Source organism: Notechis scutatus, chromosome 1 (assembly GCF_049901735.1).
Source record: "Notechis scutatus isolate UNSWTSFEM ecotype Mainland chromosome 1, rNotScu1.2, whole genome shotgun sequence".
Taxonomy (NCBI): Eukaryota; Metazoa; Chordata; class Lepidosauria; order Squamata; family Elapidae; genus Notechis; species Notechis scutatus.
In genome coordinates this window covers 28,894,226-29,002,854 of record NC_142009.1, presented here as the reverse complement: position 1 = coordinate 29,002,854, position 108,629 = coordinate 28,894,226, and the positions used below count along the sequence as shown (strand labels likewise).

Here is a 108,629-nt window from a genome sequence, read left to right as displayed (position 1 = left end):
TATATAACCAGCCAAGATCTAACCACCAGGTATCCATTCCAGAGAAATGGGAGATAGTAAGCAGTCTTTTTCTGTAATTCCATTTAGTAACCTTGTAGGAAGTTAGCACACACACCTCTCCTAGAAAAATGAAATATCTTGGGAAATATTAAAAAGGCAGAATATTTCCTCTAGAAAGAGTAGAAACTCAGAAGCAGAAACTCAGCTTAGAAGTAGAAGCTCACCCCCACCTTTGTTAATGGATGGGCCATTAAGGCCCGGACCAGAATACTTTACATCAGGGGTCCCCAACCACCGGGCCGCGGACCGGTACCGGGCCGTGGAGCACTCTTTACCGGGCCGCAAAGAAAAAAATAAAAAAAATGGCGGCTTTCTTCGCCTTCGGTGAATGCTGCTGGGATCGGGATCAAGGACACAAATGAAAGAAGGGGAGGGAGGAAGCAACAAGCCTGTCCTGCTCTCTGGCTCAGCTCTCTCAGTCGCTTTCTCGCTCCTCCACCAGCCCAGGAAGAAACTGCTTCAAAGAAGCCGGGGGTGGCTTTCCTGTCGCCGCAGCTTCCCGAGCGCCCGTTCACCCCACCCCGCCGCCCGCCCGCTCGCAGTTCAATCCACAGTGCTCCGTTCTGCCTGCCTGCCTGCCTGTCTGGTTGTTTAGGAGCAGCTTCGGCTGAGAATAATAACTATTCGCCTCTTTTTATCAGCCGAAGCTGCTCCGAAACGAAGAAGGCAGGCAGGCAGGCAGAACGGAGCACTGTGGATTGAACTGCGAGCGGGCGGGCGGGCGGGTGGTGAACGGGCGCTCGGGAAGCTGTGGCGACAGGAAAGCCACCCCGGCTTCTTGGGCTGCTGGAGGAGCGATAGAGTGACTGAGAGAGGAACGAGGCAGACACCTGAGGAGGGAGGGAGGGAGGGAGACACCTGAGGGATGGGGCTGAGGGAGGCAGGGCCGAGGCGCTCCCTGACTTGGTGGTTTGCTGGCAGACGCGTTTTATTACCCGACTAGGTAACAACATCAGATGTTACCTAGTCAGGTAATGAAACGCGTCTGCAAGCAAACTACCAAACTCGGATTCTCTCTCCTCCCCCGGTCCTTGAAAAAATGTTTCTGCTTGAAACCGGTCCCTGGTACAAAAAGGTTGGGGACCACTGCTTTTACATAACAAAGATCTCCAGGTAAAGCTATAGCAATTGCTCAAAAGCCCTCTCAGTGCATCATCATCCAGCAAGGCTCAACCAAGCCTGGAACTCACGACAGCCTACAGAGTTGTCCCTGCATGGCCTCATGGGAGTCTGACAACCAATTAGAAATAAGCTTCAATTCAAATCCCAACAAAGGTTATAAAACCCAGGCACTCTCAGCACCTCAGCACCTTTTTTGATCTCTTCCTTCACCTTGAAGCATGTGATCATCCTTCCTTTTCACTCTGGAGCTCCAGGCCATGTGGTCCTGTCCATCATTAAACTTTCCAAACAGCCTCCATGTTTCCAGTGTCTTTTTCCCCACTTGGAACTGAACCCAGAAGGGTATTTTTTCCAACAACATAAAGGAGGAGGAGGAGATTTGGCTGTGCACACATTACATGGAAGCTCCTTGTAATTTTGGTCACCAAACCTGGAAATGGGAGGTGAGAATTTATGATTCTGCACTTGTAGGGAGCTGAACAAGCATGCTGGCTGGGATGTTGCCACACCCATATTTAAAGTTGCCAAGGGTGAGAAACACTACTATGGTATTGCAGTGTACCATGATTGGAAAAAAAATGTAGAGCAATAATCCATGGTTTGAATTGCAGGGTGAGGGGAGGCACAGAAACTCAGCCAAATGAGGAAGACCAGTCAAAGAAATCAGTACTATATGCATCGGAACTATTTTTATTGAAACAGCTTCAATGACAGAATCTTGCATATCTGAATGTGTTTCTTCCTTCCTCCCTTTATCTATATGTGAATTAGGGAAAAGCTTACCTGAAATGTTTTTTCAAGTTATTTTCTTGGCCCAAACTCAAGCCACTCTTATCCGACTGTTGACTCAATGGCAACTCTTTTTCCTGTTCCCTTTTCCCTCTATATTAAGAGTCATCTGATATGAGAAGGGATCTATGTAAAAGCTCAAGTCCTCAGTTGGAATATTGTCTCTATTACAAACTCATGGGTTGTATTCATACAACAAACTGAATTGTAATAAGCTTGATTTGGTTTTGGTTTGGCAGGTTCCGTACATTGAATCATTGTAGTTTGCACAATACAGGATTCTGACCAAGGAGATCCAGGTCTTGCCTCTTCCACTGGATGTCTTCAGGACAACTGCTCTCCTCAATGTATCCCACAAGATACTTGTGGGGAAAAAAAAGAGTGAGCACTCTGTTAGCTGCCTTGTAACCTAACTGAGGAATGTAGATCTAACAGATAACAGATAATCAGACTTGGAAAGGACCTTGTAGGTCATCAAAGATGCCAAATTATTGAGATCAAAGATTGGCTGATTCTTAAGGTTCTCACAATTAGACACTGCATATGAAGTGTTGGAAAAAATCAGTAGCCAGTCTCCATGTTCAGTATCAGAGCCAGCAAGACATGGATGGAAGGGATGGAGGATGTAAACCCAGACATTGGTTCTTCATTTGGAAATATTGAATGAGTAGCCAAAGCAAAAAGCCATTCAGGAATAGAAGAGCAATCAGCAACTACCCTTCTTGAAACTGAACCCTCTTTTTCTAGTCTCTTCACATGATCTGATTTTGTGGATACCACACAGTCTCTGTACTGTGGGGGTTAAGGAGCTGCCTACAACCAGTTGTGCTCTTACATGTCTTCCACCCAAATGATAATTAATAAAGTTAACCTTTATTTATCACTTGAAATTAGGTCTGTAATATGTAGGCCTTCTACAAATTGTTTGAAGTCTCTCTCTCCCTCTCTCTCTTTTATGAAGAGGTGGGGGGAGGGAGAAGAATCCTGGCCACTGTTTATTTATTTTATTTATTTATTTATTTGATTTGCCAATTGTTTACAAGATAATAAGTATAAGTGTATACATAGTTGTGAATACATGAAATGGGTACATATAAGAAAAATAAAAGAATAAGAGAAACAATAGGACAGGGACGGTAGGCACGTTGGTGCGCTTTATGCACGCCCCTACAGACCTCTTAGGAAAGGGGTGAGGTCAATAGTAGACAGTCTAAGGTTAAAGTTTTTGGGGTTTGGGGAAGAAACTACAGAGTCGGGTAGAGTATTCCAGACATTGACCACTCTATTGCTGAAGATATACATGTTCCTGATGTTTTCCTGGCAAGATTTTTAAGGACTGAGAGAGTAACTGATCCAAAATCACCCAGCTGACTTGATGCCAGGGGTAAAACTAGAAGTCACAGTCCCCTAATTTGTAGCCTGGTGCCTTAGTCCACACAACATGGACTTTGTAGTATTGTACTTGCTAATTAACTTAGTTATTTTGTATTTTAATATGACTTGTTTCTCTCTCTTTTAAATGATGGTAATGGTTTACCAAGCCAACGCAGATTGGAATGTAGAATGAATTAATTGATAACTTCTAACATTCCTAAACTTTAAGATAAAAAAAAAAGTCTTTGCTCTCCAGGTCAGGCTAAACAGCAGTATGTTTGTTTTAATATGATGTCTGCAATTTGTCTTTTGATAGGGGGAGAGAGAGAGAGAAGGGAAGGAGGGAAAGAAAGGGGGAGGGATCTGGTTTGTCTCTTCTTAAATTCCAAAAAAACCTATTCTCATTAACATGCTAAATTTTACACCCCTGCTTTCTTCTGAGCTCATTTAAATGGACACACAAGTTTAACTCCATGTAACTGATTTTCAGTGTGAAGGAGGGATTACTTTTTGTCCTGTCCGATCAACTTTTCTCTTGAAATTCTCCTTTGATGTATTAACTATAAGATTGAAAGCTGAGGATTGGTGTTCTCTCTTTAAATGACAGGATTCTTTTTTTACTTAAAATGTTCTGAATAAATCTTAATAAAATGATTTTCCTATCTTGTTCTTTAGAAAATATGCATGCTGAGGCATAAGCCTAAGGCCATATTTGGCCCTCACTTTTCTACTTTGCTAAGCTAACAGCCAGGATTTCTTGCTCATCTTGGAAAAGCACGCTCTCTCCCTCAGAGGGAGAGAATCCTATTTAGGGAGCAGTTGGAAAATTTCCTTTTGTATCTCTGTATCTACTGTAGAGATAGATACATTTTTTTTCTGGAATTACTGTTGTGGTGGGCTTGTAACCTTTACAGCAGATAAGTAAAAGAAAAAAGGAAGCAATGTTGGCCTTATCCATTGAGATTTTTACTGAGCAGATGGCTTCCTCTTAACATTCTGCATGTGACCACTCAACCAAGTTAACAATTCATCCTTACTCTTTCTTTTGTTATTTGTCCTTATCTCATGATTATGTTTTATTATCTATCTATATAAAAGCAAAATACCACTCATGCATCATCACAAAATCTCCAGAACCGTAAAGTCTACAAACTTGAAATTTGGCACGTATGTTCCTCTTGGCTTCTAGGTGCTCACTAAGAAAGGATTTTTTGAAACGACATCAGAGCATTAGTATTTCATGTATTATTAACACGCTCTGATGCTAAGGAGTTCTACTCCCCCTCCCCACCTGAAAAGAAAAATGTTCCAAATGCAAAACACAGAGGAGAGAAGAAGAGTTTCAGTTTCAGTTTCAGAGCACCAAGCTGTTTTAGTAGCAGTTGAGCTAAGCTATTCCCAGGCTCCTTGCTGTTTCCTTCTTGGTCACACAGCAAATACTGCTTCAATTTCCAAACATCCCGCAACTCTCTCACACACTGACAGGATGCTAGCCATATGAATACCGATGGATGCTGGTAGGCAGAGGCAGAATTTCTCCCCCCTTATTTTCCTCACCAAAAACTAAACCTGATTACATAGTTTCATAGCAAAGCACAGGTAGAGAGCTAGTCTTTAATAAAACCTCTAGACTTAAAATAATTTTAATTTGGAGAGTTTCAGGGGTTAAATTTATATCCTCTCAAGAAAAAGTGCAGATTTTGATTCATATAATTGTTCAAGTAAAATTTTATATTTATGTTAAACATTTTACCCATTTACCTCACACAAGAACTCACTTAAACCATAATTTAAAATAATATTCTACAATCTTACCAAGTATAGTTTTGTTGAAAGGCTGTCAAAATGCCTTTCTTCTGAGGATTCGATTTTCCCGCTGGGAGAGCTCCAGTGCAAGGATACAGACAACTGCTTGAAAGCTGGATCTTTTTATTTTTCAGGAAGGCGAGAGATAGCAAGAAGTCTGCGTTCCTGGGCTAGCTACCTTTGTATGGTAAGTCCCTGATTTTTTATACCTTTTTCTCATTTTGTGTGTGTGTGCTTGTGTTTGTATTTCTTAATGTTTTAAATCCTGTCGGGTTGTCTTCATTTCCGCTGGAGGGTAAACTCCGCGGGGTGCAGAAGGCAAACTTTGCGGGGTGGTTTGATTGGATTATTGGTTTCGTCCTAATCTTTTTTTTTCTTAATGGTTTCTTATATTTGTTTTGTGGCAATCTCCTGTCTGTCTCCTTTGCAATATATTTTGTGTCTTTTGTCTGTTTGTTTTGCTGATTTGGCATGTCTTGTGTTTGTAAGGGTTTTCTTTTCTTGTTTCCCTAGTTTTCTTAATTATTTGGGCTTTTGTCTAAGGGGCTTCTTTAATACCTTTTATTTGATTTCTTTTCCTATGCAAGTTTGTTTTATGGCTGGCTTGATGTTCCCTTTGGGCTTTTCCTGCTTGGGTGACACCACTGTCCTTGTGAAGTTCCCTTTCCACAGTTTATCCAGCAAAAAATATTGATTAGAATTTGGCTTAATTTGGGTTACTCATTAATCCATCTCATATAACTAATCAGCTGCAGTTTGTGTCTTGGGGATTGCAGGAAACATCGCCTGTGGCATCATGTTATGCCACTAAATGAGCTGTGCCAAATATTCTCTATGGTTGCATGTTTTTCTCCCATGGGGCCATATGTGGAAGAGTTTTAAAGTGCCTAAATTCCAATTGGAAAAAGTGACTTAGTTTGGGACTAGAGTTCAGGATCTTAAGAAACAAAAAGTTTCTAAAATGCAGTAACAACTTTCAAAGGCTTCCCTCCCAACTCAGCCTTAGCTTAAAATGCTTTACATTTTCAGCCTCTTGAGGGTTGCAGATGGGTTCCTGAATCTGCATGTGAGCCATATTGCTAATTCAGTGTGTTGTGACTAGCTGAAATCCTTCCAGAAAATTTTAATGCAAATTGATTAGATATGACTTATTCTATTATATTTCAGGTGGGCAAATGTAACTCCTTTATGACCTGCCAGGCAATTGTGGCTTGTTTAACAAACCCCAGTAATAATACAATCAAAATATGGGAATCCAGACGAAAGCCTCTTTAATCTGGGAAGGGACACTGAAAAAAACATTTAAATAAACTGAATGAAAAAAATAGCAATGTCTTCAAGAGATATTCATATTATTCAGTACTGGGCATCCTTCTGAGGTCAGTAAAATGAGCACCCAGATTGTTGGGGGCAATATGTATTGAGGCAATTCCCCATTAGGAGAATGAGCGCATACAGGGAGACGTATATGAGAGAAGTGTTTGAATAATACACACACAGCACACAGATACACCGTACAGTAAATGTAGGGTTTTACCTTCAATAAAGTAAGCAAAGTTCAAAATAGGCAGTCCAAAGTCATTCACAGGTAAGATCAGTCAGTTTTTCAATCCAGGGGTAATCCAGTAACAAAGTCCAGTGTCAAAAACAGTTCAGTATCAGACTTACATCAAATCCAGAAATAGCAGTCAATTAGGAAAAATGGAGGAATGGCAATACTCTCCAACAGAAGGAAACAGAGACTGACTCACACTCTCTTCTGAGACTAACACTAAGACAAACCAGGTTTCTGGCTCCATCTTATGGCCGTTTGAGAAACCACACCAAATTACAGTTTTGCGTTTTCTTAAAGATACAGTTTTAAAATGTTTATCCTGGTTTATATATTTCTAACCCAAATAGCTGTTAGGTGACTTACATTCCTAACAATATGCTGACACCATAAACTGCTTAGAGAGGGCTGTAAAACACTGTGAAGTGGTATATAAATCTAAGTGCTATTGCTATTATACAGCACTTAACAAAGTTAACACTGATAAGCAGAAATGCATAAATATGCACTTACAAATCAGTGCACTGCGTTGAACCACAAGAAAATGAAACTAGTTATATAAGCAGTTTTAGTTCATCCAGTTTGGAAAAATCTTTATAGTGTTTATTTCTTATTCTTTGATTTTAATCCTTTTTTTTTTTTTTTGGCCAAAAGGCAAACGTCCATGCACTCTTGCCAACTTTGTATAGAAATCTATTCCAAATAAATAATATGGCTTTTGATTAAGGTGTAGCCTCTGAAATACTTTTAATTAATTTTAAATGACTTTGCTCTGAGATAATAAATTACTGTCAGTACAGATTTCAAAGGGAGTAAGAAATTGAGTCAAAACTAGCATCTTCAGGATTAGGAAAGCAGAATTGATTCCAAATAGTATTTAGGGTGCTTTTTGGAGAACTAGTGCCAAGCCTGGTCACTTGGTGCAGGTATGTGCTTGAGTGGCAGGAAATATGTTTCTGCAGGATCTGGCTTTATTCCAGAAAAATCTACATTTCCCCTAAAATGCCATGCTGTGTATCAAGCTAAACTTGGAAAGCTAAGTAGTGACAGATCTAATTAGAAGTTGGACGGGAGACCACTAAGAAATATAAAAGAATTGAGTTAACATGGAATTTGAGGGAGAAAAATACCCTTGAAGTCAACATACCTAACCCCCCTGATTCAATCATACCTGGGCCAACAACCTTCAGAAGCTTTGGCTTTTAGTTATTGCTACTTACTGTTAGGCTTAAGTTCTCCCTCAGATATGACTTGATAACTAAGGAAAGGTACAACCTGGTGTGTATTAGCAAGACCTGACTGGGTCCAGAAAAGGGGATCCACCTCTTGAAAACACACCTAGCTGGATTGGCCAATACTTTAGGGCAGAGGTGGGAGTGTAGGACCATCATCTAGGAGTCTCTTATGGCCTTCAGAGGCCATAAATTGCAGGTTGTGAGAACCTGTTCCTTAAGTTGGACTGTACAGATCAGTTGGGATTTTTATACTTCTTGTTGCATACCTGATGGCCAAGAGCCACCTTTGTGTTTGTTCACCTGGCACAATGAGCCAATTATTCATGGAGAGTGAAGGAAAGTGGAATTCAAACACTTTATTTCAGAAGCAAAAAGGCACCTCTGCTGACAGTTTTGGTAAAGTTCAGCGAAAAGAAAGAGGGCCTCCAATCAGGTTTACATCAAGTAGAACAGCTTATCTCTAGAAGTTGTAGGTGTTCCATCACTGAAGGTTTTCAAGAAGAGACTGGACAACCATTTATCTGGAATGATATAGAATCCTGCTTGAGCAAGGGGTTGGGCTAGAAGACCTCCAAGGTCCCTTCCAACCCTATTATATTCTATGTTCTAAGTTGTTATGCTGTTTGCACAAGGAAACATAGGGTTATATTTTCATTCATTCATTGATTATCACTTCCTGGGCATACTGGCTTTACATACATCCCACATAGCATATTCCAACCCTTTATACTCCTAGCATAATCTCTAAATTGCTCATTTAAATATTTAGGGGTTCTACTTTTAGTTTGCTAATGATGTTCACCTCTGCCCAGGCTCTTTGCCCATAGCTGTAAGTTAAATGTCATGCTACTTTCAAGTAACGGGCATACTTGCAACATTTCTTTGAACTGTTTTCTGACCACATTTTTTTTTAATCAAACCAACACCCCTTCTATGTGGTCTATGCCTTCAGCATTTTCTAGCAAACACTTGTGCTGATTCTTATCTGCAGTTAACATCTGCTGGCAAGCTTCTGTTTATCTGATCTAGTTTGCTGGTGGCTGAATCTTCTGTTTAACTGGCTCTTAATTCACTTATGGAGAAACGTGAGGCATAGCTCTGACAGTTAATGGAGGGTGCAGAAAGATTACAGGTAATCCTCGACTTATGACCGATTGAATCCAAAGTTTCTTTCGCTAAGCGAGACAGTTAAGTGAGTTTTGCCCCATTTTACAGCCTTTCTTGCCCCTGTTGTTGACTGAATCACTGCAATTGTTAGGTTAGTAACATAGTCGTTAAGCAAATCCGGCTTCCACCATTGACTTGCTGCAATGGTTGTAAGTGTGAAAAACCATCACAACTCACTTTTTTCAGTGCTGTTGTAAACTTCAAATGGCCAGTAAACAAACTGTTATAAGTCAAGGATTACCTATATGAGCAAGAATCACAAATATATACAAAAAATGATTTCTGGCTTCTTCTTCCAAAGATGTACTTACATTCAACCCTTAGTTTAACACTATAATATAGTGTCCATTTTTCTCCAAAAGGAATTTAAAAAAAATTAACAATCATCAAATACATATTTGATATAATTTGATTCCCCCTCCCCATTTTTTTTCCCATCAGTGACTTTTCTCTCAGAAAATCCATTAATATAACCATGATGCCAGTCCTGTCACCTTTAATTTACATTCCTCTATTGTAAGTATGATAAGGTCTTTCCAGCGCTGAGCATATAAAAATAAAATGTGTTCACCTTTAAAGTGCCTCAAGATCTTTTGTTCATTTACTGTTGCTAGACTCTAATTATAGCTTGTTGATTCCATACAATTCCTGTTTCTATATGTACTACTATAGTACTACCCACTAGAGGGAAATGTTGTCCCAATTTTTCCTTTTCCTTACATAAAAGGCCTGTTCTGGTTTCAGTCCCCAGATGGCAGACTGTTCTTCCAGCTTCCAATTCTCAAGCTTAGGTGTAAGATTATGAACATATCAAGGGGTTTGTGAAGTGAAACGGAAAACCAACTTTTTAATGGCTTAATACTTTCCATCACCTTCTTCTTCTTGTGCCATATCCATCATCGGACGTTGGTGATCATGTTGGCAATCCATCACCTAGTGGAAAATATTAAACCATCTCAAAGTTGAGCTTTTATTGTTCAGAGCAAAACCAGACACTAATGCTAGTTTTTTTTTCTATAGGACTGAATTGATCATTTATGTCACTGTGAGGTAATTTCATTGAATCCAATGAGACTTGAATATACTTAGCAGTGAATTCTCCATGTAGATGTTAGACTTTCTACTATGGACCTCACCCCTTTCCTAAGAGGTCTGTGGGGGGCGTACATAAGCGCACCAACGTGCCTACCGTCCTTGTCCTATTGTTTCTTTTATTTTTCTTATATGTACCCATTTCACGTATTCATAACTATGTATATACTTATACCTATTATCTTGTAAGCGATTGAAAAATCAAAATAAATAAAATAAAAATAAAGAAATGTCGCCTATCCTGGGCCAGATACTACCTAATATTTAATAATATCTAACATATATCTCAAAATTTCAGGTATTTGTTGATTTTTAGATAGATTTTTGTTTTGTGCCCTTAAATCATTGTTGATGCCTGGTGATTGTCTGAATTACCTGTAGTTCCTGCAATATTTTTTTTGCCAAGACTTTTTGGAAGCAGTTTGTTACTGTCTTCTTATAGCTAAGAATGGCTAGCCCAAAATCACCCAGCTAGCTTTGTGCCTAAGACAGTTTCTAGTCTGGTACAGTACCTTAAATCAGTGGCCCCCAACCTTTTGGGCACCAGAGGCCGGTTCTGAGGAGAGAGGATTTTTTCGTGGACTGGAGGGAGCATGGTTTTAGGTGCTGCCTGCATCTGGCTTATGGGGCTTCACTTGTTTGCAGGGCCTAGTTTCTGGCATGCTGCAGCCCATTGCCAGTCCACAGATCAGATGTTGCCTTAAACTACTACATCAGATTCATGTATATAGAAATAGAAAACTTAATACATTTAGCTGCTTTTTATACATTGATGCAAATTTCTATGTAATACACGTAATCTTACAACTGGTAGTTTAGCAACCTTTCATGGTGACAGTGGCCTTGGAACCTTGGAACAAGTACTTCATGCCCCCTGAAGGGCATTGTAAAATGTGCTGCTGCCCACATTTTGGGCCCTTGGCAATCTATTCATAGGGCTAGTTGCCAAATGTCTTGTTGTCATATGGTTGTCATTTGCAATCTTCTCTGCTGGCTTCCCCAGAAAGTTAATGGGGAAACTAGCAGGAAAGGTTGCAAGCAAAGGGGACCTCGGATTTGTGCACTGAGGGATCTCCCTTCTCTCCCTGGAGGGAAGAGAAATCCTTTTCCTCATGGAAGGAACAAATTTTAAATCTGGCAAAAAAGAAATGCTAATAAATGCCAGAGTTTTCAACCGTTGAGAAGATTTCTACCACTCTGCAGGGGAAATTGCTAGTGAACACCAGCATTCTGAGCCTTTCAGTACATTTCCACCCTCATGAATGGCAAGGCAGGGGATAAGTCTATCCTTTCCTGGAGAAGACTTATGTGGTTGCTTAGAATCAAAACTAACCCAACTTGATTTAAATACATTTAATCAAGGATAACCGGGATGAGAATGATTAGTATGTGAGAGTGATTAGGACATCTCATAAGGGAGGCGGCTCCTGTTGTTTTTAAGAAAAAAAAAATAGTTTTAGTAAGCTGAAAGTGAAAAACATTTACTACAATTATGCTGGAAAAAAATGTTGTGTTCTGTAGCATTTAACTGCATTGGCAGATACTATTTTTATCATCTGTTCCTTGGATAGTTCAATATGGTAATGTCATAGTAAAGTGGGTTAGATTTCCACTGATGATGTTCATGGCTGAATACGGATTTAAACCTGTGTCCTTGTAATCTGAAGACTGCTATAAAAGGCCATGCCGATTTTAGAGATGATGAAAAAGATATTAATAAGGTTTTTTCCCTTCTGATTGCTGGAATGGTGGAAATAGAGAGCTACATTATGCTAGCTAGAATTCTCTGCACAGGAATTACATTAAATGGGCTGTACCTATGTCTAGCTCACAGACCCAAAACAGTTTTCCACAATGATTCCTCTGAGCATTGCTGTCTCCCTCTGAAAAGAAAATATAGTAATATTAAATTTAACTCTCCTAGGGGTGCTTTGAAGATTAATGAACAGTTTATGATGATAGAATAGTGCCTTTATACTTGTGCTAAGGGAAATGGGTAGATATTGTTGAGGACAGCTGGTCAATTTTTTTCCAGTTATTCCTGTCTAATGTTTTCCCAGTGTGCTCTTATCAAGATGGGTTGATTCCCATTATCCCCTCACAGCATAGCTGTCAGTGGTGCTTGAGGAATGTATGCTGTTTCTCCAAGGAAGTTAATTTGGCTAAGACTTAGGTTTTCCTTCTTTTGCGGTTTAGCCTTCTACTCCTACTCTACTCTAATTACTTACTCTACTCTACTCCTACTCTAATTACCAATAGCAATAGCACTTTGATCTATATATCACCCCCTAGCACTCTCTGAGCAGTTTACAACATCAGTATTTTCATTTTACCAACCTGGAAAGGATGGAAGGCTGAGTCAACTGAGCCTTTCAGGATTGAAGTCCAGACTGTGAGCAGAGTTAGCCTACAATAATCAATCAATCAATCAATCAATCAAAATAGAGCTGGAAGGGACCTTGGAGGTCTTCTAGTCCACCCCCTGCTCAAGCAGAAGACCCTATATTATTTCAGACAAGTGACTATCTAGTCTCTTCTTAAAAAACCTCCAGTGATGAAGAACTCACAACTTCTGAAGGCAAGCTGTCCCACTGGTTAATTGTCCTCACTAACAGTTTCTCCTTAATTCCAGGTTGTGTCTCTTCTTAATTAGTTTCCACCCATTGTTTCTTGTCCTGACCTATGGTACTTTGGAAAATAAATTGACCCTCCTCCCTTTGTGACAGCCTCTCAAATACTGGAATACTGCTATCAAGTCTCCCCTATTCCTTCTTTTCCCTAGACTAGCCAAACCCAAATCCTGCAATCGTACGTCATATGTTTTAGTCTTTAGGCCTTTAATCATCTTAGTTGATCTTCTTTGCATTTGTACTTACTCCATTCCGACCAATATGCCAACAAGGCTCCTATTGTACCTCAAAGTAGTTTTTCCCAAATATTTTCAGCAATGCCTCTCCTTGTCTATTATTTTTCTGTACAATTTGCAGAAAATATTACATGAAGCATTCAGTTGATACAGTGCTAAACTGCCCACAATTATTTATTATTATTATTATTATTATTATTATTATTATTATTATTATTATTATTATTATTATTATTATTATTATTTAGTATACAATGAGGGCACGACAGAAGAAAAGTAAACATATATACACAGTTCACTTCTGTAGGGGTATGACAGCAGCCTCATCACTGAATGTCTGATTCAACTATCCAAGCGATCTCCTTTAGTGTTTCTTCATGCAGATCTTCTAGGGAGTCAGAGACTGTACACCCAGGGAAATCTTGCACAATATTTCAATAGTTTGTATGCACACCCAGGGCAATCTTGCACAATATTTTAATAGTTTGTATATCAGCACCACAATCACAGTTACGAGAATTTTTCCATTTCCATTGATACAGGGCAGAGGCATTTCTTCCAGTATCACACGTGATTTTGTTGAATTTGAACTAGACAAAGCGAGGCAGGTCAAAACCAGGTGGTTTGGTAAAGGAATCACTAATGGGTCAGGCCACAGGAAGGTACCTTGGACCAGTCCTCTGTCCAGGTGTACTCAGGGTTAAACTGGGTAGATGTTAAGTGAAAAAGTCTTTTCCAAGCTCCCTGTAGGATTTCAATCTTGTGATGGACTGTGAATTGTCCTGGTAGATAGGCAGGGCCTTGTTGTTCAGCATCCTTGACTATAGCTGAATGAGAGCTTGTTGTCTTCTAATGTGGGGTGGTATGGTATTGCTAAGTACTGGTGACCAATGAACAGGAGTGAGATGCAATGTGCCAGAGATGATACATATTGTCTGGCAGAGTTGGACATTGACCATTTGAGTGTGGGCACTGCTAAGCCACACGCTGGCACAATATTCAACTGGAATAAACCAAAGCCAAGGCTGTTGTTCGTAGGTACATCTCCATACATGGGTCAACTGTTATGAAAAGAGACACCCACCCTGATCCCTTATTTGACAAGCCTTCTCTTTTAAAGGAGAATTGGCATTTTGATGACATTCTCATGGATGGAGTTAGCTTCACTGTTCTTGTAGTTAAATCTTGCATTGATTTAGCAACTGTGATTTCCAAGTGTTGTCTTTTATTGTAGTCTGGCTCTATAGCATTTGATGACCTTCAGAAAAGTAAATAAGGATTTGATTGTAATCTAAAAGCTTTGTTAAAATACCAGTGGAAAAAAAGACAGGGAGATGGAAAGAAGGTTGATTTATTTTCCCTGGCTTTCAATACAGCAAATAAATCCCAAGGAATCTCATGAAATGATTCCTGCCACAGATTACTGTCTCTATTAAAAAAATCTTGATAAACATTTGGAACATTTTTCTTTCTCTTGGTAATAATTAGGAAAATGGTTCTATTTCCTGCTCACAGATGTGATGGAACATTATGAAAGGCTATTTATGTCCAGGAAGAAGCAGGGCCTGGCAATATTGAAATGGTGATTGATCTATGTAGCTGGCTTCCCATCTCCTAGGCTATCCTATCCATGTTGGAGGAGGAGGAGGAGGAGAGAAGGGGGGAGGAGGAGGAGGAGGTAATACCTCCCACCATTGAAACAATGGTGCAGAAAAGATTGTGCAGATGTGACTTTTTCCTTTCTAGTACTTGGGGACAGACATTTCTTCTTAATTGAAATAATTTCATAACAAAAGAGAAAATAAAAAATGCCATATTTAAAAGTTGTACCTTCATGGAAATTGACAAATATCTTTTTGAGAGATCTGTATTCCTGAAGCTTTTATTTTTTATTTTCCCACCTATTAAAAGGGGATTAAAGTACAATCCTATACATAAAACCCTTATAAATATGTACTCTGTTTCCTTTTGCTTTTTTAATGACTTTAATGATTGGTAAATGGCCTCTTTTTATTATTATTGCCTTAATCTGTGATATATTAGTTCAAGAACCAAATGGGTAGGAACAACATATAAATGAAAATGCAAAAACATCTTTCGTCCTATTTTTCATGTTCAGGCAATAAGAGGCATTGTTTTTGGTATCAACAGGTTGTTTGGAGGAATGCCAAAGATGCAGAAATACTGGCTAGACAAAAATAGATCTAGGTATGGAGGATAAAAACAGCTCATTGAAAACTTTGAAAGCCCACTGGGAACTGACAACTGGAATAGGAATGGGGCAATAGAATGGAGTAACTGGGATCCTTTATTCCAATTCTGTAGCATTTTTGTGAATGTTGTAGCCAAATTATTTTTGGCTTTTCTGAGCATGATCAGAATGGTCTTGTTTTCCCATCTCAGTGCTGCTATCCTTGCACATATCTGGATTGAAGATGGAAGAGAGATTTTTCTCTATCATGCATGAACTGGGTTGTTGGTCCTCTTGAGCTTTACAATGAAATGTCATGGTTGCTCTTCTGGGTTTGTAATGGCTTCTGCTCAGTTAAATAATAATGAATACTGTTATGGAGCACAAAGACACATCCAGCTTGCCAGCTGCAACCACATTTTGTATCCCTCGTGAAATACATGCATTTCCCCCAAACAACAATGAAGAATCAACTCGGTACGGTATGTGTGTGTTCTGCTCTCGTTCCATGGCATTAACTTTTATGGAAGTCCCTTTTGATTTTAAAATGTGATCTGACAAAGGATTCATCTGTCATGCTAAGTGCTTCCAAGAGCCTGGTTTATGAATGTTGGCACAGAGAAATTCTGGTTTGGGATAATCAACCTGTTTTGGACCACTGAACCTCCTACTGAATATAGAACTTCTCTCTGTTGTATGTGATGTTTTTTTTTTCCTTCCAGCAAATGCAATAACATATATTGCTCTGTGGAAAACTTATGGGAGAGAACTGAATAAGAGGCAGCTAATACTGTTGTGAATTTGAAATGCTAACAACAAATCACATGTCTCCTTTCTGTAACACAATTCAGGCTGCTAAAGACCTCTATTTTTGGACAGATGACCGAACATAATGCATTCAGATTTGGTATTACATAGGTTATCTGACTATGCAAGGTCATATATAAAGGGAAAAGGCAGGAAGCTATGTTAGTTCATTAGAAGAAAACAAACTGTACCATAACTATGTGGTACAGGGAGTCCTCAACTTACGATCACAATTGAGCCTACATTTTTGGTTGTTAAGTGAATTTTGCTTCATTTTATGATCTTTCTTGCCACAGTTGTTAAGTGAATCACTGCGGTTGTTAAATTAGTAATGTGGCTTTTAAGGGAATCTGGTTTTCCCATTGACTTTCCTTGTCAGAAGATCACAAAAGGGGATCACATGACACCACAACAGTCATAAATGTGAGTCAGTTCCAATGTGGTGAAATGAGTAGATTGACATTTGAAATCAGAGAACAAGATGATAAACAATTTTATAAAATTTGGGATCTATTCTATCAATGGTTAGACAATAAAACATGGTAATGAAATATGTAGATCTTTAGAAAATAATAAGTATATAAAGATATTTTTTTTCTTATTATATCTACAAAATGATTGTAGGATAGATTTGAGATGATAATATGAACTGTCATAAAACAAATTAAGTAAAATATGGATTATCTCGTAACACATGAATGAATAATAGTATAGTCAAATGATTGATTAATAATGATATTAATGTATTTAATATTTGATTGACAATATGAGAAACAGATACAATGTAATTGTAATTGAAGACTACTAAATGGAAGCACAAAAAAATGTGTAAACCAACCGACACACTGTATGTATATATATGGAAGATGGCTTGATGTTTTTTATGTTTTGTTTGTCTATGTTTGTCTTAAAAAACAATAAAATTTAATAAATAAATAAATAACTGTGAGTCAGTTCCCAAGCATCTGAATTTTGATCACAAAACTGATGCGAATGCTGCAGTGCTCGTAAGTGTAAAAAGCCAGTCATAAGTCACTTTTTCAGTGCTGTTGTAACTTCAATCAGTCACCAAGTGAACTGTTGTAGGTTGAGGACAAACCCGACTTTATTAGGACCAGATAATATATTATAAATTAGCAAGCCAGCTTTTCCCATTCTGTGGAACTCTCTTTGAGGCTGAATCTGGATGGGTAACCTTTTACACTGAAGCATGAACATTTTGGAGAGACTGAGGACAATGATACAAAATGGATGGGGCTAATTTTTCTTGATTTCAGGAGCAACTTCTTAATGCTTAAAATGTGCTTATGTTTGTTGTCAGACTTGGATTGTACTTTTAATGTTTTTCAGAATGGATCAGAACTGTGCCATCAATTGTTCAGCCACAGAAGCCACAGGAGTTTGCAGATGTCCAAGACTCAGGGATGTAGTTTGCTCACCCCCAGATTAGATATTAAACAGAAAAAAACAGGGAAGAAAAGAGGAAGCTACCACAACATGTGGCATGAAGGATGAAATTTCTGATTTTATTGGATTAAATGACATCTAAAATTTCTATAGCACCTAGGAGAGCATTATCCAATTTACTCTGCAATCTTCATTTACATTTTAAGATTAGAACTATTTGAAGCATCCATCAGTCAAAAGTCATCAGGCAGTTATTCTGTCTTTCCCTCTTTAATGGATCTTTTTTTGTTGCTGTCAATAAAATGAAGGAAATGGTGGGGAAACAATGGGAGAAATTACAAGAAAGACAGTATTATCTGAACCAAATCAAATTATTTTAAAAAACGGGGATTGATTGCTCAATAATAGTCTTTTCTAGAAGCAGCCTGTGACCAGATATGTTGGCATTTCAACAGCAAATTTACGCTTTTTCCTTCTCTCCTCATCCTTTGCATTTATTATTAGTTTGGTAAAGGTTTCTGATGACCTGGCAGCTTCAGTATTCTGCAGTCAGCCAAATTTTTACAAAGTTTTACAAACCTAAAGAAGGGCTTACCATCCAAGGAGCCATGGTCATGCAGTAGCTAGAATGCACTATTGCAGGCTGACTCTGCCCACTGCCAGCAGTTCAATCCTGACCGACTCAAGGTTGACTCAGCCTTCCATCCTTCCAAGTTGGTAAAATGAGGACTCAGATTACTAGGGGTTATATGCCGATTCTGTTTAGAGGGGGACTGTAAAGCACTGTGAAGTGGTATATAAGTCTAAGTGCTTAGATGTTCATTATCCAATGGTAATACCTCTAATGGTGTTACTTTTCATACATTAAAACCATGTATGTAAAGTCACAGGTAACTCACTTGAGTCAATAAACACATTTGGAAATTTGAGATCATGTTAGAAATAGTTATCAAACTGGGCTAGATTGATTAAAAATATCCATTCAAAAGAAGGGAAAATGTTTTATCATCCTGACCAAATCTCTAGGACACTATTATCCCAGTTTCCCTTTGTATCCTTACCATATCTAAGCAAAACTTTTGGGTGGCAATCCTTGATTTATGACAGGATTTCCATTGCTAGTAATGTTAAGTAAGTCACAATTGATTTTATGACCATTTTTGTCATGGCTGTTAAGAAAACTGCAGTTGCTAAATGAATAATGCATAATAATGCATAATAATGATAATCTCTTATCCATTTGAGGCACTTTCACCATAATATTATTTGGAGAGATTATATGGCTTATAGTAAGATCTTTAGAAATTTTTATGAATGGCTAAACATGTTTCCCAAAAATGAATCCGTCCAAGACCAAATGCAGAATTGGGAAAAAATAAGACATAGTCGACAGAATTCTCCCTTCTGTGAGTTTATGCCTCCCTGCCTACTCCACTAGCTAATCTTGCTAAAGCAATAGCCTTAAGATCTGTCAGGTTTTCTTCTTTATGCTCGATGTTGCGGAAAATATAAGTTGGCTCCTCTCCTTCAAATTAAGCAACAGCTGAATTATCTATTACCTTGATAGATTACACGGAGGTTATAAAAGAGGAAAGTGACCGCTCAAAAATGAAACCTAGTTTAATTGCATGGTGGGAGAGATCATTAAAGTGGCAACATTTGGGGAAAGTAGATGGTGCTGACTGAGGAACTTGCCCTCCCCCCGCCAAAAAGGAACAATTTATATGCACTGATCACATGGAAAGGCACACTTGCAAATGTTGTTTGTCTCCTCTGGGCCCAATTCTGACATGTACAAATATAGTTACATAAAGATATAGGAAATGTTAATCGGGTGTATTTCATAAAGGGGACAAGCTGAACAAATTTCCCCATGATCTGTACAAAAAAAAGTCCAGTTTGTGGAACTGTTAGAATTTTAGTGTTAGAAGGTGCTATTTATTTTTCCAGGTGGTCACCCTCCAGCAAAATCTAAAACTTCAGTTAATGAATCCAAAATAAACCCTCTTCAATTTTGTGGTGCAAGAAAACTCCTCAAATTTAAAATAAAATCAAACTTTTCAATTGCCTTCATATTACGAATTCAGCAAAGTTAAACTGAGATCCTCGGTGTTCTTGGAACATAAAATCAACATTAAAAGTATTCTGTAAAAAGAATTTCATTTCAATTGGATGGTATAAAAAGTTTGCTTTATCCAGAGACGGGAATCTGTGGAAGGTATGTGTATCTCTAAAAATCAAGACTAGTTGTGAATGTGCATCTTCAGACCTTTTAAGTGTACGCTGCATGCATCTCACAAATGTGAAAAATGGAGTTTCATTGTGTGGTTGCACCTGCCATCTTGACTCTTTGAATGCCCCTGCAGGTTATTGCATGATAAATGGAAAAATATATGGCTAAACAACTTATTATACCTCTGGAAGTACAATAAAGTAGAAGTACTTATTCAACTCCCCTGCACTTTCAACAGTTCTAATATAATAATATAGTTGTCAAAACAACGTTAAAGATTTTGTTAGTTAAGGGGGCTCAGCTAGAACCCTAAACCTACTGGACTTCTTTTTGGAACTGGATTGACACAATACAAATTTATGCCCAAAGCCCTCCTAAATTAAATAGCTATGTGTACAGTACGTATAAAAAGCAGGATAAATACTCAAATATAAATCACAGTTATACACATCAAACTCTATTAAAAAAGAAATCAATGGATGCAAAATTCTACATTACGTTCCCAGTATTTTCAAGAGAATAAGAGATTGGAGATAAGCGTGCATTTTCTACAGCAACACAATTGTATCAGGGCTGTGAGTTTGTTTGTGCAACCTGTCAGATGTGATTTAGGTTTTCCTTCCCTCTCTTCCTGAAGAAGCAGGGAAAGTGTAAGAATTTGGCTTCACTGTGAAATGTGCAAGCTATCCAACAGTTGTTTCCTATAACAGACTATATCAGCAGCAAAGATTTCTCAAACCTGGCAACATTAGGATATGTGAACTTAAATTCCCAAAATTTAATTTCTGGAAGTTGAACTCCACACATTTTAACATCATTGCCAAGACTGAGAAATACTGAGCTAGATAATAGCCCTTGGGGTATTGAATGTCTTAGGAGATTGCTGGAATAAAAGAAAATTGCTCATAATTAAACAGTTCCATTAGAACTACTATACAGTATCATAATCTCTGCAGGTCATCCGACATGAATTTGCTCCTTTGGAGAAGCTCTTTTTGGCTACAGAGACCTATAATGGGAAAAAAATGCTAGATCCATTTGTTACAAAAGGCGCCAAGTCATTAAAAATCACAGAGCAAATGGATGTATCCATGTAAGAGAGAAGAAACCAATTAGGTGGAAGGCTAAGACAGGATGCAGGAATTCAACACACTGGGAAATATTAACTTAGCTCTTCCAGCTTAGAAGTAGACCCAAAGGGACCAAAAGCAAAGTGAGGTCTTGAACCGTGCTAATGAGGTCGAGCGGATGCTCACAGTTTATCCCAACAGAATTCAGAAAGTATGTGCATTAAGGGCACCCTGCATGTGTCTGTTAACCAGTATCAGCTAAAGTTTTACTTGACTTACTTGCGGGTGTTCACATTCTCCTTAGCTTCCTCTGTAGTGATTGAGCTTCTTTCAACTGTCTTTAGTTTTTATTCTTTGGATGTTTTTCCTCATCAATTGTTTTGGAGACAACAGAAAAAAGCGTGACTATATTAAGACTGCTGCTTCCCTCTTTTTTGGGTACTAGGAAACACAAGACCACAAACACATACCCTGTGAACCATTGGGGTTCTCTACAGTACTAAGAAATATCTAGTGACTCTTACAGCTATTACAATCACTTGCTTGGTGCTAAAAGAACACAGTAGAATAGCTGTTTATAGGAGCTTGTTGTGGAAGAACACAACCTCTAAAAATTAGTTTACAAGGTAAGTTGAACTGATTAGGTTTGAACTGCAAAAATCTGAATGAATCCCAGATGACAGCTAAGATATATACACTAACTCTTTGCTGCTATAGAGATAGTCATTGATTTACAACCATTTGTTTAGCAACTGTTCAAAGTTACAAATGACTAAAGTGACTAAGGACTGGTCCTTGCACTTATGACCATCACAGCAGCCTCATGGTCCTGTGATCAAAATTCAGTTGCTTGGCAACTGGCAAATCAATGTTTGCTTCCCAGCTGGCTTCCCACAAGCAAAGTCAATGATAGAAGCTTGATCCGCTTAGTAGCAGCATGATTCACTTAACAACTGTGGCAAAAAAGGTTGTAAAATTGGGTAAGACTCACTTAATAGCCATAGCCAGGGGTGGTATTGTACAGGTTTGCACCTATTCTCTAGAGCCGGTTGTTAACATTCTAAGCAGTTCGGAGAACTGGTTGTTAGAAGAAATTACTGGCCTAATCCTGTAAGGAAGGAAGGAAGGAAACATTCTGGTGTTGCTTACAGAAACTGCTCTCTGTTAACCCTTATTACATTCTTGGCAGGACTAAACTTCATGTCTCAGGAAATTATCTGGAGTTTTTTTCCCCTCCTTTGCTGGTACTTTCCTGGTGTGGAGTGACCATTCAAAGTTACAATGGCACTGAAAAAAGTGACTTATGACCATTTTTCACACTTATGACTGTTGCAACATCCCCAAAGTCATGAGGCCAGGGGAGGAGATGCATGCCTCGATGTGAGTGATACTGAGTTGGCCATGCCCAGCCAATAACATGACCACCAACTAAGCCACGCCCACAGAACCGGTTGTTAAAAAAATTGAACCCCACCCCTGGCCATAACCAATAGCACTTAGACTTATATAATGCTTTACACCCCTCTTTACAGTGCTTTACACCCCTCTCTAAGTGGTTTACAGAGTCAGCATATTGCTCCTCATTTTACCCACCTCAGAAGGCTGGAAGGCTGAATCAACTTTGAGCCTGGTGAGACTTGCACTGCCAAATTGCAGGCAGCTGGCAGTCAGCAGAAGTAGCCTGCAGTACTGCACTGTAACCACTGTGCCACCACAGCTATGTTGCTTAGCAAGAGAAATTCTGGTCCCAATTGTGGTTGTTGTCAAGCCTGAATTTGTCAAGTCAAAGACTATCTGTATACAAATCCTTAGAGTCAACCAAAAAAAACCCCTAAACTTGTATAAACTTTGCTGTCCCATTGCTATTTCTTTTCTGCCTCCAAATGGTGACATTCTGATTTAAGGTGCACAAGGCATATTAAACAAAGACATTAATCTTTCTGGATTTGCTGCATTCCTATTTGTACATCATGGCATGGTCAGCTAGGATTTAGGCCAGTGCAGCTTTCTGATGTGGGGATTGGCTAAAACATGGCAGGAATAATTTGTAATGTCTGAACTCTTCCATTACTCCAAGAAAAGTGGTCCAAGATTGGAAGAGGCAGGTATACTTTACATGATCCCAGAAGTGGGTAATTGATCATTTATCTATGACAATGGCTGAGAGGGTAGTGAAACCTGTTGGGTTGCACTGCCTGCTTAAGGGGAAAAAAATAGTACTTTATAACCAGAACAGCTATGACCTAAAGCTGCCTTAGATGTAGGCTGAGGATGAGATGGACATCATTGTAATGGCATATAAGAAAAGACATGGCCAAGACATGGCTGTGCATGGTCAAGTGCAAGTGGAGAAAAGGCCTTGGGGGGTCATAATCAAAGAATCATAGGGCTGGAAGGGACCTTGGAGGTCTTCTAGTCCAACCCAAAGCCCAAGGCAGAAAAAGATGATAATAATAGGAATCATTGTTCTAACGTTGGTATGCTTGATTTTATTCTAACCTTGGAATGCTTTAATGGCTAAGAGAGCTAATCCCTTTTCCTCAGTGCTCGTTTTAAAGAGGATACGGGAAGTATGTGTGTGTATTTGGAGTGTTTAATATTCCATTCCTCCCAGGGGTGGGCTGCTGGGGGTTCGCAGGGGTTTGGGAGAGCCCCTAGCTAAGATTCTGTGCAGTTTGGAGAACCCCCAAATCCCACTCCTGGCTGGCCCTGCCCACCCCTCCCTTCCCCTTCCAGGACTCCTCACGCAGCCCGTTTTGGATGCAGGTAAGTGCAGGGCGTGCGCGGAGAATCAGGGAGGGTGAAAAACGGGCTTCCTGGAAGTTCAGGAAGGCCAGAAACGGGCCCTTTTCCAGCTTCCAAAAAGCCTCTGGAGCCCAAGGAGGCCATTTTCACCACCACCACCCCGCCGGAGGCTCGAGGAAAGCCTCCAGAGCCAGGGAGGGCAAAAAAGCTCCTCCCGCCAGGGTGCAGGAAACTGAGTAGGCCATGCCCATCATGGCCACGCCCACCCAGCAACCCGGCAGAGAACCCATTGCTAAAATTTTTGAAGCCCACTGCTGATTCCTCCTGCCTGATAGATAAGAGGAACAAATTGCCCCTCCATGCACATCTTGTAGTCTTCCTAATATCACAAATGAACTCAAGGTTAATCTGTTTATGGCATAGGACCTGTCTATCTGAGACACCAACTGTCTACCTATAGTGTCTGTCTCTCCTGTCAATCCAGCCAAGTTGATATCCTTTGATTAAACATTCCCATTTGGTTGGACTCAGGAAATAGGCCTTTTCAGTGGCAGCAGTAGCCTTTTTGTACAGCCTCCCCTCCAGAGATTTGCACTGCCTCTATCCTGGACTTGTTCAAAGCTCTTTTGTCAGTCCTTGGGTTAAGTTGGGTGATGAACTCCTGTGGAAAAATGATGTAGTTGAGGTGACATTGGATTTATTTTCTCTGGTTATTTACTTTTTTGATTCTATTACTGCTGTTAATTTGTGTTTAGTATTGTATACTGCCCCAAACTGCTGTGGGGTTGTGAGGCCTTACATGATTGACAGTAGATAGATAGACAGAGGATCTAAACCCTTTAGAATTTAGTAAATTAAATGTGTGCACATGTAATAACAACAGGAGGAAGTGGAATAGAAATCACTGTTGGCTTTTCCTCTAACACTATCACTGGAGAAATAAAGTGAGAGAGGCAGAAAGCTTTTGAGAAGGAAGAACTCAGTATTTGTTTAAATGAGATTAGATGAAAGGGACAGCTATAGACTATTGCTAAGGAGAAAGAAGGGAATTGTGTGCAGTAAAATCCTGTTTTGCAGATTTCCAGAGACCAACAGCCAGTGTAGGGGTCCGACTGTCTCAATCCTCAATTACAGTATTATTGTTTTCTTTGCCTGTAGTGACTTTCCTGACAGGCTGTAGAGAGATGCTAAAAGATGCTTCTTTACCTATCTAACCAGTGAGGAGACAAAAAGGTGTATTTCTTAAGCACAAAATTTAAAATATTTTAGACCCAAAGGCATAGTCATTTCCCCCTGAAAACACTATTTCCTGTAAACAGTTGCTACATCACATGAGTTTAATTCTGATTGTATTGTATTGAGCAATCCATGTGGTGGGTTATTAAGTTTTGCATTTTGAACTACAGATTTACAGTTTGGCATGTTTACTTGCTGGTCTATTTATCATTTATGACTAGAAATATTTGTATGCTGCTTACTCGTTCAAGTGTAGCTTAATCTGCAACCATGGTTAAATAAACCATGGCTTAATGTAGTGTGTGAGCCCAGTCTGCCATGTATGAAATATGAGGCCATGTCTGAACTCAGAAACCAGTATTCAATGCCAACTTGCCATAGGAGACTAAATGCTGATGGAACTCCTTTGGGTACTCTTTTGGCAATGACTTTTGAAGCACAACATGGAGAAGGTCCTTCATTCCAGAAGATGCACCCAGCATCTTCAACCTCCTTAAGAGTCAAAACTGGCAGGCAGGGTCTCTTCTGAGCATCTGGCAAAGGGCCTTTTCAGTGATGAGGGCATTTTGTACTCTTTAACGATACTGCTAGACTTTCTTTTTCCCAAAATTGTTTTATTTTTAGCTATCCTTTTTGTTTAATTATTGATCTTTTTTATTTCCTATTTTTCTTCTTTTCACTACCTTGTTGGCAATCACCCTAGGAGGCAAGTGTCTGAAGAGATACATACAAAAAGTATACATTGTGTGAAAGAAACAGTCAATTTTCACTCTTCAATACCATCATAAGCCTGCTGTCCATGACATCGCCCCCATCTCTTTTCTTCTAGATCTCCCATTGTGATCAAAGCTGGAAACATACAACTAGCGTTTTCCAACCTGACAATTTCCAGATGCGTTACACTATAATTCCCCGTCCCACTCTAAGACATAACAAATTGAGGAAGCTGCTGGTGATAATCCATTTTCAAGGATCAATGAAAGAGATGAAATTCCTGTTATCTTTCATTATGATTCTAAAGGTTGTTTTGATCATGTTTTGTTCTGTCTGTCTAGCAGAGAAATGCCTTTTCTTTTTCTTTTCCAATAGAAAACAATTTCTTTAAATAATTTGAGAATGTTTGCATTTATGTTTGGCTACATGTTCAGGTCACATCTACAGCCTTTCTGAATTCAGTAAAACCTGGTACATAAAGAAATTGTGGTGACTGGCATCGAGGCAAAGTGTTGTTTTTTTAAAAAAAAATAAAGGCAGATATCAATATCATATAAAGGTGTATGTGTGGAAATGTGTATGACATACTACCATAAACTATGTGTCTGAATCACATTCTTTTTAAATGGATAATGCATTAATATTATTAGGCAAACAAAGCTAAATGGTGGGAAATTTAATATCCTTGTTGATGGACATTGCTGTTGTATTTTATTTGTATATTTCCCATCCCCTCTCAAATTTTTGCTTGGTGAGAATAAGTAGAGTAGATGCTAAGCTAAATGAATTTTATCCAGTAGGACATTTGAGGAATTTGTGTCATTTCTAGGCATAGAAACTGAACAAGTGAAAACGGAGAAGGTTCTTCTACAAACCTGGGAATTTTCGTGGTAGTGATGGCTGTGAAGATGAACTTGAAGTCGTGGGAAAACTGTCTGTTACAAAACTGCTTGTGGTGAATTTCCTAAAAATAATCACAACCAAATTCATGGTTATCACTTACCATTTGCTTAGTGCTTCATATGCATTATCTAGTTATAACCCTTACAATAATCCTGTAAGTCAAAAGTAAGGTATATTGCAGGGATGTGCATAAGACGAAAAATGGCTTGCCTAAGGTTTGTGAGTTCCTCAACATAGGTGAGATCTGGATTTAGTATATTTGCAGTGTATATGCAACACAAATAAAAAACAAGTGAAGTCACCATTTTCAACTTTTGACCACATGTGCTAGGCACTCTCATCTGAACCAAGGATAAGACTCAAATCTAGGCTGCCAAAATTGGGGCAGCTTAATTGGGAGGAGTAATTTTTTTTGTCTCTCCTTATCGTCTTCTAGAACAGGGGTGAGCAACTATGGCAACTTTACAACCTGTGGACTTCAACTCCCAGAATTCCCGAGCCAGTCAAAAAGATCCAGAAAAGTTGAACATAGAAAGTTGCCTTATATGATCTTAGAGAATATACAGTATAACTGTCTAATCTATAAGTTCTACTTTGAGCTGCAAGCGCAGTAGTCTAGAAGTGTAGGGGCAATCCCATCATTAATCTTCAGAGATTCTTTTAACTAGAACATGTTTTCCTGTCAACCAGAAACTTTACTCCATTTTGTGGTATCTCTGTGTGGTTAACTTATGTCTGATTTAGCAAGCTTATTTGATTCTAAATTGGCAGACTTAGAAGACTCATAAGTGAAATCCAGTCACTTTTGTACATGTGATGATGTTGCAGCTTATACAAGAGGGGTGGGGCTTTGATCATAATACTGTGCCCACCATCTTGCTGATGCCAACGTCTTAGGGCTCAGAGAGAGGGACTCTACACAACCTTGCACTGAGACCTTAGAATATATTTTCACGCTTGCCTAAGTCGAGGCTGGAACTTGTCTGAACCTTTTGCGCAGTGAGTAACACTTTCCTTCTGAGTTTCAGGGAACAAGTCTCCAACGAAAGTAATTTTTAAGGTTAAGGTAAGTAAAAAGGATTATGTTACTGTCGATCCACCCTGCGTACATTTTGGAATATTGTGCTCTTCTTGATTACTTGTGACTGGAATTGAGCTTGGAATTATGGTTGTAAATTATACCAGTTGTTAAGTAAGTCATCATGTGACCACACTCGATTATAAGAACTTTTTTGGGAGCAGTAATTAAGCAAACGTCATGGTTGTCAAGCAAACCTGTTCTCCGCAACGGGTGCTTGTTTTTTTTGCCAAAACCCAGTTGTCAAAGAAATTGTCCATTTCTGGTAAAAATGTCACAAATTGTGGTCCATAGGATGCTGCAAATAGCCATAAATGCAAGCCTAGTGCCCAAAACTCAGCCCCTTGACTAAGGGTGGGTGGAAAGAATCACAAGAACTTCAAATCTGGTTTGTAAGTACCAGTTTTGGGAGTTTGTTGTAACTTCAAATGATTAAGTCATAAGTTGAGGACTAACTGTACCAATTTATCCCATGTTTTCCTTAGAGCAAGCCACTCCCTCTTAAGAGCCCCTGTCTTCCATGGGCAATTAAGAACACAGGTTAGATAATGTTACAGGTTTATTGTAAGTTTCCCAACAAGATAATGTTTGTGAAGTGCTATACAAATGTTACATTCTTATGTGGGACTTGCCACTGATTGTGAAATCCAGGTATTACAAGCATTTCAATGAGAAATATTCTCTTTCTCCCAGTGTTGCTTTTTAAATGCAAAGAACGGAAGCTTGCTAATAGATGTTTTCACCAAATGGGCAAGACTATGGCTATTGTACTGAACATAAGAGGGGATGGGAACGACCTTTATGATTTTGTTAGGACTTTTTTTATACCACACTAAAATAACATACTCAAATTTAATTGCACTAAAGTTCAAATGTGTAATTTAATCCCATATAAGGCATTCATGTTAAACTGCAGTCTCTTTATTGATTACTGTTTTAGTACCATGTTGGTTTATGTTGTTTTAAATGTTCTATACTGCAGCCTTAATTAAGTTTGCTTAATAATCCTGCTCTTCTTAGTAGAGTTTAGTTTAATATTTCCTTAATACAGTGTTCCTCACTCTGATCTCTTCCAGATTTACTGGAATTACAGTTCCCATGCTTCCCAGCCAGAATGAAGCACATCAAGTCAGCAAAAGTTGTCTTTAAGAACTCCAGTCTCTCATATTTTAAAAAATGCGGATTTTAAACATGTATGTAAAATTACATTCCCTTTACCACAAAGAAAGCTAAAATGATGGTTTCCTTCCCTCCTGCTCTACAAAAAAACCCTGCCTCTTTAAAGTAACTGCATTCTTATCAGCCATATATACATGTAGAAATGTCTTCCAGCTGTCAACATCAGCCAGGACAAGAAAAAGTCCTACTTACATTGGATGGAAAATGGGATTTTCTCCCTTTTTGTTACACCAACCAAACAATCTTACATTGATTTAATAAATGTGAGAAAAGACTGCTGGTATCTACAGTTACTAGGTTTATCTGAACTGGTGAATTTTATTTACCAAGGTTTTTTTTTTTTTGCAAATGTGTCCAAATGAATTATAGGTTGACCCACCTGCAGAGTTGAAAGCAATTATAGCTAAGATACAGCTTTTGGTACTGTAATAAATAAAATCTGCTTCCCATGAAGCTTTGCTTAGTAACGAATGTGCTTTGTGTTGGTTGAGAAAAAAATACTATGCTTGACAACATTGAGGGAAATAAAAGAAAGGGCCTTTAACAAATAAATGGATGGACTGGATCAGGGAGGTCACTGGAATGTCCTTGGCAGAGTTACAAATTATTGCTTGGACAGATCAAATTGATGGCCCATACAGTCTCCAGAGATCCAATATAACGTAACTCAATGGTATTTTACTAACACTCTTTCAGTACCTTGGACAAGTCTACTAAGCTGAACTATAGTACTTAGATTCCCATTTTTACATAGCCACTCAAATGAAATCAGCATGGAACCAATATTTCTAAGTAGTCATTACTTTCTTCGCATTTCATCACCCTCAGATTCTCACACTCTCTCTGGAGTGGATACATGCAGCAAGAAAAGATAAACTTGGGAACTTCAACATTTCAATAGAAGAGAATATATGTAGCTCAGGATATAACTATGAGGTCCTTGGCGCTCTCTGAGCTGATGCTCCACTGATAATGTTACCTACTCAGCTAATAAAATGTCTGCATGCAAATAAAGAATCTTAGAGAACACCAAGGACTCCACACTTCATAGTTTGTAGGATGAAACAATCCCGTTCAGATAGAACGTCTTCTATGATTTTATTCCCAACTCCAGACACCCTGCATGTTTAGTCGCTGAACATCACCAAGAGTCTGTTCAGTGATTTCCTCTCTTTTAAAAAGGCTATTGCTTCCTCTTTTGTATTCAACTATGGTGCTTCTACACCAGAATCAAACTCCAGAGTTTGGTGTACAGAGTAATAATTTATATAGCACCCCTGAGTAATCAGTGCTTGAGACCTATTATCTTGTTATCCTTTCAACAACCCTGTAAGGTAGATTATTCTTACTCTTCCCATGCTGAGTCTATTTAAAGCATGGCTTTCTTAAAACCATCTCCATAGATCAAAGCATAGATCAAAGCAATTGAACTGAGAACCTTTAAAATCATTGTTTAACCAGCCCCTGGGACTTCTGTTCAAAATCCAACATTTTTTCCACCAGTTAAATCAGTATGTGTGGGATAGTTGTGAAATATAAATTTATCAGCTCTTCCTCTATTTGAAGAGCTCTGAAATTCAATTGATAGTGAATTTTTGAGTGGATTTTTAATTGATAAATAACCAGTATGCATTTGCAGCCAGTATGCTAAAGCAGGTAAAGATAATCTTTGGTGGCTGTCATCTGAGCCTTATGATTATGTTCACATAACAAACCTAATCAGATCAAACAAAGATTAAACCTACTAAAAACATTTGCAAATTGTAGTTATTATCAAACTAGGCTGGTGTGTTTTTTGTGGCTTAGCATATTGTGGAAACCTGGGTCATTTAAGTAATATTCAGTTCAATGTATCATGCAAAACTAAAAATTAACCAGAATTACTTCAGTAATGCAGCTATGGAATAATAAATTTCTCCCTATCATTTGGCAGTAAGATGAATATTTTTATATGGAGAGATCTGATTGCCTACGTTGTTCCAATATCCAGACAGAGAATTTTGACTTTTTTTCTCCTTCCTGGACTATCAAAATACTAACAAAGAATATAGTAAGATCTTCTTCACTACAGGGTTTGGCAGGATGATCCATATGACCAATTTACCAAATGCTTCCTTTCTTCTCCAGGCTTACCTGGAAGGTTTTGGAGTTTCACCCTTATAGAGCTCAAAGCTCTCTGCTTTCAGAAAATTCTTCATTTCACTATGAGTCATTTTAGGTTTCTCCTGAAGTCTTTGCTGCTCATCCTCAGTATATTCTTCATCAGGGAAAACCAAGCTCTGATGAGATATTTTTGTGGTCTTTGGCAAGTGCACTACTGATTTTTGCTCTGGTTCCTTCTGTTTTTGCTCTTGCACCTTTGAACGTGCAGAATCTTTCACATCTTTATGGAATTCTTCCTGGAATCCTTCTTGGAATCCTTTTGAGCCTCCTTCTTGGAATCCTTTTGAGCCTCCTTCTTGGAATCCTTTTGAGCCTCCTTCTTGGAAAGTTTTTGGGAATCCTTCTTGGAAAGTTTTTGGGAATTCTTCTTGGAAAGTTTTTGGGAATCCTTCTTGGAATCCTTTTGAGAATTCTTCTTGCAATTCTTTTGGGAATCCTTCTTGCAATTCTTCTGGGAACCCTTCTTCAAACCCCTTTGGGAATCCTTCTTGCAATCCTTTTTGGGTTTCTTCCTGGAGCTCTTCCTGGAAATTGAGGAAGTAAATAAGAAATAAAAAGATGGTTACAACTACCACAAAAAACTTGAGTCATCTTACACTGCTAGAGATTTGCTAACCTGCCTACCATATAGTAAGCCTTAACAAAAACATCCTAGATGGAATTTTCCTGGAGGAAAATTTCACACACTTAATTAAATCATAATTGAATGTGAATACTATCTGAGGTGTGTTATAGAGCCAGCCCTCCCAGAGGCACTTACAAGACTGTGGTTCCAGCAACTGGCATCCACAAGTTGAGAAGGCCAATTTCTCAATATCCCATGTAGAATGTGCTTCTGCCTTGCTACAAGGAAATTAGAAATTTTTTCCATTATTGTACTTGCCTGTTTTCACTTAAGCAAGTGGAAAATGTCTGGAGCCTCTCCTTATATGAAAATCATCTTAGCATTATTTAATAAAATTGAATGTCTGATGAATTTAAACAAGAAGACAATTCTATGGAAATTAGCAAGCTTTGCACATGCTGCTGCTAAACAGAAATAATATTTTACCAAAAGTTCCTAATTTTTTCTGATATTTTACTTGCGTAAAACAATTCTGAAGACATTGTGGCCAATAAATTTGGAGGATCAATATTCATATCAACACAGAAGAAAGGAGATTTAACAGTGAACAAACTCTTGGTACAATATGCTTGATTTCATGTGCCAGAAAATAATAATGTCTAGGATTGTCAAATGCAGATTAGAGCCCTATATAGAAAAGGTTGTTCACGTTAGTTTTAGAAAAAATGAAAGAAAATGAAATATTATAGGTGATAAATGCTGGGTAATGGAGGAATCACCCAGCATTACAAAAGTGCAAAGCAAAGTCAGTATATGCTTCATTGATTGTAGAAAGGTCTTTGATTGTGTTAGCCATGTCAAGCTATGGAATGTGCTTAGAAAACTATAAATCCCTGAACATCTCATTCTCCTCATGTGAATTCTACACATAGGTCATGAATCCAAGTATGGATTGATAACGGAGAAACAGATTGATTCCTGCCTGGCAAAAGAGTGAGACAATATACTCTCCACTTATTCAATTTATCAACTTATATGCATTTATTTATTCAACTTATATGCAGAGTATACATCAAGGGAAGCTGAATTGGAAGAAGAATGGTTTTAAAACTATGGGAAAAATAATCAACAACCCTCAGTGGGCCAATGACTCTGTTCTGAAAGATTCAAATGCAAATCATCTGCAAGCTTTAATGGAAATCAAAATGGACAGTGGAAAAATGTGAAAAAGACCAGTCTAGTACAACTGATTTTGAAGATATTGAATTGGTAGATACTTTTGGCCTTTTATATAAATAGTAAAGGAATCAGCAAGAAATCAAGAAATAAACATCAGAATAGCAACTCAAATATTATGTACTTCAGAGACATATGAAGATGTGATGTAGCTGGGAATGTAATGCTGGGAAAGGTGGAAAGAAAGAGAAGAGAATAACCAGTAGTAAAGTAGTGGATTGATTTATAACAATGATGAGTGTACTGTTGTAGATATGAAAAACCAGGTTGCAGATAGAGACATATTCTTTAGGAGAAAATCTATTTGTGTGATTTCTAGAAGTTGACATTAGCTTGATGGCACAGCTCTACCCCCTGCTGTACTAATACAAGAAAATGAAAGAGGGCTTTGCTACCATATATTATCTATATATGAGTGCCTCATTTGAAAGTAAATAATTGTTACAATTCTTCTGCTGTAACTTTCAACTTTCTTCTAATAAATATTACCAATCAGAATGTTGAAACATTTCCTTGGTTCAGCTGTGCCCTGTCTAGATTGACAGAAGGAAAGGATGACAGATGATTAACTGGACATGATTCTTTCTACAGAAAGGGCTTTCTTCTATCCCACGCCTACACAATACTGTAACTTTGCAACCTCACTGGAGCTATGATTAAATTGCTTTAATTTTTAAAAAGAGGTTGCAGCATTTTTAAGATGGCTTTCTAAATAATTTTGATGGTTTTATTGATCCATTTTTTAATTCCTAATTTTCTCATGTTTAAATGTAATTTAAAATGTTTGGGTAATTTTAAATGGAGTAACTTTTAATGAAGTAGTCTATTTTAAAAAAATTAAATGATTTTAAATAGTTTGTTGAGTTGCTCGCCAATAATTCAGACAGATAGGGAGCATTTTTAAGATTCCTCTGCTGGAAATATTGTGAATTAAATTCAGGCTTTTGTTTAATTCTTGACCCAGTTTTAAGACAATATCCCAACATATTTCCATTGCCAATAAAAGAGAATATGTTTAGCTCAGGATCTGAAATTTGGGGTCCTTGATGCTCTCTGAGCTTGGCTGTGTTTTTGCAGTGGTTTCATTCCCAAACTAGTTAACAGTATCAGACTAGCACTGGATTGGTAATGAAATATCTGCAATAAAACAATCAAGCTGAGAGAGTAATCAAAGACCCCACATTTTCATTGTCTTATGAGTAAGGCACCAAATTGTGTAAGTCCATGTTTGTTCTTACAGTTTCCTCCTCACTTGGGATGATTTGAATGCTTAGGCTGTCAGTTATTGTGCAGGAGGTAGGTTGAGCTGTCAGGTAGCAAGATGGAGGATGATGAAGAAGATAGACTAGTGATAACCAGCGCTCAAACAGAGCCTCTTCTTCCTTAGTAGATGCCTGAAATTGTAGGTAATAAGAGCGTCCATTGATCAGCTGGATTTTGATGAGTTGCTTCTTGGGATTGTAGATTGAAATCCGCACAAACTTCAAAGGGAGGAGTCTGAAATTATACCAAAGTAATAAATATATAGAACCTTTCATTGCAAGCCCTCAAAGAACTGTGGATATATTTGCCCTTTATTTAAAATATTATTAAGATAATAACAACGATCCAAACAAATGAACAAATAAAATGTGTTTAATTCATCTATGCTATGCCATTAACAAACCATATTGTCTGAAGGAGCATCATTGTATACAGTTCATGTGTGATTCAGAAATGAAATTTTATAATTTTTTAATCTTGGCAAACTTTTGAAAAATGGCTGGAAATTGTCACTGATTGAAAATGTGGGGCCCTAATTGCTAACTAATGCAAGATACATGAGTTACATACATGATGCCCTTCCTGAAACCCGTGCCTACTGAACAGAATTTAAAGGGCTGAGATTAGGGATTAGTGCCTGCCTATCTGTAGGGCCACTTGTCCTGCAGATCAATTTGATCAGCAGGACAGGTTCTTTAAAAATGCCACCCACACTATATAGCTTCTCCTCTGTAAAAGAATTACAACAATCTGGTGCTTTTAATAGTTATCACAAAACATCCTTTTTGCATAACATTTATTACTTGGGTGGTGGTAAAGCTAGGTACAATTTCTAATTATGCATTTTTACAGAGACACAATTTTAACACACTGCATCACTGTTTGGTTTGGTGGCAGCAGTGCCTCAGATAGAAAGTCCATGAAGAGAGTAGTAAGGACAACTGAGAAGATTATAGGAAATTCACTTCCTGTTATTCAGGATACTGCTTATAAGCGCTATATGTTTAGAGCTCAAAGCATTGTTAGAGACCCCACACACCCACTTTATGGTCTGTTTCTGTTGCTCTCCTCTGGGAGGAGGTTTTGAAGTATTTCTAGCAGGTTTTAGATTCTGTAACAGCTTTGTTCCCTATGCCATCTGTCTGGTAAACTTACAAGATTAGTTTTTCTATACATCAGAAATAGACTGTGTTGTTTCTCTGTGTCTTATACTATACGTGGGTATAGGCATAATTTTGTATTTATTTATTTGCTTTTTTGTCATGTTTATTAGTGTATATTGGAGGTGGAGACCCTTTGAGAGCTGCATGCAGCCAAATTTCATGTTAATGTATGCCAATTAGTGTACATTCAAAGTGATAATAAAGTTATTCTAAGTTCTAAGTTCATATTTGGATCAATATCTGGGGCTGTTTGTGTTATATTACAATTCCTATCTTCTCCCAGTCAGCATGTGATTGGCAGATGGTAACAGCTATATGTAATTCAACAGATCTAGTCTACAGAAGACTGTCCAAATGATTATCTCTTTATTTACTCTTCTCCCTAGCACTATAACCCTGTTACTTTTTATCCAGCTGTTAGCAAATACAAACTTTGAATAGGTGCAGTTGGATCACTTCTGTAACTTAACCTGGTGAGGGTCAGTTCCTCTGCTTGCGAGCCTGACGAGGAGACCTGTTCTGCAACAGGACGAGCAATAAACATCAGATTGGGCAATGGCAACTTGCTGTTGGTGGAAGCAATACCTATTATGGCTTCATTGGAGGAGTTGTGGATGAAGACATGTCTGCCTTTTCTTGTGACCTGGGATGAAGGAAACCAGAAACAGATGTTAAAGAGAAGCTTTTTTTCAAGGAAGAACACAAACAAAGGATATACTGTATGTGTGAGAGGGATAATTAACAGCTCCACTGAAATAATTTGTTTTTCACTACTGGTATTGAGATATATGCTGTGTATCATTTCCTTTGCACCATCAAAATATTTGAAGAGATGGGTTTATTCAACTTGCTAAACTTTAAAGCTGGGTTTATAACACATAATTAATACGTTCCTTTTAGAGTTTGCAGCAGAAATTCAAGTCCAGAAAACACACAATGACTCATTCAGCAGGATCATTAACTTCTTTATAAACATAATGCATGAGTAAAGTTTACAATACCATTTGTAGATTATTTCAACGTATCATAAGCAAAAACACAAGCAGCAGCTCAGATGCCTCAGAACAGATATGTGACAGCTCCAGTTCAGAGCAGAACTCAATTTCAACAAGCAAGCAAGCAAGTTAGTTTCTCTTTCACTTTAGAGCTGAGCACAGAACAGAGATAAACCATGCCAAGATTCTCTCTTTAAGTTGCAGCCCCCAATTCAGCTCTCATTGGCTTACTAAGCTCTATTCCAGTTCATGAATATACTCTTGACAGTTCCTCTAATGTGCTATACCCAAACAATTTAAACACATTATAAATTCAATATAATAGCCTGTTTTGTACACTATGTTATGTCAGTGGCTAAAGCTCTACAATACACTGAAGCATGGACTATCTTAATTCCACTTTAATCAATTTAAACACATTATAAATTCAATATAATAGCCTGTTTTGTACAATATGTTATGTCAGTGGCTGAAGCTCTACAATGCACTGAAGAATGGACTATCTTAATTCCACTTTAATCTACTGCAGAAAATTACATGGACCCAACCAACATTTTACCTGATTTTTATGGTGGTACATTTTTTCCCCATATGACATCCTCTGAGTGGGAAGTGTTTTGAACTATCAAGTGAGGTAACTATTCTTGCCAATGCAAATTTTTCATTTAGATAGTATTAAATTAGGTTTAGGTACTGGTGACTGCAGTGTATTTGCTATCTTGATTTGTCTTTAGCAATAATTCAAAACTCTCCCAAGGTCTTTAATCCCTTTGATCAATCTTAACCACATTCATTATCTTCACTTCCTTTTACTTCTCTAATATCTTGCCAAATATAGTCATTTGATGTAGTCCATTGCAAGCTAAATCACATGGACAAAATAAGTGAGTTTCTGCTTGCCGAGTTTTGCTTCAAAGGAGCAGCAAACCTTTATTTCCTACAAAATTGATTAGTTGGTTATTCAAGTCTACAGCAGTGTTAGTAATTATCTCCAAATCCATAATATGGGCTATCCTCTTTTGCTCTTGTCAGTCTCCAATATTCACAGCCATATGTTACCTACAGAGAGACTATTGCTTTCACTATAATGCCCTTTCGAAAGACTCACTTCCTTTCCAATTCTGAACTATTTGCTTCTTCAAACTTAGTTTTTACATAAGTTCTTGTTCATTGTAGAGTCCTCAGAAAAAAACATCTGTACTGCTGTATTCATTAGCCTGTTTTACATTCAAAAGCTGTGCTATACTAAATGAGTAAATGTAAACCTGCTTTTCATATTATTTTCTCTTGCCATTATTTAGCCTGTATTACTTAATCTGATTTCATATTCCTCAGTAGCTTTGGTATTTCTTTCTCCCTGTGTGTAGCTCCACTCTTCTTTGTAAGTCCTGAAGCAAAACTCTGATTGCAAGAGGAACTAGTGCAGTTACTTGTTTAACCTGTGCATTCTCTTACCTCTCCTTTCTTGTCTATATGTAGGTATGTACATGCATTTTTCCAATTTCAAGGCCATGCAACCTTATTTTGTATTGATTCATGTATCACTGCTATCTCTTTGATGTACTTTTTTAGCATAATACATTTTCATGTGCTGAGATTCAAATACATGTGGTTAGTTAGCAAAACCCTAAAATAATTTGTTTAGTGTTGAGGATTAACCACATTCTTCAGCAGTAAGTCTATTCTCTATATATTTTGCAGGAACAAATACCGTATTTGCCGGCGTATAAGACGACTTTTTGCCCCGAAAAACATGCCTCCAAGTGGGGGGTCGCCTTATACGCCGGTATATCCACTGCCGGCTTTCGGATGCTTGTTGGACGCAGCGAAGGCGCCTCTAGCTTCCTGGATCCCCTGCGTCGCTTCCGCTTCATCCCGCCGCCTCGCTCCGCCCGAGGCTGCAGCCTTCCCGCTCTTCCCACGGACCCTGGCACTCTGCCCTGCCGCTGCAGCCCTGGGGATTTCTGGAGGGCGTTTCCGGTGGTGGTGGGGGTCGTCTTATATGCCGGGTCGTCTTATACGCGGCAAATACGGTACATTTATCATAAAAGAGAAATAAAGGGTGGAAAAAATAAGATTGGGACTTCATTGAAGCGAAGACATTAACTCTCTAACCATTGATTTTTGTCTGTATTACTGTAGGGCAGGGGTGCCAAACTCAAGGCCCAGGGGCCAGATCTGGCCCATGGCATGCTTAGAACTGGCCTATGGGGCTGCCCTAAAAACAGCTAAGGACTGTCCTGTGGTGCTTCTGCCAGCGAAAATGGAGCTCTCCCTAGCTCCATTTTTGCTAGCAGAGGACTGCAGCTGAAAATGGAGCTTGCGAACACGTTTTCTCTGGCAAAGCGCTTGGGCCACCACAGGTGCCCCCAACACAAGTGATGTCAACCCACTCCAGCCCCCCAAGGTCAAACACAACCCTGAGGTGGCCCTCAATGAAATCGAATTTGACACCCCTGCTATTGGGGATCTACAAAAGCTCCATCTTGCACAGTGTCTTTTAACATTGGAAACTTGAAGAGATGCGGACTTCAACTCCCAGAATTCCTCTGCCTGCTTTGCTGACTGGGGAATTGTGGGAATCCACACCTCTTCAAGTTGTCAAGGTTGAGAAATCTTGATCTAAACATTTCTCATGCAGGATCAAGTTTCAGAGCTAGGAGGAAGAATAAAACTTATGTTCACCCTGATATATGAAGCATCAGAATCTAAAACAAAGCAAATATTAATTCTGGATTGATTATGGTGATATCACAGCAGAATGGGAAAATAAATCTTGGCTGTTCTCAAACTGGTCTGGAGTCCTCCTGTGATGATGCTATTGTTTTCACCCATCTAAACTTTATTCTTTTCATGGTTAAAGGAATCAACCATTGTGCAAAGAAAGCTACTGAGAGGATGTAGGGAGCACCTTGGCTGTTGTAGGGAAAAGGAAATTTCAGGATCTGGGAAATGAGCAAGGTAAGAGTTCTCATCACTTGTCCTTTTTTGAAGCATTTCTTCCAGAACAGAAGGTGAGTCAGTAACTACCTAGTTACTAGTTTACTAAAGTACTGACCATCTCAAGCAATATGAAAACCATTGAGAGTATACAAAGACCTTTACTAATTTCAGATCAGTATACAGGTAGTTCTTGATAAATATCTACCAGCCAATCTCTTTTCAGAAAAATAAGAAAAAGAAAAACAATAAATGTGTATTTAAATATAATAAAAAACAAGTAAGGTAGAGACAATCCGCAAACCTTTAGTTCCTTGAAGATGAAATAGCTGGAGAAACAGTTGAAAAAGGAGATCTTCAAGCTCAAGTGCAGATTACACAGAAGATATACATACAGATAGTCCTCGATTTACAACAATTCATTTAGTGACCATTCAAAGTTACAACAGCACTGAAAAAGGGGACTTATGACTGTTTTTCACATTTACAACCATTGTAGCATCCCCATGGTCACGTGATCAAAATTCAGCCACTTGGCAACTGACTCATATTTATGACTGTTGCAGAGTCCTGGGATCACCTGATTGACCTTCTGTGAACTTCTGACAAGGAAAGTCAATGGGGAAGGCAGGTTCACTTAACAATCATGTTACTAACTTAACAACTGCAGTGATTCACTTAACACCTGGGGTAAGAAATGTCGCAAAATGTGACAAAACTCAGTGAACAAATGTCTCACTCAGCAACAGGAATTTTGGGCTCAGTTTTGGTTGTAAGTCAAGGACTACCTTTAATCTTAGTATGTGGGGAAAAAAACTTTAATATGCTACATTGATGTTTGATACAATGATTATTAGGAGGTTGGGCTTAGGTTCAAATATGTCAATAATGTGAACAAGATTTTTAGGAAGATAAAGAGGAAATTCATATACATTGCCTGAGTTCATTTGAATTATAAACATAGCATCCCCGCTTAACTAACCATCGATTAAACCAAGTCAATAACATTTTTGCCAATGTATCAACTGTTCACATTGACCTCGCATCTATTTATATTTCCTTAATGTCCTTCCAGGTGACAGTACACCATGAAGAACTTGTAGATTTTGGAGCGTTCTCCTTCCCATTATGCTCTCTTTTAGGTATATTATACCTCCAACTAGTCACATTGGATGGGGATGGTGCAGTGGTGGTATGCTACTAAAAATCACTACTGGTTACGCCCAACCGGTAGTTAAAAAAAAAAAGCCTCCGATCAGCTGAGAGGATAAAAGACTGAAAAGCGCATGGGAGAATGGGAGGGTCGCTCCTCGCTTTTCGTTTCTTCATCCTCTCAGCTGATTGGCTTGTTAGGGGTATGCCAGAGGTGGTATTCAGCAGGTTCTGACCAGTTCTGGAGAACTGGTAGCAGAAATTTTGAGTACTTCGGAGAACCGGCAAATACCACCTCTGACTGGAGATTTTACAGTATCCTTCCCCTGCCACGCCCACCAAGCCATGCCCACAGAACTGGTAGTAATTTTTTTTAAATCCCACCACTGGGGCATGTGCATTAGGGGCACACACATGCATGCATGGTCACCCACCAAACTGGTAGCAACTAAGGTAGGATCCCACTACTGGGATGGTGGAAATTGCAATGGAACACAACCACAGGATTCCAGATTGGGAGAGGTTGGCTGGTTCTTACCTGGACAAAGTTGCTTTCAAACATGGCAACATACTGAAATGAAGGGTATTCTCCTTTTTCAAGATATTTCTGCAGACCTGCCTTGCTAGGGGCTTGGACCAGAGAAGTAAAATCCATACTCTGCTCAGTCCTGGGAAAGAGATCCAGCACCAGACTATCTGCAAATGAGACATCAGGGCCTTCAAGAATTATGAGGTGTTATGTTGTAAATACAAATGAATATACAGGATATGTTAATAGTACAAACTTAGCAATGTATGAAAAGTAGAAGGTCATGGTATATATGGCAAAGACAATGCCAGAAAAGTCACATTGTGTCCAATGTTTTAATATTTACTTAATAGATTTTATTTAATAAATTTTTGAAGGAAAAAATAATAATCATCTCAGGTACAAAGATTCTACTTATCATGCTAAACACAGTGGTTTTGTCAACACTTCTTTCATTTTTATTATAAAATAAAACAGCTCCTGAAAAGAGATAGTCAACAAGCATAGTACTAATATATGATATTAAGAGAGTAAATACTTGACCAGAGTACTCTATAGTTCTGAAGAATCTTATTATCTTCAATAACATTTATAAAAGAATGGCATGTGTAATAAAACCTTTTGGGTCTGTGTATCTTTTAAAACACTCTATTTTACTTTTTCTACAGATACAATTTACCATATTTTACTTTATGCCAAGTGATATGAGTGGGTGGGGAATCTGATTTTCAGCACTGAATTATTGTCAGTGTGACAGATACAAGCAGGGTAATTAGCATTTTTTTTGAAGTTGTTCTTAAGGAGGCTTAGAACAGATAGACAATAAATATAATTTTACTTCTGTGCAAATGGTTTAAAGATAATACAGCTACTTTCCTCACTTGATTTATTGTAGAAAATTTTATTTTATGTTAGGTATTCCTAATAAATATATAAAATAGTTCCTTGTTGTCCTTTTCAGATTAGGATTTCAACTAAATTTCTGTGAATTTATTAAGATGTATTTCAGACCCCAAAACTAAGATGGTGATGAAATGAATCTTTGAAGCAGATTTTTAAATTGTTCCTCCCTGATAGATAAAATCTTGCCAAACTGAAGCATGCTAACATTTTTTTAAATGTTTTTTTTTTCTAAAAATACTGTAAGAATTAAAATTTTTGACCACTTATTTGAAATTTTCAATGCAAATTAACAATTGTATTATCAGTTCTAAAATTGTTACTTTTTAAAGGTGAAAGATATATTTTGAACACATTATGCAAAGACCCAATATAGTTGAGAAGTCCATAATTCTGGAAAAGCTGGAAGGAAAGAGAAGAAAAGGACCAACTCAATTAGAGAGGAAATACTGATGGAAAACCTGAAGGGCAAGGTTAATGTTAAATGATTGTCAAGTACTTGCTAAGAATTGGTAACTTGGTCGTATATAATCAAATTAGTTTTGGAATAATTAATAGAAAAATGAACTATGGAGTTATACATCTCTATTAAATGTATTATATGGACTGAAAATACTTGCAAAAATATTTAGCTATTGAGAATTTCAATCTATTGTATAACCTATAGTTTTTAAATATAAAAACCAAAGGGTTCTAAACAAGATATAAATAACAGAGTGAACAGCGATCGCTCTTGTTCAGTAACACTAGGCATGCTAAATTGTGTTGAATCTCTTTCATTAACTCTAATACTAGGAAATGATTTAAAGTGCAATTTATTTGTAATATTAAGGAAAGGTAATCCCAGTCTAATTAAAAAGCACAAATTAAGACAAGTGGTTTATATGCACAGAGGATTGTCAAAAGAAGTTTGGTAATTTTACTATGAACTACTATTATGTTTAAAAGCCTTCTGATAAGATTTGAAATTTGTCTGCCCTTCAAAGTCAGACTGATTAGCATAATGTGAAATAAATGAACTGAAAAGAATTGCTAATATAGAGGCAACTAATTTTATACTTTGATTTAATAATGATGCGGGTCTCTGGTTGGATACTTACATTTTATCCTTGTTATGTTTAAATAAACGGTAAAGGAGATCCTATGGATTTTACTCTACTACTTGTTGCCAACTATAGGGGCAGTGCTCATCTCCATTTCAAGGCCATTGAGCCAGCACTGTCTACAGACATTTCTGCAGCACGACACCATAGAGCACTATTATCTTCCCACTGAAGTGGTACTTATTAATTATTATTCTACTAGTTGCATTTGCATGATTTTTGCCAGTTTTGCATCTGACAAGCCCACCGACTAAGCACTGAGCCACCATGTTGCGCCTACCATGTTTAGACAGCAGAAATTCAAAAATGTAACCATGAATTGGAAGTCAGACCTCCATCTCTTAATATTATAGAAAGATAACAATCAAAGCAATCATGCTATGTATAAATATTATTTATTTTTTATTTAAAACATCTTAAATCAAATTCTAGGTGATTTACAACTTAAAGTAAAACAACATACAAGTAGTCCTCAACTTATGACCATAAGAAGAATTAGGTCCTAAGTATTCTCTGCAAGATTAAAAGGATGGAGATCTCTTGGATCTCTTGGGGGAGAATGTTCCATAGGACAGAGACTGCAATGGAAAAGGCATGCTTTTGAGGAGCCACAAAATGGCAATATTTAAGAGAAGGGACCTGGAATGTAGCTACTTTATCCATTCTGCTGGGACAGGCAGGTATCCTCAGGGAGTGGTGGTCCATATATAACCTGGTCCTGTAGGGCTTTAAAGGTGATAATAAGTAGCAATAGCACTTAGACGTCATAGTAGTTTACAGTTTACAGAATCAGCATATTGCCCCCTTGGAAGGATGGAATGTTGAGTCAACCTTGAGAATCGAACAGCTAGCAGTTGGCAGAATTAGCCTGCAATACTGCATTCTAACCACTGTGACACCATAGTTCAATATTACATCCAGAGAAAAACTGGGAGCCATTGCACCTCATGCAATAAGGATGTAATATGACAAACCTAGGGGTTGCCCAACCGTGTTGTGATGCTGCATTCTGGACTAGTTGTAATTCTTGGAAGGTCTTCAAGAGCAGCCACACATAGGCCATGTTGCAAGAATCCAAATGGGAAGTGAACAAGGTGTGATTGTGAACAAGGCTTCTCGGTCCAGGAAATGATACAATTAGCATATATGACACACCTATGCACATATGACACATCTGTGTAAAGTCCTTCCAGCCACAGCTTCCACTTGCTTATCAAGAAGCAGCCATGAGTCTTGGAGGGCCTCCAAATTCTACATTATCTCTGTCTGGGGGAATGCCACCACTTCCAGAGTTAAAAATGGAAGTCAACAGACCCCCAAGGGGCCAAAACCCCACTCCATCTTGCCAGGCTTAAATTGAAGATGGTTCCTTCCAATCCAGGCCCGTAAGAGTCTCCAGGTAGCACCACAACAGTATCACTTACTCAGCCAGGGGTAGAAGTGTATAACTGGGTACCATCAGTGTACTGGTGTGCCCCTTGCTGGTGAATGAGCTCACCCAGTGGTTTCATGTACTGTAAATGTTAATGAGAGGAGAGAGGCCTAAACCTTGGAGGCATCCCACATAGCAGGGGCTTAGGGATCAACCTTTCTCCCCTCCAGGACCAATTGAAACCAGCCATGGGAAAAGGAGGAGAAACATAGCAAACCAGTGCCTCCCACTCCAGTCCCTGAAGCTGGTTCAAAAGGATACCATGGTTAAGGGTATCAAAAGATGCTGAGAGATCCAGGAGGGCCAGGTTGGTTGCATCGTCCCCATCATGAACCTTCCAGAGGCCACCTGCAAGCATAATCATTATGATTTCAGTTGTGTATGCCAGCCTAAACCTAGACCAAAAAGGATCCAGATAATCTACTTTATCTGTAACTGAGCACCTACAACTTTTCAAGAACTTTCCACAGAAAGGGAAGATTGGAGACTGGACAAGCTGCTTAAATAGTTGAATCCAAATATGGTTTCTTGAGAAAGGGCACAGCATTGACTCCTTCATGGTAAGGTCTCAGTTATCTGGATGAGCACAGAAATTTTATCTACACCAAGTGTCTTCAAACTTGGCAAATTTAAGGCTTGTGGACTTCAACTCCCAGAATTCCTGAGCTAACATGACAAGAGGAGGAATTCTGGGAGTTGAAGCCCACAAGTCTTAAAGCTGTCAAGTTTGAAGATCTACACTCTACCCTGATTTACACTCTCAATGGCAATATACAGTAGGTGTTGTGCCTTGTAAATTGTCAGGCTGGTTTCTAAAAAGTTCTGCTACCACAGAACTACAATTCCCAGTTATTCTCAAATGGAGATCAAAACAGTTAAACTGCCTTTTAACATAGATGGCCCCACAGGGAGATTGTGAGATTGTCTTCCTCTGTTACTGCTAGTGGGACTAGATCTGGCAAGGTGAACATGCTCCAAGTCACATTTATTAAGCGGTGTCATCTGGTAGAAACTTTCTGTGTAGCAGTACCTGCCCTTTGGAAAAATCATATGCCCCAAAATTTGTTTAGCCATACCCTAGCTGGTGTTCCATAAATTCTCAAAAACCTGGATTTTTTTTCTTCAGGCATGGAGTTTGTATTATGGGTGACCCCATCACTTCAGTAGTTTCTTTGCTATGACTGTGGTTATATGGCTCAGGTTTGATTGCCCTCTGTGCCATTGTACTATCATTGTGTTATTGATCTTTACAATTATTATGTGTTATTTTTATTTTGTTGCTTTTAATCCTATATTCCATATTTTGAGCACTGCTGTGAGATGAGTTGCTATAGAGATTAATTCAATAAGTAAAAAGTAAAAGGAACTGCATTTATAGGTACATCACACCATGCAAAGATTTTCATATTGATCATTTCATCATAATGTGCTGCATAATTTATAATGACTCTTCAGCTGGTTATTAGAAACCCTATTTTTGTCTCTTGGAGATAACTGGCTATCATTCACTATCTTGAAGAGCTAGTGAGATCTCAAAATATATGTTATACTATTTGATCTGGTCTAAATATTGAGATTTTCAATTCAAGCTGTTCTCTACCTTTAGGACTCTCTACAGCAGATTGCCAATTCCATTATCTTTCAGTGCTTAGATCTTTATGAGTCTATAAATTGCATGTTTTAGACCTATTCTCAACTTTATTCTAAGCTACAGTTAATTAAATAAACTATACTTATCTGGAATTATACAAGTTGCTAAGCTGTAAATCAAGATTTACAGAGGCTCAGTTTCTACAATATGCTAAGCCAAAATCCAGCAAATTGCATTTTGGCTTAGTGAAATATGAGATCCCATCCTTAGATACGGACTGATGGTTTTATCTGGGTTATAAACACATTTTATTGCTCTTTTTATTTTCATTCTGTTCAGCTAGATTGGTTTTTTAAAAAATATTATAAAGATAAAATTATGAGTGTACACTTACATTTAAAAGAGTTTCACCAATGCTAAAACTAATTAGGTCCAGCAATAATATAGTTTATTGAACTAGCTCCATGATTAGACGAAATGAGATGATCAATCTGGCTAACAGATTGTAAATAATTTGAAGGGATTGCAAACAGTGAGCTATAAAATCTGATTTTATTGTTTTAGTACTGCCAGGGCTAGAGGGATTTTTCCATCCAATGGACCAAAATAACTTACCTGGGTTTGGGTAGAAAGCAGTTTGATTTTGAATTGGGGCAATAGGTGATTATGAAAGAGCAATTTGCTTGCACTGTTATCAATTGTTACTGCGGTTTAATTGACATATTCCCTAAAAGAAAGGATTGCAGCTTAAGTTCTCTGGATGGACAGAACATCCTTTTGACTCACCTGAAAGACCTTTGACTCACCTGAAAGACCTTGATGATGATGACTCTTTATCTTGTGAACTTCTCTTTCTGGTACAGATTCGCTGCTGGAATTCTTCTGAAAGCTCAGGGCAAAATTTTGTCTTTTGATCCATGACAAAAATCCCATCTGGCCAATAGATATGTCAGATCAGGCCAGCTTAGCTTGATTGTTTAAGATGACTGGAGCTCCTTTAACCTTATCAAAGTTAATCAGAGTATATGAAAATCAGAGTGATGGAATCTATATGAAGTTTAATGGTGATGGGCCTAGTTTCAAGACCTCCCTTATTTGATCTAAGAATAACAGGTCTCTATTTTTCTCTGCCAAACATTATAATATAGGTTTTATTATGACCAAATCTACTGCCATATATGTGTGTACTAGAATCCCAGTGAGTTCAGTGCAGCAAGTAAATACATTTGCTGTGGAAACATAGAATTGGAAGGGACCATAGAAGTTATTTAGTTCAACCACCTGTTCAGGATCCACTAGACCAGGGGTGTCAAACTCGATTTCATTGAGGGCCACATCAGGGTTGTGTTTGACCTCAGGAGGGCTGGGGTGGGCAGGGCCAGCTCGACCTCACTCATGTCAGCAGTGGGGTGGCCTGAGTGCTCTGCCAGCTGCAACGGCCTCCTGCAACCCTCTGCCAGTGAAAATGGAGCTCGGGAGGGCTACATGCTCCATTTCCCGAGCTCCATTTTTGCTGGCAGAGGGTTGCAGGAGGCCTTTGCAGCCAGAAACGGAACTCAATTTTTGCTTGCAGAGGGTTAGGCCATTGCAGCCGGAAACAGAGCTCTGTTTTAGCTGGCAGAGGCACCATGGGCCGTTCCTTCGCTGTTTCCAGGGCGACCCCATAGGCCACATCTAAGCACCCCACAGGCCAGATCTGGCCTGCAGGCCTTCAGTTTGAAACCCCTGCACTAGACCATCCAGCTTTGTTTGGAGTTGCCTAAGTGATAGATAATCCACCACATGACACGGCAACCTGTTTCACTGGATGATGGCTCAGGAGGATCCTATTCATGCTTGAACCCCTTTATTGTAGTACAATCCATTAAACCCACTGCTCCTACCCTCTGGACAATACAGAATAAGTTTAGTTCCTCTTTGGGGCGATAGCTTTTCAGGTTTTTTAAAGATTACCATAACATCTCCCTTCATTTATCTTTTGTATACACTAAAGATGGTGTATAGTTCATTTAATCATTCTTCATAGGGTTTGGTTTCCAGAACCTTCACTATCGTGGTAGCCCTACTCTGAACTGCCCTTTTTGAACTATTTTGCTCAGAACTGGATACTATATTCCAAATGGGGTCTGACCAGGGCAGAGTAAAGTGGAACAGGAACTTTTCACAGCCTGGATTCCATGTTCCTGTTAATGCACTCCAAAGTAACATTTGTCTTTTTAGTAGTTGCATCACACTGCTGGCTCATATTTAAATTGTGGTCAATCAGGACACCCAGATCCTTTTCATAGGTACTGCTGTCAAGCTAGGTCTTCTCCATCCTATACTTGTACCTTATATTTTCCCTATCCTGTTATAGAACTTCAAATTTCAGCTTTCTGCTCAAAGGTGTCTAGAATTTTTTGAATCTTCCTGGATTTGTCATCCTACCTATTTTATTTTAAAGCCAGTGAAGTTATTGGAAAAAAAGGAATTGTAATTTTTTTACTGACCTTTTTTTTCTCTGTATTTAATTGCACCATGACATGCAGCAATGTGGAAGGTGAAGGATTATTATTTTTTCTTTTCCTGGCCTAGACATATGGAAAGAGAAGCATTGATAGAATTCTTTTAGTCCAATAAGGTTGGCCCAGGGACCCACTTTTGGCCAGCAGAAACTGTGGGGACCCACTTTGATAAGCAGCTATTCCAAAGAGACGTGGATTTCTCTCAAGAATGGCTGAAAAACAACCATTTGTTATTTTTAGAGTTGTTTTCTCTCAATTTCATGGCAATGTAATTCCAGCTGTTCCAGTTGGGATGGGATAAAATGGCCAGGTTAATGAATAGGCCAAGCAACTGTCCACTAGGCCAGGGGTCTCCAACCATGGCAACTTTAAGGCTTATGGACTTCAATTCCCAGAATTTCTCAGCGAGCAAATTCAGAGTTCTGGAAACTGCTTTCTACATATCTTAAAACAACTAAGGTTGAGAAACTCTAGCCTATATATTCAAACTGGCATTGTTTTTCAACAGGGCTTCACCTTGATCAGTATTAACTTCCTCAACGGAGTCATCCCCAAATGTAATTGGCTACATTTCTCCTGCTTGCACAGCTAACATACCCGGACAGCTTCTAGTTAGAATGGATGAACAACCTTTTCATGTCTGAGTACTACAGATAACTAATTTTGGATAGCCAGAAGCTGCAGAATAAATTAATGATGCAAAATAGGTAGATGGGTCAATATTTTCTTGAGAATTTTTCTTAAAGGGGGAGAAGAATTTACACCATAAAAAGGAGAGGGCTTTTGACCACATGGTTGTGGTCTACATTTGGGTGTTTTAACCGACTGGTGGGGGAGGGATTCTGGGTTTATTAAAAATATATTAAGTCCAATTTTGGGGTGAAGGAGTAGAGCTGCACATATTCTGGGGACTGAGGTTTCTAATATTGTGGCTGGGGAATGCTGATATATATTTACATTTAAAATAGATTCCAACACTGATCCACTCACACCAGGGATTAGAATTAGATCCATCCACACATCTGTGAAAAGTGAGGAAGATTTTATTTTTGTGGCCTTCACAATGAAACAAAATCTCCAGCTGAGAAGGCCATAAACACTCTTCAGTAGATGACCGTCAAGAGTGGGCTTCAAAATTTGTTTAGCAACGGGTTCTCTGCCTGGTTGCTGGGTGGGCATGGCCATGGTGGGCATGGCCTAGTTGGCCTCTTGAACCATGGTGGGGGGGGTTGCCCTCCCCAGGTTCCAGAAGCTTTCCTCGAGCCTCCAGGAGGGCAAAAACAACCTCCCTGGGCTCCGGAGGCTCCCTGGAAGCTGGGAATGGGCCCGTTTCTGGCCTTCCTGAACTTCCGGGAGGCCCTTTTTTTCACCCTTCCCGAGCCTCTGTGCACACCATGCACTTACCTGCATCCAAAACAGGCCGCATGGGGACTCCTGGGCACGGTGAGGTAGGGTGGGCAGGGCCAGCCAGGAATGGGATTTGGGGGTTCTCCAAACTGTGCAGAATCTTAGCTAAAGGATCTCCTAAACCCCTGCGAACCCCCAGCAGCCCACCCCTGCCAACAGTCCTACTTGTAGTGGATACAGTTTACTCTTAGCCTGGTGCTCTTGGTTGAATCTCACAATAGCAGCATTAATTATGGGATAGGAAAAATAGAATTTTCTAGAAACATCTAGTTGGCTAGAAAACCACACACTAGACCAAATAGCCTTTGAGTCTATTTAAGGCACAGGAATATTCGGGTATTTTTTTAAATAAAAAGGTAACTAGCCTGGAGATTGAAGTTCTTCCTTGGAATTAGCACAATGCCAGGTGAATGGGCTTCTTTTCAGCTCAACTGTTGTAGATGAGATGTTGTTACTGTGGTATCTTGTAGTCTGCTCTTCTCATAAGTGCAGGCAAGCTGGTTATGTAAAACAACTCTGAGGTGGCAGGACATTGCCCCCAGCCTGTTCTGATCCTGCCTTGTGATGTCATTTCTCTGGTTGCATCACTGCATTCTAATCTATATCTTTTAGCACCTTATTCTGAGGCAGTTCAATTATTTGTTCATCGTTTTTATTGTCCCTGAATGATGATGAAGTCTTTCATCTATGTACCTGCTTATCATTATAAAATTACTCTCTCTGTGTATGTACACACACAGACACATATTACACACAGACACACACACAGACACACACAGACACACACACACACACACACACACACACATATGATATAGCACAATCCACTTTGCAGAGTAATACTTTTCAAGCAATGTTTTATGCATTCTGCTAAACTCACTGAGTAATGTATTCACATTTGCCCATTGGCTTTATTATATGTTAATAGAAGACTCTTTGAAAATAGATAATGATATGATGTCCTTGATTTGGGGCACTAAACACCTGTCCTTCTATAGTCCACTTTGTATGTACTGTGGGCCAGGATATGTTCAGCAGAAGGCAATTCTGAACAAAAGAGTTCAGAGTTCTGAACTGTCTTTTCTACTTAAAAGCAAGGTGCTAATCCTCATAATTCTATCTGATTCAAAAAGTATTGGCAAATGACACCTGGGCTCAAAAATTATTCTATGGCATGCACAATATTTAAGAAGCTAAAAATATGCTCTTGGTCCATTGTGTTTATTTGATAAATAAAGTATATAGTGGCTCATCTCCTCCAAAGGGAATTCAAATTTCCCTGCTGCGCCTGGTATAGCTCTCCAAGCAGAAAGTTCATTATAATTTCGTTCGTTATGATATTTGTCATTAATAAGAAACTTGGACTTTCTGCACACAGAGGAATGCTTGGTCACTAAGATCAGAATAAAAGGATCCTTGGATGGTGCTGACTGCATTTTGTGCCTTTGGCAGGCCAAAATTGTCATTTTGTTATGTGGGCTGTAGAGATAACTGGCGCTTCCCACAATCCAGCCACCTCCTTTTTGGGTCTCACCATCATCAGTCCTTTCACCTCATAGCTCAGCCCAGACCGATGCTGCTAATTACAGGCAAATTCTCCCTACCTTAAGGAACAGAAGGATTCCCATCCTTGGGGGAATCTTTTTTTTTTTTAACTTGGGTTGAATTTTTGTGCTTCTGCAATGAAGATTAATTGTTCTTTGAGCCACCTTCTGTGCAAAATCTGTGTGAGACAGAAGTTTCTACAGTTAGGTCCTCTGACCCAAGTTGAATTTTAATTATATTTTATGATGAAAAATGTGTATCTAAATTCAGTCAGACTGCTTCAAGAAGAATGGGTGTGGCTATTAGAGACAATTCTGTGACTAGTCTGTGAAAGCCAAGTACTGGCAAATAGTGTTATTACAGGAGGGTGAAAAGTTTGCTCTAAATTACCAATACAGGTATCGTGGTAGATAATTGTTTACATTACTAATAAAACTCCATTTGCAGGTTGTTCTGGCAATAATTTAATCTGTCTATATGTTTATTCAGATGAAGAGATTTTGATAACTTTGTTCTATATTCCAGTAGCCAAGTCCATTGTCTAAACAAGACCTTCCTTCCGCTCTAGGGAGAGATATCACCAAGGGCCATTTGGGAGGTATTTATATAGAGAGCCTGAAGTAAACTAGATATTACACGCATAACCAGAACATAGACAGTGTTCTTAGTGGAGAGGGAGGAGAAAAATAATTCATCTGAACCTATAGGGCTATGGGACTTGTCCACTGCCTCTTCCTCCCCCCTCCCAATGTCCCTTAATTGAATAAACAGCTCCTACTAAGAGCAGGAATAGGGGTATTTGCAGAGGGTCAAAAAAGTCAAGATAAAGCCTGTAACCACACCTTTGAAACTCTGCAACACATTTAAAAAAGGGGATGAGGTTTTCACTACATGGTTGAAGACACCATCTGACTTCTTGATACCTGCTCCTCCTATCTCCATCTGATCCTGAACTGGACTATAGAAGGCTCCACCAATTGTGTATCAGAGCCCTTCCCCTCTTTCATTCAGTGCCATACCCAAAGAAATGCAATGTATCCTGTGTGAAAACAAGCAAAAACAAGTATGAGGAGGAAAACAATAGAATCCCCCCTCCCTGAAGGATGGGATTGTACACCTTTTGAGGAAGATAAAAACCCTGATAAAACATTCTGCTGTGGATGAAACCAAAATGTCATTAACATAAGGTAGAACATAATATTAATCTCTCTCATAAGTGGACAAATAAATGAAAACCTGATAGCTTGTATATCAGCTACTCATTTGTTCTTCTGACCTAAGTTCTAGACTGTTGGGTCTGTTGATTCCATGCTAAAAGGAATATGGCTCTATCCAGCATCAAACTTCCTTTCCTTGGAGTGGACCAGTAGTAGGATTCAATTTTTTTTACTACTGGTTCTGTGGTCATGGCTTGGTGGGCGTGGCAGGGGAAGGATACTGTAAAATCTCCAGTCAGAGGTGGTATTTGCTGGCTCTCTGAACTACCCAAAATTTCTGCTACTGGTTCTCCAAAACTGGACAGAAACTGCTGAATACCACCTCTGGAGTGGACTATCTTCTACATCTCTGGGTAGATGATATGACTGCCACCAGATTCCAATAAGCCACCATTTTAAGAATTGACTAAAAGAAAATGTTATGATTAACTCATCTTGCTATTATCCCACCATGTCTGCCTGCAGGAGATAACTTCTAATAAATGTCTGTGAAGAGGACAACATTTGCCAACTCTTTATAGTTGAGTTTTTAATCTTGGTTTGTCCTTTTTTTGACATTTATAATAGACCATTTCCTTTGGGATGGATATAATCCTTTCTCCAAAACCCAAGAGTTGAAAAAAAGGATGTTTGCAATGTATTGCAACACAGAATATAGTGTATGATCGTGGAAAGATTATCTGGCCCAGGTAACTTGATGGGATATACCCTCTCTCTCTCTGTGTGTGTGTGTGTGTGTGTGTGAGAGAGAGAGAGAGAGAGAGAGAGAGAGAGGGATATTTGGTTCATGTTTGCAATCATCACACTATATCACTATTTCTGCTATCTGCCTGCTAGTTTCTGGATTTTTAAAATAACCTTATTATACTGTTATAGAGAGATTCTTTTGTTGTGCAAATTAGATCTTAACACAATGAGACCAAATAGTCTCTCTGGTATCATCCTTTCCACTTGGTGTCCTCTAGAGATATGGTTGATGACTTTTGAAATTCCCACCCAATTCATAGACAAGCATTCTGAGTTACTGAAGTTCTATATTGTCATTTTAAGAACAATGTACTGTGTTAGAATGTCAAATGGGAGAAGACGAGTATATCTACAGGGTTTGGAAGGCTTAGCTATCTGAAAGCAATACTTAATGACTCCTGGATATGTTACATGACTTAGTTGGGAAAATGGGAGCTAAAAAGAAACAGGCTTTGTTTTGTTTGCAGTTTTCTGTATAAGCAACCCAGAAGAGCACAAGAAAACTGCCTGGATGGCGCCTACAAAGGTTCAGTTTTACTTAAGGCTACCTTAACATGACATAGCAGACGGTGGAAAAAAACTGCCTGGTACAATTTAGCCCATTCATACTTGGAAGTAGGCCCCACTGTGTTCCATGAGGTTTCTTCCTTATTCAGTTAATTTAAAATATGAGCCCAAATTCTTCAGCTGGCTAGAAACAAGGAGAGCCACAAGAATGCATTATTGCTTTTGGAAAGATTTAGCTGCAGAGCAGAAGCCAAACAGCTGCATTCATATAATGTGCTACCTCCAAAAAAATTAAGCTATATTATAACTTGATATGATTCACACAATATGTGAAGATAATGGATGACTAGCTCAATTTAACCAACTCCATTTTAATCTAATCTAGCAGGTTGTATAAACCTAGTCAAACTGTTTGAGAACTAGAATTACCTGATTCCTTGACTAAATTCCCTCAATGTTTGTTTTGTATAATTGCAAATGTAAGTAGGGAGAACTGTAGCTATCCAGATACCAAATATTATTGAATTACAGCTCCCAACATCCCTAGTGAACATTCCCAATAATAAAAAAATACTGCAGCTTTAATTCAGCAACAGTGGGTTACAAAATATCTATTTGGGTAATAAATTTCAATGCATATAATTTAAAATAAACCAAACTCCTTCCACCTTTGAAAATACACTCCTAGCCATGCCTACTTCATATGACAATCTTATTAACTATAATAGTCTGTAGTGAACTCCAGAGAAGTAACATAATTTTCAATTGATTGTAATAACTGTATTGCAACCAATTATATGCAGGTGTCCTATTCCCATAGCATGCCAGTCAGCACAAAATCAGTCAAATCTCTGTATTTTAGTACATAATTATTTTAACAGAGTCAAAAATCATCATTTGGGATGCACAAAGTTCTCACTTGACTTGAGTGCCATAAGACAATCAACGAATGGTGGTAACTCAACTTGCTTTGAGTTAACTTTAATCCATGGGAGAAATTTTGTAGCCTCTTTTTAAACTAACACATTTTATTAAAAGACATAAGCTTTTGTTAGCTGGAAAAGGTGCTGCCAAATTCCTGAGGTGTTTTTTTTGTCACCATGGGCTAATACTTCCTCCTACAATATCTAATCCTTGGGAATTAATTGTCTAGGTTAACTGATCCATTCTTAGTATTTCTACAATGTCCTAGCTCCCTTATTAGCCACTGTAGGCAAGTTGTGAAGATAGAGTTAGAATGTTGAGTTTGACTCAGAAGATATTAAGTTCCACATTAATATGTATTGTCAGATGCAGCTGCATATGTTGGGAGAGTGGGAGGAAGGATGGATTTGGCAATGAAAAAGTTGGGATGGGGATATACCTATAAACAAAAGGAAGAGATAATAATGGAATATTAAAGTAAAAGCTTAGAAAAGAGCAGAGGATTGAAGTATCTTAATATGAACCTGTCTTTAAAGAAACACTTACACAATGATACGTATTTGCATTAGCAAATGGGTTTACCTCAGACAATTTACTTTGTAAATAAACACCATAATTGAAGACAAAATTGAACAGGAAATGTAATGGTATGTAGGAATGACCCTGGGAGCCAGGAAAAAGAGCTACAGCCTAGCCCTAGACAACCATAAATGGATTTTGAGGGGTAGGGTGATGTTAGGAGGGTTAGGGTGGAGAATATGTCTCAGAAGAGACTCTCCCTAGTTTTTGGAGAGGGAAAGGAAGGGATGGGAGTGACACATTCAAGTTTGCAGGATTCTGTTAACACAACCTTGCAAAAAAAAAAAAAAAGTAGAGACATTCATTGTTGTGCTTCTTGTCTGGACTACTTTAAAGAACTAACAAAAATTCATTCTACCTGCACATATAATGATACAGAAGTAGAGCTGCTCCTGGTGAAATCAAACCTTTATCATTGATAGGATCCCAAGGGTGGCAATGAACCAGGAAAAAGAAGAATAAATTACCAAGCAAGAATGACAGCCTCTCGGATGTAAGGCTTAATTTGTTGGCTTGAAAATTGATTTTGTTCAGAAATGATGGGGAGCTGGACCTCAAAGGGGTGCTACCTGTGAAAGGGGTTTCTGGCAACTTTCCACAAACTGTTGACCTCAAACATGCAAGGCTACTTCTCACTGAATTCCTAATTAGCATCATTCTGCTAGGTAGGATATTGGAAGTTCAATGCATCTGGTGAGCATCAAGTTAAGTTTTTTTTTTTAAAGTTATGGGCTACAATAACCTAGATGGCTTCCAAATAGTTTCCTTTTTCTTTGCTACCATCTAGTGGTCCTCCAGATTTTTTTGCAGTTTAAATATGGCCTGGATTTTAGCATTAGATGTGTATGTTTATAAGTTGTGCAAGTGGAGCTATAAGTGGTGATGAGAAAGCATTAGCCACTGAACGTGTGTCGATCACAGTGCTACAGTAGAAATAGAAAACTAATTTATTAATCTTTTCTTTTTCTTTTTGCTATGTACAAGTTTAATGGAGAAATCTTTATGCCTGAAATCAAAAGGACAGAATTTGTTTCCCTTTTTAGATATTTAACATTCAATAATTAACAGAGGAAAAGTACCCAAGCCAGCTACATCATTTCTTTATCGATCATGCGTCTTATCTGAAAATTGTTAGCAGGCAGCAGTGAAGAGGAATTCACTTGCTCCTGGTTCTGGCAATTAATAAAACACATCTTTGAAAAATGACAGCATGGAGACAGCAGGCTTGACAAAATACATGCCATGGAGAGAGAAAGAAAATGGGAAACTGGTAATAAAGATCCACAAATACCATCGCACTGCCATATCAAAGATGTCAACCCCACTGGGAAACATATCAGGGATTGTCGGTTTTTTTATTATAGGTAAATCTCAGTTCTAAAAAAAACTCTGAAGTCTTAAACCAGGAGTTAGAATCTGGTTTCATAACCAGTTTTCCTAAGTGGTGAAAAACACCCCAAGGACAAATGCAAAGAAGCAAAACTTGGCCTTCTTTCTAAGGAACAGGCTGGTAGGATTCTGAATTGGATTCATGGAAATTGCTGGTGAGAATGAAGGCTCCCTTTTATTTTTTTTTGAAAGCCCACTTCCCTGATGAAAATGATTTTTTTCCCTAAACATAGAAAGGTCATAGAACAGAAGGAAAGAGTTATCATTACCTGCTCTCTAGCGTGTTAACCATACTAAATGTAGATTTTTTTAAATTTTATTCATACAAATGTAAAAATTGTGAAATATTATTACACAAAGTGATTCTGAATTTTATTTCAAAGAAAATAGACTTCCCTTCCGATGCTAATATTGGTTGGCTGATCACTGACAAAGCGGAATAGTACGAATGGGGTTGGCTTCTTTGGCCATGGCAGCTCTGAAATCAATTCACAACATGTTTATAATCTGAGAAGGAAACAACAACGACAACAACGACAACAATCCAGGAAAAGTCCATTTGTTTAAATCTCATTCTGTTCCTTCAGGTCATCAGCCAAGCCATCGTACTCAACGGAACGTGGGGACATCCCCAGATACTGCTTCAGGAATTCACTGAACCTTTTCTGGTTGTGCCACTTCCGGGCTGATTTTCGAACACCAATGAAGCCTCCAAATCGTTTTTGGAGCTCTTGCACCTCAGGTTCTTCCATCTGCCCATAGTTGAATGGGCCCCTCAGGAAATCACCCACCCTCTTGGGAATCTTGAGCTGATCATGTAAATCCCCAAGTGGAGTTTGGCTTCCATCACTAGTGTCATCTTCTGCCTTTGGCTGACGGATGAACAAGTTGGACACTTGCTTATCTTCCCCATCGCTGAGATCCACCATTCTGGTCAGGTCACCATGATGTTTCAGGTTACTTCTGGCTCCTTTCAGGCTGCCATCCCACATCTCCAATGGCCATTTCATTTCTTCCAGGCTACTATGGTCTAGGGACAAAGAACTTTTTCCACTGATGGCTTTATTGCAAAGTCCCCAGGTAGCACTGGAAAACAGTTTCCCTTCACACTCCATTACACAGATCTGTAGGGAGGAAACAAGGACAGTTAGTAATATGCCTCACTTTTTGAATGTAAGGAAAGGTACAAATCATAATCTTTGTGTCACGCTCCGACTAAAGAACTCAAGCAAATCAGAACTCTCAGACTTTGGCTCCTTCTCAAAGGTCCTCTTTAATGAGTACATCATATCAGCACAGCTTCAAAGGAAAAGCAAATCTAAATCTTTGCCGCTGTTTCAGTATAAGTAAACTAGGAAATAACTTAGTTTCCTCAAGTGTCACAGGTCACATTGGCCAATTGGGTTAATTGGCGGGCTCTTCAGGCACTTCTTCCCCAACCTTATATGTTGCCAGTAGAGATGATCTTTGTTCTCATGAGAAAACTCTTTGTTGTGTCTAGTAATGAATTCCAACCTCTTTCCCCCCTTCCCCCTCTGTGTGGCAACTGAGGAACAGAAAGATGGCTGTGGCCGGGTTCAGTTCGAAGTTGACACTTTGCTGAAGAAAGTTAAAGAGATATATTATAGTAATTTATGTTTTAAAGTAATCCTGTTTCTGCTTTTTGTTAGACATATAGCTTAATTTACAAAGAGTGACTTTCAGAATCCATGGCTGCAATAGAGAGGACAATTAAAATATGTTATATTCCTTCTGATTTTCTTTCCTGGATATTCTTTATGGCTTTCTTTAAATCCTACAGGTTTATAGACTAATTCAGAAGCCAAGACATCTGTTTGGGTTTGGTCTTTGCAGTGAATTCATCAAGAATTTTTACATATAATATGACAGATAGTGATAATCTAATAGTAGTAGTAGTAGATAATTTCAAATCAGTCTCCTAAATAGTGGCCAATGAAGACTGATCAGAAGTTGCATTCAAAATGGAATTGTTCAATTGTTTCCTAGGACTTGGTAAGCAAATGCCATCAATCTTTGAATATACTACAGCTTTTGGGTTTCTTTTTTTGATTCAGTCTGTTGAAATTATTGTTTTTTGCTTAATCCTGCTCATTCTTCTGTGGATTTAATCATGGAGAAGAAGATCTATATGCAGAGTTCTCAGAAGCCAGATGCTCAGGCTGTGTTGCTGTTGAATCACCAGATCTGTCAGAAATTAGGAGTCTGTTCTCTGGTGGTAATTATTGATAAGAATAGCCACCCCAGGGTGCCTTCAAGAATTTTCAAATCTAGCTATGTGCCCAGTCTTATGGGGTTGTGGAAACTGCAGTCCAGCAATAGCAATAATGTTGCATTTATATTGCTTCATAGTGCTTTACTGCCCTCTCTAAGCAGTTTACAGTGTCAGCATATTTTCCCCAGCATCTGGGTCCTCATTTTACTGACCTCGGAAGGATAAGCCAACCTTGAGCTGGTCAGGATTGAATTCCTGGCAGTGGACAGAGTCAGCTTGCAATACTGCATTCTAACCACTGAGCCACCACTGCTCTGTCAAATATATGCAGGATGTCAGCCTGTCTAATTTGAATTAAATAGTTTTTTTTTCCTTAAAAGTTTGAAGAGATGAAATATTTAATTCAGGGGAATGTTGAGGTGGTTGACTCTACTTGTCACTGATGGCATTGATTTGCTAAGGAAATATCTTGAAAAACTAAACCATGGTAACTTTTCAGCCATTAGAAGCCAATGTTCAAGTGTGTTCTCCTATAAAACATTGTTAAATACTGATTGTACCTGGTCCTGGCTATGGATTGGAGAATATTTCTTGTACTTTCTTTCTTTCTTTTTTTGAATCAACCCCCCCCCGCCTCAACTACTCTTCATTAGACTCTGCAAGGAAAAATGTATTTTCTCTGTTACTGGTTCTCCAAGGATTCAAACATAAAAATTAATACCTGAAATGCTTATTACCTCTCTAAAACAAAAACAGGGCTTCTGGTCTTTGTACCACTTTGCCCAATAAAGAATTCTAGAGAATTCAGAAGCATGTATGTTCAAAAACTGTATTGTCAAATGATAGATTTTGCATTGTTATTTTTAAAGATAAATTTACTTATATTCATTATGTATATATCACCAACTTCACAAGGACTTTTAACAAAGTTATGTAAAAATACTACAAGTATTCTTATTAATGAGTGCATCAAATCAAATCCCAGGATTTTCTGCCACTCTGGATAGACTATTTGTCTAAACTCATGTCTGTAGATGTATCAAAAAAACCAACAACTCCATAACATGATGGAAACAATAGCTTGTGTACTGTTAAAAGGCAGCTAACCCAACTGCTAACAGAGAAAACAATTGCTTTTAGAAATACTAGCATGATTGTAAAGGTTTAGCAATCTGGGCATGAAAAAAGAAAGTGGGGTTGATCACACTTAGCTTTTAATAATCTCCTACTGTGAATTCAATTCCCTTTGAATGAAAGGGAAGTGTCAGCCCTGGTTGCCATCTCATAATTGCTTTCCGTTAGATACTAACAACCTCTTTAAATGGCTATTTGTGATAAATTTGCTCTGTAGTGAGAAGATGCTCCAACAATATTGTTAGAGTCAGAAAAGGTCTTCTCTGTCATCATTCTGAGAAATAACAGGCCTTATTTTTGAACTGGGATATGGAGTATCTAGTAAGTGTCACCACTTGAGTGAATGTCAATAATTGAGGGCATTTGTGCATCGTGATCTTTTTCACTTGGTGATCTCTCAGATAGAGTTGAAAATTATCAGCAATTGTCATTACTTCTTGAAGTCAAACAAGGTGGAATGACGACCACTTCTTGAACCTGAGCTGCCTCAGATAAAGGATTGGAAAAAGAGAAAAAGAGATTTATAAAAAGGGAAAGAACAAGAAGAGCAACCTAGCCCTTTGTAATTACTGGTCCTTTGTCAAAGAAAAGGAGGAAACTGACCAATCTGTCAACCTCACCCATTTTATTTCATCAGGACTACTGAAGGGTTGAAATTATCAAGCCATGAATTCCCCTTAAAGGTCTTGTTAGGAATGGGAGGTGGGTAACAGTTCCTTTTAAAAGAGGAAAACATTGCAAAGCCTTGTGGAAGCTTGCAATGTTTTCAACCATTCTGTTGTCATCATGTAGGGACAGAAATTAGAAGCTGCTTTTAAACCAGCACAAAAATCATCATTTGCAAGTGTCTTCAGGATTTCAAGCTCTTCATTCACAACCAGGGGTGGGATTCTACCGGTTCTGTCCACCCCTGTAGAACCGGTAGCTCTGAAGAGCAGCAGACAGAGAGCATACATAGAACCAGTTCTATGTCTGCTGCTGTTTTGGCCCACCCGCCCGCCTGGGCTCTTACCTGACCTTTATTTCCTGCTTTTTCAACTGCAGCTGCTTTGTGCAACACAGCTGCGGTTGAAAAAGCAAGAAAAAAGGGCTTTTCCAACCGCTGCGCACTTGCACGCAGTGCTGCTTAGCAGTCCGGACAGCTCAGCAGGTCGTAAATTGCACTCGCGCGACTCTCGCATGCATGCACGACGCAGAGCGACAGAACCGGTAGTTATACCAGTCGGATCCCATCCCTGTTCACAACCTATGTCAATTATACCTATGTCCATCCTGGGAACTCTTTATCCTGCCTTATGCCATGCCCCAATGTTACATACACAGAATAACTAGGATGTTCTTGTAGGATGTAGGGTTCTTCCAGAAGAGCACTACACAGCAGTCCAATTGTTATAAGGGTTGTGAGATGGAGAGATCCCTATCCTTTCATTTCAGCCCACTCCCCTCTATATGATTATCATGGGTGACAAATTTGTGGCGTCACGTGACGTTTTTGTGTTTTTCCCATTTGCGGAGCTGGGGTGGGCATGGCCTATATGTGAGACATCTGGCCCACAGGCTGCCCGTTTGACACCCCTCCAGCAGTGGTGGGATTTCAAAGATTTTTACTACCAGTTCGGCGGGCGTGGCTTGGGCATGCTTTGCATGTGTGCGCCAAATGCACACTTCGCACAGGCGTGTTTGCGCAGGCGCAGAGGCGTTCCAACTCACCTCCTGCAAGCCTGCATTCTCCCTGTTGCTTCAGCTGTGCCGCACAAAGCAGCTGCGTTTCGAAAGCAGGAGATAAAGGTAAATATGGGAGCCTGGGCAGGCGGGTGGGCCCCACAGCAGAGTGGCAGAGAGAACCTCTGCTGCTCATCAGCGCTACTGGCTTGGCAGAACTGGGCCGAACCGGTAAATACCATCACTGCTCTCTGGTGAATGTGGAATGAGATGAGGGCAGGGGTGGGATTCTTACCTATTCGCTAGAACCAGTTGTTAACTTCCTAAGCAGTTCGGAGAACCGGTTATTGGAAGAAATCTTTTGTTTTTTTCCACCCTTCTTGCATTCTTGGTAGTATGCCTAGACTTACTGTCTCCAAAGGAGTTTTTTTCTTTGCTGGTACTTTCTTAAAGGGGAAGGATTGTTTTAAGCTTTTTACACTGCTGTTGGGAGGAAATACTCCCCTGTTGGAGTTAGCACTTTGAAGAAATAACTGAATAATGAAGCAGAGCTGCCAGAAAGAAGCTTTTAAGGACAAGGAACCAAGATGAGTGGCATTCAGCAAGGCTTTTTGGCTAGCTAGAAAGATTGACATTCAAACGTGAGTTTATATACCCTTTTTGAGTTTTGGTCTAAAACTGGTGACTATTCAAAGTAACAATGGCACTGAAAAAAGTGACTTATGACCATTTTTCACACTTACAACCGTTGCAGCATTCCCACTGTCATGAGAGGCCAGGCGAGGAGAAGCACCCCTTGATGTGAGTGACGTCGAGTTGGCCATCCCCACCCAGTCACATGATCAGCAAGCCACGCCCACCAATTAAGCCATGGCCACAGAACCGGTTGTATAAAAAATTGAATCCCATCCCTGGGTGAGGGGGAGCAATCAATAGGTGCGGCATGGGGAAATCAATTCTGAGATTTCATTTTAAGCTATAATACAGATTATTTGTGTGGGCATAGCATGCTTTGTGACTATAACAGTGTTTAGAGTGTGGTGTAATCCTTGTCTCAGTTAGAAGAAGCTTCTTAGAAGAGAATGTCTATGGAGATTCTTGGTCATCCAGGTCATGACTGTCCCAAAGGTGCTTCATTTCAAAAGCAACTGGGCTTTCTTTCTTTCTTTTTGCTTGAAGATGTTTCGCTTCTCATCTAAGAAGCTTCTTCAGTTCTCTACCATTCACTCAGAACCAGTTGCCTTTTGAAAGAAAGCACCTTTTGAACAGGTTTAAATGAAAAGCAAAACATTTTCAAACAAACAAACAAAAAAAAACCAAGAAACTCTAGCTGCCTTTTGGAAAAAGCACCTTTTGGACTCTGGCCTCTATGGTCATATAGTAAATGATTTTACAAAAGGGAACAAATATTTTGGGAATTAGCAAGATTTGCTTGCATCTTTGCCCTCCCCTACTTTAAGTTGACCTGTAGTTGTGGGCAATCTAAAAGCAAATAATTCATTTTACTTCCCCTCCTCCCCCCCAAAAAACTAAACCAACCAAAAAAACCTTGTCAGTGTCGGCCTCATCCCAACCAGTATAGTCTTCATCTTCCAAGGTTTTCTTGTGGACACCAAGCACCAAAAGGTTGAATAGAAGTCATGATTGGGGTCAAGCTATTTTCTAAAGCACCTGAAGGCCAGACAAGGAATAATGGATGGAAACTGAACAGGGAGAGATTTAACCTGGAAATAAGGAGAAACTTTCTGACAGTGAGAACAATCAACCAATGGAACAGCTTGCCCTCGGAAGTTGTGGGAGTGCCATCACTTGAGTCTTTCAAGAAGAGATTGGACTGCCATCTGTCAGAAATGGCATAGGGTCTCCCACTTGGGCGGGGTTGGACTAGATGACTTACAAGGTCCCTTCCAACTCTGATTATCTGTTTGAAGAAAGTGAAATTGAAACAATAGCATTTTCTAGGTTACCTAGGAAAAAACCTCTTGTTGCTGGTAGGCTTTCAGAGAGCCTGTATGAAACTGCCTTAAGATCTGTTTGGCTCCGGTAATCTACTGATCATTATCTATACCCAAATCAAGAAAAACCAGGTGTTTCCACCTCATCTAACATGGTCCTGGTGTCTTTACTCTCTTGGGGACAGCTTGCAAAAGGTCTGTTCCTTTTGCAGTGCCCTTGGAAGTTGACTCAAGGTGGAGCCAATTATGGAAATTTGTTATTGCTGTATAATGAGGAGTCCATGCGTCATGGCACAGAGCAGAAAGGCTATTCAAATGAATATTAATGATCTGTCAATTGCATTTTCTAATGATACAGAGGTTCCAGTGCCAGCAGGATGGAGACTGGTCTAGTTAGCCAGTATTATTCATTTATTCGTTCTGACTCTTAAACTGCCCAGCCATGTCAGTAGATAGAAAATTAGCAATTGAAGTTACAGATGAAAGGTTACATTTCCTAATGTTGAGAACAGCATTAACGACAACATTCTTACATCTTACTTATGTTATCCTGAACCACAAGTAATGAACTGAAAGAACAATCGTGGTTGTCATATCTCAAGCCACTTGCTAAAGGCACACAATATCTGCCTGACTGTCTATCTGTCCACCCATCCACTCATCTTTCAAATTATGGGTTTGGTGGCTAACATAGACAAGATTAAGACAAGATTAAGAATGAAAATAAAAACGAAACATAAAATATCACAAACGTAGGTCAAATACAACATATTCAACAACTCAAACTGTTTACTAATTGGGCTTACTCTAAAGTCAGACCCAGTACCTGCATGGAAAAAAAAATCTAAAAAGCTTTTAAGTTTGGGGAAAACAACAGGGTTGGGTCATCTGAATCTCAGGGACATGCTATTCTCCATCACAGTACTAGATGCTAAGCTGTCAATGATGAGGGGGAATCAACAGATGGATGTCATATAAAAGGAGTTTTAATGGAGAACATATACTATGTACTCATGGACTTGTCCTGGCATGGATGGGAGAACATAAGGATAGGAGAATCTGCCAAAGTACAGTCCAGACTAAATACCAGGCGAACATGCAGGCAAAAGAGAGGAAGTAGTTGAAATCTGGAAAGGGATGATTGAAGATGGCTTCATTCCCACTAGTTTAGGTATGAGGGTCAAGGCACTTAAGGCTGAAGTGTAGAAAAACCTCACTTCTTCCCAGATTATCCCTGACTTGTGTATATCATTTTTGATCACACTATTTTATTGCGGCAATGTTATAGACATATCTTTATTTCAGCAAAGGATTTAATAAAATGCTTCTTAATCACAAAGTACACCAGTACCCTAATTAATTATGGCTTGCTGGAATACAAGTCAATATATATTGAATGAGATGCCACAGGATTTTATGCATGGATCCTTTATTGTTCAACAAGAAGTCCAGTTGCCATGACTCAACTTTCAGGTTATAACTTTGATGATGAAGTGGAGGGAGTGCTTATCAAATTGTATGATACAACATGGGGCACAGGTGGTGATGTGAATAAAACCATTTCTGAAATAAAATCCATCTTTTGAGCTCTATTTAATGAGCTGTGATGTCTCAGTGGTTAAAATGCTGTGTTGCAGGCTAACTCTGCCCACAGCCAGGAGTTCGACCCTGACTGGCTCAAGGTTGACTCAGCCTTCCTTCCTTCTGAGATCAGTAAAATGAGGACCCATATTGTTGGGGGCAATATGCTGACTCTGTAAACCGTTTAGAGAGGACTGTAAAGTGCTATGAAATCTCAGTGCTATTGCTATTGCCAAAACAAGCAAAACAGGAAATGGAAATCAATGATCATCAAAAAGAAAAAGTGATTATAATAACAGAAAAAGAAAATACCTTTGCCAAAATACTTCTGCCATTGCACAATTGAGGAAAAAGATATAATAAAGAGAAATGCATCTAGCTGCTTAGCTTTCCAGACAGGAGAATGACTGAATGATTTACCTTATTGGGAGAATGTTAATGGCTGTGGGGCATTAAATATGTATTTAGATAAATCCCTTTATTTACGCTGTTGGGGAAGTTACACTGCTCTACCTACATCTCCAGCAATGTCTTCCCCAATAAGCTGGAGCCTTGTTGTGGGGAACATCTGTGGTGGAAATTAATAAAAGCAGGGTGTGAGGTTAAGAGTGTAAGCAAAGGGACCAAGGGAGGAAGGTTACAAGTTACAGTTTTTTTAGCTTTTCTGATGAATTGTTTAGTGCCATCCTGCACCAATTGCATCTACCGTGTTTCTCCAACAATACGGCCTCCACTAATAGGAAGGCCCAGCATGATTTCTAGACATGAGGTTAAATTAAGTCCCGCCCCCCAAATTTAGGTCTATTTAAACCATGCGTTTCCCCGCCATTTCTCACATCGTTCGTTAGAACTACACGAGGTAAAGAGAAATGGGGGGGGGAAGGGCGGGGAGGGGGAAACTTGCCTTTAGGAGTGCCCTCCAGGTAGCCTAGGCTAGAATACCCCGATAGCCAATAGAAGCTCCCCGAAGGCAGAGTCCCCAGCTGCTTCAGGGCGAGGCGTGGCTGCCCGTGTCCCCTGGCCATTAGGCAGTCTCTTTCGGGTGATGGAAGCTCCCCAAGTGCAGTCACCAGCCACTTCGATCAGCTGGTAGAAGCGGCCTCAGGGTGAGGGGAGTGTGTGTGTGCGCTCGCCCCAAGGCCGCTTCTATCAGCCGATTGAAGTGGCTGGTGATTTCACTTGGGGAGCTTCCATCTCCTGAAAGAGACTGCGTAAAGACAAGGGGACACGGGCAGCCACGCCACACCCTGAAGCAGCTGGGGACTCTGCCTTCAGGGAGCTTTCGTCGGCCGATAGAAGCGGCCTCGCGGCGAGGTACATGCGTATGGGCTGCTCTAGGTGGGGGAGGAAATTAAGTCACCCCCGAAAAGACAGGCTAGCCGTTTTTTCGGGGGTCAAAAAAAAATAAGGGCCGGCCTTATTTTGTGAGAAACACGGTATTATGCAGGAAAACTTTACCTCAAAAAATGCCAGAGCCAAAATCAAGGGTGATGGGAGGACAAGATAGGATATCAATGAAAAGCCTCTGATGATGGCCTTATGCAAATAAGGTGACTTACATATCTATGTTAGATGTTCAACTTGTCTGATAATGTCATATTGCAAGTTGTTGCCATTTTGATGTCTTTGTGGTTTGTTGACCACATGAGAGCCAGTTTGCTGTAGTGGTGAAGGCACCAGATTAGAATTTGGGAGACTGTGAGTTCTATTCCTGCCATAGGCACAAAGCAGCTGAGAGACCCAAATGCTCTCGTAGTCCTAGGAAGTAGGCAATGACAAGCCATTTCCAAAATCTTGTCAAGAAAACTGCATGAACTTCTTCATGTAATCACCAGGAGCCAAAGCTGATTTGAAGGAACATTTTTTTGTTGGTGAATAGAACACAGGGATATTTCAGAATTACCACAGTGGAAAGCACCTAGTTATAATGTCATTTGGTCAGTGATGAGCAGATTTGTCTTACCTTGCTATCGGGATGATATCTATGTTTGAAAGAAGCCCTAGTCTTTGGGACTTTGGGGGGAGGAAGGGGATGTATACTGAGACCAAACTAGCTGCATTTTTTTAAAAAAGCTTGCACAACAGGCAGGACATATACAGAACATGAACATGTATGCACAGATAATTGCTGGAATTACTCACCAGAAGACTAAAGTCATCTTGGTGGCTGTACAGATGTCTGTGGCAGTTCAGGCAGTCCTTCCGGCAGTCACCGTGGGCATAGGCCAGCAAGCAGAATGACAAGATCCCCCACAACAGCATCCTCATGATGTTATGTTAGAAGCTACATGAGAAGAAATTAGAGAATGGTTATTGTGGCATTCGGAAAAGACTGAGCTGAAGTCTTCACTCCGGTCCATGTTTCCAGTGGGAACACGGACCGTTCCTATTGGCTAATGCTGTTTGACAGCTGGCTATAAAAGGGAGCTGTCAAATGGCATCAACTGTTGTCCGCCAGCTGGCTGCCTTGTTAGCGCAGCAGCCGCGGCAACCCTTTATTGTTACAATAAAGTAAAAGCTGAAGTTCGCTCCGTGTTCGCCTCAGGTTATTCCGCCGCTCTACAACACTGGCGACGAGGGCGGGATACATATAAGAGGCAACCAGGCAAAGAATCGCTAAGCGAAGTCACTACAAAAAAGAGCCGAAGTCACTACCGAGCTGAATGTCACTTTAAGAGCTTACTGTCACTATTCACGAGCGCGAATTTCAACTTTCCTTGGAAGATCTGGCACCGCTGAGTTGAGATGACTTCAAACCCTGCATTCCCACCTTTCAGACCGACAGCAGAAACATGGGAATCCTACAGAAACCGATTTGACTGTTTCCTAGATGCCATAGACCTTGCTGACATTTCCGACCATAGGAAAAAGTCCTATTTTTTAAGTTTTTGCAGAGCCACTGTGTTTGACACTGCTATGGCATTATTGGCTCCACGTTCAATTAAGACTGTTCCATGGGAAGAATTGCAGGAAATTCTTTCCAACCACTATTCCCCTAACCCATCCCGAATTGCCAGGTGTAATGCTTTTAGGAGATGGATTCAGGCTGAGGGAGAGACTATTAGTGGGTACATGGCTGCCCTACGAACAGCTGCCTTGCATTGTGGGTTTAGAGACTATCTGGAAGACATGTTATTAGACCAACTAGTTTGTGGAGTCAGGGATTTAAGGCTACAAAGGAATCTATTGGCTAAAGGGGATTTAACCCTTAAATTAGCAATTGAAGAGTCTCAAGCTGCTGAACTATCAGCACTTTCAGCAGCAGAAATTCAGGGAAATCCAATTAGCCAGAGCAGCTCAGCCATCCATTATGATGAAGCCTCCACAGAAGAAGGCTATGAAGAGGCTAATGATGTAAATCACCTCAGGCAGCAAAAAACCAGTCAAAGGAAGAACAGGCCAAACCCCTCCACGGTCTCAGCCCATTTGTCTAAGCTGTGGGGGAAACCACCTCAGGGCATCCTGCAAGTTCAGGAATGCCATTTGTCTAAAATGCCAGAGGAAGGGTCATTTAGCCAGGATCTGTCAAGCAGGAAAGACTTTTGCCCAAAAGCCTCAGACAACCCAACATTTCCAAAAACAAGTTGAAGACTGTTTTACCTGCTGTCAAGCCGACTAACAAAGGCTCTAACAAAATCAGTGTTTTTGTTTCTATAGAAGAGAAACTTTGCAGGATGGAGGTTGACACAGGCTCAGTGCTGTCCATCATCTCATGGAGCACCTTGAAACAACTACTTCCCAGAATGGCTAAGAAGAAGCTTCACGGCTGCCAGTTAACCCTACGTGACTACCAAGGCAGAACCATCCCAGTCATCGGAAAAGGCAAGTTTTTTGTTCAATTTCAACATTTTAAAGGTCACTTGCCTTTAGTGGTAGTGGATGGTGCCCTCCCTAGCCTGTTGGGGTTAGACTGGTTCCCTGCCCTTGGCCTCCATATAAGCGGAATCCACTCTATTACAAATGCTGAAGTGGACACCTTGTTAATGACTGTGCTGATGTGTTCAGCGAGGGGCTGGGCTGTTATTCAGGAACCCCAATATCTTTCAACTTGGACCATCAGGCAGTACCAATCCGTTTAAAGCCTCGAAGGGTACCTTTTGCAATCCGCCCCAAATTAGACATGGAGCTTGACAAATTAATTAAACAGGGTGTATTAGAGCCTGTGGACTTCACAAAATGGGAAACCCCAATAGTGACACCCCTGAAGAAAGATGGTAGCATAAGATTCTGCACAGATTACAAGACGTCATTGAATAAATATTTACAAATCAGCGCTTATCCAGTCCCTGTTATCCAGCACCTACTACATTCTTTTGAGCCAGGAACCATTTTCGCGAAATTAGACATGTCACAGGCCTATCAACAGTTCCCTGTTGATGACACAGCTGCTGAACTACAAACTATTGTAACGCACAGGGGCGCTTTTAAATGTAGGCGGCTCCAATTTGGCGTAAGTGTGGCACTAGGGATTTTCCAATCTTAAATGGAAAGACTTCTTCAAGGATTACCAGGTGTAATTCCGTATTTTGATGACATTTTAATATCTGCCCCTGACAAGTCTCAATTACTGCAAAGAGTCAGAGGAGTCCTCGATCGTTTCAGGAAGCATGGTCTTAAGCTAAAAAAAGAGAAGTGCACTATTGCCACCCCACAGGTAGAATTTTTGGGATACAGAATTGACGCCTCTGGTATTCACCCAATCAAATCCAAAGTAAGGGCTATTCACGAGGCACCCACACCAACTAACAAAACTGAGCTCCAGGCCTTTTTAGGACTTCTTAACTTTTACGCTTCATTTTTGCCACATAAAGCTTCCATTGCAGAGCCTCTGCACAGACTCTTGGATAAGCAATCCCCCTGGCACTGGGGATCTAAGGAAGCCCATGCTTTCCATGCAGTCAAATCATTGCTCATATCTGATGCTGTTCTGATCCAATTTAATGAGCATTTACCTTTAGTTTTAGTAGCAGATGCTTCTCCTTTTGGCATAGGTGTTGTTTTAAGTCATAGACTGCCTAACGGTTCTGAGGCACCCATTGCCTTTTTCTCCAGAACTTTTTCCCCAGCTAAGTGCAGCTACAGCCAAATTGACAAGGAGGCTTTGACTGCAGTTGCTTCTGTCAAAAAATTCCATGAGTTTCTATATGGACACTATTTCAAGTTGGTTACGGATCACAAGCCTCTGTTAGGCCTTCTGTCAGGCGATAGACAAACTCCTCAGATTTTGTCTCCAAGGATGACCAGGTGGACTTTATTTCTGGCTGCCTATTCCTATACACTGGTTCATCGAGCTGGCAAGAGTCTCAGCCATGCTGATGCTCTTAGTCGCTGCCCCCTGCCTGTTCCTGTGGAGGATCCTGCACCAACTAATGCTGTGTTCCTGATCAACGATCTCAAACTTCCCATCACCGCCCTTGATATCGCTGCCCACTCTGCCCGGGACAAGGTAATCGCCCAAGTCCTTGACTGGGTGGGAAGGGGGTGGCCTGCAACTCCTTATGCCCCCGAATTCGTGCCTTTCAAAACTCGCCAGCAAGAACTGTCTTCTTTGCAAGGCTGTTTACTTTGGGGAACTAGGGTAGTTATCCCTTCCAAGTTGCAAACCTCAGTTTTAAAGGTCCTGCATGAAGGGCATCCCGACATTGTCAGAATGAAAGCCCTAGCTCACAGTTATGTATGGTGGCCGGGCATGGATGCTCAGATTACAAGTTGGGTGAATGCTTGTCAGCCATGCCAAGTTACCAGACCTGTTCCACCCACATCCACTCCAGGCAGGTGGGAAGATTCTGGGATCCCTTGGTCCCAGGTGCATATTGATCTGGCTGGCCCCTTTCATGGGCGTACATTCCTGGTGATGGTTGATTTTTTTTCTAAATGGGTAGAGCTGACCTTGATGACCACCACAACTTCAGAAGCCTTCACTAAGGCTCTATCAAAGATATTCTCTACCCATGGCCTCCCTGACACTATTGTGTCTGATTACAGCCCCCAGTTTACTTCCTGCGAGTTTGAGGTCTTCCTAGCTAACCTGGGAATCAGGCACACACTTACAGCTCCTTTCCATCCTGCCAGTAATGGCCTGGATGAAAGAGCAATCAGATCTGCTAAGGAGGTCCTGGAAAGGCTTGGGCCCATAGATTGGCACTCTAGGCTTGCTAAGTATCTTCTAACCCAGCACACGACTCCCTGTGCCACCACTAATAGGCCCCCGGCTGAACTTCTCATGGGTAGACGTCTGAGGACTACTTTAGACAGACTCCATCCATATTATGCCCCAGTCACGCCCCTGGGATCAAATAGCCAGGCAAGGGAGTTCGCTGAAAATGACCAGGTCTGTGCCCGGAATTATGCGGGACACCCTTTGTGGATGCCTGGGCAGATTGTGGCAGTAACTGGTCCTAAGTATTACAGGGTCCAACTGCAAGACGGGTGCATCTGGTGCTGCCATATCGATCAACTTAGAAGGCGTTGGAGTTCATCTGCAGATGGCCCTCAAGACGTTCCTGCAACAGAGAAACCGCTGGCGCCCGAAGAAACTTCCCGCGAATCTGACAGGAACACAAGCCTACCTGAGCAGCCATCTGTCCCTTGCCCAGAGACGCCTGAAGCCGAGACGCCAGCTTCGTCGGCACCAGAAGTTGCCTAACAAGCAGAAAAGTTCCTTCCAGCAGCAGCTTTGTCAGAACCTAGAAGATCTGGCCGCCTGCGCAAGCGCCCGAGTTATCTGAAGGACTACGCATGCTCCATTCTGGGGGAAAGGAGTGTGGCGTTCGGAAAAGACTGAGCTGAAGTCTTCACTCCGGTCCGTGTTTCCAGTGGGAACATGGACCGTTCCTATTGGCTAATGCCGTTTGACAGCCGGCTATAAAAGGGAGCTGTCAAACGGCATCAGCTGTTGTCCGCCAGCTGGCTGCCTTGTTAGCGTGGCAGCCGCGTTACAATAAAGTAAAAGCTGAAGTTCGCTCCGTGTTCACCTCAAGTTATTCCGCCGCTCTACAACAGTTATTTCCAACAAGAAAAAGCTTGGCAATGTGCTATCATTGGCACCACCTTACCAACAGCCACCTTTCTGGATCCCTGCAAGGTATCTTGCTTTCTGGTATTTATTATTTTTATGAAAACATGAAAATAATAAAAAACTGGCATGTTACTAAGTTAAGAATTATCCTCCAACATTACCTCTCATTACAAAAATGCTTCTGGTCCCACATGAAACATAGAATTTTTAGAAAATAAAAAAGTTGGTGGTTACTAGGAAGTATTTTGTTTATGACTATGCCCACCTCCTCAGAAAGGAATCCCCCAAAGTAAGATGGAGGTGAGAACCACCATCTTCAAGGATTTCAGAAGATGACAGGAAATAAACTCACTGGTTTACTTCATTCGCAGCCATTTTGTGAACAGTCAAGTCTCTCTCCCCATATCCCCCAGAAGCCATTTTGTAAGGGCACCCATCACCTGCTCTTAAATATATCCAGGAGGAGCAGTGGAAGTGAAGACATATTTCATTATCCTTTGAAGTGAACTGAAAGCAAACAAAGAACTGAGATATGTATTTTGCTTCATCATTTGTCATTTTTCTGCTCAGGTTTGTTTCTGCACTACTGAGGAAAAAAATGTGAGCACAAAATAAGAAAGATGCTACATGCTGGCTCGTTCATATGATCTGCTTACTGAATTAATCTATTTTTCTGAGATTGCACAAACACTGAATCTTACACTAATCTCCCTGTGTGTGTATATGTGTGTGTACATGCACACCTTAAGCCCTAATGGAGGTTACCATGCTGGTCAAATATATCTCCTAAGCGTTTGATTTGATTAAGAGAATTGTGGGGATGCAAGGATTTGTTCACGCCTAAAAGGCACTGCTTTATAAATATATGTAAATTTACATTCAAATTATGTGTTTATAAAACAAATTATGTCTTTATAAAACTATTAATGTCCTTATAAAACAGCATGACTCTGAACAAAAAATAAATAAAGTAAATTTACCCTATTAGGGAGCTTTATAACTCATGATATTGAATTGCATAACGATTAGTTTTATTTAGAAATCTATTCCCATGGACTCTTCTTTCAAAAATGATTAATTATAAGTATTTAATGTTTAAACCAAAATGTTGCATTCTTAAATCAGTCGGTTAATTTCTAATTCAAACTATAAAATCACTTAAGATAAGCATTATGCAAAAAAAATGTGTGTGCATTGAAAAGTTAGTAATAAGTACCCAGATGTGTCAGACTATTAATCCCATCCTCCTTAACCAGCATAGATTGTTTGTCACACAGTCAACCCTATGTTCAGACTGGATCTGGCATTTTTATCTACCTATCAAGTTCTTCCCAAAGACCTGGGATTGACAGATGTTGATGTTTGATAATGTTACAGATATTGATATATATCATTTTCTTCTGGATCATCATGCTACAGTCCAAACTGAGCTCTTAAATGCTGTCTATCTATTTATTTATAAAATTTATTGGCCGCCCATCTTACATGGGTGGTTTACATCTATATTATCTAGTTACAGCCATTCAGGAGTAAAAGACTGTAGTTTTCCTTTTTCTCATTTTATACAGGCACATAAACACAGACATTGTGCAAAAAGTTGAAAATATTTGAAAAAGATGCTTGAAGCACCCTAGAACCAAACAACCCCTCTCTGCAATTGCTGTGTAATCCAAGGAAACAAAGCAGCTGCTTTAAAAGGGGCACCTCATATGTTCCAAATCCTCTTTTTAGAAACTACTCTGAAGCATCGCACACCCTCAATGCACAAATACCTATAACACATTATCACTAGATTTTCAATATCTTACTGGTTTTCAAATTAGCCCATGAGCTTTATTGCAAACATGTAATCTTGAAAGCAATTAAGATACTATAAAATACACTAGCAATGGCATATAGAAAACAGACACAAAAGAAATTAGTCCCTAGGAGTTTATAATTTATATTTTGAGGGAAATAAGTCTGTAGATTGCCTTAAAATGGAACTACTCAGACTTTTGTAGGAGTGATCTATGAATACTAGGTATAATAGATAAATGGAATTTTATTATGTAGACATAGTATACCTCTGTATTCCAGAGAGAGAAAGAATTATCTTCACATTAATATCTTGTTATTGTTTTTAATTTTTTATAGCATAAATGCCCAGACCTACCTGGTTATCAGGCAGCCTTTAATAAAATCAATCAGTTAGAGCCCACATGGCTAACAGATTTGGGTTTGATCAAGCAGACCTTTTCAATTGCAAAGACCCAACAGCTCATCTACTCACAAACAGACCCCTTTTATAGCTTTCTACAAGTATCTCTTTCTCCACACCTGTCTGAAGTAATGATTGGAACATCAAGCTCTGCCTTTTAGTCAGCTGAATCTAAGCTGGTGACTCCAAAATTAAGCCAGCAAATTTTAGATAGTGTTGTTTAGAGAGACATGTCAACATTGCTGCAAATACAAGCAATCTGTGAACAAGCTGTGCAAAGACTAACATTCAATGGATGAATTGTATCTGCTGTTAGGGAAAGCCGGTAGCAGGGAGTGGAAGATGCCTCCCCTCCCAGATTGTTTCATTTGTATAACAATCCAGGAAGAAAGTGCTGTGCAATTATACATTCACTTAATCTAACAGAATAGCTCCAGGCAATCCTTCCACCAAGACTGTTAAAAAGGCTAAATTGTGTTGAGTATTCATGAGAATCTGCTCTTTTCATTTCCCTCTCTCTGTCTTCTTGTCTCTCTCTGTCTTTTGTGAAACTTCTCTTCTGTGTTTCATTGAATAAGAGAACAATGACTCCCAACTAGGTTCAGGACCTTTTGACAGAAGACTGAAAAAAGTGCTCCCTGCCTAGAAGCAAGGAAATTCTTCAGATAATCCACAGATTACTTATAAACTCTTCATAATCCTACCTCTCTGCTGCCAAAGCTTTGAAGTGAACATTGTGTAAAGCAGCATGCATAAAACAGCGATGTTATTTGCTCATCCCCAGGGAAAGTGATGTTAAAAAGACTATTTTCTGAATACAGCAGGAAATGTGCATTTTAATAATATTCCTGATAGATGGAGACATTTGGAACTAGTTTTCTAACATAATGACTGACTGCATATCAGATATTCTGGTTCCAAAATTCATATCAGAACAATGACTGCATTAGGCCAACTAATGAAAGGTTGCACAAATGTGCAAGCTCTTGAAATTTACAAATCTCTTCATCAGGCAATATTCTGCAAAGAGCAAGTTGCAATGGGGAAAGAGATTTGGGAAAAGGTAGGCTTATGAAAAAAACAACCCTATATTTTAAATGGAGACGAGAGGTGTTTTTTGTCTGGGTGCAGCTTTGAGTCCATTTTGACTCCTGATGACTGCCTGGTTTGATCCTTACAGTTTTTTAGGCAAGGGTTTTTGGAAGCAGTTTGCCATTGCTTCCTTTCTTGGGTTGAGAGAGAATGACAACCTGGCTTTGGTCTGGTTTTTAGTGTGGGACAACGCCTAGTCCTTAAATTATGTTTATAATTGGGAGCAGATTTTCTATTGCAAAGTAAGGCACTTGTTTATTATACCCAAAAACAAAGGGTAAGTGGTAGATTTCACACACACACACACACACACACACACACACACACACACAACTTTAAGGGTTAAGAACTGTGCAACAATGGAAAATTCTACTGGAGGATATGGGTTCTCAATCTCTGGAAGTTTTTAAGAAGAAACTGGAACAGCCATCTCTTGTGGATGGTTTAATTGGCTTTCCTGCACATGGCAGAGCATTGGACTTGATTATTTTCATATAAACTCCTTTTGAGTAGACAATTCTAAGATTCTATGCTGAGTTAAAAATGCTAACCCTAGCTTAGCTGATCTCTGCTTTTACAACTATTAAAATAACCTAAATAAATTAAGGAGAAACTTCTTTACAGTGAGTGGAATAGATTACCTTCAGAAATTGTGGGCGCTCCATCACTGGAGGCTTTTAAGAAGAGACTAGACAGCCACTTATCTGAAATAGTATAGGTTCTCCTGTTTGAGTAGGGGGACTGGATTAGAAGACCTCCAAGGTCCCTCTCAGCTTTATTCTATTCTAATTCTATTCTAATTCTAATTCTAAAGCAGGACAGGTATTGACTTTTTTTTACAATTCAATGGATCTCCAGTTAAAAACCTTGTAATAAGGAATAGTGCTAAATGTATATTCAACAAACCTAAACAAACTCTCTCCACTCATGCAATTCCTCACAGTTATATGTATATGTGTATATTCTATATGTATTTGTATTGTATTTAGATTATGGCAGCATCAGTTCTTCTGCTAATGATCTTTAAAAATTTGCACTGACAGCTGCAAAAGGAAGAAGAAAATCCTGGAAAGTGTCCCAGGACACAGCCATTTATTTTATTTTATTTATTTTATTTTGTCAAGCAATTATAAGATAACGGGTATAAGTATATACATAATTATGAATACATGAAATGGATACATATAAGAAAAATAAAAAGAAACAATAGGACAGGGATGGTAGGCACATTGGTGCCCTTATGCACGCCACCTACAGACCTCTTAGGAAAGGGGTGAGGTCAATTGTAGACAGTCTAAGGTTAAAGTTTTTGGGGTTTGGGGAAGAAACCACAGAGTCAGGTAGAGTATTCCAGACATTGACTACTCTGTTGCTGAAGTCGTATTTCCTGCAATCAAGTTTGGTGCGGTTTACCTTGAGTTTGTATCTATTGTGTGCTCTTGTATTGTTATGGTTGAAGCTGAAATATTCATTGACAGGTAGGACATTGCAATATATAATTTTATGTACTATACTTAGATCAGACCGAAGGCAGTGTAGTTCTAGGTTTTCCAAGTCTAGAATTTCAAGTCTGGTGGCATAAGGTATTCTGCAACAAGTAGAGGAGTGGAGAACTCTTCTTGTGAAATATTTCTGGACTTTCTCAACTGTGTTAATATCAGATACGTAATGCGGGTTCCAGACTGATGAGCTGTATTCAAATATTGGTCTAGCAAATGTTTTGTATGCTCTAGTTAGTAGTGTGATATTACCAGAGAAAAAGCTATGCAGGATTAGGTTAACAACTCTTAATGCCTTTTTGGCTATGTAGTTACAGTGGGCTCTAGCACTTAGATCATTAGAGATGAGTACGCCAAGGTCCTTGAGAGAGTTTGGATCATCAACAAGGTCTTGACTATTCACCTTGTATTTTATTTTCTGATTTTTTTTGCCAATATGTAAGACAGAACATTTATTTGTTGAGATTTGAAGTTGCCATTTGTTTGACCATTCTGATACATAGTCAAGGTCTTTTTGAAGGGTAGCAATATTGTCAGTGGTGTTAAATAGCTTTACATCATCGATGATTTGTTTTGTTTCACCTGCTTTCCTCCTGCCCTGATCTTTGGTTCAGATTCCTTGGGACCCAGATCAGTATTGTACCTATGTGGATTCTTGTTATGCCAAGTATTAGAGAGAAATGCTAATATTTGTGTATGTGTGTATGAGTTAGAGAGCAGAAAACAATACTGTAGTTCAATCCCTTGTTGCCATTCAATGGTTTTTCTAAAATTTGGCAACCCTAATATGATAGTAATTCCATAAGAGAGAAAGAAACAGATTAGCCAAAAAATATATATATGAAAAAGTACGATTGCCAGAGACTGGAAACGGGTAGAGGGCAATCCAAGGGGAAAAAAACAAACTAACAGACAAGATAGTTTTGCATAATTCTAGAAATCTGGCCAACCTGATCAGACTTTTTCTCCTTACTGAGAAAATTACATGGACACATCCTTGAGTCACCAGAAGTTGAGCTCACCTTGAAGGAATCTTCATCTCCTTTGTGGGGCCTGGAGGCCCTTCTGTAAATAAAGGCAATGCTTGATGTGACTATTGGGTTTCTAGCAGGTATTCCGTTAGTATTAGCTCTGCTGTCTGGACCGATACAGAGCAGACCTGTCTGTTTTCTGAAGGATAGCCCTTCAGCTATTAAGAAAATGCAATCACCTCCCTCTTTAAATCTCTCAAGAACTGTGCAACATTCTTGCGATATTAAAAAAGGCTTAGTTGTTGAATATTATTGGGCCAATTACTGTGTTCGGCATAGCTTATCCCTGGATATATGTGGAGTTTATGGCACATTTTCAAACCACCGACATAAAAATAAAAAAGCAGCAGTGCGATAAAACATAACAACAGGTTATCAGTGGCAGCAATATGTCCAATGAGATGAGTAAAATCATCAAGCCGTTGAATGCTACTAAAGTATGCAATCACTAAAAGTCATTATGTACAAAGGGTATACACGCATACTGGGAATGAATGAATTTCTCCTTGAACTCAATCAATCAACCAATCAGGCAGTCAGTGAAAAGCACCAACAGGATGCCCTGCTTCCTGTATTGCAAAATCTACCCATGTGTTCCTTCGTTTTTACAACGAACAGCGTGATCTCCTAATGTATTGATGTGGTACCATCAGAGCCTTAAAACGGGCTGTTTGGGCCATTAAACTCATCGTTCTGGTCAGTGCAGGAATCCATATGAAAGCAGGCCTGACAGATGGCTGTCAGATCTCTGCTTAAACCCATCTGGAGAAGAGAAATCCACTAACTCTGTGGGTAACTAACCGTATTCCACCATCAAATTGCCATTATCATTAGGATGTTTTTCCAGATACTCATAACTGCCTTTCTGTAAGTTGACTATTATTTCTTGCCCTGCAGCCAGGATGGCAGAACAAGTCAACAATTCACATCTTGAGAAAACAAAGCATATACTTAGGACTTTTTTATGGTTAGCATCAATTTTGTTAAATTAGCCTGTGTAAATATCTTACTTTAAGCATACATTGCAACCATTGCATGGATTTTTACACGGGTGGGCTTCACAAATTTTAGCAAAGGGTTCCCTGCCCGGTTGCTGCGTAGGCGTGGCCATGGTGGGCATGACCTAGTCAACCTCCTGCACCACAGTGTGTGTGTGTGTGTTTACCCTCCCTGGGCTCCAGAGGCTTTTCTCGAGCCTCTGGGAGGGCAAAAATGGCCTCCCCAGGCTCTGGAGGCTCTCTGGAAGCTGGAAACGGGCCCATTTCCAGCCTTCCTGAACTTCTGGGAGACCTGTTTTTCACCCTCCTTGAGCCTCCACGAACACCCTGCACTTACCTGAATCCAAAACAGGCCGCGTGGGGACTCCTGGGAAGTGTGGGGTGGGCGGGGCCAGCCAGGAGTGGGATTTGGGGGTTCTCCAAACTGCACAGAATCTTAGCTAGGGGCTCTCCCGAACCCCTGCGAACCCCCAGCGGCCCACCTCTGGACTTTTATCATATCCAAAATTTGGGTTTCTCTTCATCTAAGACTTTAAAACATTCGAACTTATTTTACTATCACAAGAATGGGCTTCTTAAATTCGATGACACTTCCCATTAATTGTGTAGTATGATTAATGATTCTTATTACATTTGTCCAAGGGTGGCCAATTACTCATTATGAAATTGATTTTAAAAACAGTTTAAGATTATATAAAGTTATTTTGAACATTCTTATTCAATTCTACACAGCTTGTAAATCTCTTTTCATTTCTTTTTTTGCTTGTCCTTTGTCTGCCATGTGAATATAGCCAGTCATTCCATTCTAGCTGCTAATGTTTTGATTAATGACAGTATCAATTGTCATTATGATTTGACCAAAGGCATTGTAATTAGTAATGCTGATTGCTCTGTAGTATGTATAAACTGGCCATGTTCAATTAATACAAAACAGAGCTTAGTGCAATGGCACTAAGGCCATGGCTCCTATCCCACAGAAAGTTAGATTATCACCAAGACCTTTTATTTCAGTCCACTTGAGGATGCCTAACTCCCTGCTGGGCAGCAAATTTTGCACTGGGTAGTAACATGCTGCTATTTCAAAGAATACTATTCAACCGTTGCCTGCCTCTTAGCAACCTTTTTTTTTTTTTTGCAATTGCTGGGAAGTAGCCTTGAGAGAGACAAGCTAGGGTAAAAATTGCTCATGGTTGATTAGGACCCATGAATTCACAGTCCTTCTACTCTTATTTGAGCTTCTTGATTTTAAGCAAACTTGTTCAATCGTGTCATGAAAAGATGACCAAAGACTCCCTTTGCTTTACATTGAGTAGTCCAAAAACGTATGTTTGGTGGGATTGATTAACAGCTTGATTAGGTGAAAATAGCGGATGAATGACAGATGATAATACATAGTACAGTGGGCGATGGGATTCCTAATTTGGAAACCGGATTCAGGAGCTCATGGCTGGGGTGCTCAAAGGTGGAAGAGTGAAATGGAAGAGTTTATTGTTCTGTCAGTCATGGCTGCAGGTGATTTAACTTTGGAGATGATTGGTCATTGGTTGCAAGATTGGGTGATGATTGCTGTTGCAAACAGAGGAGTTGCCACTTGACTATGGTGGGATCAGAGGTGGTATTCAGCAAGTTCTGACCAATTCTGGAGAACTGGTAGTGGAAATTTTGAGTAGTTCGGAGAACCGGCAAATACCACCTCTGACTGGCCCCGCCCCCATCTATTCTCCGCCTCCCGAGTCCCAGCTGATTGGCTGGGTCTTCTTTTGTTGCCCTGCACAGGAGAACTGAGCTGGAAAGCAGGTTAGTGAGTGGGGAGGGAATGGGATTTTGCAGTAACCTCCCCCCAGTAGTGGGGTGGGGATGGAGATTTTACAATATCCTTCCCCTATCATGCCCACCAAGCCACGCCCACCAAGCCACACCCATAGAACCGGTAGTAAAAACATTTAAATCTCACCACTGGGTGGGATATGGGTGGTTCAAGGAGAAGCTTATCTTGGTGATATGAGAAATAGCACAATGGGCAATTTGGACAATACTTTTGAGGTGAGGGGAGAGAAAACTTGCCAATTTTGCTTTCTTGTCCATGTGAATTTATTTCAGATTCTTTATGCATTGATTATGAAAAACCTGCAGTTGTTACCCCGACAAATTAGAAAGAAATTCTCAGCTTTTCACACAGGTCAAATTCAACAGTTGTGGTTAAGGTATCTATGTAGGACCAGAGAGATTGAAGTTTAAATTCACCTTCTGTCATGAAAGTTCACTTATGACCGTCACTGATTCTCAGTCCAAATTAGCCCATGGTAGTTCTGGGGTAAAAAATTGGCATAGTAAAACCCTGGAGAGGGCATTCACATGAGATTTGGTAGCTTTTCTATTCAATCTGTAACATTTCACAAGTTCACTTTCATAGTACTTCATAGTACAACTGGCTGTTCACTCTCTAGAATGGCTGCATCCCATTCAGACAACATTTACTTCACTGAAGAGGCACATCCAAATAGAGGAATATTAACAGTTTTTTTTTAAAGAAAAGTTCCCAAGCCAGGCTGGAAACCAGGAGACTATGAGTTCTAGTTCCACATTAGTCGTGAGAACTAGTTGGGAGAACTTTGGGCGAGTCATTCTCTCTCGCAGCCTAACTCACCTAACAAGGTTGTTGTTGTGGGGAAAATAGGAGGAGGAAGAAATATTACGAAAGTTCTCTCCCTTGTATTATTTATAACAATAAGATTAAGTGGGGGGGGGGGACAATAAGTTTTAATCATGGATTGAAACATAGGATCTGCTGTCCACTCACCTTGGGAAGTATAGAACCATTATAGCTTTGAAGGTTTTGTGGATTGTTAGTGATATAGAAATATTGGACAGTGCAGAGGCATCACCCTAAAAAACAGTCCTATTTTTAAAACTCCAGCTCAAGTAAATTACTTCAAATCCCCATCAAGAAGATCAAATGCATCTACCGTTTCCTCTGTATAATCTCAATGTGCAGAACATAGAATAATATTCAGGAAAGAGAATATCTGTAGCTCAGGATTGAATTCTGGAGTTTGGACTGTTTTCAGAGCTTGGTTGTTTGTCTGAAGTTATTTCATTATCCATATAAATAACATTTGCTATCTGTTTATATGAAGTAGCTTGTCTTGCCAGTTTGGGTGGGGGAAAATCCCACACTCCCTACACTGATGATATTACCTAATTGGGTAATGAAAGGTCTTCAAGAAAACAACCAAGTTCAGGGAGTACTCAGAATTCCATAATAGAATAATATATTTGTTTCAGAAGGAAGTCTTTAGTGGAACGTTAAGAAAACCTTTCCAAATCTGGAAAGGCTGTCTCTCCATGTAGATAGAGAACAGGTTCCCGATGGTGGATATGTTTAAACAGAAACTGGATAGTCTGGATTGTTTTACTTGGAGTTTCTATATTGAGCAGGAGTGATCTAAATGATCTCTTCCAAAAATACGATTTCATGACTCTGTTCCTTTACATCTTTAAAGAATCCACATTCCCAGTTTCTAAAACTGAGTGTTCTCTGCTGTTCAAATCAAAAAGCATCTGATTGTGGGATGCTGTTGTGTAGCAGTGCTCCGTGTTCCTTCTGTAGCAGTGGCCTATTGTTTTCATCAAGGAACGCTCTTCCCTATTGGATAATATATATCCTGACAGCAAAGGACAAATGGTTTTTGTGCCATAGGATCATACTGACTGAGTCATACTCATTTTGTGACCTGCTGTCCTCTCAAATTACCTTCTCTGCAGTGCTGCTTTTTGGCCAATTAACCCCTAAATGTTATGTGTGCACATTTCTTCTTTATTTCCTGCCTGTAATTCCATATATTCCTATCTCCTGAGTTCCATTCCCCCCCCCCCTCCTGCCCCGGTGACTCTGACGTAATGTTTTATTTACCTTGTAGTTTGCTTTGATATATTGATCTGAGGTACGTACAGTAAAGTCACCAACCCTCACAACTGGAAGTTCCAAAAAAATTTAACTGGCTCAGCATCCATAAGCACAGTGGGTGATGCACCCCCAAAGAAGAGATGATGGCAGAGGGTACTCTCCCCCTTCCCCCCCCTGATGGCAGACGCCCCCCCCCCCCCCCCCCCCCCCCCCCCCCCCCCCCCCCCCCCCCCCCCCCCCCCCCCCCCCCCCCCGGTAGCCGCGCCCCCGCCTCGGAGGGAGCACCTTTATTTATTCAGCCTTGTAGTTTTGCATTTGATATATTGATTTGACGAAGGTATTAAGTAAAGAAACTGCAACTGCAAGATCTCCTGGAAGTACAGGAAGGCTGGATTGATAATTTGAAGAATAAAACAGGAGATGAGAAACTCACCAGTTACTGCTATAATTCCCAGTAACTCCACCCTACATAGATAGGGATAGGGAATATTGGGAGTTGTAGTTCAGGGGCAATTCTATAGGTTAATATTGGTAACTTTTGTCCCACTTTGCTTCTATCTCTCTATTTCCTTTGTTTATGGATTGCAAGAAAATCCTTGAAAGCAAGTCCCTGGGCTGACAGGAAGAACAGAAAAAGCTACCTCAGGTCAGGTCAGGCTGCATCCCAATATTTCCTATGTCAAGCCCGAAATTGACATATGCGTAGCCATTTTATTTAGCCTTATTATATATTCCTTTTCTTTCTTTCTCTTTGCTGGTTATGGGGGGAAGGGTTTCGGGCTTGCCACATTCCTAAGGTGGGAGGAGTAGAGATAGAGTTGTTTAGGCTAGGTGGTTCTCCTTCCCATGGGAACGAAAACTGACCTTGCTGAGACCTGGAGGTGGAGATTGATGACACCAGGCAATGTTGATTTACTTCTATTGTAGAATGTGACTTTGGGGGGTTGCTTCTAATGTCCAATATTATGTGGTGTAATTCTGGATTGTGTCAGATCTGGAATTACAACAGACTTTGCCAATCTGATGCTTTCCTAAATAAAAGAAATTGTTATGGAAGATGTATTTTGCTTTTTGCTTTTTAAATGGATTTCATCATTTGGAAACCTAACATTCTACTCTAACTGTATCCCAAGTTTGGGTGATAAGGATTCACCATATTGGCAGGTAAGCTGAGTGCCCCAGTAGACGAATTTTGCATCTTACGATATAAAACAATTGGAACCAGGTTTTATTTTAGACATGAGTGAGTAAGGTTTTTTTTTGTCTTCTTTAATTATGTATTTAATTTATTAATCACATAGCTGCCCATCTACCCAATGAAATTCTGAATGGAGAACAAAGAAAAAGACAATCAAGAAAGCCAACACAGAAATCAAGTTGAGGCTCCTTCCATCATAAATATCTCAGAGTACATACGTCATATATACATTCACACCAAAACTCCAATAAGTGACATTGTGACCCCAAATTTCTGCAGAAGACCCAGACCTTCAAAAGAGCTATAGGGATGGGACTATCCATATCTAGGAGAAGTTCCTTCCATAGGCCTTGACAAGAGAAGGCATGCCTCCTAGGACTCACCAGGTAAAGCAGTGCTTCACTCTTCCCCACTCTGCCAGATCTGCTGGGACAGGGGGAAATAAATGGGAAAAGGTGGTCCCCCAAGTATTCTAGCTCTGTGCCAAGTAGGGCTTTGAAGGTCACAATCAGCACCTTAACTTGCACCCTTGAAGTGCATTCAGAAGGTGATTAAGGCATGAGTGACTATGAGCAGCACATCCCGATTTAGAAACAGGTACTACTGGTGGACTAGAACAGGTACAATTATGCAAAGACCCTTCTGGCCATTAGTTGCCACTGGCTCATTGACCGGGAGCCATGAATTCAGGACAAGCCCCAGTTTGTATACCAACTTTGTTTTGCAGTATTTGTTTTAGAGGTTAAATTTCAGTTGTGATGTATTTATTAACTCAGAATGGTGGGGATGGTGAGTAGCCTCCACAGCTCTCATAATTATTTGCTTGGTTTAAGTACTTCCGTAATGGAACTACAGTCACATCCAGGTTGTGCCTCCAAAACACATATATCTTTTTAAATCCAAAACACAGTATAAAACTAATAAAAACCATACTTGTGCCAAATAAAATTAAAGACTAAGCCAGTCACACATTCACCTTCAATAGTGGCCAACAGGATTTTAGATATTTATTATATATCCACTAGTTTTCTGGAAGCTCATAGTGGGATCATCTTTTATTTGATCTCATAACAACAATCTTGGGCTGGATTAAGAAAGAGAGAGTAGTCTAAAATCATCTTGTGAATTTCCATAGGTGAAGATCATCTTGAACTTGGCTTTCCTTGCACCTGAGGACAATAACATGTTATTGCTTAACCTAGTTCCTTAACAACTAGTATGGAGAAGCATGCTACTTCTATTCCTGGAGTGAAGATATAGCCATTGTAATTGATACCTGTCGATAATAGGACACAAATGATCCTTAAAGATTCTCTATCATATCTGCAGGCGAAGAAATTGGGTAGATGATTTCTCTCGGCTTCTCTTGGAGAAGCATGGGAAGAGTTTCCTTATGATGGTTCCACTTGGGATTGAATTGAAGCGTGAGAATCCTGATTGCCAGAAAGAAAGAAAAATACGATCTGGCCACACTGTAAATAAACTGCTTAAAAACCACATTTATTGAATTCTTCCTATGGAGGAATTTTAAAAGAAAATTGTTTTTCCTCAAATTGAAAAATAATAATCTTGAAGTCTTGATTTGAGAATCATCATAGGCAAATACCAGAGAGATATCGCCACTCTAGAGAGCCAGGTGTCCATCTCAGTGCCTTGCTGTGAAGGAGTTTTAGTGACATCCAGTAAAGGAGTTGGCTATCCAGATTAAGAGACTGGGAGATGTACAGTGAGTGGGTGGGTAGGTGGGTGGTGATTCTGAGATAGTATTCTTCTCTATCCACCTGAGTGGGCTGCTTCATTCTGCCTGATGCTAGGGTTGGTCCCAGCCTGCAAACCTTATAAAACTGTCAACATTGGGACTCATCAACCCATCATAAGGATTGCAAAGTTTACATTCTCTTTCTAATTAATATCTGTTGCTCCACTTCTATCCACTTTCTCTACATCATCAGGCACTGTATTGTACATTTGATTCTTCTTCCACTTCATTAAAATTCAGCATTACTCATAAGTTAAATCTTTTCTAAAAAAGAATCAATTGCATCTCCCACTTACATGCCAAAAGAAATAATTGTTTTGACAACAACTGGAATGATCCAGAGAGGCAAAGCAATTTGTAAATGGCAGCTCAAGTAAAAGATGAATTATAAATGAGAATGTTGACAATCTGGGTTCTAACTGATTTTAATCGTCATCATCAACAACATCATCATTTGCTTGTGAGTTAAAGCTAAGTTGGAACTCCTAGTTTTGGCCACATGTGAAATGTTTAAACAGAGAACAATAAAAAATACAACTAAAACCTACCCAATTCCCTTTCACTGAATTGATGCAAAGAGATAATAAGCAGGACTATTATCTGCTGATAAATGAAAAAAGCAAGATAATATTCCCAAGGAGGTTCATTGAACTGAATATGTAACAGGTCCCAATAGATAATTTAATTCTCAACAATGGGATATTTTATATCTCCAAACTACTTCCACATGAGGGGGGGTCTCTGTTCAATTATCTATAGATCTCCTTTGAAATGTTGTAGAACACCTTAATAAAAAAAGGTCTCCAGCATTCCTAAAAGGTAACATCTGCTGGGGTATTCTGGTCCAACCTCAAAGCATCCCATGAGGAGAAGCTTATAGAATTTAGTATCTAAGCTTCCCTTGCAATTATAAATATGGATGAGCAGCCTCTGACTCACAGACTGCAGGCCCTTCCAAAACTGTCCAGACTGCTCTGCCAAGATCTGGTGGCAATGTGCCATAATTCAGTGACCCGGTTTTTCAATTTTCTTTACCAAAATAAGAAACAGAGTAAGTGTGGAAAGAAAATTATCTCCCCACTTTTTAAAAAACAAAAGTCAGATTTGGAATCTCCTTTTTCTTAAGACTTGAAATTTTTTAGTAATAGTTTAAGTGACTTGAACATTTTGGTATATACCAGGGAGAATGTTGTGGTCAAACCAGTTTTCCTATGGCCAGTTTCTTTTTTTGGTTATGCTGCCTAGGGCACTCTTAAGATTTATTATTCCAACATAATTGGAAACCATCAGATTGCTATAAGGCAAGGCTGCTATGCTTGAACTGTAACATCTGGCAGCTTACTAAATGGCAGCAAAAAGATACAAAAACTAACTCCTTGATGTTATTGGATGGTTTTCTGGACTTTTGAAGTCCTTGAGTGGATTATTTAATCATTGATGATTAGGCTATCATAATTCTTTGATTATCCCAAACTTTTGGGCTAAGGGAGGCACATACTGTAATAGGAAGAGTTAGTTGGATAGATTTGATTAAAATAGATTAGAAAGGATTTGGCGGTAATTATTGAATTGACTTTCTTGCAGTTAATATAATTAGGGGGGATAATAAATGCCAATTGGATAAAGATCAATAAACTTGCTAGAAATGCTGAAGAACCTAGGAAACATCTCATGTGGACATTTGTTTGAAGTCCATCAGGTGCATTCAATTTGCCACCTTTCTTACTGATGGAGTTCCCATGTCTTTAATACAAGTTAACAGTGTAGCCTACTGTTATGCTCTACTGAGACTATGATAACTACTCCTAAGGTATATTAACTTTGGTTTTGCTGTAGTCATTTGTTGCTTTAAAATTCTGCTTTTGCAAATTGCCCTGAGAACCTATAATCTGAAGAAGTCATTCTATAGATGCATCCTTAGAATGGTTAGATCAGGGGTATCAAACTCACATCGTCACAGCAGCATATCAGAACTTCCTCCCCTTTGCTAAACCGGGCGTGGGTGAGGCTAGCGCATGATGCATCTGGCCTGCAGGCCGCAAGTTTGACAGCCCTGGGTTAGATTGTTGTAATCTAATATATTGGAAGGACACTGATTGGGAACAGGTTCCAACAAAGCCACATTATCAAAAAGCATTTGGAGTTGGTTGGGATATTCCCATGACTGAAATATACCAACTAAAGGACATGTTGTATTCACAAAAAACCAGAAGCATAAGAAATGGAGGCGGGATAGCATTGCATGTTAAAATTTCTGTTCCTACTCAGAAAGCAAATGAACAAGCCTGGTAATTCTGCAGATAGTATTTGGGTGAAAATTAGTGCAGAAATAAATAAAATCAATACCATTGTGATATCTACTCCAGTCTGCCCAATCAAGCAGAAGATGTGGATTTACAAAAACAAACTGCAGATGTCTCAAAGAAGGATGAAATTATAGTGCTGGGAGGCATTTATTAGTAGACTAACTACCAAAAATGGTCCTTCCAAGAAAGTCCAGACTTATCATGTGGATACATTTCTCCTTCAGAGAGTGGAAGAAACACCAAAACAAAACAAAACAAACACACACAAAACACCACAATATAGGACTCTAAAGATATAACAGGTACTTTGAATCAGGGGTGGGATTCAACCAGCATTACTACCGGTTCAGTGATTACGTTGCGCACGCGTATAAAATAACCTTAGGCTGTGCTGCCTGGACAAGTGAAAAGCACTGCACGCAGGTGTGCAGCGTTTGAAAATCCTCTTTTCCCCTGCTTTTTCAACCTCAGCTGTGCCGCGCAAAGCAGCTGAGGTTGAAAAAGCAGGAAATAAACGACAGGTAAGAGCTCGGGTGGGTGGGCTGAACAGCAGCAAACACAGAACCGGTTCTGTTCTTCAGAGCTACCAGTTCTATAGAGCTGGGCAGAACCAGTAGCATCCCACCCCTGCTTTTGAATTGGGCCTAGAAGCTTAACAGTAGCTGATGCATCTACCTCAAGGTGGCCATGACTTTGCAGTATAAGTTTGGTTGTGGCATTTTGTATCATTACAGCTTCTAGGTCATCTTCAAAAGCAGCCCCACATAAAGCTCATTTCCACCACTCAACCTGCAAAGTTATTAGAGCATATATAAGAGCCACCATGGTGCAGTGGTTAGAATGCAGTACTGCAGGCTACTTCTGCTGCCTGCCAGCTGCCTGCAATTTGTCAGTTCGAGTCTCACCAGGCTCAGGATTGACTGAGCCTTCCATCCTTCTGAGATAGTTAAAACGAGGACTCAGATTGTTGGGGGCAATTGACTGACTCTGTAAACTGCTTAGAGAGAGCTGTAAAAGCACTGTGAAGCAGTATATAAGACTAAGTGCCATTGCTATATATTATAGTTGCTAGAGCATTCTAGTCCAATAAGGCAAAGCTGGATAAATGTATTCTGGATCATGGCCTCCACCAGTGGTGGGATTCATTTTTTTTTTTACTACCGGTTCTGTGGGCGTGGCTTAGTGAGCGTGGCAGGGGAAGAATACTGTAAAATCTCCAGGCAAAGGTGGTATTTGCTGGTTCTCCGAACTACTCAAATTTTCTGCTACCGGTTCTCCAGAACTGCTCAGAACCTGCTGAATACCACCTCTGATCTCCACCTGCTGCTCAGGCAGGAACCCTGATTCTAGGAAGATTCCCCAAGTGACAGACCAGCTTTTTCAGGAGAAGCATTATTATATCAAAATTAATTATTAATTCTGACACCATTAGCTAACCCTGATATCTATAGATGTACAGCAATTTTCTCCTGTAAGGGTTTAGTGTGAGCTTTTTTCCTTCTGGTCTCTCAAAGTCTCCAGATAGCAATACCAACTGGGCACCTCTAATACAGTGCTACTGATCCCTGTGAGAGCTTCTCACACAATTATAGCTACTCAGGGGTGAAATTCAAAAAATTTCCCTAACAACTCTGTGGGCGTGGCTTGGTGGGCACGGCTTGGTGGGTGTGGCTTGGTGGGACTCAATCTCTAAAAGGAAGAAGGCAGGCAGGCGTGGGCAGGGCCAACTGATTCAAATCGTCCCTACCACCTCTCCCAAGGTGGTGCGAGGTGGTTGAATTTCACCCCTGCCCATTGGGTCATGATTGCTGGAGGATCTGAAATCCAGGGAGTCAGATTTCTCACAGGGCAACATTCCCATCACTGCCCAAGCAAGGAATATACTTGTTTCCCCTAACTTAGACTGAGAGAGGGGGCATATGTTCACAGATAGCTATGTATATGATTTATGTGGCCATTTAATCTGCAAATAGCAACTCTGGGTGGCTAGCATTTGATTAAAAATCTCAAAACAACATAATCAAAGACAAAAACACAGAAACATGCCACAATATAGCACAACCGAGGCCAAGGCACAGGTATATTTCAGTCCCAAACCCATGACAATATAAGCTCATTAATGCTCTGGTCCTGTAGGAGAAGAGCAGGCAAAGCTAGGGAGGCAGAGTTAAGTGCATCTTCAGTTTAGAACTGTTGTGTTCCCAGAAGCGCTCCAAGTCCTATGCCTCCTGAATTCTGTTGACCCTTATCTGACACCAGTTTAATGTTGAAATTTAGTTAACCAGATTTGGATAAATCTTCTATGCTATAACTTTACAAATGGTCCTACTTCTTTGCATCTGACAATTCCAGTGCTGGGAGAATAACCAGGTCTTCAAGTCTTTATGGGAAGCCAATGTATCACCAAAGAGCATGTACTGTGACAGAGAATAATGATGCTGATATAACTGCTTTTCAGACCCATATAGGAAAATGGTGCACATCACAGAGGTCACTTTAGAAAGACCCTGGGCTATTACTTTCTTTACCAATCTGCTGGTACTTTGATGATACCAGGCAAAGCAGAACTCTAAATTCTTAAAGCAGTGCCAAACCCTCTAGAGAAAACTACACAGCATGGTCTTACAGACAGATAGGTTGTTATAGTGACATCCTGGGCTACCACTTCTAGAGATAGTGGCCTTGTTTCTCTCCAAGTGTTATCTCATTCCAGCAGAAACCAAAAAACGTCATTCAGGGAAGTTGCAGTGACTGAATAGCTGTGTTCACGGCAGTGAAAATAGCCAATAGGAGCTGGGCATATTCCAGCCACTGCAGCAATTGCTGTTAAACTCACACAAATTGTATAGATGACAAGACTTACAACAGGGAAAGGTAGAAGACATTAATTCTATGTCATATTGGAAAAACCCAGTTAGGCTAGGCTAAGAATGAGAAAAAGATGACTTATTAATGACTACTCATTCAGCAACTGTTCAATGTTACAATGGCTCTGAATGAGGAGACTTGCAAAGGAATAATATGCATAGGTAGTTCAGAACTGTAGAACTGGTGTCAAGAAACTTCAGACTGAGACAAGTTAGCAAAGGATGCTAGGAATAACAAAAATGGCTTATTCAGTTGGGTTTAAGACAAAAAAATCTAGTGAATAAAAATGGAAAAATGTTAAAAAGCAATCAAGAAAAGGCAGAGCTATTCTATCTAATTTGTGGTTCTCTCATCTCCAACAAAAATTTATGTCTTGCACCAAGAAATTGTGAAGTGCAAAATGAAGGGCTGGATTGAGATGGGAACAAACAGGATCAAAGCGTATTTCTTTACTTCAAATGACTGCACACCCTAGGATCTCGAAGTTAATTTTCTAACCAACTCCTTATGTAAATTTCTTTAAGAAATCTTGGCACTATCTGGAAAGCAAATGTCTTTGCTTTAAATGTCTATCTTTAAATCCACAGCAGCATCTATTAGGCGGGGAGAGATAAAGGGAGTCAGACTGATGTAATTGCATCATTGTGATGCAAGCCTCACATCTTTTCCAAGTGCATTGTGATGTGCTTCACAGAAGTGGAAATTGCACCATGACACTGTGATACTATTTATTGTGATGAAAGCATTGAAAGCCTTCAGAAGCTGAATGTCTCCTAGGTTCAAAATGGAGGGAAAACAAAAAATCCATCAAACCAACCAGCCCACATCAATGCCTGCGTAGATTCTAAAGCATATTATAATGACACTTTATCAATAAGCACATTGAAGAAAATTACTGGAAGTCAACATAGATTTGTCAGTAACAAATCTTGTAAGACCAATGTTATCTCCTGTGTGTTCAGGTATCATTTATCTAGCAACATTTATATATTACCTTATAGAAAAGAATCTGGGTTGTGTGCAAGATCAATATAATTCTCTCACACACCTGCACACACCATATTTTGACTTCAATAAAGCACCCGAGAAGGTATCCCATTCCATTCTGATTAGCACTTATAGGTAGGATAGTACTACAAGTAAATGTATACCCAGCTGTCACAAAAAAATGTATCCAGGGTGCCCTTCAATGATTTCACATGAGATTGAAGACTCAAATGGGGGGTATGGGGTAATGATCAGCCAAGGTTCTCTATTATGTTTTTATTGATGGCTTGGATAAAGAGTTGGAGGGAATACTTTCATGGTGTCATAAAATTGAGTGGGATAACTAATACCTTAGAAAACACAGATAGTACTCATAATGTTCTTCGTGGATTCGAAAAAATGGGCTAAAAATAATGGCATGAAATGTAACTCAGATAAGTTCAAAGTTCTATACCTAGAAAACAACAAATACACAGGCATTTGTGCACAGGGATATAAATAAAACTTTGTGGAAAAGCTTTCGGGATAATAGTTGCTGAAGATGAACTACTGGTGCGAGATAGTGAGGAGAGATCATGGAAGTGGTAATAAAAGACTCATGGAGGGGTTCGGATGAGGGCACCATGAAAGCAGGGAGCAGCAGTGATAGAGTCCGGCCTGGAACAGTGGCGGCCTTGAAGGGAACGCAGAAGAGTAATTCCAGGCCCTAATGAACTCCCTGCAAGGGGCTGGGCAGCCCGAGGCCTCTTAATCAGTTGGCGGGCAGAACGCTACAGTGCTAACTTTAATTTCATTGCACACCGTGCCGAGACTCTATTACTGATTAAAGGTGATTGTGACTGTGACTGTGCCTGGATCATTTTGGTCTCTTCCTAGGCAGTATGGGGCTCGGAACTGTGACAACGGATTTCTGTAAATTTCCTTGAAACTTTCCCTAGGGCTTATTTCATTCCTCTTCTAATCTAATCTTCGATCTGAAGCTGTTCAGAAGGTGCTGAACTCCAAGTTTGTGTGGAAGTGAGCATGACAAATAGTTAATTAATAAAGTTGGAGGTTGCAGTTCTGTTCAGCAACATCTGGAGAGTCACAGGCTCCTCATTCTATTACATTTGAATACTTGCCAGTATGGTATCCAATTCTGTACAGTAAGGTCCACCTGATATTCTAGCAATAAATGGATTTTTGCTATTTGTTCTATGTACCTTTTGCCTATAGCAAAAGGTGAGGGTGTTGATGAAGCTTGATGGAGACTGTCAGAAGGACATGCAATGCAAACCCATGTTTATCTTAACATTATTTTACCTAATATAATTGCTTGAGTTTTGCACAGCACACCAAACCTAAATTAACTATAATGGCTGGATTTAGATAAACTACACTAAAATATTGGCGTAGGGTGGTTAATCACAGGGATTGTGAAATGCTACAGAGAGACAACCTGTCCCCAGCTGTTCTGGTCCCAGAAACTTATTCTTTTAAAATTCTACTGAACTGAATGGGAGCTTGATTTATTCAATGGAGCTGATGTAGGAATGACCATGTGGACTGGGCTAGGTCCATAGAGTGTGTCTAATTTAATAATGCATTCTTCTCACCAATTCCATGCAAATCTGTCATTTACATTAACATTTCTTACGTGCATAATATTTCATGATGGACCATGAGGAATACCTTTTCAGAAAATACAGGTGTAAAATATAATGTGGCTCCCCACAGCCCAGCCCTCCCTCACAGTTATTACGAAATACGTTGCCTACTATTCACAGACTTCTTTAACTACATTTCAGCAGACAAGTTAACGCTAGCAGTGTAACAATGAGGGGACTGGAATTGCAGCTCAGATATTCACCAGCCCTCTACTTAAGAAAAATAATTGGAAATCACCACCACCCAAGTTAGGCTGGACCAAAGCAGATTTCTGGGAATAATTTTCATGGTTATGCCAGCTATTCCATTTTGCCAGCTACTTCGGAAATAACTGTGCCACTGTAATCAGTCTGAAATTGAAGCATTGCTTTCTGCTTGGGATCCTACAATCTGTGAAGACTATTTAGCTGAGACGAAAGATCTGAGGAACTGGGCTATTTGGCTACAGCTTGCAAGCCTCTGTAAACTTCTTGAAACTGGGCCCTATCTTTTAAAGGTAGATGGCTAACTGTGCCTATGCTATGAGGCTGTGTTTTTACAGCATGTTTAGCTATGCTTAACTGATCCTCACATTACCAGCTAACTCGATTTTCTGGGTTGGTGCCAAACACTGAACTGTAAGCTAGCCATGGTTGGCCAGGCTAGGCTGGGAGGCTTCCTCCAAGTCCCAAGCCTCGAATGTGGCTAGTTAATCTGTGTTTTGGCATGTCATGCAAGCATGGCCAATAAAATACAATGAAACTGCACTGCGGTGCTCTCTCATCCCCTTTTATGTGCAGCTTATTAACATTCTGCAATGGCTTAACCGGTTGTTTGAGCACAGATAAGCCTTATCTGCTGCCAGATTTCCATCCTCTGAGTAAGCCTAAACAACCCTTATTTCTGACTAGACGTTCATACAATTATACTCCTTATTTGCAATCCAATGCACTTACTTGGGAATTACTCCTGTTGAAATAGATGGCTAAAAAAATGCAATCACAGAAACAGCTATCCAGTGCTGTGATCTTTGGCACTCTTGCTTCAATTAATGCCCTCTGGGTTTATGTTGAGTAACTGTGATCAATGAAAACACATTCTTCCTAGAGCATAATAGGTACACTTTTCCGTATTTTTGTCTCTCCACAGTGACTTCACTACTTTTGTATTATTGCCAAGAAACATGGATAGTTTTGTCCATGTAGATGGGAAGAGATGACTACCAACCGAGGGTAAATTTATCTTTCCCTTCAGAAGAGCTCAAATTGATTTTCATGATATTTTTTCCTCCACCAATTAATCTTTACAACAAATGCCCTGTTAGGTAGGTTTAACCAAAAGATAAAGACTGATCTACAGTCATCCAGTGAGCAGCCATAGCTGAAGACAGATTTGAACCTGAATTTTCCAGGCCCCAGACCAATGCAGTGCATTGCATGGATCTCTACAAGCCTTTCTTTTATTGCAACAGTCCCCAACCTTTTTGACACGAGGGACCAGTTTTGTGGAAGACAATTTTTCCATAGCCGGAATATGGAATACTCTACCCGACTCTGTAGTTTCTTCCCCAAACCCCAAAAACTTTAACCTTAGACTGTCTACTATTGACCTCACCCCTTTCCTAAGAGGTCTGTAGGGGGCGTGCATAAGCGCACCAACGTGCCTACCGTCCCTGTCCTATTGTTTCTCTTATTCTTCTTTTATTTTTCTTATATGTACCCATTTCATGTATTCACAACTATGTATACACTTATACTTATTATCTTGTAAACAATTGGCAAATCAAATAAATAAATAAATAAATAAATAAATAAATAAATAAAATAGCCCAGGGTAGGGTGTAGTTTCGGTTTTGCTTGCTCACACGCCACTCACTTTCAGTTTGCAGCTGATTCCTAACAGGCCACAGACCGATACTGGTCCATGGCCCAGAGTTTGGGGATCCCTACTTTATAGAGAAGCTTTTTAGCTATAGATTTGCACACGCATAAACATTTGACCAGGACTGGGCCAATTGAAACTACTCATCTCTTGGATGCGTGCAAAGCTAGCATGTTTGTTAGCATAATTGATAATGTGATAAACATTATGGATGAGAAGCATGGTTTTTAAAATATCAGAATAGATATACGTATCAGTTATATCATCCAAAAAGACAATTCTGAATAAATTCGTAGTCACACTTCTGTAGTTATTTTAGCAGCAGTACAGAAATGGTATCCCCCCTGCCATCTGATGGTTTGGCTTTATTTGAACTTCTCTATTTAGTGTTTAGCCCAGGGAGGGGTCTCCTATCCATGAATTGTGTAGTTCCAGCTTGATTTGCCTTTTCAGCTACCTGCTACCAGGTAATATTTTTTCTTAGTTTAAGAAAAATCCAATATATATAAACTGCCACATAAGGTGCAATACCCATTGTAAGAAGAGAAACCCCCCCCCACTTTCCCACATGTGGTGTGAGAGCATTAACATTTATAGGAACACTGTTTTGCCATTCCCATTGATCAACTCAGGTTTAGGTTACTAAGGCTATGTAAGGACTTTTCCAAAGAAGATAACATGGAGCTTAACCAAGCTGTTGGCTCTTCAACAGATGTTCTTCAAATGCCCATCTTTCTAAGACTTCAAAAAGCAACGCTTCATTTTCTACCCTTGTGCTATAATCTCCTCCTTTACTTGGAGAACAGAAAAGGTCTGTTTATAATGTATAATGCCTCATCCTGAAATTGTGGAGCAAATTATGATTGTAGCAATTAAATCTTCATCTCATCTTATCTGCGATCACCAAAGGACCGCCCTGGAATAAAAATAGTACAAGCTGCAAATCTAAACACATTTACTAGAGAGAGAGAAAGAGTTCTTTAGCATATCAGTAGGACTTTAGGTTTCTCTTGTTAGTAAAAGTATGCAAAAGTGTGCAAAACTGCAGTTGCTATGCTACTTCCTAAAGAGGAAGCCCAGTCTTTGATTTGGGCAAATCTCCAAGGAGAGATAATTTGTTTCTAACAGGTCAATTGAATTCCAATTCAGCTTGTAAGTAAATGCTTTAGAAGAATAGAAACAGCTTACTTGGTTAGTGCTTTTGATCATTTCCACTCCTTCTAATTCCCCAGGAATACAAGGAAGATTAAAGCATACGAAGTAAATCAATGTGAATGGTTTGAACATATTCACAAGGATTGCTTTGCAAGTACCAAATGCTGTTCTAACCCCCTTCAACACTTGCATTCTTCAGTCTAAATGCCAGCATTAACTAAATCAAGTTGAGCGAGCTCCTATGGGGGTGTCTAAAATGCTAAAAGCATTGCCTTTTTCCATCAATCATTTTTTTTTTAACCACTCAAAGTCCATTTTCGCAAAATTATTTCCAATCACCTCAAACCTTGGGCTGATTCTTGAGCCTCACTTTTCTGACCTTCATCATAGATACAGCAGGACAAAGAACAAATGAGGAAGGAATTGTCAAAGCAGGGTTTGTAAGTCTGATATTTGCATTAAAGATAAATGTAATTGTGTAGTGATTTTTCCATGTGAAAACAGTCTTCTTGTGATTATTGTCACTGGAGAGTGTATCACATTTTCCTAGTTGTTAGGTGTTCAGGCAGTTTGCAACAAGTCATTTTGGAAAAAAAAAATCATGCAAACCAGTTTATATAAAAAAAAATCACCTAAGCTTATGAAGGAACAAACTTGCACTCAGAGTAAAAACAAATTTGGAGGAAAAGCGCAGTTTATTTGTCATGGTATCAGAAACCATTAAATAGTCACACTCAAGCTGTTTAAGACATTGAATGTCAAAATTTCAGCTGCACAATAGAGTCTTGCTGACAATTTTTAGCACTCACGTGGAATCACTTTCAGGCATTCAGGAGTCCATGTCTGGGAAGGCCAATTAACACTTTTCAAGCATTGCGAACAAAGTACTATCCAGATCCTCAATTCTCTATAATGGAAGGCCCATGGAGCATAAATTAAAATCCAAAGTAAGACTGTTCCTTCATTATAGTTCCTAGCTAGACTCCTTGAAATTTAAGAGAGGAGTAAGAGGATCTAGGACTTTGCAGTTCTTTTTCAGCAATCAAATTTCCTTCCTGATGTGTACTCCTCTTCCATTTCATTCCACACAGCCAGATTGTAAGGTGCCCTTTTAAGATTACTGGTGAGTCAGATTCTTCAACCATGCCTAGGAAAGTCTCAGCCAGTTAGTTTACAGTTTGGACAAATAAGATAGGACAAAAGTGAAGGAACACTGCTGCCTTTGTTTCTTTGTCCAGATTTTTTTTTTGGTGCACCCAAAATTTATGTCAAACAATAAAAAGGGGCATTGAAATGATACTTGTTAATATCCCCAGTTTTCAGCAAAACAGTTTTTGTTTCTGTAGCCGCTCAGGCCACTGCATCATCTGGGCAATGCGACTGTTGCTCAGATGCTGAACTTACAACTGTCAACCAGCTATTGCAGATGTGTCCGTAAGTCTAGCTAACCCATGTCTTAATAGATTGGAAGTTGCTTTAATACTAATTCTATTTATTCCACATATTAAACTATGGTTTGCTTAGCCATGATTTATTAAAGAAATAAGTACTGACTAGGTTCACATAGCACATTAAGCTACTGAGCATGACTTGCTTACCAGGAATGGAGAATTCACACTAAGTCAAAACTAAGCATACCAGGTGTTGTAGGAATCCTTCTAGGAAGTAGAATAAGAGCCTGGTTTTGGAAATAGGAAGCCCCTAGTTTGACTCCTACTTACTTCAATCTCATTATGTAGAAATTAGTCTCTTAGTCTTACTTTCCATTTGCAGTATAGAGTACAGTAATACCATCTGATTTACTTTACAGAGTTGTAAGTGCTTTGCATGTTCTGAATTCTAGAGTGGTCAATGTCTGGAATACTCTACCCGACTCTGTAGTTTCTTCCCCAAACCCCAAAAACTTTAACCTTAGACTGTCTACTATTGACCTCACCCCTTTCCTAAGAGGTCTGTAGGGGGCGTGCATAAGCGCACAAACGTGCCTACCGTCCCTGTCCTATTGTTTCTCTTATTCTTCTTTTATTTTTCTTATATGTATCCATTTCATGTATTCACAACTATGTATACACTTATACTTATTATCTTGTAAACAATTGGCAAATCAAATAAATAAATAAAATAAATAAATATTAAGGGTTGGGAGTGCATCTCCAGGGGTGACAAACTGACAGCCCATGGGCTGGATGCCTCACATACACAGGCCATGCCAGAGGTGGTATTCAGCAGGTTCTGACCAGTTCTGGAGAACCGGTAGTGGAAATTTTGAGCAGTTTGGAGAACCGGCAAATGCCACCTCTGACTGGCCCCGCCCCCATCTATTCTCTGCCTCCTGAGTCCCAACTGATTGGCTGGGTCTTCTTTTGTTGCCCTGCACAGGAGAATGGAGCTGGAAAGCAGCTTAGCAGGGTGGGGAGGGAACGAAGATTTTACAGTATCCTTCTCCTGCCCTGCCCACCAAGCCACACCCACCAAGCCATGCCATGCCCACTAAGCCACGCCCACAGATCCGGTAATAAAAAAAAAAATGAATCCCACCACTTGGCTACGCCCACCCCAGTTCCGTGAATGGGAAAAGGTCATGAAACATCAAGTGATCGCAGTGTGATGCTGTGAGTTTGACACCCGTGATCTAGGCTGATACATTTCCTAGATCTATTCAATATCCATAACTGGAGAATTATTGAACTGACCTGGAGATACTAGAAACTAAGCATTTGTTTTAAGAACTTTTCAGACATTTTTTCTGAATTGTTTCTTAAGTCCAGTTCTTAAGGTGAACCCAACTATGGAAGAGAGGAATAATGTTTTAAATTTCAGACCTTTGACTCTAACATGGTCTTTCTGGTTCCTTTTTGCCTCTGCCTCACCCAGCAATTTGAAAGCTCCTTTAAAAACCAAGTCAAGCCTGGTTTATATAGCCTGGAGATTGGAATCTCCAGGCTAGGAGACTGGAGATCCAGGCCTGGAGACTGGAGTTCTAGCCCAGACTGGAATCTTTACTAGTCTTACTTAGGAATATTGCAGATTTGACCTGTGGACATGAACTAGAATTGACATTAACAGCCCCCTTTCCACTGTTATGAATTCAAATCCTCAGGGTAAATGTTTCTCCTTGTCTTTGTTCCTGGTTTGTATAGAAGGAATGACAGGAACACTTCATGGAAAAGCACACCAGTGACTTTGCACACACACATATATAAAAAACAGCAAGGTGAAGGATTCAGTTGCATGAAGCCAACATTTCGCCTTCATCCCCCTCCCAATGTATGGCCCCGCAAATAAGAGTAACACTGTTTGTTAAAATTGTTAGTCGCTTTGGTGAGAGCAGTTTTTCATAATTTGATGCCCTCTAGGTTAGTTGGATTTCAACTTATCTAAATTCTCAGCCCATACAACAGCATTTTTCCCAGTATCCAAGGGAAACGTTGATTAGTGCACACTGGTGTTGCATATTGAGTCTTTTTGATTGCAAAAGATTTTTTTCCTCCGAAGGAACTCAGTGTAACTTAGAAATGCGCTCTGTTTTTTTTCACTCACATCTGTTCATCCACCCTATAAGAAGCAGCCTCTGAACTATTTTTGGCCCTCCCTTTAAAAACTTTTTTGCCTCTGAAAAGTGCCTTCAGCTGAAGGCATAATACCAAAGAAAAAAAGACATAATTTTCTTTATAAGATGGAAAAAGAGATACTGGTGGTTTTTTTACATTTTTCCTATAATTATATACAGTACATTTTTGAGCAAGACAGGTGCACATAATTCTTATTCTACATATAGTTCATTTACATACATTACATTTTGTAGAAATTCAAGACTAGTCCTTAACTAGGATATAACGATTAAAGAGTTAGACTATAATTATGGAAACCATGGTTCAACTACTTGTTAAGCCAGGAAGTCTCTCTCTCTCCCTCCCTCCCTCCCTCCCTCCCTCTCTCTCTCTCCCCCTCTCCTCTCTCCTCTCTCTCCACACACACACATTGTGTCTCACTAACCCTACTATACAGGGCTATTGCGAAGATGACACTGAAAAAGTAGGGGACCACACTGGCCTATTTGAAAAAAGGGATTACAAACCAAATCAATACTAATTTATTTGAGTGGAGGAAAAAACTTCACAGGGAGGGGAGGAAGATGAAACCAGCGTCAACTGAAAGAATTGCGTGCTTGGTTCAATTACACAGTGATGAGAGTGACGTGGTTGCACCAAAATATCTTTTCCTGGGGACTTAAAATTACAAGAGATAACACGGGGTGCTTAGAGAGTGATTGCAGGTACAAGGGGGTAATAAGAAAGAATGGGCAAAGGCAACTGAAGGAGTTGGAGACCCGTGGATGGTTGAAGTTGTATAAAGATTGTGAGAGGAGCTGAACTGGATTATGAAATTGAGGTGGTAATAAAGTGGACAGGGTGAGGATTCCTGCTTTCCTGGAAGTGAATGTTTCACTAAAAAGACATTCATTTTTAATGATCTAGAAGGCTATTTATTAAGATTGGCTGCATGTAGCCTCAGTCCTTCAGAGGGTTTTTTTTTTAAATTGGATGTGGGCTGCAAAAATCCAGAGGACTATTAGCCAAGACACAAAGAAAACAATGCATCATGAGTTAAGTGACCTGGTTATAAGTGCATTGTTTAAACATTGCCATGGCGGGCAAATATAGAGACAACAATTTACTGTACCTTAAGAACAGGGGAAATTCCCTTACATCAGCTTAAACTATTTGGCCTCTTTAACCCATTGCTTATTGCAGTTGCACCCTAAGGTCTTAGGCATTTTACGTTGCCTTCTGCCCGATCCTATTTTATTTATTGTATACACCACGCTGGGAGATCCTTACAGACAGATGGGCTTAAATCCCCAGAATTTTCATCAATGTCCATGTTGCCTGGATAATTCTGGAAGTTGAGGTCCATGCATCTTGGAGTATACACAGGTTAGAGAAATTTGGTGGGGCATTCTATATATTCCTAGTCTGATGAGAATCTGCCTCTTTGACTTTCATGATTTTTGATTCAATGCACAAACGTGTGATAGCATTATCCTCTTTCATTGGCAGAAAACACAAAGCCTGCATGCACGGCAGGTACAATTAAATGGTTAGGCATGTCATAATTTGTACCCCTGAAGCATATTTAAATTGATGTTTAAAGTAATTCTGAGCGCTTGCCTGCTCTTCGATGCAATGTTGTCAAATCAATGTTGTCTTCCAGAGCTGTAAATTGTGCAGAAAAGGCACATAAAGTGGGAAAAGGAACATTTTTCTATCATCTCAATTAATAAGTGTATCGCTTCAACCAATAAAGGTAGTGGCAAGGGGATTTAGGAAAGACCAAAGAGAGTTTTCCCTCATCCAGGGTATAGCTGACTTGTAGAATTTGCTGGCATGGAACACTGAGAGTAAAAAGGAATAAGATGGTGGATGAATTCAGCAACAACATGATGAGTGCACTGTTGGAAGATCAGAAATACCAGGTTAGGGACAAATCATCCTGGAGAAAATCTATATGGATGTGCTAAAATAACACATAATCAGTCAATTAAAAAAAAGGGGATAAGACTGTTTTTGTTGGAAGAGTCCAACTGTAGCTACTAATGATGAGTGCAACCTTTGGACCAGAAGCAACATGCTGGGAAAGAATTTATAGATGTCATAATATGAAAGAACTCTTGAGAAGGGACTTGGAGAAGTGATCCCACAGTCCAGAGGTTGAAGTAAGTGTGAGAAAGAAACTCAGAATAACCCCATCAGAGGAAGCAGAAAGAAACATAGAAAAGCTTTCAAGATTCTATTATTATTATTATTATTATTATTATTATTATTATTATTATTATTATTATTATTATTATTATTATTATTATTATTATTATTATTTTGCCCTGATACAATATAGTAGTTTTCCTGGAATCCCTGCAGTGCCTGCCTTACGACCTGGCCTACCTTGACGGGCTGATACACCTAATTACAAGGGAGGTCAGGAAGCAGCATTGAAAGGACCCTTTCTTCCAGAATCCTAAAGTACTTTGACCATATGGAAGAATTCAGCATGCAGTTTATCCTGCAAAGTGACTCAATTTGATCTAGATAAGTTCTTTTTAAGCACAGGAAAAAAAACACCATGCAGTCTGAAAATGATACGCTTGGAAATAAATCATTCTGCCTTCAGTGATATTGGACTGCATTTGAAAAGTAATCCTGAATTCTAGAATTGTGTATTTTTCTTTTCCTATGTACAATATATCAATGTCTTTCAAAATAGACATACATATTGCAGTCATTCTATTTAGATACCAAACAAGTGGAAGATGGAACTAGAACTAGAAAAGAAATGAGATGGTTTTGTTAATAGGTGGGCATGGTCCAACAATGTTGTTTAGATGATGCCAGTTAAATTTTGCTATGTTTAATCTCTCTCTCTTCTTTCTGTGCAACCGCAATTAACTTTCCTGTCTGTCAGAGAGTCAGTCTATCAACATGTCAAATGTCAATGTATTTATCTGCAAGTTGGCGATGATGATTTCAAAGATGCTGCACTGAGATGCCCTCAACAATTTCAGATTGCATTACCCAATTCCTGTTAAAAACCCAGATATTTGTTTATATGTGTATGGGGGCAGGGAAGGTTTATTGGATTCAGAGTATAATAAACACGAGCTGCATTTCACTGAAGCATTGAAACTTCTATGTATTTTAATGCAGTTCAGGAATGTGAGAATTCAGTCTGCACTTTGGGCGTCTTTGCATTCTTTCACAACAGAGTCCTGAAAATTAGTCTGAATCTGTATTTGCCACACATTTCTCTAGAAACCAACATAAATTTAAGCAACCCAAGGGTCACTATGTCATAAAACTGATAATAATTGCTTATATTACACATTGCAGGGAAAGTTGCAAGCCAGGATCAGAGATTGAGATATAGACAAACTCTACCAGAAAAATCAGATGTGAAAAAAGGACACAAATGAAGTTTTGCCTTGCCTTGTAGACACCACTAAGGGCCTACACAGTATCTTTATGTAGCAATGTGTTATTTTTTGTCATTTAAAAAAAAAAAAGCTGCATTCCTAGTTAAATCACTTCTTGGAATACAGCTTTAGTAACCATACCAAAGTTTCAAAGTTTTGAGAGAAGAGGAAGGTAACAATTGGTTCACATGCAGGATGCAAACATTTGCTGTAGGAAAATGATAATATTGAAAAACAAAAGGAATCTGTATCGAAGAGAGATTAGTAATAACAAATCTACAAAGGCATCTTCCCGGAGGCATTCTAATCCCATTTTAAGAGAAGGAAGCACGGGAAAAGGGACTAAGCAAGCAAGCAAGCATCACACGCTTTCTCTAATCAGTTCAAAACAGATTTTCAGTATGAAATGTTTTGTAAAATAAATAGTTTAGTAGGAGCTGAGAAGAAAAGAGCAACAGCAAAGTAAAAGGTGACTGAGACAAGATAAATACTTAACACTTGCTTAAAAAAACCCACACGAAACATTATTAGCAAATGCCTACTACTACTTAATACATTTCAATGCACACAGAGAGATTTTGCCCCCCTGTTGGAATTAAAGAAATTTCTCTATATGGCTCCCTTATCCCGGTTCCTACTTTTTTTTTTTTTTCAAAAGGAAATACTGTTTTGACAAAGACAAATTCTTTTTGAACCAACCTGGGCAGGACACACTCAGCTAGCCAGCTTTCTTTCAACTCTATTCTCAAATCAAAATATATTGAAGAAGCTTAACCCCATGAAAGAAGGATTTGACACAGGAGGAAGTCATTAAAAAACCCCAAAAGTGCACATACACTCCAAGCAAACACCCTCTTTCCAGTCCACCCCATTGAAATCTTCCAGTTGCAAAGAACTAGGTTAGGGAAACAGACTCCTGCAGTGCTAGAAACTCATTTCCCAAGCTGTTAAAAGGCACCCCAAGACAAAGAGAACACAGCAGCATGCTGACAATTTGGCTGAGAAGCCACCTACCTGCCGGTGCGCTCTGAATCCCAAGATTTCTTCTGCTGTCCGAACCTTGCACTGTTTCTCTGTCAGCGTGGCCCTTATATATGCACAGGGAAGGCACACAGAGAGAGACACACACACCTCCTCAGCCCATTAACATGTCTATCGGTGAGTCCAACCCTCTGAAGAAGCCACCTGACTTACACACTGCCTAACAGCTGGATACCCCTTGGCACCCACCAATGAAACCTTCCCAGAAAGGGTTTGTCACACTTCAAGCAACTGAAACAATGGCACATGTGCGCGCACACACACATACACACATCCCTCTCATGCCATCCCCTACAGTCATATAGGCAGCCCTAATGCAAGGCTTTTGCTGCGCGCTTTGTTTGAGAGATAACACTCTCACACCTCTGGCTGCAGGGATAATAACAGAGTGGCTCACTCAAGCATCCCTGATGAGGCATCCGGATAGAATGTGATGCTTGCAGACCTCTTGGAAGCTGCCCTAGACCAGGCACATGGTTTCTTAAGCTAGGCTGAGGCAGGCAGTTTTTCAGACCCTTCCTTAAATCTTTACATCCAAAGGTTGCATTCAGCAATCAATAAGGTGACTGTGCTTGTGGATGTGACATGAAAATGGACGTGATAAAAAAGAAATATTTCCCCCACTTCATTCTCAAAATCTTAAAAGAATGAAAGAATAAAAACCAGGGATAATTATTAAAAGGGTCATTTGCTGTTAAATTCTGGCAGCAAACAAACTTCTGAATTTCTGTGGTACTCCAAAGACGTGAGATGGCAGGCTGGGTCACCCAGGAACGGAGAGCTGGCATCTTCTGCATCCGAAGAATGTGCTTGTAGGTGCCCTTCATCCACGGAGGACAACAGAATGGAAAATCTCTGAATACAAAGAAAAAGTCTATCTAACTCACATACTAATAAGTGGTCTCAGGCATATTCTATACCTCAGTTCTAACCACAGACTACAAAAAGAACATTTTCCTGGTTTTTTCCCCTGTTAATGATTTATTCCATTAACCAAGCTCCTTTCCTTTCCTTTCCTTTCCTTTCCTTTCCTTTCCTTTCCTTTTTCCTTTCCTTTCCCTTTCCTTTCCTTTCCTTTCCTTTTCCTTTCCTTTCCTTTCCTTTCCTTCCTTTCCTTTCCTTCCCTTTCTTTTCCTTTCCTTTCCTTTCCTTTCCTTCCTTCCATTTTCTTCCTTCCCTTCCCTTCCATTTCCTTTCCTTTCCTTCCATTTCTTTCCTCTCCTTTCTCCTTTCCTTTCCTTTCCTTTCCTTTCCTTTCCTTTCCTTTCCTTTCCTTTCCTTTCCTTTTCCTTTCCTTTCCTTTCCTTTCCTTTCCTTTCCTTTCCTTTCCTTTCCTTTTCCTTTCTTTTTTCCTTTCCTTCCTTTCCTTCCTTCCTTTCCTCTCCTTTCTCCTTTTCTTTCCTTTCCTCTCCTTTCTTCTTTCTGCCTTTGAGTTCATCTTGATTCCTGACAACTGCCTAGATAAATCCCTGCAGTTTTCTTGGCAATGTTTTCAAAAGTAGTTTGCCATTGCCTGCTTCCCAGGGCTGAGAGAGAATGACTGGCCCAAGGGTACTCAACCGGCAGGACTAGAACTTTTGGTCTCCTGTTTTACCTCACTCTTACCTCACTCTTCTGTTGCTAACATATATTAAATCATCATACTTGTAAAGTATTTCCCATATTGCTCTTATCCTCCCCTTCATTTTTTCTTCTCCCTTGAGCCGAATTATACAATATAGTGCCCCCCCCAAAAAAAGAAGTGAGTGGGCAGAAAATCACAGTTTGATAATATTCTTCTGATTGAGGGATCTGTTTTACTTATTTTTGCACCAGAAGGCCACAATGGATGTGACAGTAGCAGAATGAAGCCACAGGTAAGAATGGAACAAAAAATGTTTAGACTGGTGGGTTGTCAGTTTTTAGAAAGAGGAACTTTAATTGAGTTTTTTTATCAGATTAAAAACCAGCACATCAAGTCAAATGAAAAATATAGAAATTTATCTTAGGGAATCACATCTTTTTTAAAAAAAAAATCCAACAAAATATTGCCATTTTACTGTTAAATTCTGACTGGTCAATCTGAAGTAGCTGTAGGCATTACAAAAATAGTCAGGGACCTTTTAGGTTTTCCACTCATGGGCTCACTGATGGGAAACCAGAAGGGAACCATGAAATAAATCGCAGTGTTCCTAGTTTTCTTCCTTCCAGGGGTTCTCAAGTCAGTGCTCTGAGTTCCCCAGGCAGAGAAGCATGAAAACAACCCCCCCAAAAGTCAGGACCATGGACAGGTAGCTGAGAAGGGCTAGATTTTGTTTACTTTAGCTTCTTCGATTTGGTGCCTCCAGGAGTTTTGGACTACTATTCCCATTGATCATGTCAGTTATTTAAAATATTTGGTATGAATCAGTTGGGGAAAGCTAGATGCTTTACCTTCTATTTTTTTATTTATCATATTTATTTATTTATTGTATTTAACAAATCTCCATCTCCCTCAGAGAAAATCATACTGGTTGTACTCTAGAACAGAGGTCTCCAATCTTGGCAACTTTAAGACTTGTGGACTTCAACTCCCAGAATTCTCCAGCCAGAATTCTGGGAGTTGAAGTCCACAAGTCGCCAAGTTGCCAAGGTTGGAGACCTCTGCTCTAGAAATACTGGGCATTTGAAGTAGACATGCAAACCTGTATAAAAGGGGCCAGTAATTTAAAACTAAACCCCAATATAGGACATAGAATCACGGGGCTGGGAAGGGACCTCAGAGGTCTTCTAGTCCAACCCCGTGCTCAAGACAGAAGACCTTATACCATCCTGGTCAAATGATTGTGCATACAGTGCAAATCCAATTTTGAAAACTTCCAATGATGGAGCACCTACAACTCTGGGAGGCAAGCTATTTCATTAGCAATAGCAATAGCACTTAGACTTATATACCACTTCATAGTGCTTTACATCACTCTCCAAGTGGTTTACAAATATCAGCAGATTGACCCCAATAATCTGAGTAATTTTACCAACCTCAGAAGGATGGAAGGCTGAACCAAATTTCAGCCAGTCAGGATCGAACTTCTGGCAGTGGGCAGAGTCAGCCTGCAATACTTCATTGTAACCACTGAGCCATCATGACTCATTGATTAATTGTTCTTACTATCCAGAAATTTCTCCTTATTTCTAGGTTGGATCTATTTTTAACAAGCTTCCAACCATTACTTCTTGTCCAGCCCTCTGATACTTTGAAGAATAAGTCAATCCCCTCTAGATTTCCCCCCAATTTCTGGCCCATATTGGGGTGATAAAGTTGGGGCAGAAGATGATCCAAATATACTCTTCATGTTGGCATGTTTGTGGAATCAGTTTACAATTTGAGTAGTGCTAATTATCAAGCGTTTTAGGAAGTAAATACTGGTACACATTGGCTTCTCTACTGGAATTTTTGAAATTCAACATTTGCAGCTATGAACACAGATTCCAAATGTCATTTTGCCCACACAGAAACACAAATTGAGTTGACAAGAGTATTGCTAGAGCTTCTGCCAAAGTAAGCTCTGAGCCACTACTCTTTTAGAGCTCTTTGTTTTTTAGAATGTCTACAGGTATCTGAACAGAGGTGGACAGGTTTACTTGGACTTTCAAAAAGCTTACAGCAATATTTTCCCCTAAAACTATAGTGAAAACTTTAATTGAAAAAGAGAAAGCACAGAAGAAGAGCTGGAATCAGATAATGATTAACATATTGGATTAGAACTGAGAAAACTTAAACTGAAGACCACAATCAGTTGTGCAAACTGATTGATTGACTTCAGACTTGTCATAATACCTTTATACAAATTTGTAGTGCAATGACTTTTAGATTGACGTACCCAAGTCTGATTGACAATGTTCACAAAGAATACTGTAGCACTGGAAAATATGTAGAAAATGAAACTTTGCAAGAGAGAAGGGGAGGGCCTATTAGAGGTATAGAAATTCTGATATGGGGTTTTCTCTTACAACATGAGAACTTGGTATAAGCAGGAATCTATATATAAAACAGTATTTACAGTATTTGATACAAAGAGGTGAAAACAAGGAAAAA

At 39.5% G+C, this 108,629-nt stretch overlaps 2 protein-coding genes across 2 annotated transcripts; both read right to left on the bottom strand.

The window, feature by feature from the left end:
- Positions 1-30,755: 30,755 nt before the first annotated feature.
- LOC148132720 (uncharacterized) lies at positions 30,756-46,623 on the bottom strand. The gene is made up of 5 exons (XM_087949567.1): positions 46,465-46,623; positions 40,642-40,799; positions 35,487-35,659; positions 33,829-34,087; positions 30,756-31,313 (listed from the first exon to the last, which is right to left on the bottom strand). The coding sequence occupies exons 1-5, from the start codon at positions 46,589-46,591 to the stop codon at positions 30,756-30,758; spliced, it is 1,275 nt and encodes a 424-aa protein (XP_087805693.1). The 5' UTR covers positions 46,592-46,623.
- A 9,389-nt stretch (positions 46,624-56,012) lies between these two features.
- On the bottom strand, positions 56,013-104,657 carry PNOC (prepronociceptin). The gene is made up of 3 exons (XM_026671476.2): positions 104,549-104,657; positions 67,185-67,326; positions 56,013-57,601 (listed from the first exon to the last, which is right to left on the bottom strand). Exons 2-3 carry the CDS (start codon positions 67,308-67,310, stop codon positions 57,041-57,043), a joined length of 687 nt encoding a protein of 228 aa, XP_026527261.1. The 5' UTR covers positions 67,311-67,326; positions 104,549-104,657; the 3' UTR covers positions 56,013-57,040.
- Positions 104,658-108,629: the final 3,972 nt, after the last annotated feature.

Excerpts from the sequence above, each read along its gene's own strand:
- LOC148132720 (XM_087949567.1), bottom strand. The coding sequence starts at position 46,591 with ATGGGATTTTTGTCATGGATCAAAAGACAAAATTTTGCCCTGAGCTTT. Across the intron at positions 34,088-35,486 it reads GAGGAACTGACCCTCACCAG|ACTCCTCCCTTTGAAGTTTG; the intron begins GTTAAGTTACAG and ends GTATAATTTCAG. Across the intron at positions 31,314-33,828 it reads TCCCAAGTGAGGAGGAAACT|GAAGAGCTCCAGGAAGAAAC; the intron begins GTAAGAACAAAC and ends CTCAATTTCCAG.
- PNOC (XM_026671476.2), bottom strand. The coding sequence starts at position 67,310 with ATGAGGATGCTGTTGTGGGGGATCTTGTCATTCTGCTTGCTGGCCTAT. Across the intron at positions 57,602-67,184 it reads AAGATGACTTTAGTCTTCTG|ATCTGTGTAATGGAGTGTGA; the intron begins GTGAGTAATTCC and ends TCCTCCCTACAG.